Source organism: Sminthopsis crassicaudata, chromosome 2 (genome assembly GCF_048593235.1).
Source record: "Sminthopsis crassicaudata isolate SCR6 chromosome 2, ASM4859323v1, whole genome shotgun sequence".
NCBI lineage: Eukaryota > Metazoa > Chordata > Mammalia > Dasyuromorphia > Dasyuridae > Sminthopsis > Sminthopsis crassicaudata.
Window position 1 is genome coordinate 174,638,990 of NC_133618.1, and position 144,179 is coordinate 174,783,168.

Below are 144,179 nucleotides of genomic sequence, written 5' to 3' on the forward strand. Positions count from 1 at the left end.
ACCCTTCTCCAGAGCTTCAATTTGGCATCATTACCTAGAAATAGGCACCTCAAATATACTGAAATGGAATATAAAATGGAATTGTTTTCCTTTTGATACCTAAAGTCGCTCCTCCTCCCCAATTTTCCTATTTTACTTTAGGATAATATACAACTTAGTGATTATTCTTTACTCTTTAAGTGAGCTTACTTCCAATAAAAAGTCTTCCTAGTTCTACATCCAGTTAAAGATGATGTTCAATTTATGTAGCAGCTAAGTGGTACAGTGGATAGAGCATTGAGACTAGAGACAGAGAGATTTCAGTTCAGATCTGAACTCAGACAGTTGCCAGCTATATGATCCCAGGTAAGGCACTTAAACCTGTTTGTCTCATTCGTCAACTGTAAAATGAACTGAAGAAGAAAATTGCAAATTGCCCCAGCATATTTGCTGGAGTTACAAAGAGTCAGACATGACTAAACAACAAAATCATTTCATGTGTGCCCATTTTGTTTCTACAGCTCAGGGTAAATTTTGTGCCTTATTTCAAGATCCGTAGCAATCAATTTATCATCTCTTCCAGAATGGCTATCTAATAAATCATAATTCTTGAAAATCTTTATATCATTCAGTGAGTTCCACTTATAAATATTCAATAAAATGTATTGATTACTCTGCATAATATTCTTACTCCATAGTTTACTAGTAAGGGGATGTTCAGAATATTTATTTTGTTTAAAAGATGAAAAATTATAACTTTAATTTGAATTTTATAGGGAAATAGTCTGAAAAGTATAAAATTAGGTAAATTTATTTAAACCCATCTTCTCTTTCCTATTTATCGACTCTTACTTTATTTGAAGGAAAATAAAGGGGGAAAAAAGAAAAAAAAAAACTAGAGAGCCCATTTTCCTCAATATTTCCTACTGTTTGGGGAAAAAAGATTATATGGGGAGATGAATGCAGAAGTAATTCCCAAATATCTCTTAGATATGGATTTCAGTTTCCTCACTCAATAAACTTCTAAATATTTCTGACAAGTAACAACCATACACATTGGGGGATTTTCATTACCTCTTCCTGCTTTTGTCCTTCTTCTCTGAAAATTAAAGTAGGTAAAACATTTAATCGTGAAAAAAGAAAAATCAATGGAATAAGAAAAAATATATAAGCCAGAAATTGAAATGCTGAATCCTCAAGTAATTAATAACAATACTCACCATCATGTGTTTTTGTTTCTTTTAGTCTGTCTTAAAAAAACTTTCATTAAGGTCCCAAATACTAGTTCCACTTAGGTAATATATGCTATTTCCTATCATCCCTTCTTATATTTCATTTTTTCCCCTTACTTCTCATGTCTTTAAGTCAAGGACAACATGCCTTGTGTCAGAGACAAATTAAATATAGTTCAAGAAAATTGAATCATAAGAAATAAGAGTGCAGAAGGAGTACCTTAAAATTAAGGCTTATGAGGCTTTATCTGACCTTTATTTTTATTCTATTCTACATGAGTGCCTCAGACCTCATAGATTCCCTTATTCTTACCTGGGATCACAGAAACATTCAGAATTTCAACCTAAGAAATCCAGTTTAATTCCCTCATTCTTATAGATAAGAAATGAAAGATTTAGATGGTAAGAAACTTGCCATCCAACTGGCTAATGGCAGAGTCAGGATTGGAAACTAGACTCTTCCCTTGTATATGCTAAGGTTGGATGCAAAATGAGGCAGCACTGTCTTATATGTGGTCATTTAATGATGGGAAATTAATGACACTATAAGAAGATTAATGACTTTTCCAAGATCATACTCAAATGAACAGGAGAATTGGAATTGTAAGAACCCAACTCTCCTAAATTCTGGTCCATGAGTTCTTCAGCTCTATCATGCTTTCTTGACCACCCATCTATAAATCAACAAATACTTAAAATTTAAGTCCAAGGGAGCAGAGCCAAGATGCTAAAGAATAAATATATTTTTGTATGAGCTTTCTCTTGCTTCCCTCAGATCAATACCAGATGAAGCCTCTGAACTAGTTTTGGGTTGGCAGAACCTATAAATATTTGGAGTGAAACAAATTTCCAGCAGAAGATATTTTGGAAGAACTTCAGGAAAAAGTCTATTTTAATTGGGAAAAGAGGAGAAGTAGCCCACTACAGGTGTAGTGCAAGGACCTCGGCCTCCACAATGGGGGAATCTACCAGCAGACTCTTAGCTAAAACACAATAGTTTTGGCTACTCTGTCCTGATTACGAGTCAATGGATCAGCAAACTAGCTGTGAGGCAACAATACAAATACAACAGGCAAATAATGAGTCCCTGAATCCCTAAATAAGGAGAGGCTTGGCTATGCTCATTCAGTATAGAAAAAAAGCAAGCAACAGTGGCCTTAGAGTAAGATGGAGCCCCTGTTGCCTGTAGAGAAAGCTTGGAACAATATCCTCTTTACCTAAGAGCAGACATCAACCTTTAAAAATTAGCAAGAAAGCAAAAAGAGCTCCAACCAAAGGGTGATATGAATTGGTCTCCATCTCACAAGGGTCTCTTGGAAGAATTCAAAAAATGGTCTTGAAAAAGAATTACAAGAAAAATGGAGAAAGGAAATAAAAATTTTCAGCAAAGTTTAGCAAAGAAAACATGAAAATTATCTGAAGAAAACCCCTTAAAATAGATTTAGCAAAATGGAAAAAACATATAACTCCTTACAAAATAGATTTGATGAAATGGAAAAAGAAAAGAACTCCCTGAAAAACACAATTTGTAAAATTGAAAAAAAAATTTAATGAACAACATAACTCACTTAAAAGTTCAATTAGCCAAATGCAAATAGAGATAAAAAAGCTAACTAAAGAAAATAATTCATTAAACATTGGAATTGAACAAATGAAAGTGGATTACTCAATGAGACATCAAGAATCAGTCAAAAAATAATAAAATGTAAAACACATCATTGAAAAATCAACTGACTTGGAAAATACATCCAGGAGAGACAATATATGAATTATTGGACTAACTGAAAATGATCATGAAAAAAACAGCCTAGACAACAGCTTACAAAAAATCATCAAGGAATGTCCTAGAACCATAGGGTAAAATAGCCATTGAAAAAATTCAGTGATGACTTCCAGTCAAGATGGCAGGAAAGAGGTGCACAGCTGCTAGAGTTCTGCATTTTCTCTCAGAATTTACTTCATGACAAGCCTCGGAATTAATGCTTGACTGGAAAAAAAAAAGCCCACAAATAATTACCAACAGAAGACATCCTTGAAATTTGCCAGAAAAGGTCTGTGATTGCTCAGGGGAGGCAATAAACAGATTGGGCATAGGCTGAGGGCAAGCAGCCAGAGTGAAGCAAGGAGCTCACACTGCTCAGACTGGAGGGGGGGTATGATCTCTGCCATTTATGTGGAACAACCTTTACCCCAGTGTGGATATTCAGACTTGGCAGCAAGCCAGGAGCAGCAGAGAAGGTGTAAACACTGGAAGTAAAGAATAAAACATCCAAAGCTAGTGTCTCTCCAGACCTGGCTACCCCCACCCCACCAAGAGTGACTCAGTGCATTCTTAGAGCTTCAGAGCCAAGATGCAGTGCACGGCCATCGCTGTCCTGCTAGTGCCTCACTGCTGTCTCATACAGTCTGTTGAGAAAGCCCAGTAACACCATCCAGCCCCATCCCCCCCAGAAACAGACCAATTGTTTCTCTTGTCAATTTGTTTTCTTTGATTTCCACTCTGACAAAATGAACAAAAAATGTAAAAGGGATCTAACCATTGACAGCTTCTGTATGGATAAAGAGCAGACTTCAAAATATGAGAAGACTAAAATCAGACTGAATCCAGAGGAATTCCCTAAGGGGGATATGATCTACTCCTCAAAACACAAGACTCTCATAAAGGAAATCAAAAAGGCTCTTACAAGAGAGTTAAGAGAGAAATGGGAAAAGGAAAGGGAAGCTCGGCAAGAGAGTCTGGAGAAGTCATCCAGAATGAATAAAGATATCAAATTATTGAGAAATAAAATTATTGAGTTGGAAAAAGAAAACAGCTCTCTAAAAAATAAAATTGATGAAATGGAAAAAAAAAAAAACAATTCCATAGAAGAAAAAAATTCACTTAAAAACTCAAAAAGCAATTACAAAATTATATTAAAAATGAATGAAGAAAATACATCATTAAAAATTAGAATCAAACAAATAGAAATGAATGATTCAAGAAGAAACCAAGAAGTAGTCTCAAAACCAGAAAAAATGAAACAATTGAAAAGAATGTCAAGTACCTTATTGGAAAGACAACAGACCTGGAAAACAGATCCAGGAGAGACAATTTGAGAATAATTGGACTCCCTGAAAAATGTGAGGGAAAAAAAGAACCTGGCCAATATTTTCCAAGAAATTATCAAAGAGAACTGCCCAGAGGTTTGAGAAACAGAGGGTAAAATAGAAATTGAAAAACTTCATTAATCACCTACTGAAAGGGACCCTAAAATCAAAATGCCAAGAAATATAGTGGCAAAATTCAGGAACCATCAGACTAAGGAAAAAAATATTGGAAACTGCTAGAAAAAAGCAATTCAGATATGGAGGAGCCACAATAAGGATAATCCAGGATCTAGCAGCGTCCACATTAAAGGAACAAAGCGCCTGGAATATGATATTTTGAAAGGCTAAGGAAATTGGCATACATCCAAGAATAACTTACCCAGCAAAAATAAGCATCATTTTCCAGGGTAGAAGATGAACATTTAACTAAATAAATGAATTACATCTATTGTTGATGAAAAAAACAGATCTACAAAAAAGTTTGATCTACAAGAGATTTCTAAAAAGGTAAAAAGAAATCTTGAGAACTATATTTCTCCCATAAAGATATGTAAAGAACACATGTGTAATTTGTCCTAGAAACTAGAGGTGGAAAGGAAATTATATCATAAAAAAGGGAAAGTGCTGGTACTATATCTCATGAAGAGGCAAAGGTAACCTAGTATATCTGAGAGAAAGAAAGGAGGGGGATGAACATAGTGTGTTTTTTTTTTTTTCTGCTATAATTACATTTATTTTTTTTTTAATTTTTTATTTTATTTTATAATTATAACATTTTTTGACAGTACATATGCATGGGTAATTTTTTACAACATTATCCCTTGCACTTACTTCTATTCAGATTTTTTCCCTTCCTCCCCCAACCCCCTCCCCCAGATGGCAAGCAGTCTTATATATGTTAAATATATTACAGTATAATTTAGATACAATATATGTGTGTAGAACCGAATTTTTTGTTGCACAGGAAGAATTGGATTCAGAAGGTAAAAATAACAGTTTACATTCATTTCCCAGTGTTCCTTTTCTGGATGTAGCTGGTTCTGTCCATCATTAATCAATTGGAATTGGATTAGCTCTTCTCTATGTTGTAGAAATCCACTTCCATCAGCATACATCCTCGTACAGTATCATTGTTGAAGGGTATAATGATCTTCTGGTTCTGCTCGTTTCACTCAGCATCAGTTGATGTAAGTCTCTCCAAGCCTCTCTGTATTTCTCCTGTTGGTCATTTCTTACAGAACAATAATATTCCATAATATTCATATACCATAGTTTACCCAACCATTCTCCAATTGATGGACATCCATTCATCTTCCAGCTTCTAGCCACTATGAAAAGGGCTGCCACAAACATTTTGGCACATACAGGACCCTTTCCCTTCTCTAGTAGTTCCTTGGGGTATAAGCCCAGTAGTAGTATGGCTGGGTCAAAGGGTATGCACATTTTGATAACTTTTTGGGCATAATTCCAGATTGCTCTCCAGAATGGTTGGATTCTTTCACAACTCCACCAACAATGCATCAGTGTCCCAGTCTTCCCACAGCCCCTCCAACATTCATCGTTATTTGTTCCTGTCATCTTAGCCAATCTGACAGGTGTGTAATGATACCTCAGAGTTGTCTTAATTTGCATTTCTCTGATCAATAGTGATTTGGAACAGTCTTTCATATGAGTGGAAATAGTTTTAATTTCATCATCTGAAAATTGTCTGTTCATATCCTTTGACCATTTATCAATTGGAGAATGGCTTGATTTCTTATAAATTAAAGTCAATTCTCTGTATATTTTGGAGATGAGGCCTTTATCAGAACCTTTAACTGTAAAAATTTTTTCCCAATTTGTTACTTCCCTTCTAATCTTGTTTGCATTAGTTTTGTTTGTGCAGAAACTTTTTAATTTGGTGTAATCAAAATGTTCTATTTTGTGATCAATAATGGTCTCTAGTTCTCCCTTGGGCACAAACTCCTTCCTCCTCCACAAGTCTGAGAGGAAAACCATCCCATGTTCCTCCAATTTATTTATGATTTCGTTCTCTATGCCTAAATCTTGGACCCATTTTGATCTAATCTTAGTATGTGGTGTTAAATGTGGGTCCATGCCTAGTTTCTGCCATACTAATTTCCAGTTTTCCCAGCAGTTTTTGTCAAATAATGAATTCTTATCCCAAAATTTGGGATCTTTGGGTTTGTCAAAGATTAGATTGCTATTTTTATTCACTATCTTGTCCTGTGAACCTAACCTATGCCACTGATCAACTAGTCTATTTCTTAGCCAATACCAAATGGTTTTGGTGACTGTTGCTTTATAATATAGCTTTAAATCAGGTACACTTAGACCACCTTCCTCTGACTTTTTTTTCATTAGTTCCCTTGCAATTCTCGACCTTTTATTCTTCCATATGAATTTTGTTGTTATTTTTTCTAGGTCATTAAAATAGTTTCTTGGGAGTCTGATTGGTATAGCACTAAATAAATAGATTAGTTTGGGGAGTATTGTCATCTTTATTATATTCGCTTGGCCTATCCAAGAACATTGAATGTCTTTCCAATTATTTAAATCTGACTTTATTTTTGTGGCAAGTGTTTTGTAATTTTGCTCATATAATTCCTGACTCTCCTTTGGTAGATATATTCCCAAATATTTGATACTATCGACTGTTATTTTGAATGGAATTTCTCTTTGTATCTCTTGCTGTTGGATTGTGTTGGTAATGTATAAAAATCCTGAGGATTTATGTGGATTTATTTTGTATCCTGCGACTTTGCTAAAATTCTGAATTATTTCTAATAGCTTTTTAGCAGAGTCTTTGGGGTTCTCTAAGTATACCATCATGTCATCTGCAAAAAGTGACAATTTGATTTCTTCATTTCCTACTCTAATTCCTTGGATCTCTTTCTCGGCTCTTATTGCCAAGGCTAGAGTTTCTAGTACTATATTGAATAGTAATGGTGATAGTGGGCAACCTTGTTTCACTCCTGATCTTACAGGGAAAGGTTCTAGTTTATCACCATTACATATGATGTTTACTGAAGGTTTTAAATATATGCTCCTTATTATTTTAAGGAATAGTCCATTTATTCTTATACTCTCAAGCGTTTTTAGTAGGAATGGATGTTGGATTTTATCAAATGCCTTTTCTGCATCTATTGAGATGATCATATGGTTTTTATTAATTTGATTATTAATATGGTCAATTATAATAATCGTTTTCCTAATATTAAACCAGCCCTGCATTCCTGGTATAAATCCCACTTGGTCATAGTGTATTATCCTGGGGATGATTTTCTGAAGTCTATTTGCTAATATCTTATTTAAGATTTTAGCATCAATATTCATTAAGGAAATTGGTCTATACTTTTCTTTCTCAGTTTTCGATCTACCTGGTTTAGGTATCAGTACCATGTCTGTGTCATAGAAGGAATTTGGTAGGACTCCTTCAATCCCTATTTTTTCATATAGTTTACATAGCATTGGAGTTAGTTGTTCTTTAAATGTTTGGTAGAATTCACCTGTAAATCCATCTGGTCCTGGGGACTTTTTCTTAGGAAGTTGGTTAATAGCTTGGTCTATTTCTTTTTCTGAGATGGGACTATTTAGACTACTTACTTCTTCCTCTGTTAATCTGGCAAGCTATATTTTTGAAGGTATTCTTCCATTTCATTTAAGTTATCGAATTTATCGGCATAAAGTTGAGCAAAGTAGCTCCTAAGTATTGTTCTAATTTCCTCTTCATTAGTGGTGAGTTCACCCTTTTCATTTTCAAGACTATCAATTTGCTTTTTCTCTTTCTTTTTTTCAATCAGGTTTACTAAGGGTTTGTCTATTTTGTTGGTTTTTTCATAAAACCAACTCTTAGTTTTATTAATTAATTCAATAGTTTTTTTACTTTCAATTTTATTAATCTCACCTTTTATTTTTTGAATTTCAAGTTTTGTGTTTGTCTGGGGGTTTTTAATTTGTTCCTTTTCTAGCAATTTTAGTTGCAAACCCAATTCGTTGGCCCTCTCTTTCTCTATTTTATGCAGGTAGGCCTGTAGAGATATAAAACTTCCCCTAATTACTGCTTTGGCTGTATCCCACACATTTTGGTATGATGTCTCATTATTGTCATTTTCTTGGGTGAAGTTATTAATTATGTCTATGATTTGCTGTTTTACCCAATCATTCTTTAGTATAAGATTATTTAGTTTCCAATTATTTTTTGGTCTATTTTCCCCTGGCTTTTTATTAAATGTTATTTTGATTGCATTATGGTCTGAAAAGGATGCATTTACTATTTCTGCCTTACTGCATTTGATTTTGAGGTTTTTATGCCCTAGTATATGATCAATTTTTGTATAGGTTCCATGAACTGCTGAGAAGAAAGTATATTCCTTTCTGTCTCCATTTAGCTTTCGCCAAAGATCTATCATATCAAACTTTTCTAGTATTCTATTTACCTCTTTGACTTCTTTCTTATTTATTTTGTGGTTTGATTTATCTAATTCTGATAGTGCAAGGTTGAGATCTCCCGCTATTATAGTTTTGCTATCTATTTCCTCTTGCAGCTCTCTTAATTTCTCTTTTAAGAATTTAGATGCTGCACCACTTTGTGCATACATGTTTAATATTGATACTGCTTCACTATTGATGCTTCCATTTAGCAGGATATAATGCCCTTCCTTATCTCTTTTAATTAGATCAATTTTTGCTTTTGCTTGATCTGAGATGAGGATGGCTACTCCTGCTTTTTTGGTTTTGCCTGAAGCATAATAGATTCTGCTCCACCCTTTTACTTTTAGTTTGAATGTCTCATCCTGTTTCAGGTGTGTTTCCTGTAAACAACATATAGTAGGATTCTGACTTTTAATCCAGTCTGCTAACTGCTTCCTCTTTATGAGGCAGTTTGCCCCATTCACATTTATGGTTAGAAGGACTAATTCTATATTGCTTGCCATCCTATTAACCCCTGCTTATGCTTTTCCCCTTTCCTTCCCTTTTACCTTCCTATCCAGTATTCAACTGGTAAACACCACTTGCTTTTCACAGCCCTCCCTTTTTAGGATCCCTCCCCCACCTTAAAGATCCTCCCCTTATTTTACCCCTTTTCCTCGAAATTACTGTATTCCCTTCCCCTTAGCTTACTCCTTCCCTTTCACTTTTCAATGAAGTGGAAGAAGTTTCACCATAAATCGAATATGTCTATTGATACACACTATGTTCATCTCCCTCCTTTCTTTCACTCAGATATAATAGGTTACCTTTGCCTCTTCATGAGATGTAGTACCACCACTTTATAATTTTTTATGATATAATCTCCTTTCCACCTCTAGTTTCTAAGACAAATTGTACATATGTTCTTTACATATTTTTTTGACAGAAGTATAGTTCTCAAGATTTCTTTTTACCTTTTTTAGAAGTCTCTTGAGTTCTGTATTTGAAGATCAAACCTCTTATGTAGGTCTGGTTTTTTCATCAAAAATAGATGGAATTCATTTATTTCGTTAAATGTCCATCTTCTTCCCTGGAAAACGATGCTCATTCTTGCTGGGTAAGTTATTCTTGGCTGCATACCAAGTTCCTTAGCCTTTTGGAATATCATGTTCCAGGCCCTGCGTTCTTTTAATGTGGACGCTGCTAGATCCTGTGTTATCCTTATTGTGGATCCTCCATATCTGAATTGTTTTTTTCTAGCAGCTTCCAATATCTTTTCCTTTGTCTGATGGTTCTTGAACTTGGCCATTATATTTCTTGGCGTTTTGATTTTAGGGTCCCTTTCAGTAGGTGATCGATGAATTTTCTCAATGTCTATTTTACCCTCTGTTTCCAAAACGTCTGGGCAGTTCTCTTTGATAATTTCCTCGAAAATGGTGTCCAAGCTCTTTTTTTCCTCCCATTTTTCAGGGAGTCCGATTATTCTCAAATTGTCTCTCCTGGATCTGTTTTCCAGGTCTGTTGTCTTTCTGGTAAGGTACTTGACAGTCTTTTCAATTGTTTCATTTCTCTGGTTTTGCTTGACTCCCTCTTGGTTTCTCCTTGAGTCATTCATTTCTACTTGTTCCAGTCTAATTTTCAATGATGTATTTTCTTCACTCACTTTTTTAATATCTCTTTGTAATTGTCCAATTGAGTTTTTATCTTCTATGGAATTTTTTTCCATTTTATATATTTTATTTTTTAGAGAGCTGATTTCTTTTTCCAGCTCTCTAATCCTGTTTTCCTTGGAGTTGTTTACCTTTTCCAGCTCACTAATCCTGTTTTCCTTGGAGTTGTTTACCTTTTCCAGCTCACTAATCTTGTTTCTCAATGATTTGATTTCTTTATCCATTCTGTCTTTGAATGCATGGGATGACTTCTCCAGGCTCTCTTGCCAAGCTTCCCTTTCCTTTTCCCATTTCTCTTCCAGCTCTCTTGTGAGAGCCTTTTTGATTTCCTCTATGTGGTTCTTTTGTATTGAGGAGCAGCTTATATCCCTCCCAATGGATACATCTGGGGACATTCTGTTCCTAGTCTCCTCAGCATTTGAAGTCTGCTCCCTCTCCACACAGAAGCTGTCAATGGTTAGAGCCCTTTTGAATTTTTTGTTCATTTTGTCAGAGTAGGAATCAAAGAAAACAAACTGACAAGAGAAACAATTGGTCTGTTTTGGGGGGGCTGGGGCTGGATGTTATTAATGGGCTTCCTCTACAGACTGGGGGTAGGGCAGCAGAGAGCCACTAACAGAACAGCAATGACTGTACTGAGTCTGAGCTCTGAGGCTCCGAGAACGCACCGAGTCAGTCCAGGTGGGGGTTGGGGGTGGCCGGGCTCTGAGAGAAGCTGGCTTTCTGGGGTTTTAATCTTCACCTCCGGTGTTTACACCCTCTCTGCTGCTCCTGGCTTGCTGCCAAGACGGAGCATCCACACTGGGGCAAAAGCCCTTTCGCAGAAACGGCAGAGATCACACCCCTCCCCCTCAGGTCTGAGCTGTGTGAGCTGCCTGTCTTGCTCTGGCTGTCTGCCCTCAGTCTGCGCCCAGTCTGATTGACCCTCCCCCGAACAAACACAGACCTTTTCTGGCGACTTTCAAGGATTTCTTCTCTTGGTGATAATTTGTGGATTTCTTTCTGGGTCAAGCATTAAGTCAGAGGCTTGTCATGAAGTAAGTTCTGAGAGAAAACGAGGAGCTCAAGCAGCTGTCTGCCTCCACGCCGCCATCCCATAGTGTGTTTCAATAGACATATTCAATTTATGGTTCTTCCACTTCATTGAAAATTTGGAGGGAAGGAGTAAGCTAAGGGGAAGGAAATACAGAAATTGTGAGGAAAAGGGGTAAAATAGGGGGAGGCACTTTAAGGTGGGGGAGGGATACTTAAAAGGGAAGACTGTGAAAAACAAGTGGTACTCACAAGTTTAATATTGGGGAGGGGGATAAGAGGGAAAAATATAAGCAGGTTTTAACAGGATGGCAAGCAATATAGAATTAGTCATTTTAACCATAAATGAGAATGGGGTAAACTCCCTCATAAAGAGGAAGCAGTTAGCAGAATGGATCAGAAGTCAGATTCCTACTATATGTTGTTTACAGGAAACACACCTGAAACAGGGTGATACATTCAGAATAAAAGCAAAAGGGTGGAGCAGAATCTACTATGTTTCAGGTGAAGCCAAAAAAGCAGGGATAGCCATCCTCATCTCAGATCAAGCAAAAAGAAAAAAAATTGATTTAATTAAAAGAGATAAGGAAAGGCATTATGTTTTGCTAAAGGATGGCATAATGAAGCAGTATCAACACCAAGTGATGTAGCATCTAAATTCTTAAAAGAGAAATTAAGAGAGTTGCAAAAAGAAATAGACAGCAAAACTATAATAGTGGGAGATCTCAATCTTGCACTCGCAGAATTAGATAAATCAAACCACAAAATAAATAAGAAAGAAGTTAAAGAGGTAAATAGAATACTAGAAAAGTTTGATATGATAGATCTTTGGCGAAAGGTAAATGGAGTCAGAAAGGAGTACACTTTCTTCTTAGCAGTTCATGGAACCTATACAAAAATTGACCATATAGTAGGACATAAAAACCTCAAAATCAAATGCAGTAAGGCAGAAATAGTAAATAAATGCATCCTTTTCAGACCACAATGCAATCAAAATTACATTCAATAAAAAGCCAAGGGAAAAGAGACCAAAAAATAATTGGAAAATAAATAATCTCATAATAAAAAATGACTAGGTGAAAGAGAAAATCATAGACATAATTAATAACTTTACCCAAGAAAATGACAATAATGAGACATCATACCAAAATGTGTGGGATATACCCAAAGTAGTAGTAAGGGGAAGTTTCATATCTCTAGAGGCCTACTTGAATAACATAGAGAAAGAGAAGGTCAAGGAATTGGGCTTACAACTAAAAATGCTAGAAAAGGAACAAATTAAAAATCCCCAGACAAACATGAAACTTGAAATTCTAAAAATAAAAGGTGAGATTAATAAAACTGAAAGTACAAAAAACTATTGAATTAATTAATAAAACTAAGTGTTGGTTCTATGAAAAAACCAACAAAATAGACAAACCCTTAGTAAATCTGATTTTTTAAAAAAGGAAAGAAAAAAAAGCAAATTGTTAGTCTTAAAAATGAAAAGGGAGAACTCGACACTAATGAAGAGGAAATTAGAACAATAGTTAGGAGCTACTTTGCCCAACTTTATGCTAAGAAATCCGATAACTTAAATGAAATGGAAGAATACCTTCAAAAATATAGCTTGCCCAGATTCACAGAAAATAAATAGTCTAAATATTCCCGTTTCAGAAAAAGAAATAGAACAAGCTATTAACCAACTCCCTAAGAAAAATCCCCAGGACCAGATGGATTTACATGTGAATTCTACCAAACATTTAAAGAACAACTAATTTCAATGCTATATAAATTATTTGAAAAATAGGGATGGAAGGAGTCCTACCAAATTCCTTTTATGACACAGACAAGGTACTGATACCCAAACCAAGTAGGCTGAAAACAGAGAAAGAAAATTATAGACCAATCTCCCTAATGAATATTGATGATAAAATCTTAAATAAAATATTAGCAAAAAGACTACAGAAAATCATCCCCAGGATAATACACTATGACCAAGTGCGATTTATACCAGGAATGCAGGGCTGGTTCAATATTAGGAAAACTATTAACATAATCGACTATATCAATAACCAAATCTCAATAGATGCAGAAAAAGCAGTTGATAAAAATCCAACATCCATTCCTGCTAAAAATATTTGAGAGTATAGGAATAAATGGACTATTCCTTAAAATAATCAGGAGCATATATTTAAAACTGTCAGTAAACATCATATGTAATGGCAATTAACTAGAACCTTTCCCAGCAAGATCAGGAATGAATCAAGGTTGCCCACTATCACCATTACTATTCAATATTGTACTAGAAACGCTAGCCTCAGCAATAAGAGCCGAGAAAGGGATTCAAGGAATTAGAGTAGGAAATTAGGAAATTAAACTATCACCCTTTGCAGAAGATATGATGGTATACTTAGAGAAACCCAAAGACTCTGCTAAAAAGCTATTAGAAATAATTCAGAACTTTAGCAAACTTGCAGGATACAAAATAAATCCACATAAATCCTCAGCATTTTTAAACATTACCAACACAATCCAACAGCAAGAGATATAAAGAGAAATTTGATTCAAAATAACTGTCGATAGTATAAAATATTTGGGAATATAGCTAATAAATGAAAGTCAGGAATTATATGAACAAAATTACAAAACAGTTGCCACAAAAATAAAGTCAGATTTAAATACTTGGTAAAATATTAAGTGCTCTTGGATAGGCCAAGCGAATATAAACAAGAGGACAATACTCCCTAAACCAATCTATTTATTTAGTGCTATACCAATCAGACTCCCAAGAAACTATTTTAATGACCTAGAAATAATAACAACAAAATTAATATGGAAGAACAAAAGGTTGAGAATTTCAAGGGAATCAATGAAAAAAAAATCAAATAAAGGTAGACTAGCTATACCTGATCTATAACTATACTATAAAGCAGCAGTCACTAAAACCATTTGGTATTGGCTAAGAAATAGATTAGTTGATCAATGGAATAGGTTAGGTTTACAGGACAACATAATGAATAAAAATAGGAATCTAGTGTTTGACAAACCCAAAGATCCCAACTTTTGGGATAAGAATTCATTATTTGACAAAAAACTGCTGGGAAAACTGGATATTAGTATGGCAGAAGCTAGGCCTGGACCCACACTTAATACCACATACTAAGATAGGACCAAAATGGGTCCATGATTTAGGCACAAAGAACGAGATCATAAATATATTAAAGGAACATAGGATAGTTTATTTCTCATACTTGTGGAGGAAGAAGGAATTTGTGACCAAAGGAGAACTAGAGATCCTTATTGATCACAAAATAGAAAATTTTGATTACATCAAATTAAAAAGTTTCTGCACAAACAAAACTAATGCAAACAAGATTAGAAGGGAAGTAACAGATTGGGAAAACATTTTTTTACAGTTAAAAGTTCTGATAAAGGCCTCATCTCCAAAATATACAGAGAATTGACTTTAATTTATAAGAAATCAAGCCATTTTCCAATTGATAAATGGTCAAAGGATATGAACAGACAATTTTCAGATGACGAAATTAAAACTATTTCCACTCATATGAAAGTGTTCCAAATCACTACTGATAAGAGAAATGCAAATTAAGACAACTCTGAGATACCACTACACACCGGTAAGATTGGCTAGATGACAGGAATACATAATGATGAATGTTGGAAGGGATGTGGGAAAACTTGGACACTGATACATTGTTGGTAGAGTTGTGAATGAATCCAACCATTCTGGAGAGCAATCTGGAATTATACCCAAAAAGTTATCAAACTGTGCATATCCTTTGATCCAGCAGTGCTACTACTGGGCTTATATTCCATGGAAATACTAAAGAAGGGAAAGGGACCTGTATGTGCCAAAATGTTTGTGGCAGCTTTTTTTGTAATGGGTAGAAACTGGAAAATGAATGGATGCCCATCAATTGGAGAATAGTCAGGTAAATTATGGTATATGAATGCTATGGAATATTATTGTTCTGTAAGAAATTGCCAGCAGTATGAATACAGAGATCCTTGGAAAGACTTACATCAACTGATGCTGAGTAAAATGAGCAGAACTAGGAGATCATTATACACTTCAACAACAATATTATATCAGGATGTATTCTGATGGAAGTGGATAACTTCAACATAGAGAAGAGCTAATGCAATTCCAATTGATAAATGATGGACAGAATCAGCTACACCCAGAGAAGAAACACTGGGAAATGAGTGTATCCAGGAGCTACAATCAAGATTATCCCGGACCTAGCAGCTTCTGCTTTAAAGTATCAAAGGACCTGGAATATTCTATTCCAAAAGGCAAAGGATCTTGGATTGCAGTCAAGAATTAATTATCTAGCAAAATTAAGCATTATCTTTCAGAGGAAAAGATGGTTATTCAGTGAATTAGGTGAATTTCATTTATGTTTCCTAAAAAGACCAGAGCCAAACAGAAAATTTGATATTCAAATACAGAACTCGAGAGAAGCATGGAAAAAAACAAAACAAAACAAAACAAAACAAAACAAAACAAAAAAAAAAAAAAAAAAAAAAAAACTTGCCCTTAAAAGTTTAAAAGTTTACATCCTATATGAGAAGATGATATTTAACTCTTGAGAATTGTATTTTTAGGGATATATTTAAAGGGTGTAGATATATTTTAATTTTATTGTGATGACATAAAAAATAGATTTTGGAAATGTATTGCAGAAGAAGAAAGTATAGATAAAATGAGGATAAATTACATCTAATGATTGGGGCAAAAAAAGACATGACAATTGAGAGAAAGAAAGGAGGGAGATGAGCATTTTGGAATATTAATCTCATTGGATTTGGCTCATAAACAATATTGGACATATTTAGTTTCATAGAGAAATGTTTCTTATCCTATAGGGAAGTTGAAGGGGAAAGAGGAAAAGAAAGGGGAAGTTGAAAGAAGGGAGAACATAAGTAAAAAAGGTAAAGGAAAAGAAAGACAGAGGGATTATAAAAGTGGAGGGAAGACTGAGGAAGGATTGAGGCAAAATGCTGGAGAGGAGGGAAAAGGGGGAAGGAATAAAAAATTATAAATTGGGGAAAATAAAATGATAAGAAATATAGTTAGTAATTTTAATTGTGAATGTGAATGATATGAAGGCCCTCATAAAACAGAAGCAGATAGTAGACTGGATTAAAACTCATAATCCTACACTATGTTGTTTACAAGAAACACATTTAAAGCAACATTATACATACAAAAGTAAAGACAAAAGGCTGTAACAGAATCTCTTATGCTTCAGCTGAAGTTAAAAAAAAAAGGGGGGGGGGGGACAGGGGTAGCAATCCTGATCTCCGATCAAGCAAAAGCAAAAAATAAATAAATCTAATTTAAAAAGATAAGAAAGGAAACTGCATTTTGCTAAAGGGTACCATAGATAATGAAGTAATATCAATAATAAACATATGTGTACCAAGGGGTATAGCATCCAAATTCCTAGAGGAGAAGTTAAGAGAACTTCAAGAAGAAATAGCAAAACAATACTAGAGGGCATGTCAAATTTGCTCTGTTAGAATTAGATAAGTCAGACCACAAAATAAATAAGAAATGAGTTAAAAAGATAACTAGAATTTTAGAAAAGTTAGATATGATAAACCTTTGGTAAAAACTGAATGTAGAAAGAAAAAATATACTTTTTTTTTCTCAGCAGTACTTGAAAATTGAGCATATAGTAGGGTATTAAAAAACTTCGCAATTAAATGCAGAAAATTAAAAATAGTAAATGCATCTTTTTCAGATCATGATGTAAGGAAAAATAGACCAAAAATTAATTGGAAACTAAATAATCTAATCCTAAAGTATGAGTGGGCGAGACAACAATTCATAGACACAATATATAATTTTCATACAAATGAATGACAATAATGGCATAACATATTAAAATTTATGAGATGCAGTCAAAGCAATTCTTAGGGAAATTTTTTATATCTCTAGATGCTTACTTCAATAAAATAGAGAAAGAGAATATCAATGAACTGGTCAAGCAATTAAAAAAGCTAGAAAAAGAACATATTGCAAACCCCCAATTAAATATCAAATTCAAAATTCTGAAAATAAAAGGGGAATTTAAAAAATGAAAGTAAGAAAACTATTGAACTAATAAACAAAACTAAGAGGTGGTTTTATGAAAAACAAATAACAAAATAGATAAACCTTTAGTTGATTTCATTTAAAAAGGAAAGGGTAAAATCAAGTTGTTAGTATCAGAAATGAAAAGGTAAATTTTTCACCAATGAAGAGGAAATTAGAGAACTAATTAGGAGCAATTTTGCTATTTTACAAATTTTGCTAATTTACTAGCATAAATCTGATAATGTTAATGAAATGAATGAATACTTATAAAAATAGAGATTGCCCATATTAACAGAGGAGGAAATCAGTCCCATTTTAGAAAAAAAAGAAATTGAACAAGCTATTAATCAACTCTCTAAGAAAAAATCCCCAAGAGCATGTTTTTACATGTGAATTCTATTTAACACTTAAAGAACAATTAATTACAATATTATGGAAACCATTTGGAAAAACAGGGAAAGGAGTTCTACCAAATTCCTTTTATGAGATAAATATGGTGCTGATACCTAAACAGGTTAGGGTAAGGTCAAAACAGAGAAATAAAAGTATAGACCAATTTCACAATGAATATTAATGCAAAAATCTTAAATAAAATATTAACAAAGAAATCACAGCAAGTTATCACCAGGATATTGCACAATAACTTAATACGATTTATACCAAGAATGCATGATTGGTTCAATATTAGAAAAACTGTTAACATAATTGACTATAACAATAAGAAACTAATATAATTCACATTTATTTCAATAGATGCAAAAAATCATTTGACAAACTCCAACACCAATAATTGTCTACAGTTTTCCTTAAAATGATTGGTAGCATCTCTTTAAAATCTTTAGAAAATATTATATGTAATGGGGATAAACTAGAACCATTACCAATAATATCAGGGCTGAAATAAGGTTTCCTCCAATTACTATTACTATTCAATATTACACTAGAAATGTTAGCTTAAACAATAAGAGAAAAACGAGACATTAAATGGAATTAAAACCCAAATGATACTGCAAACCTGAGATCCATCAGAAGACATAACATAAAACACATATTCATTAAAAGGCATTGGGGATATAAAAATGGAATGAACACTTTGTTTTCAAGGAACTATAATACAACCCCTCCCCCTAAAGTAATAATGCCAAAAGCTATAATAATAATGAGAAGGAGAATAGTTAACATTTATATAGCATGTACTATGTTCCAGCACTTTATAATAATAATTTCATTTGATCTTTACTGCAACCCTGAGAAGTATTTATTATTATTATTATTATTATTATTATTATTATTATTATTATTATTATTATTATTATTATTTTGTTTTTACCATTTTATAGTTGAGGAAACAGGGAAAAGTTAATTAATCTAGTGTTATACAGATAAGTGTCTAAAGTAACATTTGAACTGGAATTGCAAAAAAATTAGGTTTTTCTGATTCCAGATTTAGCATTCTACCTACTGTGCCATTTTGCTGCCTACATAGTCTGCTTTGTTGAAGAGACAATGCATGCACAAATAAGTAAATAGAAGAATATATGAGAAGGGAATGAGCATTAGGAATGGGAGGGAACAGAGTTCCCTCAGAGCATAAGAGTTAGCATTTGAGCTGAAATTTTAGGGAAATGAGGGAATGGTAAAGAAAATCCCTGTCAGTTATAAAGGACAACATGTGAAGACATGGAAGCTGACAACAGGGGCAAAACATATCCTTCATGAAAAAGAAAATTTGTGGAAGTGATCTTTGAGTTCACTTTCAATAATAAACCTAAAATCTATTTTCCCATATCCATAACATTTCTTACATCTGCCTCTTTATATCAACTCTCATGACATGATCCTTGTTTTAGCCCCACTTATTTCTTATACGTACCTTTATGAGATAATTACTCTAAGTCTCACCTAGAATCTGCTACCACAGAATTACATAGCAAAATAGGTTAGGCTTTAATCTGATGAAACTGACTGAAAGACCCAAGTTCCTGTTAATTCTGCCCTTTGGAGAACCGTTATGAGATAAATAATATGAATGACACTTTTTTTGCCTCCAGATACAAGCTGAATTATAAATCCCACTTTGATTCTAGGAAATCACATTATCTTATATGTTGCTCCTTGAGTTGTCCTTAAGCTTCATATGACCTCATGTACCCAAGGAAATATAATTGGGTAAATAATGAGTAGTAACATTTCATTAAAAACTCAAATAAGAGCAGAACAAATAAACATACTTAGCAATGTGGATAGTTTCATCAAGTCAAAGAGATTTAGAATAGGAAAATTTCATTTTTGAGAGTCCACTATAATATATCAGTATGTGCATCAAGAAAGGTTATCAACCTGATTATCACAATAATTTGAAAAAAAATTAGGACATGAGTGGCTGGAGGGGGAGGTATAATTCCATTTTGAATATGCTGACTTTGAGGTCCCTCTGTCCAGTTTGTGATGCAAAACTGAAGCTCTAGAGAAAAATTAAAAACTGGCTATCAAGAACTTGACAATTCCCTGCATAGGAATGATAACTGAATCCATAGGGTCTATACCAATGATTGTAGAAAGGAGAAAAGGAATTCCAAGACACAACAAAAGACTCTTAAAAGAAAAAAAAAAAAAAAAAACAGAAAGGAAGAGAACACAGAGATATCAATGTCATAAAAGCTAAGGGAAAAGAAAGTATTTAGGAGAAAAACTGGGTCAATGTTATTAAAAAAAAAAAAAAGATCAGAGCCTTACAAATATCAAAAATGAAGAGACATTGTTAAGCTCAGAGAAATTGAATAATGGAAGTCAGGTTTCAAGCATGGGAGACAAACAGAAAATGCCCAGAGCTGAGAGATGGGTTATCTTATTTGTAGAACAGCCAGGAAGCTAGCCACTAGCTAAAAGAGTACATTCCAAAGAGGAAAAGACTAGGAAGAATTGTAGCTCATCCCTTTTCAAATTGCATCCCTGATTTACACCCACTTTCTTCCTTCTCTGTTGTAATTTGTACTTGTGTAATACCAGTGAAAAAAGTCACTGAATCAGATCGCATTCAAAGTTTCTTTTTTATATATATTTTTTCAACTGTCTCCTCACTTTACAAAATATTCAGTATTTTTCTTCCCAAATTGATCTCCTAAGTCACTTTACATTTCAAATTTTCTTTTCTCTTCTTAGGTTCCAACAATCATCCTTCCTTTCTTCTTAGCAGAGCACATAGACTTTAACTTTATTGAGGAAATCAAAGACTATTTTTTAAAAGTTTCCTTTTCTCCCTGGTTTTACACTTCAAATTTTCCTAACATCACTTAACATTCTTTCCTCTTTTTCTTCAATCTCTCAAGACTAGGTGCAAGAACCAGCCCTGATACATGTGTAATTGATCTTATTCCTTCATCTCTCCTCTTAAAGTGTGCCCTTTGAAGAATACCTTCTCTGTTATTTATCCTTGATCTTTTTTCTTTCACTTGCTGCTTCATAAAAACATGTCCAAATTTTCCCTATCATTAAAGAATTTTCAGTTGACCCCGATACCTCCTAAAACTGTTGTCCTATATTTTCATTCATTGCCTAATCCCTAGAAAAAGCTGTGTCTAATGGTTGACTCACTTTTTTTCTTATCTGACTCATTTCTCACTGTCTTACAATCTAGCTTCCATCCCACCCCCCCTGAATTTATACTGTTTTCTCTCCATGGTAACCAATGATATCTTAACTGATCAATCAATAGATTTATTTAGTCTTTATCATTAATAATCTTTCTATAGATCTGAAGTCATTTACTATTTCCTTTTAGTAAATACTCTCTGGGTTTTCAAATATTACTCTTTCCTGTTTCTTTTTCATGTCTGGCTAGTCTTTGCTAGGTCATCAATCACTTTCAATCCTCTTTATATGAGTATAACCAGATCATTGTCCAGGGCCCTCTTTTCTCTTGATGAGTAATCTATATTATTTCTCTCTTACTCTTTCTTGAGCACCAATATTATATCAATTGCCTGCTAAACAACTCCACCTGGATATTTAGGAGACAGCTAAAACATAACATATTCAAAATATAACTTATTACCTTTCATATCACTCCACTGCTCAAAAAAGGAAGCTTTGTTGCTGGGCTGCTGCCTCTAAAGTAAACTATAAATTTCTCTATTTGGCTTGTAAATTCCTTCACATTCAAAACAATCTTTCTAAGCTGATTATATATTGCTCTGCAATCAGTCATTTTAATTTCCAGACAAACTGGACTATTCATGTTTCTCCATTCAGAATATTCTATCTTTAAACTCAGTGTCTTTGAACAAGTTTTCCCTCTTATCTAAATGCTTCCTTGCCTGTCCTTAACCTCTTAGAACCCTTAGATTCCTTTAAGATTAAGCTTAAATGCTGCCTACTATATAAATCCATCCTAATTTTCCTTAATTCTCCTCCCACATAATTACGACATATATAGTTTGCGTTGTTTTGTGTTCTCCCTTTCCTTTCTCCTCCCCAAATATAGGAACTTTGGGGACAGAGCCAGAGACGCTTTCATTTTTATGTTTTTATATCTATTGCTAGTACCTCAGTTTTTAACATAGTAGGCATAACATAAATCCCTATTGAATTGAATTAAATCGAATGCAAGTCCTGTGATAACAAAAACAATTCTATTTTTGTCTCATGCTTTCCAACATTCCTAGTCAAGTATCCTGTACATAGTTGAAATGAGTTCAATGTAATAGATTTGTTTTAGAGACACAAACAACTGCTTTAGAATGAGTTTCCATCAATATTGGAACCATGGGGATGAGAGATTTTCTTTAGGTGCCCTGATCTGGTTTTAGCTATTCTTTTCTTACTTGCCACTCAAAGCAGCATCTGAGAATGTTACGGACAATTTATACCTATAGAAATCTTCCCTGAGCATTTTTCCCTTCCTGAAACAACATATGAAAGTCTTGATTCTAACCAATCATCTGCAAGACAGGGTGCCACAAGACAATGTTTAATTCATACCCATGCAAGGAATGGAGCTGCTGACTAGACAGTGAGTATTTGTCAAATAACGATGCAAAATCCAGACATTTTCCTGTTTCGTCCTGTTTTGAAATTTTCAAAAGCTATTTTTCCAGCCTTTTCCCCATTCATTATTTTTAATAATGATTTTATTGGGAAACAGGTTATTTTTTTTGGGCCAGAGGAGAAGTGTTAAGCTATATTTCTCCTGTAATTTAAGAATTATTTTTATGATTCCAAGTATTATTCTGTATATAGGATGAAATCCAATGACAGTAGCAGAAAGTTAAAGAATACTTAACATTGAATAAAGATTATTTGCTGATTGTCCTATGTTAAAGGGAAGAGGCTAAATAAAACATGAAAGCAAATACTACTAATCCTAATGTCCAAAGATTTTCTCTTGGCAATGTCTTAATCATTACTTCAGGAGAAATATAATAGATAGATTATCTCTACATGTTGTAGTATAGACTGACAAAGTCATCTGTAAATTGGAAAGTCCTGTATGAATGGGTCCCAGAAAACTTTTTAAGTCAATTCTGTCAGCCAATCCTTTTTCACTTATTCCTTTCCTTCTAACTTCATTGAAGTATATCTGAAACATTCCAGGTGTTTCAAGGAATTTTCAGTTTAGAACTGGCTGAAGGCAGTTTTCCGGCCAGACAGTGTAAGTGGCTACTTGTGGTATAATTTCAGGAACTGGGATGGATGCCCTATTCAAAAATATGCTTGTTCCTCTGTACTTTCTCCCACTGCCACCCCCACCTGCTTGTTGATGTCAGATTCTTTTGCCATGGAACAAAATCCCTAATTCCACAACTAGACTTCAATTTCTTTTTCTAAATGCACACTCTCCTGGTGTATACATAATGCTATGTCAATGTGCAAACTTTCAGTGAATTGCTTCTGCTTATTGAATAAAACCAAAATTTCTTCACCAAGCATTAAAAATCCTTCACCTCTTGATTTCAGCCTACCATTATGGTTTACTTTACAACAATTCTATAAAAATTTTAACAATCCACTTCAATATTTCCTCAAAGTATCAACTCCCTCCCCATCCTCAAATATCATTCTATCCTCCCTCTTTATATCTTCCTGTCACTGTATATTTTTGAATTAAAATCATATTTTATCTGTTTTATCCCTCTTACTAGATTAATGAGTTCAGGAAAAACATATTTTTCTCCAAGGGAGCACATTTATCTTGGATGAACAAATAAATGAACAAATAAAAAAGTAAAGCTTAAAATTAAATATGCATACTAATGTTTAAAGGGAGCACATATCTATATAGGTATAGTTAAATGAGAAATGTTTCTGAAAGATTTAGTACAATGATATAATTACTTTTCCATTAAAATTAGTTTCTTGACATCAGAGTCTGTAAAATATATTTGCTAAAGAGATAGACCAAAAGCAGAAGAGGCAGGAGAAGCAGACACACACAAACACACACACATACACACACAGAGGCAGAAAACAAAACAAAAATAATAAAGGATTAAACACTTTTTTCTCAAAATTTTGCCTGAGAAAGAGGGATTTCACTGATTGTTTTTTTTTTTTTTTTTTTTTTTTGTAAATCCAGTCTTAAAGAACATAGGTTTGATGTGCATGAACTTTACAACCCATACATTGAAAAGAAGTTCTATACTATCTGCTTTACTCTGGACCATTTGGGCATTCACTCTCAGTGTCCTTAGTATCTGTGACCTAAATAGTTTCCCACTAGTTATTAAAAGTAAGGAGAATAAAGACTTTGTAAGCCAAAGGGAATTTGACATTAGAATTCTTGTCAATATACTTAGAATTTCATATCACAGCTGCATTAAAAAACTCTACAAATATAATTTAGACTTTAAATATATCTCAAATGAGAGAGACTTCAGTAAATAAAAAGCAGCTCTAAGCTATAGTTCTATTTCAGATTGGCCCTAGGATATTATCCCAGTCACATTTTAAAGAATACTAACTTTATTTGGTCCCCACTTAAAGCCAAGAAATTGAGGTTAAATTATTTTCCCAAATAAAATTCAACTATGGAAGACATCTTCATCTCACTGCTGACTGAAAACCATAGAGAATAATAACTCATTAAGCTTAATGTTTATTGATTACAAAAAAAATAAAAATTAGTAGAACAAAAATAGTTAAACGTTCATTTACAGCAAGGTGTCCCCTATTCATTCATCAAGATTATGAAGTATTCCTTGGAAATGTAATAAAAATAGCCCATTCATTGACATAATAATAATAATAATAATAATAATAATAATAATAATAATAATAGGAGACATGGAATAAATCAGTGGAATATATGTTCTCCCAAAAAATTTCCCAGTCTAACAGAAGGGTCCAGGTATAGAAGAGGAATTTGGTCCAGGTATAGAAGAGGAATTTCTTGTGCATGATGAAGTGTTCAAGATATTTCTCTTTGTATAGATGGCATTGTCCTTAGGACATCAAGTTTGAACACACTGCAGTCTCCTTAAAGGTATCTGTAATTAATCAAAGGATTTTGGCTTTCCCACCCACACAAGGAAAGACCAATTGAGTGAAGAATATTTATTGATTGGCTTTCACTATGCATATAGATTGATTGCCTTTAAAAGTGTGGTCAGTGTGGTCAGGTACCAATAGTACAGATGGATAATGGGCTGAATCCAGAATTGAAAAGAGCATTGAAAAATTGCACAGTAGAAAGGGTAAGTGGGAGGTAACATAGTAATTTCTTGGGGTGAAGTGAGTGGATAATTGGAGTATTCCATTGATACCCTAATGTTAGTAATGAGTGACAAAGGTCATCTCCTACAACAAACATTTGAGAAGATATGGATAAAAATTGCACAGGATAGGTATGTATGAGCAGATTATTTAGATATAAGGCAATGCTTCCCTTGAGTCTATGAACTTACCTATCAGGCCACATTCCTTCTGTTCTAAAATCTAGGTCACAACTGATCCAGTCTCATCTAGTGTGATCCTTATTTACTTCTTCTTATAGAACCTCCAAAATGGATCTACCTCACTGATATACTTTGGGCCTTTCTATTTTTATGTTTTTGCTACCAATTTGTATGTGTGTGCATACACATATGCATATGTGTATATGAGTATATGCATAAATATGCATGTGTGCCTATGTATGTATATCTACATGTATAAAGAGGCAGAGACTATCTTTTTATTCATTGTTTTCCCAGACTTTAATAAATAGTAATAGTAGATGCTTAATAAATGAATATTAGATTGATTACCGTGACAACTATTGCTATAATTGGTTACTCCTATTTTTCCACAGAAAAAAATCAAAGCTCTAGTAAATAAAAGGAAGTGCTTAAGACTGCAGAGTCATTTAATTTCTAAAGCAGCATTCTGACTCAGGCAGATCTTTCAAAATCTTAAGATGAATGATCCTTTTTACCATATGATGCTGCCTAGGTAGTGAAGCCAGTAAAGACCTTAGTTGAAATGCTGGTTCATTTGGTGACCTTGAACAAGTTATTTGATCTGTCCAAATCCTGGTTTTCTCATTGGAGAATGAAAAGTGTGCCAGATGTGATTTAAGGTACTTTTCAAATATAAATTTTTTGGTTTTCTACTCTCTCTCCTATCATCTTCAACAGAGGCATTCAGCTAATTCTCATTCAATTCTTCTTACTACTAGATTGGGATTACTCTTAAGAGGAGAATACTAAAGTTAAAAAAAAAAGTTTCTCCTACCCCAAAGAGTAAATATTAAATGATCACCTCCCCAAAAAGAATCCATAGAAGAATTAAAAAAAAAAAACTTTAAAAATCAAATGAGATAATTGAGGGAAGCAGGAGACAGACAATTAAACAGGTAGAGCAATTTAGGAAAAATAAGAAGGCTATGAATAGAAAGTCAATTAGAAAAAGAGATAGAGTTCTAAGAAAGGAAATTACTCTTTGAAAACTAGAATTCGGCATGGGAAATGCAGTGAGGTTATAATAGAACAAGAAATAATAAAACAAAATAGAAAGAATGAAAAAATATAAGAGATTGTGAAACATTTTATAAGAAAAACAACAAATCTGGAGAAAGGATAAAAAAGAGAAAACATAAGAATTATTAGATGTTATATTTTATAGAATTCTATTAATTTTCTTTTTTATCTTGTATATTTTAGAATATATTTATTTCTTTCTGGGAAGGGTAGACTGAGGTCTCTCTATAGTTTAGTATTGTTTTCTATTTACTCTTGCAATTCAATAAAGTGTTTAATTCAAGAATCTGGATATTTGATGATTTGTTGAGTTAATGTTCAGTGTTGATATTGATTAGTTGCCTATGGTACCTTTTTAAATAAAATGTAGTTTTCCTGGTTAAAAGAACAAAATCAAAAACATAAGAATCTTGATACAATAATACAATAAAAAATTAAAGAAAAAATATCCCAAATATTAAAAGATATGAAAAGTAAAAATAAAATAAATCCACCAATCACTATTTGGAAGAGATCTTATGAAGAAAATCTGACAAATTCTGAAACTTTCAGATTAAGGAGAAAATGTTGTGAGCATTAAGAATGAAAATTTCATACTTAGCAAAGTCAATCATACTCCTCAACAACAACAACAACAACAACAACAACAACAACAACAACAAATGGACATTCAATGAATTCCATATTTTCAGAATTTTGCTGCAACCCCCCAATAAAATCTCAAAAACCTGAACTTAATAGAAAATTTGACATATGAGATCCATGAGAAATAGAAGCTAAACATCAAAGACTAATTTTAAGGTACTCAGAAGGACATACTGTTTATTTTTTATGCATGGAAAATGTATACCATATGTCTATGATTGTCATTAGTAATTGGGAAGTTCAAAAGAAAGATTGGGATTGAGTTGAGTATGATGTGATTTTAAGGAGCAAAACCAAATAGGAAAAATAAAATAAAAAATTAGTAAAAAGAATAATTATATTATACAAATGAAGTGCAAGAACAATAACTGATATCACAGAAGAATTAGATGAGGGAAGAGGGCTAGTAGTTCTGGAAACCTATTTACATAGGGAATAGGTTATAGAGGTAACAAAATATGCATGCATATACACATGAATATATATGTGCATGTATGTGTATATATATATATATATATATATATATATACACATACATGTGTGTGTGTGTGTGTGTGTGTGTGTGTGTCTGAAGGAAGGAAGAGGAATTGGAAAATTCCCCAAAGTTCCTCTTTTCTTACCTCGTGGATTTTTCACTTCCACAGGTGGGCTTGATTTCCCAACCCCCTAAGAGTACTTATAAAACAGTGTTTATTTTTAGAATGGTTTGGAAAATTGCTGTCTTAATCACTAGAATAGATAGACAATGTGTGATCTTTAACCCAGGAGGAAAAAATAATATCAGATTTATTGATTCACACTCCTGAAGTACAATTCAGTATCAGAAATTCAAACTTTGATTTTAGGCAAAAGAATTCAGGGATATCAGGGACTGAAGCTTTCATAGCTGAGTGTCCTTTTCTCATCTGTATGAGTGGCAGACCACTGGAAAGGTATTAGCTCTTTTAAGAACTTTGAGAGCGGGTGAGAAAGTGCTCAGATAAATATTATATCCTACATAGCCATTTTCAGAGTGGACCTTCAAATCATATCTTTTATAATCAGGCTGCTAGAGGATTATATTTGCAAATTGTGTTAACTAAAGAGGAAGCTAGGAGCATGGCAGAAGGCTACACAGCTTATCTTTCTTTTCACTCTCCTATGCTCCCTATAGGACAAAACCCTTATGTTTTGAAATTTAATGTTTTAAGACCAATGGACATTATAACTCCATTCCAATCTGGAGAAGCAGCTAGACATGTGATCAACCATTTTTCCATTGTAGAAATTTCATAAGCATTTAAGACAGTTTATGGATTGGCTTACAAATATTTTGCCTTTAGGTGTTTTTGCATTGAATTTGACTTTGCCCATTCCATTGGCATTTCTTATAATCCTACTAGTAAAGTCATTACTGCATAGACTATATTCCCAAGATCTTCTCTTCTAAACAAGAGAAGGGAATTTTGGGATATGCACAAGATATGGCAATACATATATGTGATTGCTTGCAATTTTTAAATTTTGATTTTACATTTTTAAATACTTTTGATTTTACAGTTTTAAGTTATTTTGATTTTATATTTTTAAGTTATTTTGTTTTTACATTTTTAATCTATTTCTGTTTTACACTTTTAAATTATTTTGGTTTTACATTTTTAAATTCTTTGCATTTTACCTTAGCAATGCACTTCTGGCATACACGGAAAGTGCAGCTAAGTGACAGACTAACTTTTGTCTGACTTTTTGTCCATCTTTTTGACAAGAACTTTCTTTCCACAGTGATGTGGAAAGGCCTAGATGGCATTTGGAAAGGCCTAAGTTGGGTCAGGGTTTGAGGCCCCAGGTATATTCCTTTCATTCTAGATGCAGATCCAACAGCAAAGGAGTTTATTCCCATCAGAGACATTTGTGAATTGGGGATCCAAGAGAAGGACCAGACAACAGCCCAGAGGGACCAGCCAGATGTCAACAGCCCTCCAGATGCGGATGGCAGCAATGTCCCTCCTGACCATGACACCAAAGACAGCAGACCCAGCTCCAGTGTAGCAGCTGAAATGGACTGTCTTGGGTGATATGCAATATAAAGACTGTAAATGTACAATGGTCCTGCTTGCTCCTCCCATGGCTACTTGCCTTATGGTGGCCTGGGGAGAGGCTTTGCCCTATGTTTTCTATTGAAGGACTATGCAGTTAAATTAGTGGGTGAAAAACCAACATACCCACCTGCCATTGTTATTGAGACAATGTTACTGGACATGACTTTGCTTATGTGCACCTTTATCCATGAAACTAGAATTGATCTAGAATTGTGACAAGTGCAATAGAGAATTGTGATAAACTAGAATTGATCTAGAATTGTGACAACTTACCTCACTGATATTAATTGTTAACTAGAATTGTGATGTTTTACCTTGTTGATGTCCCTCCTCAGTGTTGACACCCTACCTCATTGGCATCCAACCTCTTTGGTTTATTATCTCCTTGAGTATGACTTTAATGAATAGGTTGAACACTTGGCCACTGTTGAGCCTAGTTCTCATTGTCATACTTCTTTTTACTGTGCTTTGTACCTCCTTGGACATAACACTCTGTCATCTCAAGGATCAAGTGAACTGTAGCTGGTGCTAAAAGTTTAGCTTGATGAGATGTGCGGTTTCCTCAAAACAAGAGAAGGGAATTGTAAGGGTCCTTTAAATGGGGGGGGGGGCCGCAAAGCGCAACAGGAGATTGAGTGGCCCAGAAGTAATCTCTGTGGATATAAGACTGCCTTGTAGGTGGTATCCTGGTCATATTGAGATAGCTTTGTAATGGGTGACAGCTCTCTCGCTGATTGCCTGTGTGTGTGACCTCACTTTATAAGCCCACTGCAGACAGCGTTGCTCTCTTTAACCTGGATCCCTAGCAGGGGGTAGCTGAGCCAAGCTGATGGATAGCCCAAAGAGGTAAAGAGTTTGGTAGTGAACACGTGGGTCTTCAGACCAGGTGTTCACAAGGGAGTTAACAAGTCAGGGCATTATGTGAGTAGGTTTAATAAAGGCTTTTAAAATTATATGTGGCTGTTCTTGAGTGTGCTATCGGTTATTAAATTATAGATTCAAGAAATTGTGGTCAGAGACCTTTGAAGGCCTCAGAGGAGGCGAGCCGGGTAGAGTTGACACTACAAAAGTCAGTGGTCAAAGGTACTCTGTTGGGCCTAGGACAGACTGGTAATAGTAATTGCTAGGAGGGTATGTTACACTTGTCTAAGAAGAAAAAACTGGCGTTTGTCCACATAATTCAATTAATAGAATTGCCTATAATAAAAAATAGATGACCTTCAATGACTAAGATGATGATGATGGCAAATATGATGATAGCTAACATTTTATAACACTTTATATTAAATAAAGTGTTACATATATTATCTCATTTGATCATCAAAAGAATCCAGTGATATAGAGGCTATCATTAGCCTCATTTTACAGTGAAAAAATATTGAACCTCAGAAAAATTTAATGACCTATCTGAAATTACAGAGGAAGTGTCTATTCTCTTTCAGAATTGAAACTCAAGCCTTTCTGACTCCAGGTTTACCATTCTATCAATTATACCATGTAGTTACCTTCTCAAGTTGATGTAAAAGAAACACACTAGAAAGTTTTCAATTGACCTTTATACACCAATCACAAAAGATTCATGTAAAAGCATTGTCAGTGTGGAAAAAGAAGTTGGACTTGAAGTTCATTACTATATTTCTGCCTGAGCAAATTATTTTTCTTTCAATAAAATATAAAATATTTTTCCTGGTAAAAAAAGTTTTGTGTTGGGACTAAAGCTTTCTTGTCCCTTTATTTTTAATTGAAAAGTTTTAAAACCCAATAGAGATCTCTTCTAATGTCTCAATATGATATGATGAGGATCCTGGAATCTTGAAGATTATGCTAATTAGTGTAAAGAATCATACATATCTTACACACAAGGAAAACCTTTGAATATAGGAAATGACAATGTGTTATCTATGCTAAAATTTTAAAAATTCCCCCCAAAATTGACAAACAAGAATATTTTTCTTGGGGGTGGGGATTAAATGAGGGCTTATAATTGTAACTATTAACTGGAACTTTAGGGCATCTATAGGAAAATAATATTTAATTATGAGTAAAGCACTATAAGATTCTGAACTACCTTTATCAGTCATTAAAAATAGCTGATATTTGTATAATTAAAAATTTGCTAAGTATTTTTGCAACAACTTTTTGGGGTGAGTAATATATCCATAGCAGATCCCTATCTGGGCTAAAATTCAAGACTATTTGATTTAATGGTCTTGATCACTAGGAAACAACTGTTCTAGGGTGAACTCTATTTATGTTTCTGGTTGTTGTTCTCTACAACAAGAGAGTGGAGTTTTTGATTATGCTGTTATTTGTTATATTGATTATACTGATTATGCTGTGTTGTGTCTTCTCTAATGATTAGTAGCCACATTGATTAGATTTAAGGAAAGTATATTGATTAAAGTGATATTGGAAGGCCAGCTGATACTACTCACTTAATGAACTTAAAGTACAAATGTATTGAGACACGTAGTGAGGTAGAAAATTTGGCAAACAGAAACATTGCCTGTCTTTATCGTTCTCCTCCTATTTAGTTCTTTGATAGTAATCACCTCTATATCAAGGTAGTATGCTGTTCTATAGAATTAACTAGTTTTGCATGAAAAACCAAAGATATACACAATGAATTCCAGATCAAACATAAAATCTTCATTCCAAAAAAACAATGTGTTTTGGGATTTTTTGTTTTGTTTTGTTTTGTTTTTTTTAAAGCATGACTTTCTCCTTAAGAATATTTTTAAAGCACTAAGTAAGCTAGATTACCTTATGTAAATGTGATGTATAAATCCTATGCTGTTCTTTGTCTTTTCCTGTGTATTTCAAGAGGACCTTGAATACTTACATGGAACTTTAAAAGCTGTCCAATTTTGGTTCCCAGGCATGTATTTTTTAACCCACAGCAAAGAAAATAAAACCGACCATATGCAGGCAGAAATCCCCACAGAAATAATGAGGTTACTAGTATCACCTAATGAAGTTGCACAATTTCCAAAGTTCTATCACATGGAAATATAATAAGGAAACATGATTGCTAGCCATGCTCTTAAAGTTACCCGGAAGGAGAAAAACTCAGAGCAAGAACTTCCAGTGACCTGCTAAAAATTATGCAGACAGGGGTTACCAAGAATTCTTTAATCCCCACAGTCCAAAAGCATGAGGAAGGATGGAAAGTTAAAAAAAAAAAATGTCAGATTAGCATCATGATACCTTTGAAAAATTGGAGGGATAGGGCAGACTGGGAGAGTGAGATTCCATAGTTTAGCTGTTAATCTAGGAAGTGGATGAAGGCAGGGAAGAGTTCACATACATAAATCTTTAATCATTGGTATTTTGGAAAAAAATCTTTTTCTCTGAATGTGTGATTTTATTATTTTAGAGAAAAAGAAAGAACTCATTCTCTTGATTGTTGTTCTGAAATTTGAGTCCTAGAAATTTGTCCTATATGCCACCCTTCTGTGGTTAAGAGGTTAAATGTAGGATCACATAGTCAGTATATATCTACGGTAGGACTTAAAATCAAGATTTCCTCTCTTTTGTCTTTCTGCCATGCTGAATCACATATATAAAGTTCTGTATCTAACATGAATATATGTTGATATAACAAAAGACATGACATAGGAAAAGAGGGCCTGATGTAGCAGAGAGAACATTGACTAGCAGAAGATAGGAATTTAAATTCTGGCTCTGACACTTTCCAATTGGGTATCTTCCTAAATCATAAACTGGAGCTTATAAGAGTTCACTAACTATTTTACAATGTTGTTACAAAGATAGTGAAGCTAGTGAACCAATATTATTAATTCATTATCTGAACATTATGGACCAGATAAAAGATAATCAAGGAAACTGGGAAAACAACAGGATCCAGTCTAAGAACAAAGTATAAAATCAAGAAATCCTCACATTATGCTCAGCTAATTATTTAATTTGAGAAGTTTGCTTCTTAGATTCCTTGATAACTAGAAATAAATATTTACCTAAATAGAAGATAAGAAATTAATCCAATCTGATTCATTAAAAAATCAAGCAAAGAAAACTCCATTTTAGGAAGTGTTTACTTTGGGCCAAATACTAAGAGAAGAACAGAAGATATAAAAACAAAGTAGACTGTGTCCACTTATATTCTAATACTGGGAAACACTTTGTGAATAGGAGATGCTGAAAATAGCAAATGCCTAGTTGAGGAGAGAGAGCGTGCCTAATAAGTTAGGCTTATGAAACTGTATATAAGCTGAATCTTCAAAGCTAGAGATTATAAGGGCACTGACAGAGATAGAGTATATTTCAAGCATGGAAGAGAGGCTAGTGATATTCATGGAGTTAGGATTAGTGTATGGAATGTTGAGTTCAATATGCAAGCAAATAAGGTTAGCTGGAATATAGAGTGTATGAAAAAGGAGGCTAAATTGAAATAAAGCTGGAAAGGTAGTTAGAGTTAGATTATGGAGGCTGATAAATGCCAAACTGAGGAAGATGCATTTTATTACAGAGAAAATAAAGTAGTTGCTGAAAGTTCTTAATCAAAGAAGCAGCAGAATACTTCAGAAAGATCATTTTGTGAATTGTATGAACAATGGATTGGGGAAGGAAGAGACTGGAATCCAGGGATCCAATCATGAGATACAGTGATTCAAAGGCCTAGTGCCAACTAGCAGTACTAATTGATTAACAAATTGTGATGAGGTGAATATGTGAAGGGAGTCAGATATGGTGGGAGCAGCTGGAGGAATGTCACCTAGAAGAGTTTCAGAGAAATGGTGCCATTTGGATATATTCCTGGTGGCTCATTAAAATATGAAACTTAATAGTTCAGTTCCAGTTGGTGTTTTCCCAGGACTGGTTACATAAGGAAATGAATTTGCTGCAATGTATTTTAAATACGTGGCTCTAAGTACTGCAAACCCCAGTTAAAAAAAAAAAAAAGTATTAGATAATATGTTTTGTAGCATTTGAAACACATGTTTCCTAAACTTAAAGACTTTCTGGCTTCCAATTTTAGGAATAAAAGTGAAATCTTATAGTGATAAATGCCACTTAAGGCCATTAACAGGCAATTTTACTTTGGGAAATTTAATTGAAAACAACCCCCCTCCAAAATTTGTAAATAAGAAATAAAGTCCCTCTTTCTTGGTGTACAAATAGTAAAACTTTTGATCTTTCAAGATATAGTGTGCTATATATAATTTCTCCTGTTCTCTAAGCACAATCTATCTTGTTTTCATAATTATTTTCTACAGAATTTTCTCTCTTCTTAGATTCTAAGTTCTTTGAGGGTTAAACATGGCTTTTTTTCTATAATTGAAAGGTGTGTATGTTTCCTTTTCTCTTCTATTTTTTCTTTCCAGAAAAATCAAACTTTGGCTTACAGGAAAGGTCATGTCTCATTATCTTACATTTTTATACACATCTACCAACATATAGTGGTAACATAAAACATCTAACTGCATTGATGAAAATGCAGGTGACTTTTGCTATTAGTTTTTGTTTGTTTATTTGTTTGTTTGGTTATTTTTGTTTTTTTTACCACTCCTCCATGTATCTGGTTTTCATAAAAACTATAAGTGGATTATAATTTCATTCTCCTTAGGATAAACACAATTTTGAACCTTGTGGTGTCACAGAAGCACCAGTAGTTTCCTTGAAGATGTGAGGCAGAGATTTCTGTTGCTGATGTCAGCCTTCATTTCTGCCCTGAGGTTCTTAGAGTTCATGTTTTTGTGGTGAAGCCCAGAAACACCTTTCTCCTCCAGCCAACCCCTAAGTATGGAGATGATTGCCAGAAATGGAAGATAAGAAGGAGATTCCAGGAAAATCCCTTCTTGGTATAAAGACAGTTTGTCTTATTGCTCAGGCTGCAATTCTTTCTCATAGATATATCATAGAATCTCAGAGTTGCAAGGAGCATACTCAACAAATAGTCAACCAGTCTTAACTTGAAGACATACTCTAACTCAGGGGAAAATACTACCTCCCAAAGCAGTCTGTTTCACTTTTGGATGGCTCTGATTATATTGTAGATAAATTTTAAATGAATTTAAAATTACAAGAGACCTTAGACATAATCTAGAATACCTATCTTTTTTATGGATTTATTTATTTAAAACTTAAATGCAAAATAAGAAAAAAAAAAAACAAAATAGAAAAAGAAAGATAGAAAAAAGAAAAAAAAATTGTCATGTGCCCAGCAAAACATCAGGGAGGATTCAGAATACATAATAGTAAATTTCCATTTCAAATTATTTTTAGTCATATGAAAAGATGCTCCAAATCATTACTAATCAGAGAAATGCAAATTAGGACAACTCTGAGAAACCACTACATACCTGTCGGATTGGCTAGAATGACAGGGAAATGTAATGAAGAATGTTGCGGGGACACTAATACATTGTTGGTGGAACTGTGACTTCATCCAGCCATTCTGGAGAGCAATTTGGCGCTATGCTCAAAAAGTTATCAAACTGTGCATACCCTTTGACCCAGCAGCGTTACTACTGGGTTTGTATCCCAAAGAGATCTTAAAGAAGGTAAATGGACCCGTATGTGCAAGAATGTTTGTGGCAGCCCTCTTTGTGGTGGCCAGAAACTGGTAACTATATGGATGTCTATCAACTGGAAATTGGCTGAATAAACTGTGGTATATGAATGTTATGGAATATTATTGTTCTGTAATAAATGACCAACAGGATGATTTCAGAGAGTCCTGGAGAGACTTGCATGAACTGATGGTATGTGAAATGGGCAGGACCAGGAGATCATTATATACTTCCACAACAATATTGTATGATGATCAATTATGATGGATGTGGCTCTCTTCAACAATGAGATGAACCAAATCCGTTCTAACAGAGCAGTAATGAACTGAACCAGCTACACCCAGCGAAAGAACTCTGGGAGATGACTATAAACCACTACATAGAATTTCCATTCTCTTTATTTGTCCGCCTGCATTTTGGATTTCCTTCACAGGCTAAATGTACACTATTTCAAAGTCCGATTCTTTTTATTCAGCAAATCAACTGTTTGGTCATGTATACATATATTGTATTTCATTTATACTCTAACACATTTAACATATATTGGTCGACCTGCCATCTGGGGGAGGGGTGGGGAAGGAGGGTGAAAATTGGAACAAAAGGTTTGGCAATTGTCAATGTTGTAAAATTACCCATGGAAATCTCTGGTAAATAAAAACTATTATTAAAAAAATCAATTTCAAGAAAGCATATATGGTAATAGAAGACTGTCCACCTTTCCTTTGCTTCCTTTTAGTTTTCCTTTGTTTTCTGTTGTGCATATTTTACTTTTTTCTCCCCTCCCACACTTTAAGCAAGCTACAAAATATACATATAAAGCAGCAGCCATCAAAATTATTTGTTACTGGAAAAGAAATAGAGTAGCCCATCAGTGGAATAAGCAAGGGTGTTTTTTTTATTTTTTTTTTTTTTTGTCTGTTTGTTTATTTGTGCTGAGGCAGTTGGGGTTAAGTGACTTGCCCAGGGTCTCACAGTATGTGCAAAGGTATGTGTTAAGTGTCTGAGACCAGACTTGAGGAATAAGTTAGGTGTACAAGAGACAATAGTCAATAATTAAAGTAATCTAGCATTTGATAAACCCCAAAGATTCCAGCTTCTGGGATAAGAACTCACTATTTCACAAAAATTGTTAGGAAAATTGGAAATTAATATGGCAGAAACTAGGCATTGACCACACTTAACACAATATACCAAGATAAGGTTGAAATGGGTTCATGATTTAGATATAAAAAATGATACTACAAGCAAATTAGAAAAACAAAGGATTGTGTACCTCTCAGATCTATGGAGGAGGAAGGAATTTGTGGCTAAAGAAAAACTAGAATATATTATTGAATGCAAAATGGATAATTTTTATTATATTAAGTTTAAAAGTTTTTATACACACAAAATCAGTCCAGACAAGATTAAATGGGAAGCAATAAACGGGGGGGGGGGGGAATATTCTCATAAAGGCCTCATTTCTAAAATATATCTAGAGTTGACTCAAATTTATATGAATGCAAGCCATTCTCCAACTGAGAAATGGTCAAAGGATATTAACAGATAATTTTCAGATGAAGATATTAAAACTATTTCTGGTCATATAAAAAGACTTTAAATCACTATTTGTAATGGGCCAGAAAAAAGGATTCTTACAAGTGTTAACTCAGTGGAATTGATAAGACAATGGTTATCTAGTGGAGCATGGTGATTAATAGTTCTCTAGTTTAGAATGATTGAATTAATCTTACAACAAATAATGGTTCCCTAATAATATAATGATAGGCTTATACTCAGTATGATGAAAGGATTTAATTATAATAGAGTATTTAAGAGGTCAGAGAGAGACCTAGAGATGGACTCAAACAGATTTGGAGAAGACAGAGGACTGGAAATATTCCAGAAATCTCCAGCCTCCAGAAAGTTAGCCCAGACCCTAGGCAAGGAGACAGACTGTGAGGGAAACAATAAAGACTTTTAGACTTTATCACCTGGCTATTCTCCTGGTGATTACTCAGCTGAAATGAAGTTTGGTCCCAAGATCTCCAGAAAGCTAATCAGAAAATTACAACTATTGATCAGAGAAATGCAAATTAAGACAACTCTGACAATTATACACCTCTCAGATTGGCTAAGGTGACAGGAAAAGATAATGATGAATGTTGGAGGGAATGTAGGAAAACTTGGACATTAATACATTGTTGATGGAGTTGTGAATTGATATAGCCATTCTGGAGAAAAATTTGGAACTATCCAAAGGGCTGTCAAACTGAGCATACCCTTTGATTCAATAGTATTTCTACTGGGCTTATAACCCAAATAGATCATAAAGGAGGAAAAGGGACCCATACATGTAAAAATGTTTTGTGGTAGGCTCTTTTTGTAATGACAAAAAACTAGAATTTGAGGGGATACCCATCATTTGGAGAATGGCTTTAAAAGTTATAGCATATGAATGTTATGGAATATTATTGTTCTATAAGAAATAATCAGCAAGATAATTTCAGAGAGACCTAGAGAGACTAAGGTTAGGTGAAGTGAGTAGAACAAGAAAAAATATTGTACATAGCAACAGCAAGATAATACAATTATCAATTCTGACAGATGTGACTTTTTTTTTTTTTAACAATGAGATGATTCAGACAAATTCTAATGATATTGTGAGAAAGAGAGCCATATGGACCCAGAGAGAGGATCGTGGGGGTTGAATGTGGATCACAACATGGTGTTTTCACATTTTTATTGTTGTTTGAATTTGTTTGTTTTGATTCTCTTTTTTTTTTCTTTTTTCATCTGTTTTTTTCTTGTGCAGCGTGATAATTGTGGAAATATGTATAGAAGAACTGAAAGTTAAACATATTGGATTATTTGCCATCAAGGTAAGGGATGGGGAGGAAAAGAAGAAAAAAAAATTGGAACATAAGGTATTGCAAAGATCATTGTTGAAAATTATTTATACATGTTTTTTTTGAAAATAAAAAGCTTTAATTAAAAAAAAATGAGGTAGCTAGTTGGTATAGTGGATAAAGCACCATCCCTGAAATCAGGAAGACCTGAGTTCAAATCTGGCCTCAGACACTTAATGCTTTCTGGCTGTGTGACCCTGAGCAAGTCACTTAATTGCCTCAGGAAAAAAAAATTAAGTGGAATAAAATAATATTTACAAAAATGTAAATTGCCTAGATTAACAGAAGAGGAAACAAAGTATCTGAATAGGTCAATTTTTGAAAATCAAATAAATGTAAGAGGCAAAAAGTAAAAATAATGTTTTTTTTTTGTTTGTTTTGTTTTTATCTTCTGAAGGAAGTGATATAAGAAGCAACACATAAGAGAAAGTTTTTAGATGTAGTCTTTAAGGTAGGCCTCTGGTGCCTTCTCCAGCCTTTTGAAGATCACCAGGTTTTAATCTTATCCATTCAATCTCTGACTCCCTTTGCCCAAGACTAGGAAAGAAAAGAACACAGCATTTATTTTTTATAAATTCAGTGCTCTATGATGGATGGATGGGGCAGCTAGCTAGGTTATTTTTGGAATGACCATAACTGCTTCTTTTCTAAACCAGAGGCTTATAGTTTTTGTCCCGTTTATGCAAGGCTTTTGTGTACATTCTTGTATTCTGACTTGTCAGTTACAAGATTTTTTCATCAATATGCCATAAAGTGACAGTAAATAGTCATGAAATGCCTATGTATCCTCTAAATTGAGTAGAGAAAGGCTCCTCAATTACACACTGCTCCAAGATTTTTTAAGTCTCCATGTAGATATATGCAACTAAGGATTGGAAACTCATTGACCTCTCCATCCATTGCACATGAAAGAAAGGAAGTGAATGGTAAATAGAATTAAGGAAGAAAGGCCATTAAGGCTTCAGTAGCAAAGTTGTAACAAAGGCAAGAATGTGTTGAGATGTTAGAGAAACAGGAAGTCCACTTCAGTTAGACTACATGGAGTATAAAGAATAAAACTGAGTAATATGTTTGAAAAGTTAGGTAGGGGGCAAATATGAAGGATCCTGAGCTTGAGTTATCAAGATCAAAAATTCTAATATTGTTTATAGATAGTAGGGAACCATCAAAAAGGTTTTGCAGGCATGTTGGGGAGAAAGATAACACAATTAGGAATGTGCTTTTGGGAGATTCATTGCTATGCAAAATTAATTTGAAATAAGAGAAACTAAAGGCAAGGAAACTAATTAAGAGGCTTTTATAATGATCTAAGTGAGAAGTTACAAGAAACTAAAATTGTGGAATAGCAATAGATGGAACAGTTGTATATGAGTACCCTTTTAAATACAAAATCAAAAGGATTTAGTCTTTTTATTGTTATTTTTACTTTTTTCAGCTCTAAGATTATATTTCTGAAAAGCATTAGGCAAAACAATACAGCTACACCCATCATTTTAATTATTTATGCTTCAAAGACTTGTTCTTCCTGTTGAAGGAGCTTATGAAATATTAATAGAATGTCTTTGGCTTCATAGCATCACATACACACACACACACACACACACAATAAAGTTGACATGTATAAGGAACTCCTTGCTTTAGTGAGCATCCTTTCTCTTACATAATGATTAGTTCTGAGCTATTCACCCATACAATGTCTCCACCCGATGTCTTCAACAAACCAGGTTACCCACAAAAGGCCCCTCCTGTTTTGTATCAGTGGCTACTGGTTTTCCCTAGGCTGTTCATCAGCCTTGCAAAAGACAAATGATAACTTCTTAGTAGTTGTAAAGGTGTGTGCTTTTAATTTTTATTTTAACTGAAGGAAACTAGGACAGTGTCAGGCATGTAACTTCCTATGGTTTATATCTATGGATGAGGTATTTTCAATATCTTTATTGTCTCTTAACTATTATTCATTTTCCTCACCTACTTCATTAGATAAGAGATTTTCCAGATTTGCGGACAGTTTCCAACAGAGTCTACTGTGGTGTATTGATTTTTTAATTAATAAAATTGTTATTGAAAAGGGAGATGGATTGTGATGACACCTACAGCAAGGATGACAATAATATTTAAAATAATTAATATTTTTATGATCCTTTAAGATTTGTAAAATTATATATATATATATATATATATATATATATATATATATATATATATATATATCATTTGATCCCTTTGAGGTTGGTGCTATTATTATCTCAGTTTTATAGATGAGGAAACAGACCGAGATTTCAAATAAATTGCCTACAATCACGTCTGCTTAGTGTCTGATGAAGGATGTGAAAAAGTAGCTATGCCATGAGTTTTGGATATTGATCTGTAGGGTTTTATTACTGAATGAATTACTGCCTTGATTTTTCTAAGAAATAGATGTGCCTTGAATCTATGATATTAAATACACATAGTGCCTTATTTCCAAACATCTGACTTAGAAATGACCCATGTATATAAAGAACACCATTGTCCCTGTATGTCACACTGCACCCAACAACATACTATTACCTTCAGAATTTACAGAATCATTGTTTCATATGTCAACTACATTATTTCCCACTCCTGTCCTTAGCACTTGATTATCAGGATCCTCTTCCTGAATGAAGGATATATAACTACAATTAGAACTTATCTCATATACAATCTTTGAAGAATGATGGACATAGATTAGAAGAATAAGACAAGGAAGTATCTTCAGACGATATAAATTTGATATGCATTATAATCCTATGGAATGAATTCACCAGCAATTGTATCTTATGAATTGCTATAATATATTTAATATCAAACATTCAAGAGTTCAATAGCACTAACTCCCCCAACTCATATTTGATTAAGACTAGATTAGATTAAGCAAAGAGGTAAGGCTAATAGAAATCCCCAGAAAGATGGAGTAGTGGAAAGAAGACTGGGCCTAGAGATAGGAAGAACTGAATTCATATAAGGTCTCAGACATGAATGTGTGACTTTGACAAATCTCTTAACGTTTATTTGCCTGAGTTTCCTCAACTATAAAATGGGAATAATACTAGAACTTTTTTCCAGGGTTACTGTGAAACTCAAATGAACACAATTTCTTAAAACATTTAGCCCAGTTCCTGGAACATTCTAAGTACTAATATAAATGTAAGCTATTATTTACTGTCTTCATCATTATAATTTACATATGTATTGTTCCACTATGGTAAGATCTAATATGACCCTTTCCTTATTTCTTCTATGTTGAGAGTTATACCTTAAGACTGAATCACCATATGGCAGACATGGGGGGAATGGTGCTGGGATAAAGCAGTATTATTGGACATTGCTGGCCTAACTCTTTGTTGGGAGTGATCTTTTTCTATTTCTATTGTCTACGTAGTCAGAACTCTGTATCTTTAAAATGAGTTGACTGAGATAGAGTAAAATCTGCTCTCTTTCCTGCATTTATGTCTGAGTGAAGGTTTTTTTTTATTTACAACCACCACTGAAAAGATGCAATAAGGATGAAAAACTTGATGGCCCAACTTCTTTTTCCTTTTTAGGCCATGTTACCACAATAAATGAGCCTATATTTTTAGTCTTTTTTCAGTTCCTTCCTTCAGGAAGGAAAATCTCTTAAGTTAGAATCTTGAGTAAGAACTGAGAATCTTTATTTTTTAATTTCTTATAGACTGAGATCATATAGAGGGCATTATGCTTCCAAGATGTTGAGAGATGGTAAAAAATGTCTATATATTTGTTCTTACTATGGTTTTAAGATAAATTTTGTCTAATGTGATGTTAAATAGTTGAATGGCACTTGGATGGTAGTTGCTAGTCTTAAGAAGAAAAGCACAATCATTGGAAACTCTAACCAATGATGAAAGAATAGAATTCTCCAAACTCCTCATGATATCAGAAAACTGACAGGATATGGTGAAATCAAAATGTAGTAGATCCAGCCCTCAAACATGGGGCCAGAGCAAAACCATGTTATATTTCAAATAATACAAAGCTTTGTGAGTCCTGTATTGTACAATCTAGTTTCTATACTCCATAATGGAATGAAATGTACTGAAGATGACTCTAGCTGGAGAAGTGCATCAAACTCTTCAGGTTCACCAGAAATAGCTTATATTTCCCATTTTTTGGCTCTATTGTGCTTTTTACACGCACTCCATTAGAATTCTAAGAAATAACTTAAATTTTTCAGAAAATATGTAGGAGTTAATATATAGGAAGAAAAAGCCATGACAAGTAGAACTGACCCTAGGGTGAGCTACCTGTTTAGAAGATCATTACTTAGTATATTTGGGGCTTCCATTAATTTCTTCCTCCCCAATTTTTAGTTCATATTACTTTAAACTGTTCTTTTCACTTATATTCTTATAAATGTTAATTTCAAGTAGAGATCTTAACCCCAGATTCTCTTTTTTAAACAATTAATTACTCCTCAAGGCACTTCCCTTCTAGGATTGTTATGTGGATAAAATGAGATAGTATTAAAAAGTGCTTTGCAAAAATTATAATTTTATAGAAATATGGACTGTTACTATTATTATTTATACACTTATACATTATTTATGCATTCATATCTACAACGTAAAGTAGTAATTAAATCAAACTATTGCTTACATCTAGATGAATTCAACTCCTCTACTTTGCAAGGGTTGGTATGAGGAGTTAGGAAGGACATATTGTAACAAACACTTTACTACCATTATTGCTCAGGGTTGAATTATCCCTCAACAATCCCTTTATATCAATGTGGCTAAAATCCAAAAGATCTTTTCTAACAGACAATAAAGCAATTTTTTATATCAAATATTAAATATAATATATATGTATATATATATATATATATATATATATATATATATATATATATATATATATTCATGCAAATAGATAGAAATCTATTTGAAAGTCATAGATTTAATTATAGGTTACCCAGGACTAAAGTGTACAAGGAATATTTGTAGGGAATTTTAGTTTAATTCATGAATGTTAGCTTTTATATATGGGAAATAGACATTTTTCTCCAAATAATTATAGCTTAGAAAGTTAATTAGATGAATTCACCCATAAAAGGGAAACAGAAGATTAAAACTTTGTATTCAACAATATTTTCTTTTCAAGAAATGGCATTAAACTAAGATATTTGTGCATATAAAATACATTTGTGCAAAATTTATTACGTAAAAAAGTTGGAGCAATAATTATGATTTCAGACCAATTTAAAGCTAAAATAGTTTAATCAAAAGAAAAAAAATAGAAAAAAATGCATTATAAGTCAGCTTTATTAATCAATATCATTTTAGACTATTCAAAATAACTAAAATGGCTAAGGGTGGAAGATTGCTGTGGTTTAAAAAATGATGAACTGGTGGACTTAGAAAAATATGGAAAGACTTGGTTTTATGAAGAAAGATGGTATTCACCTCAGAGAAATAGAGGACAAGTAGAAATAAGCATAGTGGGGGCGGAGCCAAGATGGCGGAGAAGATACACTCCACTGTGTAAGCTCCTTTCTTCCCTCACAACCAACTAGATTTAATCAGCCTCAGAAAAAGCGTTGGACTGATAGAATCCACAAGGACTGGAAGCACGACTTACCAGCTGAAGAGAATCTGGAGTTTCAGCAGAAAAGGTCAGCTCCCAGGGGAGGAAGAAGAGAGGCCAGCGCAGACGGTGGGGTAGTGGCACACTGCGCCGGTCACACTGGGGAGGGGCTCTGGGATCAGAGAATCCACCGAGATAAAAGAATCTGGCAGAGGCTGTTAGCTCTTCTCTGCTTATAAAACAGCAGATCAGGAGACATATAAGCCACTTTAAAATTTAAAACTAGATTGGATCTTCCCGGATCCCAGGGGTGACTCAGCAGATCTCGGCACCAGGACATAGGCAATCCAGGCTTTCGCCTTGGGGTAGTTAAGAGATTGAAGAGTGGGCGGGGCAGTAACTCATAGTGCCTGGCTCAGCTGGCTGGAGGATTTGGAACCAAAGTCCCAGAGAAGCCCAACCTTTGAACTAGGGACCGCGGTTTCTGGCAGACACTTCCCAATTTGAGCGCAGGGGCTTTTCACGTCACCTGCTGCAGACATCCACGCCCCACCTGGACGCATAGGCTAGGCTTTGAGTCGCTTTTGCTGTTCAGTCTCAACCTCAGGGAAGCCACTAAAACACAGCGCCCTCAGAGCACAGCAGTGCTAGTCACCTCTGAGGCACTTCCAGGGAGGGGGTGGGGAACTCTCTCCCAGATCTCTCTCTAAGCTCAGGCACAAGAGCCGCTGCATCCATCTGGTCTGGGAGGAAGCTGATAAAGAAGTAAATAAATAATTTCCTACCCCAGGGACAGACCCCAAAAGATTTTTTAAGTATGAGCAAGAAGCCCAAAAAAACCATAGATTCCTTCTACACAGAGAAAGAGCGGGTATCCAACCCCAAGGAAGTTAACAGCAGAGAGTCAGCAGATAACAACCTAAAGGGGAACGATTCCTGCCCCCCATCACATAACTCTCTCCATGAAGAGACTATTAAAAAGTTAAGAGAGTTTGAAGAAAAATGGGGAAAGGAAAGGGAAGCTATGATAGAGAATAACAACGTTCTGAAATTGGAGTTGGAAAAAATAAAGAATTCACAGGAGATGCAGGGAAACAAAATTAGTGAATTAGAAAAGGTAAAAAAATCACAGGAAAATAGGATTTCTGAATTGGAGAAGATAAAAAAAGTCCCAAAAAAATAAGATTTCTGAATTGGAAAAAGAAAATAATTCTCAAAAAAAAAAAAATTAGGGAAATGGAAAAAAATTCAATAGAGCAAAATAATTCATTTAAAAACGAAATTGGGCATTTACAAAAAGAACTAAAAACTGTGAAAGAAGAAAATAACTCCTTAAAAGTCAAGATGGAACAAATAGAAATGAATGATTCACAGAGAACCCAAGAATCAGTCAAACAAAACAAAAAAAATGAGAAGTTGGAGAACAACGTCAAATACTTACTGGGAAAATCTATAGACCTGGAAAATAGATCTAGGAGAGATAATCTGCGGATCATTGGACTTCCCAAAAACTATGACCAAAAAAAGAGCCTAGATTCTATTTTACAGGAAATTATAAAAGAGAACTGTCCAGAGATAATAGAAACAGAGGGGAAAGTAGATGTGGAAAGAATTCATTGAACTCCTTCTGAAATAGACCCTAAAAAAAAAAGAACACCACGGAATATTGTGGCTAAGCTGCAGAATTACCACACAAAGGAGAAAATCCTGCAAGCAGCTAGAAAAAAACAATTTTAATACCAAGGTGCCACAATAAGGGTCACCCAAGATCTGGCTGCCTCCACATTAAAAGATAGAAGGGCCTGGAACCTGATATTCTGAAAGGCAAAAGATCAAGGATTGCAACCAAGAATAAACTACCCAGCTAAGTTTAGCATCTTTTTCCATGGAAGAAGATGGTCATTCAATGAAATAGAGGAATTCCATATGTTTCTAAGAAAAAAACCAGACTTAAACAAAAAATTTGATCTACATCCACAAGACTGAAGAGAAACAGAAAAAGGTACACAGAACCCTTGAGAACTGTAACTCTGTTGTGGGTATATAGAAAGTACGCATGGATAATTTGATTTTACTGATATAAAAGAAAAAAAAAGGGGGGGGTGTAGTAAAGGGAAGGGGGTAGTAACAGAAAAAAGGAAGGGTATGATAAAAAGAGGGAAACTACATCCCAGGAAGAGGCATAGAAAATACACCATATCAGAGGGAATTTAGAGAGGGAGAGAATCATTGTGTAAACCTTACTCTCATCAGAAGAGGCTCAAAGAGTAAATAATTGTCATATTTGTTTTTCAGAGAATTCTCTCTCACCTCATTAAAAGGGGGGAGAGGAAAAGGGAAAAGGAAAAGGAGAATAAGGGAAGGGACGTGGAGGGAGGGGGAGGGATACTAAAAAAAAAAGGGAGGGCTGTGCGTCACAAGGGGGGTCTATAAATTAAATATTGGGGAAGGGGTTCAGGGGGGTCAAGGGAAAAAGCATAATCTGGGGATAATATGATGGCCGGAAATACAGAATTAGTCATTTTAACTGTAAATGTGAATGGGATGAACTCTCTGACCAAAAGGAGATGGATAGCAGACTGGATCAAAAGTCAGAACCCTAAAATATGTTGTTTATAGGAAACACACTTAAAGCAGGGAGATACATATAGAGTAAAGGAAAAAGGTTGGAGCAGAATCTATTATGCTTCAGGTAAAGCCAAAAAAGCAGGGGTAGCTATCCTTATCTCAGATCAAGCAAAAGCAGAAGTTGATCTAAGTAAAAGAGATAAGGAAGGAAACTATATCCTGCTGAAAAGTAGCATAAATAATGAAGCCATATCGATACTAAACATATATGCACCAAGTGGTATAGCATCTAACTTTCTAAAGGAAAAGTTAAGAGAGTTGCAAGAAGAAATAGACAGTAAAACTACAATAGTGGGAGATCTCAACCTTGCACTCTCAGATTTAGACAAATCAAACCACAAAACAAACAAGAAAGAAATTAAAAAAGGAAATAGAACATTAGAAAAACTAGGTATGATAGACCTTTGGAGAAAACTGAATGGCAATAGAAAGGAATATACTTTCTTCTCAGCAGTTCATGGATCCTATACAAAAATAGAACATATATTAGGACATAAAGATCTCAAAATTAAATGTAGGAAGGCAGAAATAATAAATGCCTTCTTCTCAGATCACAATGCAATAAAAGCTACATTCAGTAAAAAGTTAGGGATAAATAGACCAAAAAGTAATTGGAAACTGAATAATCTCATCTTAAAGAATGACTGGGTTGAAGAGCAAATTATAGAAACAATTAATAATTTCACCCAAGATAATGACAATGATGAGACATCATACCAAAATCTGTGGGATGCAGCTAAAGCAGTAATAAGGGGAAATTTTATATCTTTAGAGGCTTATTTGAAGAAAATAGAGAAAGAGAAGATTAACGAATTGGGCTTGCAACTTAAAAGGCTAGAAAAAGACCAAATTAAAAACCCCCAACCAAAAACTAAACTTGAAATACAAAAATTAAAAGGAGAAATCAATAATATTGAAAGTAAAAAAACTATTGAATTAATAAATAAATCCAAGAGTTGGTTTTATGAAAAAGCCAATAAAATAGATAAACCTTTGATAAATCAGAAAAAAGAAAGAGGAAAATCAAATTGTTAGTCTTACAAATGAAAAGGAGGATCTTTTCACCAATGAAGAGGAAATTAGAGAAATAATAAGGAGTTACTTTGCCCAACTTTATGCCAATAAATTTGATAACTTAAGTGAAATGGATGACTTCCTCCAAAAATATAGGCTCCCTAGATTAACAGAGGAGGAAATAAATTGGTTAAATAGTCCCAATTCAGAAAAAGAAATAGAACAAGCTATTAATCAACTCCCCAGGAAAAAATCCCCTGGACCAGATGGATTTACATGTGAATTCTACCAAACATTTAAAGAACAATTAGCCCCAATGCTATATAAACTATTTGAAAAAATAGGGAATGAAGGAGTCCTACCAAACTCCTTTTATGACACAGATATGGTACTGATACCTAAACCAGGTCGATCAAAAACTGAGAAAGAAAATTATAGACCAATTTCCTTAATGAATATTGATGCTAAAATCTTAAATAAGATATTAGCAAAAAGAACAAAGAAAATCATCCCCAGGATAATACACTAGGATCAAGTAGGATTCATACCAGGAATGCAGGGCTGGTTTAATATTAGGAAAACTATTAGTATAGTTGACCATATTAATAATCAAATTAATAAAAACATGTGAACATCTCAATAGATGCAGAAAAAACATTTGACAAAATCCAACATCCATTCCTACTAAAAACTCTTGAGAGTATAGGAATAAATGGACTATTCCTTAGAATAATCAGGAGCATATATTTAAGACCTTCAGTAAGCATAATATGCAATAGAAATAAACTGCAACCTTTCCCAGAAAGATCAGGAGTGAAACAAGTTTGCCCACTATCACCATTACTATTCAATATAGTACTAGAAACCCTAGCCTCGGAATAAGAGCCAAGAAAGAGATTCAAGGAATTAGTGTAGGAAATGAGGAAATCAAACTATCACTCTTTGCAGATGACATGATGGTATACTTAGAGAACCCCAAAGACTCTGCTAAAAAGCTATTAGAAATAATTCAGAATTTTAGCAAAGTGGCAGGATACAAAATAAATCCATATAAATCCTCAGCATTCTTATATATCACCAACAAAATGTAACAGCAAGAGATACAAAGAGAAATTCCATTCCAAACAAATGTTGAGAGTATAAAGTATTTGGGAATCCATCTACCAAAGAATAGTCAGGAATTATATGAGAATAATTACAAAACACTTGCCACAAAAATAAAGTCAGATTTAAATAATTGGAAAAACATTCAGTGCTCTTGGATAGGCTGAGCGAATATAATAAAGATGACAATACTCCCCAAACTAATCTATTTATTTAGTGCTATACCAATCAGACTCCCAAGAAACTATTTTAATGACCTAGAAAAAATAACAACAAAATTCATATGGAAGAATAAAAGGTCGAGAATTTCAAGGGAACTAATGAAAAAAAACTCAGAGGAAGGTGGTCTAAGTGTACCTGATCTAAAGCTATATTATATAGCAGCAGTCACCAAAACCATTTGGTATTGGCTAAAAAATAGAACGGTAGATCAGTGGAACAGATTAGATACAAAGGACAAAAAAGTGTACATCTATAGCAATCTAATCTTTGACAAACCCAAAGATACCAACATTAGGGACAAAAATTCATTATTCGGAAGAAACTGTTGGGAAAACTGGAAATTAATATGGCAGAAATTAGATATGGATCCACACTTAACACCATATACCAAGATAAGATCAAAATGGGTCCATGATTTAGGCATAAAGAATGGGATAATAAATAGATTAGAGGAACAGAGAATACTCTACCTCTCAGACCTGTGGAGGAGGAAGGAATTTATGACCAGAGGATAATTAGAGATCATTATTGATCACAAAATAGAAGAGTATGATTACATCAAACTAAAAAGTTTCTGTACAAACAATACTAATGCAAACAAGATTAGAAGGGAAGTAACAAATTGGGAAAATATTTTTAAAAGTAAAGGTTCTGACAAAGGTCTCATTTCCAAAATATATAGAGAACTGACCCTGATTTATAGGAAACCAAACCATTCTCCAATTGATAAATGGTCAAGGGATATGAACAGACAATTCTCAGATGATGAAATTGAAACTATTTCCACTCATATGAAAAAGTGTTCCAAATCACTACTCTACAGAGAAATGCAAATTAAGACAACTCTGAGATACCACTACATACCTCTCAGATTGGCTAAAATGACAGGAACAAATAATGATGAATGTTGGAAGGGATGTGGGAAAACTGGGACACTGATACATTGTTGGTGGAGTTGTGAAAGAATCCAGCCATTCTGGAGAGCAATTTGGAACTATGCCCCAAAAGTTCTCAAACTGTGCATACCCTTTGACCCAGCATTGCTGTTATTGGGCTTATATCCCAAAGAAATACTAAAGAGTGGAAAGGGACCTGTATGTGCCAAAATGTTTGTGGCATCTCTTTTTGTTGTAGCTAGAAACTGGAAGTTGAATGGATGCCCATCAATTGAAGAATGGTTGGGTAAATTGTGGTATATGAAGGTTATGGAATATTATTGTTCTGTAAGAAATGACCAGTAGGAGAAATACAGAGAGGCTTGGAGAGACTTAAATCAACTGTTGCTGAGTGAAATGAGCAGAACCAGAAGATCACTATACACTTCAACAACAATACTGTATGAGGATGTATTCTGATGGAAGTGGAAATCTTCAACATAAAGAAGATGCAACTCACTTCCAGTTGATCAATGATGGACAGAAATAACTATACCTAGAGAAGGAACACTGGGAAGCGAATGTAAATTGTTAGCACTACTGTCTATCTACCCAGGTTACTTATACCTTAGGAAGCTAATAATTAATGTGCAACAAGAAAAAGGCATTTACACACATATATTGTATCTAGGTTATATTGTAACACATGGAAAATGTATGGGATTACCTGCCATCGGGGGGAGGGAGTGGAGGGAGGGAGGGGATAATTTGGAAAAATGAATAAAAAAAAATTAAAAAAAATAAGCATAGTATGGTCTTACATATGAATGTATATGTTATATATGTATATGATTATAGATATCCGTAGTCTAAAATAATGCAAGAACACAGGTCTTAGTCCTTGTTTTCATATTTTTACTCTTGTCTGAGCATTATGAATTTTGGCTATTTCAATAGTAAGAGATGATAAACAAAGCATAAATAGTACTATGAAATTGATACTGATTATAGTTGAGTAGGCACAGTTCTAATACAAGGGTACTTCCACTATGTTCTCTGGAATGCTTTCCATGCTCTCTATCATGTAAATCTCTTTTTGTACTTTGCAAGTAACCTTCTTGAAAAGGTTATTTACAATAGGTGTCTCTATTTTTGCTCCTCTCACACTCTTATTAATCTCTTACCATCTGGATTCCAACTTTACTATTTCACAGAAATCTACTTCTCCAAAGTTAGCAATGATCTCTTAATTGCCAAATGCAATGGCCTTTTCTCAATCAGTATTCTTCTTGACTTCTCTGAAACCTTTGATACTGCCAATTACTCTCTCCTTCTTGAAATTGTCTTTTCTCTTCATCTTAAAAACTCATTCTTTCCAGTTTTTCTTCTATGCTTATTCAGTTGGTAACATTATCATCAGTTTCCACTGATGTAATGGTCATCTCTATGCTGATGATTCTCAAATCTATTTATCTTCTCCCTAATTCTCTAGAGACTTCCTTTTGAAAACAAAATTATTTATTGTATTAAATAGGAAAAAAAGAATAAACAATTAAAAAAAAACAAGATGAAATAGAACATTGTCATATGCCCCCAGAACATCAGGGAGGATTCAAAATATATAAGAATATATTTTCATTTCAAGAAGAAATCATGTTTATAAGTATACATCTTTTCTTTACTTTTGCAGATAATTTTTTTTATTGTTTTCTGCTTTTTTTTTTTCTTTTTTCTCCCTTTTTATCCATCCCTACATCTTGTCCAGACAGGTTATAATTAAGCACAGATATATTTATATATGCATATTGATAGATAGATGGACAGATACATACATGCATATATACATGTATACATACACACATGTTATATACACATACACATAGAGCTTAATGCATACATACCTACATATACCCATTCATATATATATACATATATATATATACATATATATATATATACATGTATACATATATATACATATATATATACACATTTACCCATATGTAAGCCTACATCTAAAACATGAAATACTATGGCTGACATATAATGTAGATTTGTTTCTTAATTGAAATTTTAAGTTTAATTTTGTCTAAGATTAATGATTACTAGCCTAACTTTTTTTTTTAATAAATCCTATTCCTGATCGTAATTGTAGTGTTTATGCATATCTCTTCTTTCCTATCCCTAGTAACTTTCTACTTTAATTCTGCTCCTTAAATTTCCTTGCAATTTTTACCTCCCCCCATTCTTGATCCCTCCCTTGTCCTCTTTTTCCGTCCTTTGCTTCCCTTTTTATCCCCTGCCCATTAATCTACCCTACCAATCCCCCTTATTATTTTATAGATTTTTTGAAACAAACAAAACAAAACAAACAAACTAGATGCCCAGTAGAGATCTTAAAGTCCATATGCCAAAAGCATAGCTCTTTATCTTTTGTCTTAAGTCCCCCTCCCTGCCCCCACTTCCATATAATTGTAGAGGGCAATACAATTCTCCCAGTCCCTGTAATTTTTGAATGCTCATGATCTCTTACTCCCATATCCAAACTACTGTTGGGACCTGTTGATTTCCACTTTGCAACTTCATCCTCTTCTCTCCTATAAATACTGCCTCCACTTTTGTGCAAGTCCTATTACCTTCCACTCTGGATTATTTCAATAGGTTGCTGCTTCAAGTCTCTACCCACTCTAAGCCATCCTCCATTAATCTGCTAAAGTGATTTTCCTAAAGTTCAGGCTTCCTTATGCCAGCCCTATTACACCCTGATCCTACTCAATAAATTCAAGTGACTTTATATTGCCTCCTAGAAAAAAAAAAAAAAAAAAACAAAAAAAAAAAAAAAAAAACTACAAAATTCCTTATTCAAATAAGGCATTCCAAGCTGCTCTTAGCTTAACCACATCCTATCAGTGAGCTAAGAAAATATATGTCCCAAGCATGTGAAGACTTCTGCTGGAATGGACAGATGAGAACAATTCTTTTCAATGTCCATGAAGATAGTTGAAACAGACATTAAGTTCAAAGCAGATGAAATTTTGGAGTTTGGTCAGAGAGCAAAGATACCAACATTATTCTCTGCATCCTGGGACATCACCAGCCTTCTTGACTGTTGTCTTATCAGTGGCCTAGTTTTCCTTCACAAAATAATCATTTTGGGAGGGGAAGACTCTCATAGTTTCTTGTCAGAAGAAAATTAATTGTTATTTGCACTAACTCTGAGCATCAAAATCCATAGAATGAGCAATTGAAGCTTGGCTTGAGATCTGTTATGGGCAATTAGTGAGAACCAGAGTAATTTGGATTAGAAATATTGTCAAGTAATTCCATTTGAATCTCAATGGACTTTATCATAGCCTGGCTTTCTAGAACTATATTTCAAGAAATCACAAATAAAAATTGAGGTAAAAGTGTTCATTGTCACAATTAAAAAATAGATTGAATAAATAAATTGGGAAGAACAAAAAATATAGCCCTCAAATCCTACCATATCATGTGACCAAAATGTACATTCCTTTGAATAGAGCACCCATATGCTAAGGTATCACTCTCTGTGTGGACAGAGGGAGAAGAGGAAAAGAAATAAGACAAGAAGGAGGAGAAGGAAAAAGATGAAGGAAAGAAGGAAGTATTATAGTGGTAATTGAGCATTAATAGTTTCAGATGAAGGATTAAGTTAGAAGACAGATTGTGCAGGTTAAGAAGAGACTAAAATGGAAGAAAATGGATGAATCAGATGCAGATGGCTTTCTCAAGGGAACAGTTATGAAGACTAAAAGAAATATAGATTGATGCTTATAGGGATGGTTGGATAATTTAAGTTTTTTTGTTTGTTTGTTTGCGTGTGGCTTTTTTATGTAAGAAACATGTTTGTAAACATTAAGGAAGAAGTTAGCAAATTGGGAGATATTGGAAGATAAAGAGGGAGAGTTGGAATGAGGTAAGATCCTCAGCTAATTGAGCAAGAAAACTATATTGTAAGAGACTTAAGGATAGAGGAAATATGTTTCTTTGTTGAACAAGGTACTAGGACTAGAAAAATGTTTGTAGCTCCTTATAAGCGATTAAAAAAGACCCATAGACATTTGAAAAATGCCATTTTTAGGTAAATCCCTAACACCTGTAGCAGAAAGAGAGGAAGCAAGATGTAAAAGAACACTTCATTTATTCTAACCTGCCATCTAATAACTTATTATTATACTCAATTATTCTTGCTGTCTTTGTGATAAATATTATTAATATTCCAATAAAGAGCTATAAGTATAATCAAAATGCTCTAAAATAGATATCCTCTAAATCCAGCACTCTAAATCACTGCTCTAATTCATTCTAGTTATGGCTTATTAGCCACAGTACACGTCAGAAATTATACATCCTTGAATTGTCCTATTAGTTTGTTTGTTTAGAATTCCTATATATTGTTTTCCCATGAAAAAAGTTGCATATCCCTTTATATAAAGAAGTCATGGTTAGATAATATTATATCACACACACACACACACACACACACACACACACACACACACATACACACACACAAACTAGCAAATTGTTTTTTGGGGAGAATGCATAGTATTCATTTGTAATTTTTTATTGAGTTCAGTTCTCTTCCATTTGATTAAGAATATCAGCTTGTCTTTATAGTTATGTAACTGCTGATCAAACACAATGTTAACATGAACAGCAAAAATGCTGATTCCCAAGCCCTTACTTTTATCCCAATAATACTATAAAAATGAATCTTTTCTATGCTCTTCTAAAATGGAAAAATGAAGCTTAAGTTGCATGGATTTTTTTTTTTCATTTTGCCCAGTTGTGTTCAAAGGTCCAATAGTCCAGTCTGCTCTTTTTAAAAATGATCTTCTTGAGCTACTATATTATTTTTAAAAACCAGGCTCAATCAAGCAGGATTTCACAAAGGGCTGAAGAGCAGCACTTTATTTTTACATTTGGCATAGTGTGTTTTTGTTTTCTCCTGGAAATGGGTATAAAGGGGCTGAGATATATGCCTTTGGCTAATGCCAAGGGCCATAGAATCTAATGAATTTATTTTCATGTTAAAACCCTGCATAAAAATAACATTGTTATGATACAGTGAAATCTCCTACAATATGTACAGATAGCCAAAAAAAAATACAAGTAGTTAAACTCTAAGTTGGTTTGATTTTGCAAGCCAAATGTTTTCAGAAAATGTAATGAAATTTGCTTATAACTTTCTCACTTTCAACATTTCTACCTCTGATGTTTACCTTTTCAAGGACTGACCTACAGGGCATACATGCTTGGTGTTTCTCCACTTACAGTATTTCATGATTTTAACCTTTCCTTTTCCTGGTCTTGTGGAAAACATTATAAGGGGTAAAATCTGACATTAAACCAAACAAATAAACTAGCAATGGGGAGAAATAGCATGTCTTTTCCTCTCCTCCTTCATCCTCCTTTCTCGCTTCTTTGAAGAATCTAACCAAATCTAAAAATGACCTTGCTCACTTCCCAAGTCCCTACTGTGAGGCATCTTGTATCTTGGAAATGCACATCCTGTGACTTTAGAGTGCTATAGGAGTCAAAATGTTGACTGGGCTGTAGCACAACTCCACTTGGAACAATCTTCTCTTTTTCATTAAGTCACTGAGGCAGAGGAGCTGGGCTGTTTGGGTTGCCCTGATATTTGTTGTGTTTGAGTCCTGAAATTGTACACATTATGAGTAAGTCATAGTCCCTAGAGGCAGAGGTATCCACCCAGTGAAAAAGAAAATATGGAAATACAAATTGAGGAGAGCCATGGCACCCAAAAAAAAAGGTGTTCACCCTTAAGTAACAAACACACCCATCAATTAAAAGTACCTCAAAGAGCCAGACCTTCCTTGGCTCAAAATAAGCCATAGCGTAATACTAGCAATGGCAAGAACACCAGGAAACATCTAATTTGCATCTGTCACTCAAGATAAAGAATTAACTATGTCCTTACCTGGCTATCTTGAGAGGATCAGCAGGTGGCAGTGTTCTCTGAGACTCAGAGCAGTCTCTTTCACAGGATTAGGAAGAAAAGTGGGAATGGTGGGAGTGGGGATCAGTTTTTATAGAAACTGGCAACTGTACAACCTATGGTCTTTAACAAACTTAGGGCACTTAGGGTAAGGTTAAATGAAGGAGAAGCCTAGAGGTGGTTATCCAAAAATACTAAATTGGATTCTAAATTAGAATTTGCCCTTCTGGTTGACACACATTCTTAATATGGTTTTCAAATAGAAATGTTGTTCTTTAGTCAGTTTTTCCTACTGGGCTTCCCAGGTCTATTTCTGCATCATGATATGACTCTTGCTCCACTTATTGGCTGTTAGAAGGTACACCAAAGACAGTCCCTACTGAGAATTGTACCACTTAGGAAAGGTATTGATCTTAACTCTATATTCAAAATTTTCTAAAAATAGATTAAGAAATTAATTAATGTGTATTTAGTGAGGTACTAGTGAACTTGTTAATCAAAAAAAGAAGACCTAACAAATGATCTTTTAATTGTAGCTAACAACTGAAATGGTACAGTGGATGGAATGCTGGCTTTGGATTAAAATATATCTGGGTTCTAATTTTGCCTGTGATACTTTCTAGCTATGTGACCCTGGATAGACTTCTGTCTACCTCAGTTTCTGTTGGAATGTCATCAATTATAAAATAGAAAAAAAGAAGTACATATTTCCAAGGTTTGTGAGAATCAAGAGATTATATTTGTTAACTGAAATTTGTTGTGGCTCTATAAGAAATGATGAGCAGGATCTGATGCTGAATGAAATGAGCAGAACCAAGAGACCATTATACACAATAACAACAAGATTGTGATGGACTTGGCTCTTCTAAACAATGTGGTGATTCAAGGCAATTCCAATAGACTTGTGATGGAAAGTGCCATCTGCATGCAGAGAGAGAACTATTGAAATTGAATATGAATTAAATCATAATATTTTCATCTTTTTTGTTGTTTGCTTTTTTATCATGTTTTTCCCTTTTGTTCTGATTTTTCTTGTGCAGCAAATATGAAAATATGTTTAGAAGAATTGCAGACATTTAATTTATAGCAGATTGCTTGCTATCTTAGAGAGGGAGGAAGGGGAGGAAAGGAAGAACAATTTGGAATATATGTTTTGCAAAGGTGAATGTTGAAAATTATTTCTGCATGTATTTGGAAAAATAAAAAAAAAACTTTAAAAAAATCTTTAAAAAAAAAAGTAAAAGATTCTCTGCTGTAACATAAAGACAACTACACTTTGATTCAGAAAGCCTGGATTGGAATCCTACCTTTCCCCTGACTCGCTATAGGATAGCTGGAAAGTCATTTAACCTCTTTGAGCCTCAGTTTCCTTTTCAGTGAAATAGAAATAATATCTATTTCCACACCTCAAAGTTTTTTATAGACCCTCATATGATATCATTTATATAATGAATAGTATTCATACATATATGTACATACATCTATCTACATACATATAAGAGTTATTATTATAAACTGTTGAGTTTTTTAAGAGGGAAAAAAGTGCTTATAAAATTATAAAACCATAGACATCATGGAGACAGGATCTTTTTCTTCTAGGAAAAAAAAGAAAGAAAGTTACTATCCCTGTATTCCATCTAGGTCTTTCTGTTATAAATTTGCCATCACCTTCTTAAAGAATACATCTAAATATATTAAAGAAGATATTCCCATATTTGGCACATAGATGTATAGGTCAAAACCAATGATTTATCATGTATTGGACTCATAATGTTACATAAGTATAAATTAAAATAAAAACCTAATTCTAAATTCTAATTACGGATAGTAGAACAGACCTTTGTAGAAAGATCCTTGCTTAATATACCCAAAAGGTAGAATTGTTCAAAACTTTGTTTAAGTTCAAATTACCAAGGGCTTTCACTAATAATGATATTCAGGAATGTGAGATTTATTTTACACCAAAAAACTAGTTATAAGAGTCATACATCAACATTTATGGAAATGTTTTGCATTAACTTCACATGTGCTTTCTTAATGGGGATTGGGATGAGTTTAAAGACAAGAATCTAGAAATCAAAGTTTTAAAAAACAAATATAAAATCTTTTAAATGTAATTAGGGGAAATAAAAAATAGGAAACCAAAGAATAAGATTTATGCATTTTGATTATACTGAAGGTATACTTTTCAATATATTTTTATGCAATAAAAGATCATGTGGTTAGGACAATATTTGCGACCCAATTTACTTCCCTGAACAAGGTGAATATTTAGTAAATAATTGGTGGTTTTGATTTAGCAAGTTAGGATTTCTATATTTTGTATTTTTACAGTGAATTGAATCTATACTGCTCATCTGAGTTCACCATTGGACATGTATTCATTTTGGGATGATGACTAAAAATATCACTGGCAGAGCTGTCCAGGGATGGCCAGTAAAAGCCAATAAACATGTATGCCCCTGGGTCTCAAAAGTCAAATCCAAATGGAATTAAGCTGAAAAGAAGGAAAAGAAAACTTTCTGTATACCCCACAGCAGCCACAATTTAAAAAAAAAAAAAAAAAAGTTGAAAAAGACAGGAATTCCCTGAAGGCAAAAGCAAAAAGTGTAGTCAAAACCAAACAACCATAAAATAACCCCCCCAAAAAATCATGAAAAACTAACAAACTATGCCTCAAATAAAGCTAAATTAATCCTCATAAAATATGCATAGATTTCAGAGAGTACTGGCAGTTGGAGAAAATGTTAAGTATTCTTTTACAATCCAACACTGACTTCTTGAATTTGGAAGTTCACTGAAAAGTAGAGGAAAAATCCACTTTGAAGATCATTATTGTTATTTTTTTCTGAGTAAGATAATAGAAAGACTGTGGCAATAAAACTCAGGAACTCAAAAGTTCATCCATAAAGGAATAAAAATTGGGTAACAGGCAAGGTGCACTCTTAATCCTAATGCAAAGTGGTAAATTTAATATAATAAGAATCATTAAGATTTGGTGGGATAGAATCTGTGACTCTAATACTAAAATTATTACTGATCTTAAAGTTACAAGACAAGTATGTTTAGGTGAGAATAAAGAGGGAAAGGTAAGTGACCCTGTATTTTATTTGTTTTCAAATAAAAGTATTTTAATTTCATAACTGTAATTACAATGTATAATAAAATGATGTTCTCGAAAACAAGACGACTCCATCCTCCTGTTGGAGGAATCCAAAGGAGCTCTTTTACAATGATGTGTATTGTATAAAGGAAAGAGCTCTGCATTTGGAATCAAAAGAAAACTCTGCATTCCACTTTTGCTGTTAACTACTTATTATATAAGAAAGCTGGGTGGCACAGTGGAAAAAACATCAGGCTTGGTGTTGAGAAGACTTATCTAGCTTTTATCAAATACAACCCGAAATGTCAGCTGTGTGACGTTGCATAAGTCATTAATCCTATTTGTCTCAGTTTCCTCATCTATAAAATGATCTAGAGAAGAAAATGTCAAACCAGTCCAATATATTTTCCAAGAAAACTTCAAATGCGATGACTATGTTTGGGATATAACTGAACAACAATCTATTATACAACTTCAACAAATATTCTAAACTTTTTATGTTAACATCTGCATATCTTTTAAAATTTATTTTAAAAATTAATTTAGTATCTAATTTTCCCACTTACATATAACAACAGTTTTAACAAATTTTTTTTGTCACATTTTAAGTTCCAAATTCTCTCTCTCCCTTTCCCTCTTCATTGAGAAAGCAAGCAATTTGACATAGATTATACATGTATAGACATGCAAAATACATTTCCACAGGAAGTATTCTATGAACGAAAATGGACAAAAAATAAAGAAAAATGAAGAAAGTAAAGGGAGGAAAGTATCTTTTATTTGCATTCAAACTCTACCAGTTCTTTCTCTGAAGACTTTCATCACTTTTTATGATAAGTCCTATAAAATTGTCTTGGATAATTGTATTGTTGAAAATACCTAAGATATTCATAGTATATCATCATACAAAATTGCTCTTACTATGTACTACAGTATATACTATGTACAATGTCTCAGGTCTCATGTTTTGTTCTGTTTTCCTGAGAACATCCTATACATCATTTCTTAAAGCACAATAGCATTCCATCACAAACATATACAATGACTTGTTCAGCCATTTCCCAATTGATGGACATCTCAATTTCCAATTATTTTCCACTACAAAAAGAGCTGCTCTACATATTTTGTACTCATAGATCTTTTGCCTTTTTGCTTTTTTACTCCCTTTGAGATGCAAACCTAATAGTGGAATTGCTTTTCTAAGGTATATGCAGAGGTTGGTTGCCATTTGGACACAGTCCAAATTACTCTCCAGAATGATTGAAATAGTAACAACTTCACCAATAGTACATTGGTATTTTAATTTTCTCACATTCCTTCCAATATTTATTTTCCTTTTCTATCATATTAGTCAATTTGATAAGAAAAGAGTACTAGCTCAGAATTGTTTTAATTTTCATTTTTCTATTCAATTCACATCTTTGCTTTCTATTCCTTTTGCTTTTCTATTTATTTGCTTTCTTCTTACTCCTTCTAAATGCCTTAACAGTGAGAAAATTTTTATTGTTGTAAATACTATTTTTTCATATTGGAATATGAATAGTTTAATTTTATCAAATACATTATGATTTTTCTTTTTCTGTTTGTTTTTTATGCTTCTTTTGCATCTAGTATTTGAAAGTCACTTTTTCTATACAGCAATAGTCTTTTCATTAGGAAAGTTGGAAAGTCTTCATTAAATGTTCATTTTCATTCCTCTCCAAAGGATTATATCTAGTTTTGCTGAGTAAGTGATTATTAATTGCAATCTTAGCTCTTTTGCTATCTGGAATATCATATTCCAAGTCCCCTGAGTTTTTAATATAAAACCTGCTAAATCTTGTGTTATTCTGTGGTTCCATTACATTTGATTTTTTTTTTCTTTTTGGCTGTTTGAAGTATTTTTAACTTAATCTGGAAGGGCTTGAATCTAGCTATCATATTCCTGGCAATTTTCATTTAGTGATTTCTTTGAGGAGATTATTTGGCCAATTCTACTTTTTAAGGAATTCTCTTCAGAGAATTTTTGCATATCTTTTCCATTTGGACAATTCTGCTTTTCAAGGCATTCTTTTCCTTATTTAATATTTGCCTCTTTTATCATTTGACCTAGTCTTTTTTTAAAGTGTTATTTTCTTCCTCCTTTCCCTAGCTATTGACTCCTTTTTAATTATTTTCTTGTATCACTATCATTTCTCTTCTCAGTTTTTCCTCTGACTCTCTTGATTTTCAAAATCCTTTATGAGCTCTTCCATGAACTAAAACAAATTACTGTTTTCCTCGGAGGCTTCGGGTGCAGAAATTTTTACTTTATTGTCTTCTGAATGTGCATTTAATCTTTCTTGTAACCATAGTAACTTTTTGTGGTCAGAATTGTTTTCTGTTGTTGTTCATTTTCCCAATGTATTTCTTACCTTTTAACTTAATGCCAAAATGGAGCTTTATTTCCTAAGGGGAGGTGGCACTCTTCCAAGTTTTAGGGTTTTTTGTGCAATTATTTTTAGAAACAATTTTGGTCATCTATGTTACTACTCTTCTGTATTATGCACTAGTTTGTAGTGATCATAAGCGTTCTTTTCTACTCTGGAATTGTGACCAGGGTCCCATTTTCCTTGCAATCACAAGCTCTACTGTTTTACTGTTCCTTCTCACATTGGGACTTAGATCCAAGTATAGCAAATATAGCAGAGTCCTGCCCCTGGTCCAGCAAAGGAAGTCCTGTAAATTTTGTTCTGACCTGTTGTCTGATCCCTTTACCATCTGTAGGCTGTGAGATCTGGAAATTTCCACTGACTCTGTTGCTTGGAAGTCTATTCCTGGTTTTCTGGAATTGCGTGTGTACTAAGCTAGACTGTGCTCCTCTCTTACCTTGGTGAAGACCTTTTCCTTTCAACCTTCTAAGTTATACTGAGCTAGCAAAATGTTTCACTCTATCTTTTGTGACTTCTGCTACTCTGAAATTTAATAACAATTTAGAGGTATTTGGGTGATTTTGAAAGAAAAGTCAGGTGAGTCCCTGCCTATATTTCTCCATCTAGGCTCCACTTACTGTGATACTATATTTTGTAAACATTTCTATTCTATTAGACACAAAACTCCAAGGGAAAAACATTGTGGACAACTTGTAAATATGAAGGTACATACAAGATGCTTATACTAGAAATAGTTTGAAAGGGAATGCTTAGATTTAAGCATACAGGAAAGGAATTGTAACAGAGGGTAAGTATTGGAGTGAAACTTGGAGAAAGATAGTTAAATTAATAGAAAGATGTAATATAGAGTATTAGAGAGAAAAGGGATAGCAAGTGGAAGAGAGACACAAGTAGATTCATTTACTGTTTGTGTAGAGTTTGCTGTAGTATTTATCCTGAAATGCTTCTCATTTTTCCATATTTAGTTTACCTCTGATATTTCTAGTGTCTAATAGGAAACATTTTATTAAAAATGTTTTTTACAACTCTTTGTGTCTTTCTCCCTCTTGTGACTTCTCTAAGAGACCACATAAATACTGACTGCTATGTTTTCAAATGACCTATAGTTATAATCTCTGGGAGAACTGGTTCCTCTGGCTTTTAGAAGGTTATGAAATACTTGATATTAACTTTTATTCTAAGTTGACAGTCTAACACAAAGAACATTAAATGTGATGTCAATGAGGGATTCCTTGATGTAGCAGATTTCCTTAATGAGACAGGTTAAAGTTTTGGACCCAAGCCTAGACACCAACATTGTCCTCTTTTTTTTTTTTTTTTTTTTACCTCAAATGGACTAAATTCTTCCAGTCAAACCTCTTTACAGACAGAGCAACTGACACTTCTGAGGATGACAGAAATCTGTTTCTATTACAGAGGTAATGATGCTAAGTCAAAAAGCCATGAGTTACTAGTGAGAACTCCCTCTACCTATTCAGGACAAAACTTTACCATAATTCATTTTCTTAGAATCACACTTGAGGCTCAGAAAAACATGAGGGATATATATCTCTAGTCAGACAGCTAAGTGAGGAAAGTATGATTTGAACTCTTATACTCTTGTTTTTATTTGTTTTCTTTTGGTTTTTGTTTGTTTGTTTGTTTGGTTAGTTTATTTGGCCAGGCAATTTGTGTTATGTAACTTGCCTGGGGTATCACAACTAGTAAGTACTTGAAACTGGATTTGAACTAAGTCCTCCTGACTTTTGGGCCAGTGCTTTATTCACTGCAAATCTAACTATCCATTGAACCCTTATATTCTTGAGTCTAGGACTAGCATGCTAACTTTGATGCATTGTTGTAGCTCAGTATAAATTTCAGAAAAATAATCTTTGACACCTGAAATGCTTTTTATAATCAACTCACCCATACCACATCAAACATTACATTTTTTTACATTATTATTTTTGATTGTGACAGCTTACTTTTTTCTTGAATTAATTTCTTTACTTCTCTGCCTTTACAATTCTAGTCTTATTTCATTCCCTTGCTCAGATAACATCTCATTCCCACCTCCATTTTTCTAAGCTGCGAGGAAAGAAACTAATTGTTTTCTCATATGTCTTTTTAAAAAAAATAATTATTTTTGTATTTTTTTCATTTCATTTTATCTATAACCATAATGTAAGTATATTGAAGACAAGGTTCATACGTTATATTTAACAGTGACTTCCATATCTATAGTATTCTATGATTTATAGGGTCTTTAATACATATATCTAAATTTTTATACAATTGCAGGATATAGAAATTTGAATAACTGATGCTCCTCTTTTAACTGTCTTATGTTGATTCATATGCAGAGAAAATGGCAGAACCAAAACTTCCAACTTGGTCTTCTGACTTCAAATTCTATCCACTATCTCATGTTGCCACATCTTCCTACATATTGCATAATGTAGGCACTCAAAAATATTTATGTTTACATTGAAAAAATATACAGTAGAATACATTTAGGGCACTGCCTTTGATTTAACATACCTAATTTTAAGTTTTCTTCATCACTTAAGATATTTTAAAAAATCATTCCCTCAATGTTTTCAAAATCAGATTGTTTCCACAAAGAATTTCCTCTGGGTATACATTATTTGCTCTACCTGTTCTTCCTATGATCATTTTCTTGAGTGTTATTTCTGTTTCTTCACATGGTGCATCCATTTTTTAAGGATTAGAGCTCTAATTAAGTTATATTGTATCATCAAATTATTAAAATAATCATAGAAAGGCTGTCAGATGTCTTACATTTTCTCACCTGTGTGTTATCCTACTAGTTTCATATATGTATGTTCTTGAGATTATCTGGTTCCTTAATATATCAATCACTTTGGAGCAACTTTGCACTTTCAACATAAGCAATGTAGAAGAATTGACTGTATTTTATTTTCTTTGTTCTAAAGCTTACTTTGTTTTAGTTGTAAGGCAGGAAGGGTGAGTTCTAGGATTATGTAAAAAAATTAATATTGGCTCCGAGTTATTTTTTGTCAACTTTGTTTATTATTATTATTATCATAGTTTTTTATTTACAAAATATATGCATGGGTAATCTTTCAATATTGACTCTTGCAAAACTTTCTATTCCAAATTTTCCCTCCCTACCCCCACTGCCACCCCTAGATGGCAGGTAGACCAATATATGTAAAATATGTTAAAATATATGTTAAATCCAATATATGCATATATATTTATACAGTTATCTTGCTGAACAAGAAAAATCGGATTTAGAAAGAAAAAAACTTGAGAAGGAAAACAAAACTGCAAGCAAACAACAGAAAGAGTGAAAATGCTATGTTGTGGTCCACACTCAGTTCCCATAGTTTGCTCTCTGGGTATAACTGGCTTTCTTCATTACTGAATAATTGTTACTGATTTGAATACTCTCATTGTTGAAGAAAGCCACATCCATCAGAATTGATCATTATATAGTCTTCTTGTTGCCGTATATAATGATTTCCTAGTTCTGCTCAATTCACTTAGCATTAATTCATGTAAGTCTCTCCAGACCTCTCTGAAATCATCCTGCTGGTCATTTCTTACAAAGCAATAATATTCCATAACACTCATATAACATAATTTATTCAGTCATTCTCCAATTGATGGGCATCCAATCAGTTTTTAGTTTCTAACAACTACAAAAAGATCTGCTACAAACATTTTTGCACATATGGGTCCCATTATTTCCTTTAAGATCTCTTTGGGATATAAGTCTAGTAGTAACACTGCTGGGTCTAAGGGTATGCACAGTTTGATAACTTTTTGAGTATAATTCCAAATTGCTCTCCAGAATGGTTGGATCTGTTCACAGTTTCACCAACAATGAATCAGTGTCCCAGTTTTTCCACATACCCTCCAAAATTTGTCATTATCTTTAACTGTCATTTTAGCCAATCTGACAGATATATCTCAGAATTATCAAAGTTCTCACATTATCCAAGTGGCATTGCAGAATTGTCATAATTTGCATTTCTCTGATCAATAGTGATTTGGAACATCTTTTCATGTGGCTACAAATACTTTCAATTTTTTCATCTGAAAATTGCCTGTTTGTATCCTTTGACCATTTTTTCAATTGGAGAATGGCTTGAACTATTATAAATTTGGGTCAATTCTCTATATATTTTTGAAATGAGACCTTTATCAGAATCATTGAATGCAAAAATATTGGCCCAATTAATTGCTTTTCTTCTCATCTTATCTGTATTAGTTTTGTTTATACAAAAACATTTTAACTTAATATAATCAAAATCATCTATTTTGTGATCAGTAATGATCTCTAGTTCTTCTTTGTTCACAAATTCCTTCCTCTTCCACAGGTCTGAGAGGTAAACTATCCTATGTTCTTCTAATTTATTTATAAAATCATACTTAATGTCTGGATCATGAATGCATTTCGACTTTATCTTGGTATATGGTGTTAGGTGTGGGTCAATGCCTAGTTTCTGCCACACCAGTCTCCAATTTTCTCAGCAATTTTTGTCAAATAGTGAATTCTCATCCCAAAAGCTGGGGTCTTTTCTTTGGGTTTGTTAAACACTTGATTGCTATAGTTATTGAGTATTTTATCCTATTTCACTATTCCACTGATCAACTAGTCTGTTTCTTAGCCAGTACCAAATGGTTTTGATGACTGCCACTTTATAATATAGTTTTAGATCTGGTACAGCTAGGCCACTTCATTTGATTTTTTTTCATTAATTCCCTTAAAATTCTTGACATTTTTCTCTTCCAGATGAATATTGTTGTTAATTTTTCTAGGTCAGTAAAATAGTTTCTTGGAAGTTTGATTGGTATAGAACTAAATAAATAGCTTAGTTTAGGTATTATTGTCATATTTATTTTATTCACTCCACCTATCCAAAAGCACTTGATATTTTTCCAGTTGTTTAGATATGACTTTATTTGTGTGGAAAGTGTTTTATAGTTTTGCTCATATAGTTCGTGGATTTCCTTTGGCAGATAGATTCCTAATATTTTATACTATCAACAGCTGTTTTAAATGAGATTTCTGTTTGTATCTCTTCTTGTTGAATTTTATTAGTGCTGCATAAAAATGTTGATAATTTATGTGGATTTATTTTGTATCCTACAACTTTGCTAAAATTGTATATTATTTCCAACAGCTTTTTAGTTGATTCTCTGGGGTTCTTTAAGTATACCATCATATCATCTGCAAAGGAGGATAATCTGGTTTCTTCATTTCCTACTCTAATTCCTTAAATATATTTTTCTTATTTTACTGCCAAAGCTAGAATTTCTAATGCAATATTGAATAATAATGGTGATAGTGGGCAACCATGTTTCACTCCTGATCTTACTGGGAATGATTCCAATTTATCCTCATTATACATGATGCTTACTATCAGTAAGTTTACTGATAGTTTTAAATAGATTCTACTGACTATTTTAAGGAAAAGTCAATTTATTCCTATTCCTATACTCTCTGGCATTTTTAATAGAAATAGGTGTTGGATGTTATCAAGTGCTTTTTCTGCATCTATTGATATACTCATTTGGTTTTTGTTATTTGGTTATTGATATAGTCAATTATGTTAATATTTTTCCTAAAATTAAACCAGCCCTGCATTCCTAGTATAAATCCTACTTGGTCATGTTGTATTATCTGGGGGATGATTTTTCTGTAATCTCCTTGCTAGTATTTTATTTAACATTTTTGATTCAATATCCATTAGGATCATTTGTCTATAATATTGAAGGACTCCTACTAAATTCCTTTTATGACACAGACATGGTACTGATACTTAAACCAGGTAGGATGAAAACAGAGAAAGAAAATTAACAGATGATATGATGGTATACTTAGAGAACCCCAAATAATCAATTAAAAAGCTAATAGAAATAATCCACAATTTTAGCAAAGTTGCATATTACAAAATAAGTCCACATAAATCATCAGCATTCTTATACACCACTAACAAAATCCAACAGCAAGAGATACAAAAATAAATTCCATTTAAAATAAATTTGAGAATTTATCTGCCAAGGGAAAGTTAGGAACTAAATAAGCAAAACTACAAAACATTTTCCACAAAAATAAAGTCAGATCTAAGCAACTGGAAAAATATCAAGTGCTCGTGGATAAGTGGAGCAAATAAAATACTTTCTAAATTAAACTATTTATTTAGTGCTATACTAATCAAACTCCCAAGAAACTATCTTACTGGACTAGAAAAAATAATAATAAAATTCATCTGGAAGAACAAAAGGTCAAGAATTTCAAAAGAATTAATGAAAAGAAAAGCAAATGAAGGTGGCCTAAAGCAATATTCATCAAAACCATTTAGTACTGGCTAATAAATTCATCAGTGGAATAGGTTAGGATTACAAAACAAAATAGCCAATGACTATAACAATATAGTATTTGACAAACTCAAAGGCCCCATCTTTTGAGATAAGAATTCATTATTTGAGAAAAACTGCTGGGAAAATTGGAAACTAGTTATGGCAGAAAGTAGGCATAAACCCATACCTAACACCCTATATCAAGATAAGGTAGAAACAGGTTCATGATCTAGACATAAAGAATGATAGCATAAACTAATTAGAAGAACATATAATAATTTACCTCTCATATTTGTGGAGGAGGAAGGACCAAAGAAGAACTAGAGCTCATTATTGATCACAAAATAGAAATTTTTGATTATATAAAGTTAAAAGGGATTTGTCCAAAAAAACTAATGCAGACAAGATAAGAAGGGAAGTAATAAACTGGGAAAACATTTTTACATCCAAAGGATCTGATAAAGGCTTCATTTCTAAAAAAAATAGACTCAAATTGACTCAAATTTATACTAGTTCAAGCCATTCTCCAATTGATAAATGGTGAAAGGATATGAACAGACAAATTTCAGATGAAGAAATTGAAAGTATTTGTAGCCACATGAAAAGGTGCTCCAAATCTAGATCAGAGAAATGCAAATTAAGACAACTCTGATATACCACTACACACATGTCAGATTGCCTAAGATGACAGGAAAAGATAATGATGAATGTTAGAGGAGTGTGGGGAAACTGGGACACTGATATATTGTTAGTGGAATTGTGAACAGATTCAACCATTCTGGAGAGCAATTTGGAACTATGATCAAAAAGTTATGAAACTGTATGTACCTTTTGACCAGCAGTGTTATTACTGGGCTTGTATCCCAAAGAGATCTTAAAAGATTGATAGGGACCCATATGTTCAGAAATGTTTCTGTCAGGCCTTTTGTAGTGGCAAGAAACTGGAAACTGAGTGTATGTCCATCAATTAGAGAATGGCTAAATAAATTATAGTATGTGAATGCTATAGATTACTATTGTTCTATAAGAAATGACCCGCTGGATGATTTTGGAGAGGCTTGCAGAGACTTACATGAACTGATGCTAAGTGAAATGAGCAGTACTAGGAGATCATTATACACGGCAACAACAAGACTATACAACAATCACTTCTGATGGAAGTGGCTCTCTTCAACACTGAGCTGATTCAAATAAGTTCTACTTATGCATGATGAAGAGAGCTATCTACAGACAGAGAAAGAACAGTGGAAATAAAGTATGGAACACAACATAGCTTTCTCACTCTCTCTGTTGTTGTTTGCTTGCATTGTGTTTTCTTTCTCAGTTTTTTTTTTTTTTTTTTACTTCTTAATCTGATTTTTCTTGTGCAACAAAATCATTGTATAAATATGTATACATATATTGGATCTAACATGTATTTCAACATATTTAACATATATTGGACTACCTACCAGCTAGGTTAGGGGTTAGGGAGAAGGAGGGGGAAATTTGCAACGAAAGGTTTACAAGGGTCAATGTTGGAAAAATTACTCATGCATATGCTTTGTAAATAAAAAGCTTCAATAAAAAAGAACATGCACAATTAGAATTATACAGGATTTATCTTATCAGCAGCCACAATAAAAGATGACAGGTCCTAGAATCATATATACTGTCAATCAAAAAAACTAGGCCTATGGCAAAAAACATCATATCCAACCAAATTATCTATAATATTCAATGAAAAAGTGGACATCCAATGAACTTGCAGATTTTCAGAATTTGCTATCAACCAAACTAGAACTTAGGAGAAAACTTATCATATAAGAGCCAATATCCAAGATAAATTTTAAGGAACTTTATGTGGACAAAATGTTTATATTTTCCACATAGAAATGTCTACCATATGTTTACAATTCACATCAGGAATTGGTAGCTTAAAAAAAAAAGATTTATATAAATGAAGAACAGGGGAAAAATAGACACAGAGGCATTTGAGGGGGGGAGGGCTCATAGTTCCGAAAATCTACTCACATCAACAATGGATTAAAAAGGGAATATTACATATAGACCATGAAGGGTATAGCACACTCCAAAATCTATAAAGAAATAAGGGAGGGGGGGGCAGAGCCAAGATGGCGGAGAAGAAACACACGACTCTGTGAACATACTCACTCCCTCACAACCAATTACATAAATCAGCCTCAGAATAAGCCCAGGACTGATAGATACCACAAGGACTGGAAGCACGATTTACCAGCTGAAGAGAATCTGGAGTTTCAACAGACAAGGTCAGTCCCCAGGGGAGGAAGAAGAGAGGCCAGCACAGACGGCTGGGTGCTCCCATACTGCGCCCATTGCGCTGGGAAGGGCTCTGGGATCAGAGAAGCCACTGAGGTAAAGGAATCTGGCACAGGCTGTTAGCTCTTCTCTGCTAATTATTTAGCAGTTCAGAAGAGAAAGCCAAAATATTTTAAAACTCAGATTAGATTTTCCCCAGACCCTGGAGGTGACTCAGCAGATCTCTGCACCAGGGGGTGTGGCCTCAGCTACCACCTGAGAATAGTTAAGAGATTGACAAGTGGGTGGATACGGCCCAAGGCAACACACACTGCCTAGTTTAGCTGGAGGGAGTGGAACTCAGCTGCAGGAAGTCCCAGAGAAGCTGAACCTTTGAACTAGGGACCACAGTTTCTGGCAGACACTTCCATTTTGAGCACAGGGGCTTTTCACATCACCTGCTGCAGACATCCACTCCCCACCCGGACACATAGGCTGGGCTTTGTGCTGTCTTTACTATTCAACGCCCTCCAAGCACAGCAGTGCTAATCACCTCTGAGGCACCTCCAGGGAGGGTGTGGGGAACTCTCTCCCAGAGCTCTATCTTAGCTCAGGCACAGGAGCAGCTGCATCCATCTGGTCTGGGAGGAAGCTGGTAAAGAAGTAAATAAATAATTTCCTACCCCAGGGACAGACACCAAAAGATTTTTTAAATATGAGCAAAAAAGCCAGAAAAACTATAGATTCCTTCTGTACAGAGAAAGAGCGGGTATCCAACCCCAAGGAAGTTAACAGCAGAGAGACAGCAGATAACAACCTAAAGGAGAACGATTCCTGCCCCCCATCACATAACTCTCTCCTAGAAGAAAGTCTTAAAAAATTAAGGGAGATTGAAGAAAAATGGGGAAAGGAAAGGGAAGCTATGATAGAGAATAACAACGTCCTGAAATTGGAGTTGGAAAAAATAAAGAATTCACAGGAGATGCAGGGAAACAAAATTTATGAATTAGAAAAGGTTAAAAAAACACAGGAAAGTAGGATTTCTGAATTGGAAAAGATAAAAAAGTCTGAAGAAAATAGAATTTCTGAATTGGAAAAAGAAAATAATTCTCAAAAAAAAATTAGGGAAATGGAAAAAAATTCAATAGAGCAAAATAATTCATTTAAAAACGAAATTGGGCATTTACAAAAAGAACTAAAAACTGTGAAAGAAGAAAATAACTCCTTAAAAGTCAGGATGGAACAAATAGAAATGAATGATTCACAGAGAACCCAAGAATCAGTCAAACAAAACAAAAAAAAAAAATGAGAAGCTGGAGAACAACGTCAAATACTTACTGGGAAAATCTATAGACCTGGAAAATAGATCTAGGAGAGATAATCTGCGGATTATTGGACTTCCAGAAAACTATGACCAAAAAAAGAGCCTAGATTCTATTTTACAGGAAATTATCAAAGAGAACTGTCCAGAGATAATAGAAACAGAAGGGAAAGTAGATGTGGAAAGAATTCATCGAACTCCTTCTGAAATAGACCCTAAAAAAAGAACACCACGGAATATAGAGGCTAAGCTGCAGAATTACCACACAAAGGAGAAAATCCTGCAAGCAGCTAGAAAAAAACAATTTAAATACCAAGGTGCCACAATAAGGGTCACCCAAGATCTGGCTGCCTCCACATTAAAAGATAGAAGGGCCTGGAACCTGATATTCCGTAAGGCAAAAGATCAAGGACTGCAACCAAGAATGAACTACCCAGCTAAGTTTAGCATCTTTTTCCATGGAAGAAGATGGTCATTCAATGAAACAGAGGAATTCTATATGTTTCTAAGAAAAAAACCAGACTTAAACAAAAAATTTGATCTACATCCACAAGACTGAAGAGAAACAGAAAAAGGTACACAGAACTCTTGAGAACTGTAACTCTGTTGTGGGTATATAAAAAGTACTCAAGGATAATTTGATTTTACTGATATAAAAGAAAAAAAGGGGGGTGTAGTAAAGGGAAGGAGGTCGGTTCAGAAAAAGGGGAAGGAATGATAAAAAGAGGGAACCTACATCCCAGGAAGAGGCATAGAAAATACACCATATCTGAGGGAACTTAGTGAGGGGGAGAATCATTGTGTGAATCTTACTCTCATCAGGAGAGGCTCAAAGAGTAAATAATTAACATACTTGTTTTTCAGAGAATTTTCTCTCACCTCATTAAAAGGGGGGAGAGGAAAAGGGAAAAGGAAAAGGAGAATAAGTGAAGGGACTTGGAGGGAGGGGGAAGGGATCCTAAAAAAAAAAAAAAAAGAGGGAGGGTTGCGCGTCACAAGGGGTGTCTGTAAATTAAATATCGGGGAGGGGGATCAGGGGGGTCAAGGGAAAAAAGCATAATCTGGGGATAATACGATGGCAGGAAATACAGAATTAGTAATTTTAACTGTAAATGTAAATGGGATGAACGATCCCATCAAACGGAGACGGATAGCAGATTGGATCAAAAAGCAGAACCCTACAATATGTTGTCTACAGGAAACACACTTAAAGCAAGGAGATACATACAGAGTAAAGGTAAAAGGTTGGAACAGAGCCTATTATGCTTCAGGTAAAGCCAAAAAAGCAGGGGTAGCTATCCTTATCTCAGATCAAGCAAAAGCAGAAGTTGATCTCCTTAAAAAAGATAAGGAAGGAAACTATATCCTGCTGAAAGGTAGCATAAATAATGAAGCCATATCAATACTAAACATATGCACCAAGTGGTATAGCATCTAACTTTCTAAAGGAAAAGTTAAGAGAACTGCAAGAAGAAATAGACAGTAAAACTATAATAGTGGGAGATCTCAACCTTGCACTCTCAGATTTAGACAAATCAAAGCACAAAACAAACAAGAAAGAAATTAAAAAAGTAAATAGAACATTAGAAAAACTAGGTATGATAGACCTTTGGAGAAAACTGAATGGCAATAGAAAGGAGTATACTTTCTTCTCAGCAGTTCATGGATCCTATACAAAAATAGACCATATATTAGGACATAAAGATCTCAAAATTAAATGTAGGAAGGCAGAAATAATAAATGCCTTCTTCTCAGATCACAATGCAATAAAAGCTACATTCAGTAAAAAGTTAGGGGTAAATAGACCAAAAAGTAATTGGAAACTGAATAATCTCATCTTAAAGAATGACTGGGTTGAAGAGCAAATTATAGAAACAATTAATAATTTCACCCAAGATAATGACAATGATGAGACATCATACCAAAATCTGTGGGATGCAGCTAAAGCAGTAATAAGGGGAAATTTTATATCTTTAGAGGCTTATTTGAAGAAAATAGAGAAAGAGAAGATTAACGAATTGGGCTTACAACTTAAAAGGCTAGAAAAAGACCAAATTATAAACCCCCAACCAAAAATTAAACTTGAAATACAAAAATTAAAAGGAGAAATCAATAATATTGAAAGTAAAAAAACTATTGAATTAATAAATAAAACCAAGCGTTGGTTTTATGAAAAAGCCAATAAAATAGATAAACCTTTGGTAAATTTGATCAAAAAAAAGAAAGAGGAAAATCAAAATGATAGTCTTACAAATGAAAAGGGGGATCTTTCCACCAATGAAGAGGAAATTAGAGAAATAATAAGGAGTTACTTTGCCCAACTTTATGCCAATAAATTTGATAATTTAAGTGAAATGGATGACTTCCTTCAAAAATATAGGCTCCCTAGATTAACAGAGGAGGAGATAAATTGCTTAAATAGTCCCATTTCAGAAAAAGAAATAAAACAAGCTATTAATCAACTCCCCAGGAAAAAATCCCCAGGGCCAGATGGATTCACATGTGAATTCTACCAAACATTTAAAGAACAATTAGCCCCAATGTTATATAAATTATTTGAAAAAATAGGGGATGAAGGAGTCCTTCCAAACTCCTTTTATGACACAGACATGGTACTGATACCTAAACCAGGGAGATCGAAAACTGAGAAAGAAAATTATAGACCAATTTCCTTAATGAATATTGATGCTAAAATCTTAAATAAGATATTAGCAAAAAGACTTCAGAAAATCATCTCCAGGATAATACACTATGATCAAGTAGGATTTATTTCAGGAATGCAGGGCTGGTTTAATATTAGGAAAACTATTAATATAATTGACCATATTAATAATCAAATTAATAAGAACCATATGATCATCTCAATAGATGCAGAAAAAGCATTTGACAAAATCCAACATCCATTCCTACTAAAAACTCTTGAGACTATAGGAATAAATGGACTATTCCTTAGAATAATCAGGAGCATATATTTAAGACCTTCAGTAAGCATAATATGCAATAGAAATAAACTGCAACCTTTCCCAGTAAGATCAGGAGTGAAACAAGGTTGCCCACTATCACCATTACTATTCAATATAGTACTAGAAACGCTAGCCTCGGCAATAAGAGCCGAGAAAGAGATTCAAGGAATTAGAGTAGGAAATGAGGAAATTAAACTATCACTTTTTGCAGATGACATGATGGTATACTTAGAGAACCCCAAAGACTCTGCTAAAAAGCTACTAGAAATAATTCAAAATTTCAGCAAAGTGGCAGGATACAAAATAAATACACATAAATCCTCAGCATTTTTATATATCACTAACAAAATGCAACAGCAAGAGATACAAAGAGAAATTCCATTCCAAACAAATGTTGAGAGTATAAAGTATTTGGGAATCCATCTACCAAAGAAAAGTCAGGAATTATATGAGAAAAATTACAAAACACTTGCCACAAAAATAAAATCAGATTTAAATAATTGGAAAGACATTCAGTGCTCTAGGGTAGGCCGAGCGAATATAATAAAGATGACAATACTCCCCAAACTAATCTATTTATTTAGTGCTATACCAATCAGACTCCCAAGAAACTATTTCAATGACCTAGAAAAAATAACAACAAAATTCATATGGAAGAATAAAAGGTCGAGCATTTCAAGGGAACTAATGAAAAAAAACTCAGAGGAAGGTAGTCTAAGTGTACCTGATCTAAAGCTATATTATATAGCAGCAGTCACCAAAACCATTTGGTATTGGCTAAAAAATAGACCGGTAGATCAGTGGAACAGATTAGATACAAAGGACAAAAAAGGATACATATATAGCAACCTAATCTTTGACAAACCCAAAGATTCCAACATTAGGGATAAAAATTCATTATTCGGAAAAAACTGTTGGGAAAACTGGAAATTAGTATGGCAGAAATTAGATATGGATCCACACTTAACACCATATACCAAGATAAGATCAAAATGGATCCATGATTTAGGCATAAAGAGGGAGATAATAAATAGATTAGAGGAACAGAGGATAATCTACCTCTCAGACTTGTGGAGGAGGAAGGAATTTATGACCAGAGGAGAACTAGAGATCATTATTGATCACAAAATAGAAGATTTTGATTACATCAAACTAAAATGTTTCTGTACAAATAATACTAATGTAAACAAGATTAGAAGGGAAGTAACAAATTGGGAAAATATTTTTAAAAACAAAGGTTCTGACAAAGGTCTCATTTCCAAAATATATAGAGAACTGACCCTAATTTATAAGAAACTGAACCATTCTCCAATTGATAAATGGTCAAAGGATATGAACAGACAATTCTCAGAGGAAGAAATTGAAACTATATCCACTCACATGAAAGAGTGTTCCAAATCACTACTGATCAGAGAAATGCAAATTAAGACCACTCTTAGATACCACTACATACCTGTCAGATTGGCTAAGATGACAGGAACAAATAATGATGAATGTTGGAGGGGATGTGGGGAAACTGGGACACTAATACATTGCTGGTGGAGTTGCAAAAGAATCCAGCCATTCTGGAGAGCAATCTGGAATTATGCCCCAAAAGTTATCAAACTGTGCATACCCTTTCACCCAGCAGTGCTACTACTGGGATTATATCCCAAAGAAATACTAAAGAGCGGAAAGAGACATATATGTGCCAAAATGTTTGTGGCAGCTCTTTTTGTTGTAGCTAGAAACTGGAAGATGAATGGATGTCCATCAGTTGGAGAATGGTTGGGTAAATTGTGGTATATGAAGGTTATGGAATATTATTGCTCTGTAAGAAATGACCAGCAGGAGGAATACAGAGAGGCCTGGAGAGACTTAAATCAACTGATGCTGAGTGAAATGAGCAGAACCAGAAGATCACTGTACACTTCAACAACAATACTGTATGAGGATGTATTCTGATGGAAGTGGATATCTTCAACATAAAGAAGATCCAACTCACTTCCAGTTGATCAATGATGGACAGAGGTAGCTACACCCAGAGAAGAAACACTGGGAAGTGAATGTAAATTGTTAGCACTAATATCTGTCTGCCCAGTTTGCATGTACCTTTGGATTCTAATGTTTATTGTGCAACAAGAAAATGATATTCACACACATGTATTGTACCTAGACTATATTGTAACACATGTAAAATGTATGGGATTGCCTGTCATCGGGGGGAGGGAATAGAGGGAGGGGGGGATAATTTGGAAAAATGAATACAAGAGATAATATTATAAAAAATATATATATAATAAAAAATTAAAAAAAAAGAAATAAGGGAGGAGGGAAAGGTACAGGAGAATACTAATAGGAGGGGAAGATAAGGGATCCATGGGTGAGGGAGTTTAAGTAATAATATCAAAGTAAATTAAGAAGCAGAATTAAAATAGAAAACTTGTCAGCGATAGGAAAGAAGAGATGAGCATATAAATCAGGAGTCAAATTTATTAAGAAAAAAGTACAGGTAGTAGTCACTGATCTTAGACATAGCCAAGCTTGAAGATTCAATTAAGAGAGAAATATACATTATATGTCATTCATACTAATATTGTTTTAGATGCATATTTACATATGGTTAAATGCACATGTGTATATGTGTGTGTATGTGTTTGAGTATATATAGATACTATGAAAGTTGCTCTATATATGTGTATGTATAGATATATATGTATGTTGGTCTATGGATGGCTATGAACGTATATGTACATATGTGTGTGTGTCTGTGTCTATGTATGGATGCATGTTTGTGTGTAAGTATTTATTAATATAGTTGTGTTAACCATAGCCTGCTTGAGGGCGGTAAGGGGGGGGTGAAAGGGGAAAAAAGGACAAAGTAAATAAAGTGCAAAGCAGAGAACAAAAGAACGTCCTACAGGAAAGTTAAAGAGAACATTCTTGAATACTAATTCTTGTAATATTATATATCCTTTCTTGAACTGGAAAGGTATATTGAATTTTCCCTAACATTCTGCTGGGGCACATGACAATGTTCTGCTTTGTTGTTTTGTTTTTCTTGTTTGTCTTTCTATTTTCTATTACACTTTAAAATAATTTAAAAGGGGAAAAACTGAATGGCACAGTCATACTCAGGTCTTTTTCCTTCTAATCCAGTTGTCTTTATCACAAATGTCTTTATTAGACATACTCAATATCAATATTCACTTTACAAATCTGAGTTGATCAAGGTTTATTACTTTTCTCTTACTGAATGAGTTTCTTCCAGAAAACCTCTGTACCTAAGACCTTGACCTAGTTCAACATTTTATATTGCACTGATAGTTCTAGTATTTGATGTTCTATCATCTAGTTATGATTTTCAAAATACCTTACATTTCTCATTTTATCTTCACATATTACTTTCACTTTACAAAAGAGTAAATTGAGTCTCAGAGATAAGTAATTTGCCTATGACCAAAAATGTGGTAAGCATAAGAAGCACAATTAAAACCCAAACATTCCTTACTATAGATCTATTACTCTTTCTATTATATTATATTTCATCTTTAAATAAGTAACACATTAAATTAATGTTTTCAATTCAATTTCAATTCAAGCTCTGAATGAAAATGAATTTTTGTTACATAAAAATTGAGATGTCTTTGCAAGTCATATGGAGGTCATCTGGGATGAACAGTTGTTGGAAATAGTATAATAGGGATTCTTGATGAAATTAATTTGGGCTAAATCAATTCTAAGGTTCCTTAAAACTTTGGAATTTTGTGTAATGTGAAATTCCTTCCTGTTTCAGATACTGAAAGCAGCTTGAAAAGTTTATAGAAGAAAAATAAATGTATTATTTATTTATTTATTTATTTGTTTTTGTTACAATGTGTGTGATTTTCAAAAAATTATACTGACTATTTGGGGATGAGAAAAATGAGGCTTTAGTGGGAAAATTATGTAGGATGGCCCAAAAAGGGAACTTGGTGGGCAACTATTTAACCTCAATCTCATCTTTACTAAATGTGAAGAATTTGTTTTACTTCCAGAAATGCAGGTGGCAGGAAAGGTTAGAGATGAGTACCTAAACGCAGATGTGGAAGTAAAACTAGGAGGCAATAAACTAGTCAATAGCAGTCAGTCTCCTGGTGAAGATAAAGAGTAGAGTAAAATTGGCAGCTGCTTCATAAATAAATATTTGTTGAATAAAGGAAATGGTAATATATTGAAACTTATCAAACTATTTTCTTTAAACAGACAACTATAATGTTTAAAAGGATGTTAGTTGATACAATGCAAAACCAGAAGTCAGGAAGACATGAGTTGAAATATGGTAAAAGTCACTTAAGAGCTACGTTATCCTATGCAAAATACAACTTCTGCTTGCCTTGGTTTCTTCAATTGTGTAATTTGACTAATAACAGCACCAAACTTGATGGGTTATTGTGGGGATCAAAGTAGTTTATATTTGTAAAGTGCTCAGCAAAGTTCCTGGCATATAATAGATGCAATATAAATGTTTATTCTCCTCTTCTTAATCCATTAAATAGGGCTATCCTGAAACCTGCAGATAAAATTAAGACTGAATACTTATCTAGGATGGGGAGCAGAATGGTAGAAAGAAGGGTATTACTGGCTTATTCCATGGATGAAGCTCACCCTCTGGGCTATCCATAAGAAAACAGTCTTCTTCTGTTTATATAACACTTTTTTTTCAATCTGAATTTGAGCTAATCTCAAAAGAATCATTTACCTGACATTGGCAGTCTCTACACCCACTGGCAATTTAATTTTTTAAAGAAGCTAGGGGTGGGGAGAGAAAGGATTGGGATGTACCTTTCCATCCCATGGTTCTAAAGCAAATAGCTAACTCTTACTCCTTGCCATAGAGTATTAATTACTTTTGTCATTAAGTTTTAGTTTTTTTTTTTTTTTTTTTAAGATCCTTATGTAAAGTTTTCAGAGTGGAGCCAATATGGAGAGGACACATGCCTTTCTGATCTTTTCCCATGACCTTCAGACTAATTAGCAAATCCACCCTATGAATTACTTCTGGACCAGCAGAATCCACAAATATTGGGAGAGTAACAAATTACCAAGAAAAGATAATTTTGAAGCTTTCCAGAAAATGTCCATTTCAATCAGGAATGGAGGGAGGCAGACCAAGTGCAAGCAGGCAGAACACAGACCTGGGGCAGTGTGGGCTCCACACACCCCTGAGAATCCACAGGGAAGAATCTACAGCAGTGTTGTCTACTTTGACCTGGTTGCAAGCCAGTAAATCAGCAGAGAAGTTATAAAACATCCAACACAAACACAAAAGATAAACAGTGAACCCCAAAAAGTTAGAATTTCACAAGACCTGGCCATGCCCACCTAACTCCTGAAGTCATTCAGGGCAGCCACTGCCACTTGTAGAGGAAGTTGGGCAATTTCCCTTGCCCTAAAAAAAAAATCTCAAAATAGATTAATTTGGATTATATTAAATTAAAAAAGGTTTTATACAAACAAAACTAATGCAGACAAGATTAGGAGGAAGCAATAAAATGGGGAAACATTTTTATACTCAAAGGTTCTAATAAAGGCATAATTTCTAAAATATATAGAAAATTTACTCAAATTTATAAGAATTCAAGCCATTCTCCAAATGACAAATGGTCAAAAGGTATTAACAGAGAATTTTCAGATGAAGAAATTGAAACTATTTCTAGTCATATGAAAAGGTACTCGAAATTGCAAATTAAGACAACTCTGAGATACCACTACACACCTGTCAGATTGGCTAAGATGACAGGTAAGGATAATGATAAATGTTGGAGGGGATGTGGGAAAACTGGGACACTGATGCATTGTTAGTGGAACTGTGAATGAATCCAACCATTCTGGAGAGCAATTTGGAACTATGCTCAAAAAGTTATCAAACTGTGTATACTCTTTGACCAAGCAGTGTTTCTACTGGCCATATATCCCAAAGAGATCTTATAGGTGGGAAAGGGACCCACATGTGCAAAAATGTTTGTGGCAGCCCTTTTTGTAGTGGCAAGACACTGGAAATCAAATGGATGCCCATCAATTGGAGAACAGCTGAATAAATTATAAATAAATTATGAATATTATTGCCCTGTAAGAAACAACGAAGAAGATGATTTCAGAGAGGCCTGGAGAGACTTGCATGAATTGATACTAAGTGAAATGAGCAGAACAGGAAATCATTATACATGGCAACAACAATCTTATACAATGATTAATTCTGATGGAAGTGGTTCTCCTCAACAATGAGATGATTTAAACCAGTTCCAATTGTTTAGTGATGAAGAGAGACATATACACCCAGAGAGAGGCATGAGGGAACTGAGTGTGGACCACAATGTAGCATTTTCATTCTTTTTGCATTTGTTTGCTTACATTTTATTTTGTTTCTCTTTTTTTTTTCTTGTGTGTCATGATAATTCTATAAATATATATGTATATATTGAATTTAACATATTTTTCTACCATGTTTAACATATATTGGACTACTTGCCATCTAGGGGAGGGCATGGAGTAAGGAGGGGGCTTGAAACACAGGGTTTTGCAAGGGCTATTATTGAAAAACTATCCATGCATATGTTTTGAAAAATAAAAAGCTTTAATAAAAAAGCAATAAAGACACAAATTTGGGAGATATACATATATGTATATAATATATATTTATATTTATGTTTATATATTTATATTAAATGTTGGAATCATAAGATGCCTTCAATACACATCTCACAATATCATCTTGCCATCCCTGTCTTCCCCTCTAACAATTTTAAAAATTCTAATCCTGATTATGCCCAAAGGGCTATCAAACTATAATCAGTGTCTCAATTGGGTCTGTATCCCAAAGAGATCATAGATAAAGGGAAAGGACTTGCAAAAATGTTTTCTCATAGAATATTAATTCACATTTTGGAGAGGAAGAAAGGATGTGGAGATAATATGAGAAAGAAAAAAGGAGGAATTCATCTCAATCTTCCCTATTTCCCACTTCAAAATGTATTCTGAAGTGACAGAATCCCCAAAAAGATAGGATAAAATAATTTTCCAGACCGAGAACTTGGAAAGTCTACAGAAAAGGTCTATGTAACCAGGGTGAAAATGAAGTGCAGTCTAGTACCAGTAATAATATTACCAACCATGGCTTGGCAAACAATTAACAGGAACTGGGTGCAATTGACTCAACAACTAGCTTCTGGGGGCTCTCAGGTCACGGATGGTAAAGGGGTCTTACAATTGATAATAGGAGATTACAAGGCCTTTTTGCTGGCACTATATATAGGACTGTTGCATTGCCCATGCAAAATCTGGTTCCTAGTACCAGGTTGAGGAAGAGCACTAGGACACCAAAGCTTGTAACCACGGGGAAGAGGGGGAAATCTGAAAAAAAAAAATGTTTGTGGTTGCTCACAGACAAGAAGAGAGGCACAAAATGTGGTAAACAAAGCTTTCCTGAAAAGAATTGAAAATGTCAAAACTCCTAAAACTAGCTGTGAAAATAGCTAATAAAACAAAAACTAACAGTGAAGTTTGGGACAATGTTCCCTCCATCTTGAGAACAGACCTCAACAATAACATAAAGTAGAAATTTTAACAAAAAAAAAGTTAAGAAACAAGCTGGAAAATAACCAAACAAAAACACCAAAACTAAACCTGACCATAAAAGTTACTGTGGAGACAGGGAAAAGCAAATCACAAATTCAGAATAAGACTAAGAAGTCAAAACTGTGACTTCCAAAGCCTCAAAGATATGAATTGGTCTCAGTTCCCCAAAAAGAATTCCTGAAAGAGTTCAAAATGCACTTTAAAAATCAAACAATAGGGGTAAAGGAAAAATTGGAAAAAAAATCTGGGGGATAGAAGAAAATCATTCAAAGAGTTAATAACTTGATTAAGAAATCAACTATATATGTGTGTGTGTGTGTGCATCTAAATATATATATATATATATGTGTGTGTGTGTGTGTGTGTGTACACATATATATATATATATATATATATATATATGTGTGTGTCTGTGTGTATATGTATGTATAATGCCTTAAAACCAGGATATATCAAATTGTGAAAGAGGCATAAAGAGCCACTGGGAAAAAAAAGAACTCTTTAAAAAAGAAAAGTAGTCAAATGGAAAAGAAGATACAAAATCCACTGAAGAAAATAATTCCTTAAGAAATTAGAATTGGACAAGTAGAAGCTGATGATTCTATGAGATATCAAGATAAACAAAAAATAAAATAAAAAAGAATTAAAAAAGAAAATGTGCAATGTCTCATTGAAAAAAAACAAACAAACAACTGATTTATACAATAAATCCATGAGAAATCATTTAAAAATTATTTGGCTTTTTGAAAGACATGATTAAAAAAAAAACCCTAAACATCATCTTTTAAAAAATTGTCAAGAAAAACTCCTTTGATATTCTAGAAGTAGAAGGGAAAATAGAAATAAAAAAAAAATTACTTTCAAATGAAAACTCTCAGGAATATTATGGTCACATTTTAGAGTACACAACAAGCAGAAAATACTACAAGCAGTCAATTCAATTATTATGGAACCATAATCAGGATCACATAAGGGTTAGCAGCTTCTACATTAAAATATTGTAGAACTATCAATATGATAGTCCTAAGAAAAATGGTGCTACCATTACTCCCAAAAATCATCTATTCAGAAAAACTGAGTATAATCTTTCTTGCAGAAAACATGGCTATTTAATAAAATAGAGATGAAAAGACCAAGTCTGACAAGTAAATTTGATTTTTAAAATATGAAACTCAAGGCATAAAAAGGTAAACAGAAGAGAGACATTGTAACTTAAAGATCTTTTTATTCTTAAAGCAATTAGAATGAGTTTCTATGGACAAAGGGCACAAAGGTGATTTGAATATGATGGGATGATATATATAAAAAGATAAAAGGTTATGAAAGAGTAATACAACTGATAGAAAAGGGAAGGGAGAGGTAGAATGGAATAAGTTATCTCAAATGAGAGAAGCATAAAAGAACTTTGACCATTGAGTTCAAAACAGAGATATAGGAAGGGGGAGAATTCATAAGAATTGGATAAAAGAGGGAACAACATACCCACTAAGTTGGGTATAAAAATACTATCTTACCCAACATGAATGTAGAAGGGAAAGAATATAAAAGAAGGGTGAGTTAATAGAATGCAGAATAGACTGAGGAGATAATAGAAGAAAAACACAGTTGAGGATGAACAGGGTGAAAGGAGAGAGAGGAGGATAAACAGTGAGAAATAAAATAGAGGAAAATACACCATAACCATATAACCATAAATGTGGGGGGAAATTGCATCAAATTTCTCTGATAAAGATCTCATATATCATATATAGAGAGAAGTAATCAAATTTATAAAAAATAGAAGTTATTTCTGAATCGATAAATGGTTGAAGAATATGAACAGAGCATTTACAAAGTAATCAAAGCTACCTAGAATCATGAAAAAAATGTTCTAAATCACTAAATGCAAATCAAATAATTGTGACGTATCAGCTCAACTCAATTAAACTGTCTAATATGACAGAAAAGAAAAACAACAGATCTTGAAGGAGAAATTGGTACATTAAGGCATTACTGATGAAGTTCAACTATTCCGTAGAGCAATTTGTTTGTATGCTTGTTTCACATTAGTTGTTATGGCTATTTTTATTGTTGTTGTTGCTGTTAATCATTCTCAATTGGAACTATACCCAAAGGACTAGAAAATCAAGTATAATCTTTGACACAGCAATACCATTATAGGCCTATACCCCAAAGAGATCGTATTTTTTTATTTAAAAAAAATTAAAAGGATCTATATATGTAAAAATATTTATAGTGTATTTCTTGTGGTGGCAAAGAATTGGGAATTGAAGATATGACCATTAACTAGGGAATGACTGGAAAAGTTGCAGTATATGATTGTGATGAAATAAATGGTATGCTATGTTAAATAATGAGCAGGATTCTCTCAAAAAAATTTCAAAGATTGACATAAACTGATGCAAAGGGAAATAAGCAAAACTGAGAACAATATATATAGTAATATCAATATTTTATGATGAGCAACTGAATGGCTCAGCTACAGTCAGCAATATAATAATCCAAGATAATTCCAAAGGATTTATGGTGTTATCTGCCTTCAGGAAAAGGACTGATAAAGTTTGAATCAGATAAAAAAATACTTTTAAAAAGTGGATTGGGGAGGCAGTTTGTTTTATTTTACAATGTGATTAATTATGTTTTACATACTGGTGCACATATAATTTATAAAAAAATTAGAAAAGAGGAAATTTTGGAAATCAAAATTAAAGAAAAATGAATTTAAAATATTTTTCATGTAATTGGAAAAATCAATTATTAAAAATGACACATTTTTATAGAGGGATTGTATAACTTTCAAGGTATTTTGCTCACAATAGCTGTTTCTTTAAAGTTTTCAAAGTGCTTTACAAATATAATTCAAGTAACAATGGAAGATAATTATTATCATTATCATCCCAGGATAAGGACCGAAGTTAAGCAATTGGTTCTAAGTCACACAACCAATATATGAGCCTGTATTTGAACTCATATCTTCCTAATTCAAGGTCGAATCCTTTAACTTTTATATATATTTGTTGCTCTTAAGATGTATTCATTCAAGTCTTATTATCCCTAGATGATATGTGAAAAAACTAAAATGTCAAAAAGGCAGCTTATTAACTATTATACAATAACTAATCAGCCTCAGAACTGGCCCTCTCATTCCCTTCCTAGACCTCTGTCTCCTAAAGCAAAACCTGACATTTATTAAGAACACATTAAATGTCAGGCACTAGGCGATGAAGTTACAAAATATACCTTAATAGATAAGACCCTTGGTAGAAAATTATGGGGTTTTTTGTTTATTTGTTTGTTTTGCAAAGATGTAAACCTTCACTAAGGAATTAATTAAGCTAAAGAATTCCTATAAAGACTCTATTAAGTATTATCAGAAAAGTTGTCTGAAGAGTCAGCTCTTTAAGTTGTAAAAGGCAGTTAAGCTGGGATAGAGGATATGTACCTAACATATAGTAAGTGCATAATAATTTCTTGTTTCCTTTCTTCTTTGTAGATAGACATTTGAGAGTAGATCTATGCAGTAGAGGCAAAAATACCAAAATACTGAGAGTATTTCCTCGGATTTTAGGGTTCTTTAGAAATCATCTAGTCCAACTCCATTTTATAGATGAGAGAACTGATTCTCAAGTGGGGAAGTGAGATGTTCATAGTCACAAAATGGGGACCAGAATGCTGATATATACACTTTTGTTCCATTGCTTCACCATGCTTCTGTTTCCAAATTACTCCAGATTTCAGAGAACATTCTGTGGATTTTCCTCCCTTTTCAACCAATGAATTAACTCTTCTTGAAAGTCCATATGCATGCCCTTTTTCTGATTCATGTAAATGATGTTTTCTGCCCTCTAGGATCTTAGTTCCTCTGAAAACAACACTGCTATGTTTTGCTTGGATGCTAAAATCAGGCTAAGCTGAACTCCTCCTAACCTCTACAATCTGGACATTGGACTGCATGTCTCACATGATCCCCTATTGCCTCACAAGTACTTTCGAGTTTCAACCCCGCTGGAAATATTGAGACAAGAGCCTCTCTCATGGTGTAATATTTGATCACTTTCACTTTTAGAGTTGGAGGGAAGCAAAGTTTCTAAAAGTAAACAAACAACAGTTAATCAAGCTTTTGATCCTCCTCAAAGTTTGAACTCAATTCCAGTTTGAGGCAAAGATTTGGGTCATTGCTCATTTTATTTATTTGTTCCGAATTTTTAAAGGGAGCCCTTCACCTAAGAAGCCTCAGGGCACAAGTACAATAAAACACACACACACACATATGCACATACACTACATGTTTTTCAAATCACCCACATTGCCTTCAAAACACAGCAGCTTTCAAACAGCTAAAATAAATCCCAGCCATATTTGACCCACCCATCATTCTGCTAGCCTGAAATAGTTACTGCTGAGGACAGACTGGCATCAGACAGAAAACAGAGGGGGATAGGTTGTTTATTTGTGGGATAGTCTGAAAAATGTTGCTGAAAGCCCCCTTACCATCTTCCTAACCCAGCCCCTCAAAACATACCTCCATATTATCCTGCCATTATATCCAAAATCATAGCTATCAGAAATTCAAACTTTTGACCTAAAAATAGCATTTACCAAGAGTCTTCTAAAACAGTTAAGCCATTAACAACTTTTAATGAACTAAATTATCAGAGATTAATAAGGTTAATATGGTAAAATGACATAAGCTTCTCTATTTAAAATTCCTCAATAGGTTTTTATATTTCAATTTGCACTTTTATTCTAAAGTAGTATTTTTTGTTTGTTTGTTTGTTTGTTTGTTTTGCAATGGTCTCAGTACTTTTTTCTATTTCCCTGAATTTTCTAACTTCATTTACTCTTGCCTTTACTTGTATATGATGTACCAGGCATTATACTTAGTTCTAGGAATACTAAAAAATAATCACTTTTTTCAAGAAATTATATTCTAATGAAGAACGTTGTATAAGAGAAAACTGAAAACAAGGAGAGAAGTTGGTGTGTTCAATATAGTAAGTAAAATTAAATGTGGAGCCTGAAAAGGTATGAAGTTATGACCAGTTTAGATAGTTCTAGGAAGAACCAGCCAATCAGAAGGAGGGGAATACAGGAATTAGAAGAAGAGGATACAATGGACAAAATGAATGGAAAGGAATGGAAACTAGAATATTGAAGCTCTAGAAGAAAAGAGAGAAAGAGAGAGAGAAAGAAGACAAGCAAGACAAGGAAGGAAAGGAAGGAAGGAAAGGAAGGAAGGAAGGAAGGAAGGAAGGAAGGAAGGAAGGAAGGAAGGAAGGAAGGAAGGAAGGAAGGAAGGAAGGAAGGAAGGAAGGAAGGAAGGAAGGAAGGAAGGAAGGAGGGAAGGAAGGGAGAGTAAGAGCCAGAAAAGAGATAGAGAGAGAACACCACATTGTCATACCATTATTAGTAGTTCACATAAGAGCTAAATTTCCAGGACAAGGAAGCTTCTGATGCATGACAGAAACATAGAGTCAGAAGTGTTATATGTATATGCCTATCCAAAGACAAAAATGAAACATTCTCTGCCCCCAAGGAACTCATATTCTTTTGGAAGGAAAAACATAAATATAAAAAATGAATGACAAACATATTTAAGAATAGGGTTATAGCAATTAAGTGGATCAAAAGAGGATTTCCCATTTGAGACAGTATTTGGGCTAAGCTTTGAAGGAAGCTAAGTATGTTGTGAGGTAAGAAGGATGGCCAAAATAGACTTCCTAATTTATATCTGATACTATCAATAACAGTATCAGATATATTGGTCAACAGTCCTCAATAGCTCCCTATTTCTTCTAGGACAAACTACAAAGACATCTGATTGGTTTTAAAGCTCTTCATAATTTGACTCAATCTTACTATTCCAGATTTATTTCACATTAATTCCCTTCATAGTCAAAATGGCCTGAATGCCATTCCTGAATTTGATATTACATTTCCCATCTTCATGCCTAAGTGCAAGATGCCCTCCATTCCTAGACTGATCTCTGCTTCTCAGAATCTCTGACTTTCTTCAAGACACAGTCTTAGAATATAATGAAGCTTCCCTGATCCCCTCCATTCTTCACTATGTTTGCTGTCCCCATTTCATATCTACTTATCTATTTATATGTTTTTTGCAGTAGAATGTCAGCTCCTTAAAACAACTTATTTTATACTTTGTCTTTGTACCTCTAATACCTAACAAAGTTTTTTTTTGTTGTTTTGTTGTTTGTTGTTTGTTTTGTTTTGTTTTGTTTTGTTTTTGCTTTTAGAGATCAATAAGATTCATTGTTCATCTGGAGTACAAAGACTGAAAAAAAGTTCACTGCTTAGTCCATCTCATAGAAACTTCTCCCTTCTTTGATCTTCCACAGTACTTACTATTCTGGAGTGTTGCACTGGAATTATTTATTTTTGTATAATTCTTCACCCAAAGATAACATTCTTTAGGTCAAGTCATGTCTTCCTGAAACATACTTTTCATGGTATAAACTTCTTAGGCCTGATTCCAACATCAACTATTTAATGTAAATTCGATGATTTTGCTAAGCTGCATTAAACTCAGTTTTCATACTGATCCCCAATCTCAATCAAGTAAAAAAAAAAGATTTATTAATTATCTAATATAGTCCTGGCACTATGGTAGATGGTGGGGATGTAAAGGTAAAAAGAAAACATCCCCGACTTTCAAAAAGCTTACATTTGAAAAGGGCAGACATATTTGTTATTGCTGTTCTTGTCTAATCATTCAGTCCACAGATGATGACCCCATAGACTTTTTTGTTCATGAAGTTTTCTTAGCAAAGATTTCCTTCTCTACTGTGTTCTTATTTTACAGATGAGGAACTGATAGAAATTGGAGTTAAATAACTTGCCTAGGGCACACAGTAATATTTTTTCTGACTCCAGGCTATCCTTTGTGCTATCTAGCTGCATAAATATAGAAACAATGTAAATAGAAAATAGTCTTGGATATGATGGAAACCTTAGAGGCATCTGATAGCTTAGTGAGTAAAATACTTGGCTTGGAGTCAGGGAGACCTGAATTCAAATTCAGCTTTAGACTTATATGACATTTTGCAAGTTATGATTGTCTCCCTCACCTATAAAATTGATTAATATGACACATAAGAAAAATGATAAATGTTGGAGATGTCATAAAATTGGAACACTAATACATTGTTGATGAAGTTGTGAACTGATCCAACCATTCTTGAGAGCCTGAGAGTTCAAAGGACTATAAAACTATTCATAACCTTTGATCTAGCAATAACATTAACAGGTATATCCCAAAGAGATTATTGAAAAGGGGAAAGGACTTACATATACCAAAAATATTTATAGCAGCTCTTGTGGGGATAAAGAACTGGAAATTGAGGAGGTGGCTATAAATTGGGAAATGATGGTACAAATTGTGGTATTTAAGTATTATGAAATAGTATTGTGGTATGAGAAATTATGAGCTGCCAAAGAAAATGTAAGGAGAATAATGCTATTTCTCTCTCCATCCAGGAGGAGTTTACAGAAGAAAGACAGCAAGGGAGGAAAATATTCACTGCAATAGAATCTGCTAATTATTATAAGTGTGTCAGCTAATGTGTTTCACTGATCCAAAAACATTGCCTGGAATAATATAGCAATCATATAAGCTTGCTATTCCTTCCCTTCCAACTCTTTGCCTACATAGTCAAAATGTTTGAATCCTAACTTTTACTCCAGGCCAAGCCCTTCCCATGGAAACCTCATGTCATGCTAAATTTTTCATTGACAATTTCAAGATGTTGAATTTCAAGCAATTCAAATAAATTGTTAATGTGTGATCATGAAAATTTGACAAAGATGAATCAAAGAGTGCCTTTTAGAGGTACGAATATAGAATCCAAATCCAAATGAACCAGTGGAAACGTAGGAAAAAAAAAAAAAAGAACATTGACTGGAAGTCAAGTCTGAAGTTTTAATCCTAGATATCTTATTAACTAGCCCTGTGTCCTTCATTACGTCATGTTGCCTTGCCTTCAATTTTCTCATATACAAATGGGAATAGACTAGATCACAGAATCTCCAAGATAAACATGACCTCAGATGTCATCTAATGCAATCCTTACCTGAAGAGCAAGGTCCAAGTTGAATTTGATGTTCTGTGGGGTCTCTTCTAACTCTGATATTTTTTAAGTATGTCATTCATTCTACCAGTGATCAGAACAATAAAGCTGTCAGAATCAGGAACTTGTAGGAAGTGAAACAAGGTACATAGATTTTGAAATAAGAAGAGAAAATTATTAATGCTGAGCATTGAAAGGAAGTAAAAGTTTTACTTTTCTAAGGGATTATGGTAAAGGTTATAATCCAAATGAGGACCAAGCTAGACTGGGAATAAAAGTGTACAAGCTGTCCCAGTCAATTTGTGTCTCTATTATAGTTATTTTAGGAGCATATTTCCATGCTTTATATGTTTTTCATAACTTTATATCATTTTCCCATTAGTTGTCTAATGAATCTACTTGTGTAAATATTGAACAAGTTTTGATTAAGGAAAAACAAAGAATTTGTCCATATCTAGGCTAAGATGATAAAAATAGAATAGGCAACCCAAATAGAAGATATATGGATGATAGAATCACAGAGTTTGGTGGGATCACAGAGATTATCTCATCTAAAACAGAAATTTCTTTTAGATCATTCCTGTAAGATGGTTATGTGCTTCAAGTTTGTTTTCAAGTGATGGAAAACTCACTATTTAGGGAAGCAGTCCATGCTTCTTTTGGACAGTCCAAACTGTTAGGAACTGTGGGAACTTGAATTGCAGGTAAGCTTTGATTCTGGGATTTGGTATGACTGTGCCATAAAATGGGGTCAAAATATGAATCTAATAACCCTCCACGCCAGAGAATGGAAAAATATACAGAGGATTATCCTTTTTGAGTGTTTGGGGGAAGAGAAGGAAATATGTGTACGTTTTTCTTATCATACTTGTCAAGTGGATATCATTTGTGATAACTAAATTTAACTGTTAAGTGGCTAAATAGAACTAGATCCAGGGGGTCACTAGGAATATTAGTAAGAACATCAGCAGTGGGGGGGAGGGCTACAGCTAATAGCAGATTTATTTTAAAATCATTTAAGTTAGGGATAAACTGTGATATACTTGGTCTCAGACAGTGAAGGAAGTGGGGAGAAGGGAACAGAGTAATTACTGTCAGATAGAGAAGAAAGCAGGGTATCTTCTCTTAGGATCAGATAGACTTGGCCAATGTATGAATTTATTTTATTAACTCTCTAGTATTTGTTACAAGGGAGGGCTTTTATTTTTTGAAAGACAGAAGGAGATAGTCATAAAGATTTTAAAAGTTATTAATAAAAGACTAATATCACACAGAAGAAAGGAAACAGAAAAGTGGGGTAATCTTGATACTAGTTTATTAAATTTTAAATAATTTTAAAACAAAATCTATGGTGGATTAATATATTTTATATATTATCTTCTTCACCCCCCTCATTCTTCAATTATGGAAAATGTTTATGTGTTTCAAGTATATACTTTTAAAATATAGAAATTCAAACAGAGGAGCTTAAATTTGATATAATAAGAAATTAGAAGTACTTAGAGTTTTTTTGAAGAGAAATTAAGATGATGCATACTCAATTTGAAAATGTGAGTTTCGAGTGGCAAAATATACTAATAATAGCTATCACATAGAATTTTAAAACTTACAATGTATCTTAGAAACATTAATCATTTTGTCCTTATTAATACTTTGGGAGGTAGGTGCTATTATTATCCTCATTTTACAAAAAGAGGAAAGTGGGCCAAGTGGTGGTTATATGGTTCACCCAGGATTATACAACTAGTAAGTATCTGAAGCCAACACTGAACTTAGGTCTCCCTGACTCCAAGACCACTATATTACCTCTGTCACAAAATGAAAGGATGTGTTTCTTCCCATTTACTTTCCTTTACACAATCCCCACCACCACCTTCTTTTGCCTTTTTGATTGTCCTTAAATTTATAATTCAAGCAGGGCGGCTTCTGTTCAGTAAAAGGAAAACTCTTCAGCATTAAAAAAAGAATAATTATTTTAAATTCTGATTTTCTTTTATTCTCAGCCCTTAGCTAAAGGTTTTGAATGAAGCAGGTGTTTAAGAAACATCTGTCGAATTTAATGGCATTGAATTTTTCTTAAGAGTTTTCTACAGGCTTATTCCTGATTGTTGCACTCAGCATACTATAAATGTTAGATAATAGTCATTTTAGTATTTTCATAGATATGTAATTGTGTTGTCTAATATCAAGCAATACATTTAAGGCATGTTTTTAGTAAATAAGCAAAGTTCATACAACATACATAATTATTCAGGACCTTGAAACTTACACATTCTTGGGAAATCATTTCATTCTTCCAAATCTTTTATCATTTTATTACTTCCAAGCTTAACATGCCCTGGACGAATTCATAGGCCTCAAGCTATACCACCCTGTACTGAGTCCTCATTACATTTCACAATCCCAGTGGGATTAGATTTAGGCAGAACTGGGAGGAGAGACCTTTAAGGAACACCTGCAACAGGCCCAAATTAGGGAGTGGTACCAGTGACTCAGGAAGGATCAGGCTTTTGCATGAAGCACATTTTGTAGCCTGTTCCTTTTTTGCTCATTAAATACAGTTGGGGGGAAGGGAAGTCCCTTGGCATTTTTTCATAAAAGAATGGATGTTAATCCCAGTGTCTGGACTGAATTACATCTCTGATCATTCTACTCAGCCTGCCCAGATTCACCTGCAGGTTTAGCTGAATTTGGGATTCCCCTTCATTTCCTGTTCTGAGTCACATAAAAATATAGTTTTTCAGGTGCAGCTATGTATTATCTCAGAGGTGAAGCGACCCTTGTCTGTTTCTCCCTTGCTTAGATTGGTCATCATGAGTCATAATTAGCTAAGTCTGTCACATAAATGGAAATATTTGCTCAAAGTATTTTATATGTGTAAAGGATGTGGAACATGCCTTATATATAGCTTTTCACAAAGCTATATACTCGATGTGATTTCTGTAGTGAAAAAAAGGTACTTATTCTCCAGGAAGACTAGGCAAAGTCAAAATCATTCACAAGGCAAAAGCAAAGTAATAAGCATTTATTAGGCTCCTTTTGTATACATAGCACTGTGCTAAGTGCAGGAGAAACACAAAAGTTTAGGCAGAATACCACTCTTACCTTCAAGTGATTTACAGTCTAGTAGGGAGAAGACACTTAAATATAGATAGATAAAATGCTTAATATTCAATTTTTATATGTGCATTTAAAAGGCTGCCAAAGTAATATAATAAGTTTGAAAGGGAATGCTGCCACCAAATAGGATAGGTAGATGGAATCGAGAAAGGCCTCCTGAAGAAGGAAATGACAACTGATTTGTATTTTAAGGATGGATGGGAATTTAATAGATAAATTTATGATTAATAATGATAATAAGAATGGACTTATATTGTGCTTTAAGGTTTTCAAAGTTTTTAAAACAAAATATTCTTATATATTTTATGCATACTACACATGTACGGCTAGAAAATTAGGGTGATGCCATATTGTGAGGATTTGTAATGGTAGGTCAAGGTATTTTAATTTTGATTCAAAGGCTACTGAGTAATTTTGAGCATGATGGGATATTGTAGTAAGGTATGGAGACTGGATTAAAAAAATAGAGATAATGGAGTACAAGAGCATATAAGGAAGCTATTATAATTATAGAGACAGGTAATAATGTAGGCCTAAACTAGCTTTGTAGCAGAAATAAAAATTAGAAAGAAATATGAGCTGTTAAACAGATGAAATGAGTAGAACCTGTAATTCGTGTAATAGGAGTGGTGATGAAAAGAAGAGCACCAATGATAAATTCCACAGTTATGAGTATAGGTATCCAGTAAATAGGGATGGCATAGACAAAAATAGTCAAGTCAGAAGAAGCAAAATATTGGAACATAAATATAATTAACATGTTTTTAACATGTTAAATTTGATTTGCTATTGGAATATTTAAATGGAGAGGAACAATAAGCAGTTAAGATGTGGGGATGGAGACAGGGATTAAAACTAGCCATAGAAACTTGTGAATTATTTGTGTATAAATGATAGTTGAAGTACTGGTAGTGAATATGATGACCAAAGAACACAGAGAAGGGAACAAGGATGGAGCTTGGGAAACATTAATATTAAGGTTGTAGAAAAGATAAGTAATAAGAAAACAAGAATAGCAACAGTTTGAAAGGAAGGAAGAAGAGAAGGAAAATGTAGTGTCTTTGAAGCTGATTTTGAAAAAAAATAATCTATAAGAGCGTATGATTAAAAGTGTCAAAACTGTTGAAGTAATATGATGGAATATAGAACACTGTACTTTGTACATTGTACTTTTGGTGACTTCAGAGTGAGACATTTCAAGAGTAGTTGTCAAATAGAATTTTACTTGCAAGGGCTGCTCTTTTTCAGATACATCTGACTATGATCCCATTTCTTGACAAAGATATTGGAGGGGATTATCATTTCCTTCTCCACTTCATTTGACAGATGAGGAAACTGACACAAACAAGCTTAAGAGATTTACCTTGAGTCACACTGATCATAAGTGTCTGAGGCCTAAGGAAGATGACTTTTCCTGACTACAGGCCCCATGCTATCCACTATGCCACTTAGCTGCTTACTTGCAAGAGATTGCAAGGTAATAGATCACTTAGGATGTAGAAACAGCAGATATAGACAACAATTTCAAGAAGTCTGGCAGGGAAGAGGAAGAGAGAGAGATGAGGCTATAATTGAAGGAAGATAGGAAGGTCACAACAGATGCTTTTGAGCCTGAATATATCTAAGGCAGAGGGCAAGGAGTCAGCACATGGGTAAAGTGTAAAATTGTATAAAAAAGAGGGGTTGACTGTTAAGCAATGGTTCTAGAGAAGGTTCAAATGAGTGAATTATGGACAACATTACAAGAATTGATTTAGTCATTAGTAGGAGTGATTATTTCTATGACTAAAAGGAAGGAAGGGACATTGTAAGGATGATTAGAAAGTTTGATAATTGCATTGAAAGGAGAAAAAGAGAATATACATCTTCTCTCTGTGATGATTGTGAGATGTTTTCATTTTTGAAGGGCAAAAGGTACAATTTATTTTATGTAGAAAGAACATTATGGATGAGTATACCATCTTTCAAACCCAACCTAGAAGGGGAAAAAAGTATTGAACAAGTTCAAACATAAGGTATAGTCTTCATATGTTATTCACTTATAATCCTAAAGAAACCAATAAGATATCCTACACCAGAAATATCTGGGAGATATTACCATATAACAGTATTAACAGAACCATGAATTACTCAACTAATATGGGCATACCATGTGTTTATTATGTGCCTTATACTCCAAACTCATGATATCATAATACTTCTTCACTAATGATGTGCTCAGGCAAGTTGCTATAGTATCACTGTAACCTCTGGCTTGGGTGCCCGCCCATGGCAGGTGGTTGAGCCTGATGCATTTGTTCAGGTGAAGATGGGGAATGAAGATTGGCTTTTACTAAGGTCACTGATTCTTTCCAGCTGCCTTATTGCAAATATTTTGAGTTGAATAGAACTGAGTTGGATCAATTTCAGCTTGATTTTATGGATAGAATCCAAGTTACTCTAGCATGGATAGAAGACACAGTACTGTAGTAGAAAAATTCCTCAATTGGTCAGAAAATCTAGATTATGCTCCCAATTGTGACTAACTAATGTGTGACATTAGGAAAATTATTTTATCTCTCTGGGATTTAGCTTCTTTGTTTCTAAAATGAGGAAAATGGACTAGATATTCTCTCATCCTCCTTCTAGTATTTAAATACCAAGAATTGACAGAGCAATACCAGTTCTCCTCCCAAAAAAAGAGAACATATACTTTACATATTTATTTCTTGATATTTCTCTTGTTTTTAATATTAGATGAGATAACATATATAATATATTTCCCAAACTTTAGGTATTATGTAAGGTAGCTAGTTGGTACAATAAAGTATTAGTTCTAGAATCAAGAAGCTATGAATTCAAATTGGCCTGGGACATTCATAAGCTTTGTAGCTTTGAGCAAATCACTCCACTATTATTTTTCTCAATTTCCTCAACTGTGAAATGGAGATAATAACTTCCCAAGATTGTTGCAAATATCAAATGAGATAATATTTTCTAAAGTATTTACATAGTGTCTCAAAGAAATATTTAATACACATTTCTTTTTTTCATAGAATGTATGATCAGACACAAATAATCACCTCTAACTTTACTACCATTTCCTACTAATGGAATTAATATGACTGGCTCCAACTTCTGTATACTCTTGTAGAAATCAGTGTTTGATCCAGTCCAGCCAGATCAATGGATATTTTTTTTCATTTCCTAGATTTACAAAAGCAATGGTTAGCTGAAGAAACAGTAGCAATATACTTGAGGTAGGGGGGAAGTCTTCCACTGAATGTTTAAAGACTTTTGGAATAAAGATAGTAAGCTAGCATAATCTATGATAGTCCTTTTAAAAAAAAAAAGTTCCAGCCAATCCACTTTAACTATGAAATCCCTCTGACTCTAGGAATGAAATGATATAGGGCATAGTTAAAGACCACAGAGTCTCATTAAAGAAAAGCTGAAAAAGATTTTCCTAGCACCTTAATTTAAATCTATTTGATGAAAACTCAAACTAGACAAATTATTTCTCCTTTCCCTGCCCCGTTTTATTTTTAAAAATAACTGTTTACCTTGTCCTTCATCAGAGAAACAGGATATCCTAAGACCAATGGAAATACATACAGGACTCATCTAGGTATTTTAGGAAGCAAGTATCTAAGGAAACTATGTGTTTTTTAATTAGGACTGATTCAAATGCTTTGACAAGCCTTGAAAGAATAACATATGAGGCATTTCAGGTTTACCCTGAAGTCAAACTCAATGTTTCCATGCTTTGAAGCTGCTGATTTACTCCCATCTGTGATTGACTGGGTTGTGTCCACCTCTTTCTGAGGACGTCAGAGTTATAGCATTCCAGGTTCCCCTTATTTAAAGGGACAGGTTTTGGCCTCTATGAATGAACAGTAGTCATAGGCAGGTCTCTAGAGGTTTACTGAGTTCTTCTCTGCTTGGGTTGAAGATTACCATGTTTAAATTTTTGGTCTAAATTGAGTAAAAAATTGTAGGAAAATGAATCTACAAAATTCAAGAATAAATAGGTTCTCTGGAAGATTGTACTTTCTGCTTCTGAATAAGGGCCAATATTTTTCCTTGTTAACTCAGAAGGCTGTATTATGTAATGGAATGATATAATGGACTGAACCCTAGACTCAGAAACAGGAGACATGAAGGGGGGAAATAAAAGAGAATATGTACATTTATATAGTACCAACTATGTTCCAGACACTATGCTAAATGAAGAACTTGATTATTCATCCCAGATTTTTCACTAATAAGATTGCTTGATTAAGTCATTCATCCTCTCTTGCTTGTAGTTTGTCCATCCATAAAATGAAAGTGGTTGAAAAAAATAAAAATTAATTTTCAAGGTCCCTTTCAGTATAGGAATAAGATAATTTAGAGCTGTGGATAAAGCACTGGCCCTGGAATCAGCAAAATCTGTGTTCAAATTCACTCATATATTTATTATTTGAGTGATCCTGGGCATGTCATTTAACCTGTTTGCCTCAATTTGTTGGAAGAATACAATGAGATAATATTTACAATCTACTTAGCAGAATGTCTGGAATATAGCAAACATTAAATAAATGCTTGTTTTCTTCTTTCTTTTCTTCTACCCTGGTCCAGGTCAGAAAATACAAAGGTTGTCACACAGATCAAAAATAGACTTACCTGCTTTTAATTCTTAGAAACCTCAAAAACGAATTATTTCAAATTTACTGACAAATTTAAAGGCATATGTTTGGTCTGACTGTCATCCTAATCCTAAGGATTGATTTTACTAGCTGTTTATGTTTTGGTATTGAGATACTAGTTTCTGCCACTATGGAATTTTTTTGTTAGGCTCCATACCAGATATTGCCTTACTTTTGACCCACATTTTAATGCTCAGAATGAAAAGAGCTAGGTCACTTTAGCAGCTTGTCATGTCCCTCACTACCAATCAATTATTAAAAATGCATTGATGGGGACAATTAGATGGTACAGTGCATAGAGCATCAGCCCTAAATTCAGGAGGATCTGAGTTCAAATCTGTTCTCAGACACTTAACACAACACTTCTTAGCTATGTGACCCTGGGCAAGTCACTCAACCCCAATTACCTCAGCAAAACTAAATAAATAAATAAATAATATAAAGCAAAACAAACAGAGACAAAACACATTAATAGGGGGTGGAGGTAAGATGATTGAAAATGTAGTGATTCGCTGGAGCAACAGAAAATACAAAAGGATGGGATGAAATAATTTTCCAGCCAAAGACAACTTAGAAAGTCGACAACAAAGGGGTGTGTGTGTGTGTGTGTGTGTGTGTGTGTGTGTGTGTGTGTGTGTGTATGTGTGTGTGTGTGTGTGTGTGTCTGTGTGTGAAAGAGAGAGAGAGAGAGAGAGAGAGAGAGAGAGAGAGAGAGAGAGAGAGAGAGAGAGAGAGAGAGGGAGAGAGAGACAAAGAAGAGAGAGTACACAAATAAGAGTTCAGTATAAAAGGATAATATCTTTTAAAAAAATAAAATTAAGGGAGTTAGAAAAGAATGTATTAGGGGAAAGGGAATGGGAGAGATATAATAGGGTAAATTATCTCCAATGAAAGAATCAAGAAAAAAACTTTTACTGTTGAGGAGAAGAGGAGGGAATGGAGGGGAAGGATAACTGAACCTTAGTTTCATCATAATTGTCTCAAAGAGGGAATAATACATATGTATAAAAATCTATCTTACTCTTCAGGAAAGTATGAGGGAAAGGTGTTAAGGGAAGGGAGGGGGTGGTATCAGGGAGGGCAGACTGAGGAGTGGGGGTGTTCAGAAACAAAACATTTTTGAGAAGGGGTAGAGTGAAAATAGAGAACAGAATTTAGAGGAAGACAATAGAATGGGAGGGAAATATTGTTAGCAATAACTAGAAAAAAAAGTTTGAAGCATTTTTCTCTAATCAAAGCCTCATTTCTCTGACAAATAGAGAACTGAATCAAATTTATAAAAAATAAGTCATTTCTTAATTGAGAAATGATCCACAGATATGAATATTTTCCAGGTAAAATAATCAAAATTATCTAAAAGCATATAAAAATGTTCTAACTCACTATTGATTGAAGATATAAAAATGAAAATTCTGAGACACTACCTCATACCTATGAGATTGGCTAATAGGATAGAAGAGGAAAATGACAGATGGTGGAGGGGAAGTGGAAAAAAGTCAGATATTAATGGAGTTGTGAGCTGATTCAAACATTCTATAGTGCAATTTGGAATTATATCCAAAGGACTATAAAATTCATTCATATCCTTTAACTTAGCAATACCACTACCAGGTATGTATCCCAAAACAATTTTTTAAAAATGAAAGGGAAAAAGATACATCTATACAAAAATATTCATAGCTGTTCTTTTCTGAGGGCGAAGAATTAGAAATTGAGGTGTTATCCATCAGCTGGGAAATGGCTAAATTAATTATAGTTTGTGATTATGGTAGAAAATTATTGTGATTATAAACCATTCTCCAATTGATAAATGGTCAAAATAAATTAGCAGACAATTTTCAGATGAAATTAAAAGCATTTCTAGTCATATGAAAAAGTGCTCTAAATCCCTGTGGATCAGAGAAATGCAAATTCAAACAACTCTAAAATACTACACACCTCTCAGATTGGCTAAAATGACAGGGAAATATAATGATGAATGTTGGAGGGGATATGAGAAAATTGGGACACTAATACATTGTTGGTGGAGTTGTGAAATGATCCAACCATTCTGGAGAGCAATATAGAACTATGCCAAAGGGCTATCAAATTGTGCATACTCTTTGATGCAGCTTTTTCTTTATTAGGCCTATATCCCAAAGAGATCCTAAAAACGGGAAAGGACCCACATGTGCAAAGATGTTTGTAGCAGCCCTCTTTGTAGTGACAAGAAATTAGAAAGTGAGTGGATGACCATTAGTTGAAAAATGGCTGAATAAGTTTTGGGATATGAATGTTATGGAATACTATTGTTTTATAAGAAAATATCAACAGAATAATTTCAGAAAGGCCTGGAGAGACTTATATAAACTGATGCTAAGTGAAGTGAGTAGATGCAGGAGAACATTGTATACAGTATGCTTCAAATGATATGATGATTAATTCTGATGGACTTGGCTCTTTTCAATAGTGAGGTGAATCAAGCGAATTCCAATGGACTTATGATGGAGAGAGCCACCTGCATCCAGAGAAAGGACTGTGGGAATTGTATGGATTATAACATAGTAGTTTCACTTTTTTTCTGTTGTTTGCTTGCATTTTTCCCTCAATTTGGATTACTTGCTGTCTGGGCAAAGAATGGGAGGGAGAAGGAAGGGAGAAAAACATTTGGAGCACAAGGTTTTGCAAGGCTGAATGTTGAAAATTATGCATATGTTGGGGGGGCGGAGCAAAGATGGCAGAGAAGAAACATACGACTCTGTGAACGTCCTCACTCCCTCACAACCAATTAGATAAATTAAGCCTCAAAATAAGCCCTGGACTGATAGATACCACAAGGACTGGAAGCACAACTTACCAGCTGAAGAGAATCTGAAGTTTCAACAGAAAAGGTCAGTCCCCAGGGGAGGAAGAAGAGAGGCCAGTACAGACGGCTGGGTGCTCGCATACTCTGCCCATCGCGCTGGGAAGGGCTCTGGGATCAGAGAAGCCACAGAGATAAAGGAATCTGGCACAGGCTATTAGCTCTTCTCTGCTAATTATTTAGCAGTTCAGAAGAGAAAGCTAAAATACTTTAAAAACTCAGATTAGATTTTCCCCGGATCCTGGAGGTGACTCAGCAGATCTTGGCACCAGGGGGTGTGGCCTCAGCTACCACCTGAGAATAGTTAAGAGATTGACAAGTGGGTGGATACGGCCCAAGGCAACACACACTGCCTAGTTTAGCTGGAGGGAGTGGAACTCAGCTGCAGGAAGTCCCAGAGAAGCTGAACCTTTGAACTAGGGACCACGGTTTCTGGCAGACACTTCCAGTTTGAGCACAGGGGCTTTTCACATCACCTGCTGCAGACATCCACGCCCAACCAGGATGCATAGGCTGGGCTTTGTGCTGCCTTTACTGGTCAGTCTCAACCTCAGGGAAGCCACTAAAACACAGCGCCCTCGGGGCACAGCCCTGCTAATCACCTCTGAGGCACTTCCAGGGAGGGGGTGGGGAATTCTCTCCCAGAGCTCTATCTTAGCTCAGGCCAGGAGCAGCTGCATCAATCCGGTCTGGGAGGAAGCTGGTAAAGAAGTAAATAAATAATTTCCTACCCCAGAGACAGACCCCAAAAGATTTTTTAAATATGAGCAAAAAAGCCAAAAAAATCATAGATTCCTACTACACAGAGAAAGAGCGGGTATCCAACCCCGAGGAAGTTAACAGCACAGAGACAGCAGATAACAACCTAAAGGGGAACGATTCCTGCCCCCCATCACATAACTCTCTCCTAGAAGACACTATTAAAAAACTAAGGGAGTTTGAAGAAAAATGGGGAAAGGAAAGGGAAGCTATGATAGAGAATAACAACGTCCTGAAATTGGAGTTGGAAAAAATAAAGAATTCACAGGAGATGCAGGGAAACAAAATTTATGAATTAGAAAAGGTTAAAAAAACACAGGAAAGTAGGATTTCTGAATTGGAAAAGATAAAAAAGTCTCAAGAAAATAAAATTTCTGAATTGGAAAAAGAAAATAATTCTCAAAAAAAAATTAGGGAAATGGAAAAAAATTCAATAGAGCAAAATAATTCATTTAAAAACGAAATTGGGCATTTACAAAAAGAACTAAAAACTGTGAAAGAAGAAAATAACTCCTTAAAAGTCAGGATGGAACAAATAGAAATGAATGATTCACAGAGAACCCAAGAATCAGTCAAACAAAACAAAAAAAAAAAAATGAGAAGCTGGAGAACAACGTCAAATACTTACTGGGAAAATCTATAGACCTGGAAAATAGATCTAGGAGAGATAATCTGCGGATTATTGGACTTCCAGAAAACTATGACCAAAAAAAGAGCCTAGATTCTATTTTACAGGAAATTATCAAAGAGAACTGTCCAGAGATAATAGAAACAGAAGGGAAAGTAGATGTGGAAAGAATTCATCGAACTCCTTCTGAAATAGACCCTAAAAAAAGAACACCATGGAATATAGTGGCTAAGCTGTAGAATTACCACACAAAGGAGAAAATCCTGCAAGCAGCTAGAAAAAAACAATTTAAATACCAAGGTGCCACAATAAGGGTCACCCAAGATCTGGCTGCCTCCACATTAAAAGATAGAAGGGCCTGGAACTTGATATTCCGTAAGGCAAAAGATCAAGGACTGCAACCAAGAATGAACTACCCAGCTAAGTTTAGCATCTTTTTCCATGGAAGAAGATGGTCATTCAATGAAACAGAGGAATTCTATATGTTTCTAAGAAAAAAACCAGACTTAAACAAAAAATTTGATCTACATCCACAAGACTGAAGAGAAACAGAAAAAGGTACACAGAACTCTTGAGAACTGTAACTCTGTTGTGGGTATATAAAAAGTACTCAAGGATAATTTGATTTTACTGATATAAAAGAAAAAAAGGGGGGTGTAGTAAAGGGAAGGAGGTCGGTTCAGAAAAAGGGGAAGGAATGATAAAAAGAGGGAACCTACATCCCAGGAAGAGGCATAGAAAATACACCATATCTGAGGGAACTTAGTGAGGGGGAGAATCATTGTGTGAATCTTACTCTCATCAGGAGAGGCTCAAAGAGTAAATAATTAACATATTTGTTTTTTAGAGAATTTTCTATCACCTCATTAAAAGGGGGGAGAGGAAAAGGGAAAAGGAAAAGGAGAATAAGTGAAGGGACTTGGAGGGAGGGGGAAGGGATCCTAAAAAAAAAAAAAAAAAAAAGAGGGAGGGTTGCGCGTCACAAGGGGGGTCTGTAAATTAAATATTGGGGAGGGGGATCAGGGGGGTCAAGGGAAAAAAGCATAATCTGGGGATAATATGATGGCAGGAAATACGGAATTAGTAATTTTAACTGTAAATGTAAATGGGATGAACGATCCCATCAAACGGAGACGGATAGAAGTTGGATCAAAAAGCAGAACCCTACAATATGTTGTCTACAGGAAACACACTTAAAGCAGGGAGATACATACAGAGTAAAGGTAAAAGGTTGGAACAGAGCCTATTATGCTTCAGGTAAAGCCAAAAAAGCAGGGGTAGCTATCCTTATCTCAGATCAAGCAAAAGCAGAAGTAGATCTCATTAAAAAAGATAAGGAAGGAAACTATATCCTGCTGAAAGGTAGCATAAATAATGAAGCCATATCAATACTAAACATATATGCACCAAGTGGTATAGCATCTAACTTTCTAAAGGAAAAGTTAAGAGAATTGCAAGAAGAAATAGACAGTAAAACTATAATAGTGGGAGATCTCAACCTTGCACTCTCAGATTTAGACAAATCAAAGCACAAAACAAACAAGAAAGAAATTAAAAAAGTAAATAGAACATTAGAAAAACTAGGTATGATAGACCTTTGGAGAAAACTGAATGGCAATAGAAAGGAATATACTTTCTTCTCAGCAGTTTATGGATCCTATACAAAGATAGACCATACATTAGGACATAAAGATCTCAAAATTAAATGTAGGAAGGCAGAAATAATAAATGCCTTCTTCTCAGATCATAATGCAATAAAAGCTACATTCAGTAAAAAGTTAGGGGTAAATAGACCAAAAAGTAATTGGAAACTGAATAATCTCATCTTAAAGAATGACTGGGTAAAAGAGCAAATTATAGAAACAATTAACAATTTCACCCAAGATAATGACAATGATGAGACATCATACCAAAATCTTTGGGATGCAGCTAAAGCAGTAATAAGGGGAAATTTTATATCTTTAGAGGCTTATTTGAAGAAAATAGAGAAAGAGAAGATTAACGAATTGGGCTTACAACTTAAAAGGCTAGGAAAAGACCAAATTATAAACCCCCAACCAAAAATTAAACTTGAAATACAAAAATTAAAAGGAGAAATCAATAATATTGAAAGTAAAAAAACTATTGAATTAATAAATAAAACCAAGAGTTGGTTTTATGAAAAAGCCAATAAAATAGATAAACCTTTGGTAAATTTGATCAAAAAAAAAGAAAGAGGAAAATCAAATTGATAATCTTACAAATGAAAAGGGGGATCTTTCCACCAATGAAGAGGAAATTAGAGAAATAATAAGGAGTTACTTTGCCCAACTTTGTGCCAATAAATTTGATAACTTAAGTGAAATGGATGACTTCCTCCAAAAATATAGGCTCCCTAGATTAACAGAGGAGGAGATAAATTGCTTAAATAGTCCCATTTCAGAAAAAGAAATAGAACGAGCTATTAATCAACTCCCCAGGAAAAAATCCCCAGGGCCAGATGGATTCACATGTGAATTCTACCAAACATTTAAAGAACAATTAGCCCCAATGTTATATAAATTATTTGAAAAAATAGGGGTTGAAGGAGTCCTTCCAAACTCCTTTTATGACACAGACATGGTACTGATACCTAAACCAGGTCGATTGAAAACTGAGAAAGAAAATTATAGACCAATCTCCTTAATGAATATTGTTGCTAAAATCTTAAATAAGATATTAGCAAAAAGACTTCAGAAAATCATCTCCAGGATAATACACTGTAATCAAATAGGATTTATTCCAGGAATGCAGGGCTGGTTTAATTTTAGGAAAACTATTAATATAATTGACCATATTAATAATCAAATTAATAAGAACCATATGATCATCTCAATAGATGCAGAAAAAGCATTTGACAAAATCCAACATCCATTCCTACTAAAAACTCTTGAGACTATAGGAATAAATGGACTATTCCTTAGAATAATCAGGAGCATATATTTACAACTGTCAGTAAGCATAATATGCAATAGAAATAAACTGCAACCTTTCCCAGTAAGATCAGGAGTGAAACAAGCTTGCCCACTATCACCATTACTATTCAATATAGTACTAGAAACGCTAGCCTCGGCAATAAGAGCCGAGAAAGAGATTCAAGGAATTAGAGTAGGAAATGAGGAAATTAAAGTATCACTTTTTGCAGATGACATGATGGTATACTTAGAGAACCCCAAAGACTCTGCTAAAAAGCTACTAGAAATAATTCAAAATTTCAGCAAAGTGGCAGGATACAAAATAAATCCACATAAATCCTCGGCATTTTTATATATCACTAACAAAATGCAACAGCAAGAGATACAAAGAGAAATTCCATTCCAAACAAATGTTGAGAGTATAAAGTATTTGGGAATCCATCTACCAAAGAAAAGTCAGGAATCATATGAGAAAAATTACAAAACACTTGCCACAAAAATAAAATCAGATTTAAATAATTGGAAAGACATTCAGTGCTCTTGGATAAGCCGAGTGAATATAATAAAGATGACAATACTCCCCAAAGTAATCTATTTATTTAGTGCTATACCAATCAGACTCCCAAGAAACTATTTCAATGACCTAGAAAAAATAACAACAAAATTCATATGGAAGAATAAAAGGTCGAGAATTGCAAGGGAACTAATGAAAAAAAAAAAAAAAAAAAACCCAGAGGAAGGTGGTCTAAGTGTACCTGATCTAAAGCTATATTATATAGCAGCAGTCACCAAAACCATTTGGTATTGGCTAAAAAAATAGAACGGTAGATCAGTGGAACAGATTAGATACAAAGGACAAAAAAGGGTACATCTATAGCAACCTAATCTTTGACAAACCCAAAGATACCAACATTAGGGATAAAAAATTCATTATTTGGAAAAAAACTGTTGGGAAAACTGGAAATCAGTATGGCAGAAATTAGATATGGATCCACACTTAACACCATATACCAAGATAAGATCAAAATGGGTCCATGATTTAGGCATAAAGAGGGAGATAATAAATAGATTAGAGGAACAGAGAATAGTCTACATCTCAGACCTGTGGAGGAGGAAAGAATTTATGAACAGAGGAGAACTAGAAATCATTATTGATCACAAAATAGAAGATTTTGATTACATCAAACTAAAAAGTTTCTGTACAAATAATACTAATGCAAACAAGATTAGAAGGAAATTAACAAATTGGGAAAATATTTTTAAAAACAAAGGTTCTGACAAAGGTCTCATTTCCAAAATATATAGAGAACTGACCCTAATTTATAAGAAACCGAACCATTCTCCAATTGATAAATGGTCAAAGGATATGGACAGACAATTCTCAGAGGAAGAAATTGAAACTCTATCCACTCACATGAAAGAGTGTTCCAAATCACTATTGATCAGAGAAATGCAAATTAAGACAACTCTGAGATACCACTACACACCTGTCAGATTGGCTAAGATGACAGGAACAAATAATGATGAATGTTGGAGGGGATGTGGGGAAACTGGGACACTAATACATTGCTGGTGGAGTTGCGAAAGAATCCAGCCATTTTGGACAGCAATCTGGAATTATGCCCAAAAAGTTATCAAACTGTGCATACCCTTTGACCCAGCAGCGCTACTACTGGGCTTATATCCCAAAGAAATACTAAAGAGCGGAAAGAGACATATATGTGCCAAAATGTTTGTGGCAGCTCTTTTTGTAGTAGCTAGAAACTGGAAGATGAATGGATGTCCATCAGTTGGAGAATGTTTGGGTAAATTATGGTATATGAAGGTTATGGAATATTATTGTTCTCTAAGAAATGACCAGCAGGAGGAATACAGAGAGGCCTAGAGAGACTTAAACCAACTGATGCTAAGTGAAACGAGCAGAACCAGAAGATCACTGTACACTTCAGCAACAATGCTGTATGAGGATGTATTCTGATGGAAGTGGAAATCTTCAACATAAAGAAAAACCAACTCACTTCCAGTTGATCAATGATGGACAGAGGTAGCTACACCCAGAGAAGAAACACTGGGAAGTGAATGTAAATTGTTAGCACTAATATCTGTCTGCCCAGGTTGCATGTACCTTCGGAATCTAATGTTTATTGTGCAACAAGAAAATGATATTCACACACATGTATTGTATCTAGACTATATTGTAACACATGTAAAATGTATGGAATTGCCTGTCATCGGGGGGAGGGAATAGAGGGAGGAGGGGATAATTTGGAAAAATGAATACAAGGGATAATATTATAAAAATATATATATAATAAAAAATTATTAAGTAAAAAAAAAGAAAATTATGCACATGTTTAGAAAATAAAAAGCTTTATTTAAAAAAAAAAAAAAAGAAGAAAGCCATTGTGATGTAAGAAATGATGAACAGAATGCTCTGAAAAACCTGGAAAGATTTACATGAGATAAAGCAAAGTGAAATATACTCTGTACAAACTCACAGCAATATTATAAGATATTTGTCTCTGAATGACTTCACTATTCTCATCAATACAAAGGTCCAAGACAATTCTGAAGAATTTATGTTTAAAAATGCTAACTATAACCAGAGAAAGAAATGCTGGTGTCTGAATAATGATTGAAGCATACTTTTTAAAATTTTATTTTTGAGGTTTGTTTTTTAGACTGTTTTCTCTTACAACATACTAATATGGAAATGTTTTGCATGACTACACATGTATAAACTATATGTAATTTTTTGTTTTCTCAATAGGGTGGAGGTATGGTAGGAAGGAAAGAAAGGAGAAAATTAGAAAATCAAAGTTTTAAAAATGAATGTTAACAATAGTTTTTACTTGTAACTGGATAATAATAAAATACTAAATAAAATTTAAAAATATTTTAAATATATTGATGTACAAATTAGGTTGATAGCTTCCACAACTTACAAGCTCCAGCATGATCAAAGAAATGTAAAAAATGAAATGTAAAATCTTTTTAATGTAATCCTTCCAAAGTTTAAATGCTTTACTTGTTTATTCTTAGATATATTTGTTCTGGTTATAAACACTATTAGCCACTGAATCCAATATGTTTCACACTGGAAATAAAAATAGAAATAATACACAACGAAGTGCTAAAAGTTCATTAGGTCATTGATTAACCCGTTGGCAATTTCAATTTGGCTAAATCTCTCAGGTTCATTTTCCACATTTTTAGAGACCTGAATGAAAGGTCTCAATTTCTTTTTTTCCCCTCTACAACTTTGAAAGTTCATTCTAATATACCTACCATGTATAACAATTATTCCAGACAGTAGGATAAGAAAGGTAAACACAGAACAATAGTATTATTGAGGAGCTTACATTCTACTAGGGACATAAAACTTAGTAATTGATAAGTTCAATATGTGACAATTTGAGGTTTAGCAATTATGCATCTTACCACTTATACCACAGTTTCTTAGTTGTCAAGATAGAAAAAGCTATGTTTCATTCCTATCTTCAATTCTTTTAGATATTTTTTAGATGAAAACATAGTATATAAAGAGTTATGTGGAAAAGTTCTCATAACAGCCAGATATAGCATAGTTAAGAGTAATTGAATTTGCACCTAGAAATTGAAGCACTATCCCATCTATCCCTTATCCTAAGTGACTGTGAATTGCTTTATTTATTTATTTATTTTTAAGTGCTATTGACAATGAGCTAAATTCTTCTCCCAGGATCATTTTTGACTTACTTAGTATTTTGACAAATACCAGTTAGATCCACTTTAGTTTTCCTTTTTTGATTACCAAGTAATCTCTTCAGGTCATGTACACTAAAACTCATTTAGGGAGCTAAAAGATATTCCCTTATAGAATAGGATCAAGTCTCCCTTGTGGCATCAATATTGCAAATGTTCATTATCTAGCTGATCCACTTGCAGGGGATGGAGAGGATGGAGTTGAATCACTAATTACTTAGTTCAGTGCTTGTAGATATTGAAGTAACAGATCCCCAAATAAATGAAATTATTTCTTTTGCTATGTCTATAAAGCCCCAAAGAGACAACTTTAAAGATAAATAAATAATCAAACTAATTAACAGGTAAATAAATAGGTGAGCATACAAACAATGAGCAAATAGATAGATGAATAAAGTTACAGTGGTCATTAAAAAGATGGCATTTTAATAAATCCAATACTTAAAAAAATTCCAGCAAACCAGTATAGACTTGTGATATGTTTGTGCAATATAGTAGCCAGTGGAATAAGCCCCTTTAGCAAAAACTAGATTGCTTTAAGGATTTGATGATTATGTTGTATGTATCTAATCTATTCCACTGATCCACCATTCTATTTCTTAGCCATTACCAAATGGTTTTGATGACTACTGCTTTATAATATAGTTTTAAGTTTGGTAGTTTTTTATAGTTTAAGTTTGGTACTGCTAAGCCACTGTCCTTTACACATACACAAACGCACGCACACACACACACACACACACACACACACACACACACACACACACGTGTTCTTTCTGATGAATTTTATTATTATTTCTAGTTTTAAAAATAATGTTTTGGCAGTTTGGTATGGAACTGAATAAATAGACCAATTTAGGCAGAACTGTCATTTTTATTATTTTAGCTCAGCCTATCCATGAGCAATTGACATTTTTCCAATTGTTTAGATGTCACTTCATTTATGTGAGAAGTGTTTTGTAACTGTGTTTATATAGTTCTTTGGTTTGTCTCGGCAGGTAGAACCCCAGGTATATTATTTTGTACACAGTCATTTTAAATAGAATTTTTCTTTCTCTCTCTTGATGATGGGCTTTATCGGTAATATATAGAAAGGCTGATAATTGGTGTGGGTTTAGTTTATATCCTGCATATTTGCTAAAGCTTTGGTTTCCAGTAGGTTTATGGGTGATTTTCTAGGATCCTCATATATCATTCATTATCTGCAAAGAGTAACAGTCTTATTTCCTCATTGTCTATTCTAATTTCTCTAATTTGTTTTTCTTTTCTTATTGCCAAATCCAAGGTTTTTTTAGTACAATACTGAAAAATGTAGTGATAATGGGTATATTTTTTCACTCCTGATCTTACTGGGAATGCATCCAGCTTCTCTCCATTAAAAGTAATGCTTGCTGGAAGTTTTAGACAGACACTGCTTATTATTTTTTAGAAAATCTTCTTTCATACCTATGTTCCCTAGTTGTTTAAAAGGAATAAGTGCTATATTTTGTCAAAAGCTTTTTCTGCATCTATTGAGATTATCATATGATTCCTGTTGTTGAGATAATCATATGATTTGTTATTGATTTGGGCAATTATAATACTTTTCCTGAAATTGAACCAGCCTTGCATTCTTAGTATAAATTCCACTTAGTTCCAGTGTACTATCCTATTAAGAAATTACTGTAAATCACTGGACACAAATTCCTTCCTCCTCCACAAGTCTGAGAGATAAACTATCCTATGTTCCTCTAATTTATTTATGAGCTCCTTTTTTATGCCTAAATCTTGGACCCATTTTGATCTTATCTTAGTGTGTGGTGTTAAATATGAGTCCATGCCTAGTTTCTGCCATAATAATTTCCAGTTTTCCCAGCAGTTTTTGTCAAAAAATGAATTCTTATCCCAAAAGTTGGGATCTTTGGGTTTGTCAAACACTAGATAGCTATTTTTATTCATTATCTTGCCCTGTGAACCTAACCTATTCCACTGATCAACTAGTCTTTTTCTTAGCCAATACCAAATGGTTTTGGTGACTGTTGCTTTATAATATAGTTCTAGATCAGGTACAGCTAGACCACCTTCATTTATTTTTTTCATTACTTCCCTTGAAATTCTCAACATTGTGTTCTTCCATATCAATTTTGTTGTTATTTTTTCTAGGTCATTAAAATAGTTTCTTGGAAATCTGATTGGTATAGCACTAAATAAATAGATTAGTTTAGGAGTATCGCCATCTTAATTATATTTGCTCAGCCTATCCAAGTGCACTGAATGTCTTGTTCCTATTACTGAAATCTGACTTTATTTTTGTGGCAAATGTTATGTAATTTATAATTCCTGACTTTCCTTTGGTAGATACATTCCCAAATATTTTATACTATCGACCGTTATTTTGAATGGAATTTCTCTTTGTATCTCTTGCTGTTGGATTGTGTTGGTAATGTATAAAAATGCTGAGGATTTATGTGGATTTATTTTGTATCCTGCAACTTTGCTAAAGTTCTGAATTATTTCTAATAGCTTTTTAGCAGAGTCTTTGGGGTTCTATAAACATACCATCATGTCATCTGCAAAGAGTGATAGTTTGATTTCCTCATTACCTACTCTAATTCCTTGAATCTCTTTCTCGGCTCTTATTGCTGAGGCTGGCGTTTCTAGTACTATATTGAATAGTAATGGTGATAGTGGGCAACCTTGTTTCACTCCTGATCTTACAGGGAAAGGTTCCAGTTTATCGCCATTACATATGATGTTTACTGTCAGTTTTAAATATATACTCATTATTTTAAGGAATAGTCCATTTATTCCTATACTCTCAAGCGGTTTTAGTAGGAATGGGTGTTGGATTTTCTCAAATGCTTTTCCTGCATCTATTAAGATGATCATATGGTTTTTATTAATTTGGTTATTAATATAGTTGATTATGCTAATAGTTTTCCTAATGTTGAACCAGCCCTGCATTCCTGGTATAAATCCCATTTGGTCATAGTGTATTATCCTGGGGATGATTTTCTGTTGTCTTTTTGCTAATATTTTATTTAAGATTTTAGCATCAATATTCATTTTTTAAATTTTTTTTTATTTTTTGTTTGTTTGTTTGTTTGTTTTATTTTAGAGAGTATATTTCCATATGTATTCAGACACAATCAATTCTTTCTCTGGGTATGTGTACCATTTTCTATCATAAATCCTTTGAATAGTCATGAGCTGATTATCCCACAATATTGCTATCATTTTATATTTATTACATTTCACTTTGATTGAGTTCATAGAGGATTTCCCAGGTTTTTTGATAGCATCCTACCCATCATTTCCCATAAAATCATAACATTTCATCATAATTACATATCACAATTTATTCAACCATTTCAAAACTGAAGGTCGTCTCATCAATTTCCAACTCTTTGTCCTGAGAAGATAGTTGCTATAAATATGTTTACATATAAAAGTCCTTTTTCTCTTTTTAAAAAAAAATTTCTCTTGGGATTTATTTTCTAATGTATTGTTAGGTCACAGGTATGCATAATTTTATAGATCTTTTGAACATAGATCAAATCCTTTGGTCATTTATCAATTAGGGAATGACTTTTTTATTATAAATATGGCTGAGTGACCAATATATGTAAGAAAAAAAAGCTTTCATCAGAAAAACTTCCTTCAAAATTATTTTTTTTCAAATTTTCAAATTTCCAATAATTTCCTTTTTTTAAATTTTATTTATAATTTTTGACAGTATAGATGCATGAGTAATTTTTTATAACATTATCCCTTGTATTCATTTTTCCAAATTATTCCCTCCCTCCCTCTACACCTTCCCCTTGATGGTTTTTATTAATTTGTTTATTAATATGGTCAATTATGCTAATAGTTTTCCTAATATTGAACCAGCCCTGCATTCCTGGTATAAATCCCACTTGGTTATAGTGTATTATCCTGGGGATGATTTTCTGAAGTCTATTTGCTAATATCTTATTTAAGATTTTAGCATCAATATTCATTAAGGAAATTGGTCTATAGTTTTCTTTCTCAGTTTTTGATTTACCTGGTTTAGGTATCAGTACCATGTCTGTGTCATAGAAGGAATTTGGTAGGACTCCTTCAATCCCTATTTTTTCAAATAGTTTATATAGCTTTGGAGTTAGTTGTTCTTTAAATATTTGGTAGAATTCACATGTAAATCCATCTGGTCTTGGAGATTTTTCCTTAGGGAGTTGGTTAATAGCTTGTTCTATTTCTTTTTCTGAGATGGGACTATTTAGACTACTTACTTCTTCCTCTGTTAATCTGGGCAAGCTATATTTTTGAAGGTATTCTTCCATTTCCTTTAAGTTATCGAATTTATCGGCATAAAGTTGAGCAAAGTAGCTCCTAACTATTGTTCTAATTTCCTCTTCATTAGTAGTGAGTTCTCCCTTTTCATTTTCAAGACTAACAATTTGCTTTTCCTCTTTCCTTTTTTTAATCAGATTTACTAAGGGTTTGTCTATTTTGTTGGTTTTTTCATAGAACCAACTCTTAGTTTTATTAATTAATTCAATAGTATTATTTTCTTTTTACTTTGAATTTTATTAATCTCACCTTTTATTTTTAGAATTTCAAGTTTTGTTTTTGTCTGGGGGGTTTTAATTTGTTCCTTTTCTAGCAATTTTAATTGTAAGCCCAATTCGTTGACCCTCTTTTTCAATGTTATATGCAATAAGGCCTCTAGAGATATAAAACTTCCTTTTATTACTGCTTTGGTTGTATCCCACACATTTTGATATGATGTCTCATTATTGTCATTTTCTTGGGTGAAGTTATTAATTATGTCTATGATTGGCTGTTTTACCCAATCATTCTTTAGTATAAGATTATTTAGTTTCCAATTATTTTTTGGTCTATTTTCCCCTGCCTTTTTGTTGAATGTAGCTTTTATTGCATCGTGATCTGAAAAGGATGCATTTACTATTTCTGCCTTACCACATTTGATTTTGAGGTTTTTATGTCCTATTATATCAAGTTTTGTATAGGTTCCATGAACTGCTGAGAAGAAAGTATACTCCTTTTTGTATCCATTTAGCTTTTCCCAAAGATCTATCATATCAAACTTTTCTAGTATTCTATTTACCTCTTTGACTTCTTTCTTATTTATTTTGTGGTTTGATTTATCTAATTCTGAGAGTGCAAGGTTGAGATTTCCACTATTATATTTTTGCTGTGTATTTCCTTTTGCAGCTCTCTTAATTTCTCTTTTAAGAATTTAGATGCTGCACCACTTGGTGCATGTATGTTTAATATTGATACTCCTTCATTATCTATGCTACCCTTTAGCTGTGTATAATGCCCTTCCTTATCTCTTTTAATTATATCAATTTTTGTTTTTGCTTGATCTGAGATGAGGATGGCTACCCCTGTTTTTTTGGCTTCACCTGAAGCATAGTAGATTTTGCTCCACCATTTTACTTTTATTTTGAATATATCACCCTGTTTCAGGTGTGTTTCCTGTAAACAACATATAGTAGGATTATGACTTTTAATCTAGTCTGCTTAACTGCTTCCTCTTTATGAGGGAGTTTACCCCATTCACATTTATGGTTAGAATGATTAATTCTATATTGCTTGGCATCCTGTTAACCCTTGTTTATGCTTTTCTTCTTTCCTTCCCTCTTACCCCCCTACCTAGTATTAAACTTGTGAATACCACTTGTTTTTCACAAACCTCCCTTTTTAGTATCCCTCCCCCACCTTAAAGTTCCTCTTCCTACTTTACTCCTTTTTCTCACAAATTTTGTATTCCCTTCCCCTTAATTTACTCTTTCCCTCCCACTTTTCAATGAAGTGGAAGAAGTTTCACCATAAATGGAATATGTCTATTGATACACACTATGTACATCCCCCTCCTCACTTTCTCTCAGATATAACACGTTACCTTTGCTTCTTCATGAGATGCAGTACCACCACTTTACCCTTTTTTATTAATATAATTTCCTTTCCACCTCTAGTTACTAAAACAAATTATATATGTGTTCTTTACATATCTTTATGGCAGAAATATACTTTTCAAGATTTCTTTTTTACCTTTTTAGAAATTTCTTGAGTTCTGTATTTCAAGATCAAACATTTTTTTGGTTTCTGTTTTTCATCAAGAATAGATGGAATTCATTTATTTTGTTAAATGTCCATCTTCTTCCCTGGAAAATGATGCTCATTTTTGCTGGGTAAGTTATTGTTGGCTGCATACCAAGTTCCTTAGCCTTTTCAGATTATCATATTCCAGGCCCTTCATTCTTTTAATGTGGATGGTACTAGATGCTGGGTTATCCTTATTGTGGCTCCTCCATATCTGAATTTCTTTTTTCTAGCAGCTTCCAATATTTTTTCCTTCATCTGATGATTTTTGAACATGGCTAGTATATTTCTTAGCATTTTGATTTTAGGGTCCGTTTCAGGAGGTGATCAATGAATTTTTTAATATCTATCTTACCCTCTGTTTCCAAAATATCTTGGCAATTCTCTTTGATAATTTCCTGGAAAATAGTGCCCAGGCTCTTTTTTTCCTCACATTTTTCAGGGAGTCTGATTATTCTCAAATCATCTCTCCTGGATCTGTTTTCCAGGTTTTCCCAATAAGGTACTTGACATTCTTTTTAATTGTTTCATTTTTCAGGTTTTGCTTGACTACTTCTTGGTTTCTCCTTGAGTCATTCAATTTTACTTGTTTGATTTTGATTTTCAATGATGTATTTTCTTCACTTACTTTTTTATATCTTTTTGTAATTATTCAATTGAGTTTTTAAGTGAATTTTTTCCTCTATGGATTTTTTTTTTTACATTTCATCCATTTTATTTTTTAGAGAGCTGTTTTCTTTTTCCAGATCACTAATTTTATTTCTCAGTGATTCATTTTCTTTATCCACTCTGTCTTTAAATGTGTGGAATGACTTGTCCAGGCTCTCTTGCCAAGCTTCCCTTTCCTTTTCCCATTTCTCTTCTAGCTCTCTTGTGAGAGCCTTTTTGATTTCCTCTATGAGATTCTTTTATATTGAGGAGCAGCTCATATCCCCCTTAGGGGATTCCTCTGGGGACAATCTGCTTTTGTATTTGAAGTCTGCTCTCTCTCCCTACAGAAGCTGTCAATGTTTAGAATCCTTTTAAATGTTTTGTTCATTTTGTCAGAGTGGGAATGGAAGAAAATAAATTGACAAGAGAACAATTGGTCTATTTCTGTGGGGAATGGGGCTGGATGTTATTACTGAGCTTCCTCTACAGACTGAGGGAGACAGCAGGGAGGCACTCACATGACAACAATGGCTGGGCTGCATCTGAGCTCTGTGGCTCTGAGAATGTATGGAGTCACTCCAGGTGGGCATGGGGGTGGCTGGGTCATGAGAGAAGCTAGCTTTCCGGGGTTTTATTCTTCATGTGATTACACCTTCTCTGCTGCTCCTGGCTTGCTGCCAAGACAGAACATCCAGACTGGAGATCGCACCCCTCCCCCATTTGGTCTGAGCTGTGTGAGCTGCCTGCCTTGCTCTGGCTGCATGCCCTCAGTCTGCGCCCAGTCTGTTCGTCCCCTCCCCCAAGCAAACACAGACCTTCTCTGGCGAATTTCAAGGATGTCTTCTGTTGGTGATTATTTGTGGATTTCTTTTCCGGTCAAGCATTATTTCCAAGGCTTGTCATGAAGTAAGTCCTGAGAGAAAAAACAGAGCTCAAGCAGCTGTCTGCCTCCTCTCCGCCATCTTGGCCGGAAGTCCCAATCATTATATACTTCAACAACAATACTATGTGATGATCAATTCTGATGGACCTGGCCCTCTTCAACAATGAGATGAACCAAATCAATCTCAATAGAGCAAAAGTGAACTGAACCAGCTACATCCACTGAAAGAACTCTGGAAGATGACTATGAACCACTACATAGCATTCACAATCCCTCTCTTTTTGTCCATCTTCATTTCTTATTTCCTTTACAGGTTAATTATATATTATTTCAAAGTCCAATTCTTCTTGTACAGCAAAATAACTTTATGGATATGTATACATATATTACATCTAAGATATATTTTAACATATTTAATATGTATTGATTTACCTGCTATCTGGGGAGGGGGTGGGGAGAAGGAAGGTAAAAATTGGAACAAAAGGTTTTGCAATTTTCAATGCTGAAAAATTACACATTGATATATCTTGTAAATAAAAAGGTATAACATATATATATGTATATATATATGTGTATATATATATATATATATTTTTAAAGATGGGCATTGGAAGCATCATTGAACTCCTAGAAATAACTTCTTCTTGCCATATAGTTTGGAAAATTTCAGTCAGCTTTTATATGAGCAATAGACCCCCCCCATTTTAAAATCTTTTAATTTTCTTAATCTAAATAATTAATGTTTCTATATAAACATTTTGTTTGCTTTCAGTGTTATTGGTACATGATAGAACTTGTAATTTTACTAATCTCTTTCACTGATTTAAAAAAATTTTTTTTTTTGCTTAATTGGCATTTTATTGCTTCTTTTTGAGTTCTTATTTTTTGTTTGCCCAATTAATTGGTCTATTCCTGTTGATAAAAGTATGTGCATTTTATGTATGTGTGTATGTATGTATGTACATACATGTATGTATGTCTAGTATGTGTGTATACTAGGTATGTGTATGTGTGTATAGATATAGATGCATTCACAATTTTTTTTGCAAGGACTATTTTGCAATAATTAGTATCCCTACAGTTTGGCACATTAATCCAAATTTTCTATTGTTTCTAAAATTTATTTCTTGATCAATCACTTTTTTTAGGATTAAATACTGTCATTTCCAATTAATGTTACTCTTTTCTTCAAAGACTCCTAATCACATACATTTTTTGAATTAAATTCATATGACAATATGGTAGCATTCAAGTGAGACCAGTTATGTACCATTAAAAGACATTTATTGCCGCAGCCTAGGCTGGTAAATTGTGAACTACCCAGCCTGAAAGAGGCTGAAACATTTTAAGTTCCAGCATCCAGGGAAAATACCATCAGAAGAGTGATACTCAGAATATAAGAAACAAAGAATACAAGAGGGAGGGGGGTGGTAGAATGAATAAAATTATCTAAAAATTTCAGGAATAAGAAAGCTGAAAGACTGTGAGCACAAACCAATGAATCAACAAAGAAAAATTAACATTAAAAAGGAAATATAGCTCCAGATATAGTAAAGAATTTCAAATTTCTACAAATAAATACTGTAAAATAAAGGAAAATGATCAAACAATAAGACAGAGGACCCTTTGAAAACAGAAGAATATTGAACTACAACACACTATTTCTGGTTGGTTTAAGAGAAAATGAGAATTAGGAGAGAATTCCTTTGTGACTTGCTCAACTTTTCCCAATACTATTAAGTTACAATTTAACTTTTGTTATTGTTTTATGTTTTTTGCTTATACATATACGTTAATTTTAATACACATTGCTTTATAAATCATGTTAGGAGAGAAAAATAAAAATAAAAGGAAAAAATGAGAGAAAAAAAACTTAAGGAAAAAGAGGAAAAAAAGTAAACACAGCATGTGTTGATTTACATTAACTCTTTATAGATCTCTCTGGATGCAGATGACATTTTGTATCCAAAGTTTATTGAGGTTGCCCTGAATCACTGAAATGCTGAGAAGAACTGAACAATATATTCCTGGTTCTGTTTGTTTCGCTCAGCATCAGTTCATGTACATCTTTCCAGGCCTTTTTAAAATTAGCTTGTTCATTATTTTTATTGAACAACAATATTCCATTACCTTCCTATATCATGTTATTCCAGTCATTCCCCAACTGATAGGTGCTAATACTCTTTTTTACAACTCTTTGGTACCACAGAAAGAGCTGCTACAAATATTTTTGCACATGTGCATCCTTTTCCTTCCTTTATGATTTCCTTGAGATATAAACCCAGTACTGGCACTGCTGGGTCAAAGGATATGCATTGTTTTTATAGCCCTTTGTGCATAGTTCAAAATTGTCCTCCAGAATTGTTTGATCATTTTAAAATTTAACCAAAAATGCATTAGTGTCCTAGTTTTTCCACATCCCTTCCAACATTTATCTGTATCTTTTCCTATCTTAACCAACCTGAGACATATGAGGTGGTACTTTAGAGTTGTTTTAATTTGAATTTTTCTAATCCAATAGTGATTTGGAGCATTTTTTCATATTGCCCATATAGATGGCTTTAATTTCATCATATGACAATTGTTCATATCCTTTGATGATTTATCAACTGGGGAATGACTTGTATTCTTACTTCATCATTTATAATATCGTTAAAAAAAAAAAAAAAAACAACTCTTTATCATCACAAGGAAAAGGCATCTCTCTAACTGGCATTTTACATATAAGCACACCAAGCTCTCACCAAACCATGGCTCTTTATAACATGCTTCAGTCAAATTAAATTCAGTTAATTTTATTAATTCCCTGGATATTTCTGTTCTTTCAGATTAATTTTCTTGTTGTTTTTCTAACTCTATAAAGTAATCCTTTGGCAGTTTAATTGGTATGGCACTGAAGAAGTAGAAGAATTTAGAAAGAATTAGCATTTTATTATATTAGTTCATGATTAATTGATATTTATCCAATTATTTAGATCCGACTTTATTTGTGTGAGATGTGTTTTGTAACTGTGTTCATATTTTCCCTGGATTTGTGGTAGACACCCAATTTTTTTGTGGACTACATTTATTTTAAATGGAATTTCTCTTTCTATCTCTTGTTTCTGGGCTTTGTCAGTAATGTCTGGAAATGCTGATGATTTATGTATCTTTATTTTATGTCCTGCAACTTTGCTAAAGTATAACCTACTTTACTCCTAATTTTTAATTTTCTCTTTTAAAACAGCCAATATTTTATCTTTTTATGTTAAACAGTTCTTTGCTTTGTTAATCTGATATTTTAATGTAATTATTAATGTCTTTTTTTAAATTTTAATTTAATTTTATAATTATAAATTTTTTGACAGTATTTATGCATGGGTAATTTTTTACAACATTATCCCTAGCACTTATTTCTGTTCAGATTTTTTCCCTTCCTCCCCCAACCCCCTCCCCCAGATGGCAGGCAGTCTTAAACATGTTAAATATATTACAATATATTCTAGATACAATATATGTGTGTAGAACCGAATTTATTGTTGCACAGGAAGAATTGGATTCAGAAGGTAAAATTAACAGTTTACACTCATTTCCCAGTGTTCCTTTTCTGGATGTAGCTGATTCTGTCCATCATTGATCAATTGGAATTGGATTAGCTCTTCTCTATGTTGAAGATATCCACTTCCATCAGAATACATCCTCATACACTATCATTGTTGAAGTGTATAATGATCTTCTGGTTCTGCTAGTTTCACTTAACATCAGTTGATGTAAGTCTCTCCAAGCCTCTCTATATTTCTCCTGTTGATCATTTCTTACAGAACAATAATATTCCATAACATTCATATACCATAATTTACCCAACCAGTCTCCAATTGATGGACATCCATTCATCTTCCAGCTTCTAGCCACTATGAAAAGGGCTGCCACAGACATTTGGCACATACAGGTGCCTTTCCCTTCTTTAGTATTTCCTTGGGATATAGGAAATACTTTGGGATATAAGCCCAGTAGTAGTATGGCTGGGTCAAAGGGAATGCACATTTTGATAACTTTTTGGGCATAATTCCAAATTGCTCTCCAGAATGTTTGTATTCTTTCACAACTCCACTAACAATGCATCAGTGTCCCAGTTTTCCCACAGCCCCTCCAACATTCATGTTATTTGTTCCTGTCATCTTAGCCAATCTGACAGGTGTGTAATGATATTTCAGAGTTGTCTTAATTTGCATTTCTCTGATCAATAATGATTTGGCACACTCTTTCATATGAGTGGAAATAGTTTTAATTTCATCATCTGAAAATTGTCTGTTCATGTCCTTTGACCATTTATCAATTGGAGAATGGCTTGATTTCTTATATTTTAAAGTCAATTCTCTGTATATTTTGGAGATGAGGCCTTTATCAGAACCTTTAACTGTAAAAATGTTTTCCCAATTTGTTACTTCCCTTCTAATCTTGTTTGCATTAGTTTTGTTTGTGCAGAAACTTTTTAATTTGATGTAATCAAAATGTTCTATTTTGATCAATAATGGTCTCTAGTTCTCCCTTGGAAACAAACTCCTTCCTCCTCCACAAGTCTGAGAGGTAAACTTTGCTACGTTCCTCTAATTTATTTATGATCTCGTTGTTTATGCCTAAATCTTGGATCCATTTTGATCTAATCTTAGTATGTGGTGTTAATTGTGGGTCCATGCCTAGTTTCTGCCATACTAATTTCCAGTTTCCCCAGCAGTTTTTGTCAAATAATGAATTCTTATCCCAAAATTTGGGATCTTTGGGTTTGTCAAACACTAGATTGCTATTTTTATTCACTATCTTGCCCTGTGAACCTAACCTATGCCACTGATAAACTAGTCTATTTCTTAGCCAATACCAAATGGTTTTGGTGACTGTTGCTTTGTAATACAATTCTAGATCACGTACAGCTAGACCACCTTCACTTAATTTTTTTTCATTACTTCCCTTGAAATTCTCGAACTTTTGTTGTTCCATATGAATTCTGTTGTTATTTTTTCTAGGTTATTAAAATAGTTTCTTGGAAATCTGATTGGTATAGCACTAAATAAATAGATTAGTTTAGCGAGTATTGTCATCTTAATTATATTCGCTCAGCCTATCCAAGAGCACTGAATGTCTTTCCAATTATTTAAATCTGACTTTATCTTTTTTGGCAAGTGTTTTGTAATTTTGCTCATATAATTCCTGACTCTCCTTTGGTAGATATATTCCCAAATATTTTATATTATCGACTGTTATTTTGAATGGAATTTCTCTTTGTATCTGTTGCTTTTGGATTGTGTTAGTAATGTATACAAATGCTGAGGATTTATGTGGATTTATTTTGTATCCTACAACTCTGCTAAAATTCTGAATTATTTCTAATAGCTTTTTAGCAGAGTCTTTGGGGTTCTGTAAGTATACCATCATGTCATCTGTGAAAAGGGATAATTTCATTTCCTCATTTCCTACTCTAATTCCTTGAATCTCTTCCTTGGCTCTTATTGCCGAGGCTAAAGTTTCTAGTATTATATTGAAAAGTAATGGTGATAGTGGGCAACCTTATTTCACTCCTGATCTTATAGGGAAAGGTTCTAGTTTATTGCCATTACATATGATGTTTACTGAAGGTTTTAAATATATGTTCCTTATTATTTTAAGGAATAGTCCATTTATTCCTATACTCTCAAGCGTTTTTATTAGGAATGGATGTTGGATTTTATCAAATGCTTTTTCTGCATCTATTGAGATGATCATATGGTTTTTATCAATTTGATTATTAATATGGTCAATTATACTAATAGTTTTCCTAATATTAAACCAGCCCTGCATTCCTGGTATAAATCCCACTTGGTCATAGTGTATTATCCTGGGGATGATTTTCTGAAGTCTATTTGCTAATATCTTATTTAAGATTTTAGCATCAATATTCATTAAGGAAATTGGTCTATAGTTTTCTTTCTCAGTTTTTGATTTACCTGGTTTAGGTATCAGTACCATGTCTGTGTCATAGAAGGAATTTGTTAGGACCCCTTCAATTCCTATTTTTTCAAATAGTTTACATAGCATTGGAATTAGTTGTTCTTTAAATGTTTGGTAGAATTCACATGTAAATCCATCTGGTCTTGGGGACTTTTTCTTAGCAAGTTTTTTAATAGCTTGGTCTATTTCTTTTTCTGAGATGGGACTATTTAGACTACTTACTTCTTCCTCTGTTAATCTGGGCAAGCTATATTTTTGAAGGTATTCTTCCATTTCCTTTAAGTTATCGAATTTATCGGCATAAAGTTGAGCAAAGTAGCTCCTAACTATTGTTCTAATTTCCTCTTCATTAGTGGTGAGTTCACCCTTTTCATTTTCAAGACTAACAATTTGCTTTTTCTCTTTCCTTTTTTTAATCAGGTTTACTAAGGGTTTGTCTATTTTGTTGGTATTTTCATAGAACCAACTCTTAGTTTTATTAATTAATTCAATAGTTTTTTTTTTACTTTCAATTTTATTAATCTCACCTTGTATTTTTTGAATTTCATGTTTTGTGTTTGTCTGGGGGTTTTTAATTTGTTCCTTTTCTAGCAATTTTAGCTGTCAGCCCAATTCGTTGGCCCTCTCTTTCTCTATTTTATGCAAGTAGGCCTGTAGAGATATAAAACTTCCCCTTATTACTGCTTTGGCCGTATCCCACACATTTTGGTATGATGTCTCATTATTGTCATTTTCTTGGTTGAAGTTATTAATTATGTCTATGATTTGCTGTTTTACCCAATCATTCTTTAGTATAAGATTATTTAGTTTCCAATTATTTTTTGGTCTATTTTCCCCTGGCTTTTTATTAAATGTAATTTTGATTGCATTGTGGTCTGAAAAGGATGCATTTACTATTTCTGCCTTACTGCATTTGATTTTGAGGTTTCTATGCCCTAGTATATGATCAATTTTTGTATAGGTTCCATGAACTGCTGAGAAGAAAGTGTACTCCTTTCTGTCTCCATTTAGCTTTCGCCAAAGATCTATCATATCAAACTTTTCTAGTATTCTATTTACCTCTTTGACTTCTTTTTTATTTATTTTGTGGTTTGATTTATCTAATTCTGAGAGTGCAAGGTTGAGATATCCCACTATTATAGGATTCTGACTTTTAATCCAGTCCGCTAACTGCTTTGTCTTTATGAGGCAGTTTGCCCCATTCACATTTATGGTTAGAAGGACTAATTCTATATTGCTTGCCATCCTATTAACCCCTGCTTATGCTTTTCCCTTTCCTTCCCTCTTACCCCCCTACCCAGTATTGAACTTGTGAACACCACTTGCTTTTCACAGCCCTCCCTTTTTAGGATCCCTCCCGCACCTTAAAATTCCTCCCCTTATTTTACCCCTTTTCCTCACAATTTCTGTATTCTTTTCCCCTTAGCTTACTCCTTCCCTTTCACTTTTCAATGAAGTGGAAGAAGTTTCACCATAAATTGAATATGTCTATTGATACACACTATGTTCATCTCCCTCCTTTCTTTCTCTCAGATATAATAGGTTACCTTTGCCTCTTCATGAGATGTAGTACCACCACTTTACACTTTTTTATGATATAAATTCCTTTCCACCTCTAGTTTCTAAGACAAATTGTACATATGTTCTTTACATATTTTTTTGGCAGAAGTATATTTCTCAAGATTTCTTTTTACCTTTTTAGAAATCTCTTGAGTTCTGAATTTGAAAATCAAACATTTTATGTAGGTCTGGTTTTTTCATCAAAAATAGATGGAATTCATTTATTTCATTAAATGTCCATCATTCTTGCTGGGTAAGTTATTCTTGGCTGCATACCAAGTTCCTTAGCCTTTCGGAATATCATGTTCCAGGCCCTTCGTTCTTTTAATGTGGACGCTGCTAGATCCTGGGTTACCCTTATTGTGGCTCCTCCATATCTGAATTGCTTTTTTCTAGCAGCTTCCAATATCTTTTCCTTTGTCTGATGGTTCTTGAACTTGGCCACTATATTTCTTGGTGTTTTTATTTTAGGGTCCCTTTCAGTAGGTGATTGATGAATTTTTTCCATGTCTATTTTACCCTCTGTTTCCAGAACGTCTGGGCAGTTCTCTTTGATAATTTTGTCGAAAATAGTGTCCAAGCTCTTTTTTTCCTCACATTTTTCAGGGAGTCCGGTTATTCTCAAATTGTCTCTCCTGGATCTGTTTTCCAGATCTGTTGTCTTTCTAATAAGGTACTTGACATTCTTTTCAATTGTTTCATTTCTCTGGTTTTGCTTGACTACCTCTTGGTTTCTCCTTGAGTCATTCATTTCTACTTGTTCGAGTCTAATTTTCAATGATGTATTTTCTTCACTCCCTTTTTTTTATATCTCTTTGTAATTTGTCCAATTGAATTTTTATCTTCTATGGAATTTTTTTCCATTTTATCCATTTTATTTTTTAGAGAGCTGTTTTCTCTTTCCAGCTCACTAATCCTGTTTTCCTTGGAGTTGTTTACCTTATCCAGCTCACTAATCTTGTTTCTCAATGATTTGATTTCTTTATCCACTCTGTCTTTAAATGCATGGGATGACTTCTCCAGGCTCTCTTGCCAGGCTTCCCTTTCCTTTTCCCATTTCTCTTCCAGCTCTCTTGTGAGAGCCTTTTTGATTTCCTCTATGAGATTCTTTTGTATTGAGGAGCAGCTCATATCCCCCTTAGGGGATTCCTCTGGGGTCAGTCTGCTTTTAGTCTCCTCAGTGTTTGATGTCTGCTCTCTCTCCATACAAAAGCTGTCAATGGTTAGAGCCCTTTTGAATGTTTTGTTCATTTTGTCAGAGTAGGAATGGAAGAAAACAAATTGACAAGAGAAACAATTGGTCTGTTTTGGGGGGTGATGGAGCTGGATGGTATTAATGGGCTTCCTCTACAGATTGGGGGTAGGGCAGCAGAGAGCCACTAACAGAACAGCAATGACTGTACTGAGTCTGCGCTCTGAGGCTCTGAGAACACACTTAGTCAGTCCAGGTGGGGGTTGGGGGTGGCCGGGTTCTGAGAGATGCTAGCTTTCTGGGGTTTTAATCTTCACCTCTGGTGTTTACACCCTCTCCACTGATCCTAGCTTGCTGCCAAGTCAGAGTATCCACACTGGGGTAAAAGCCTTTTTGAAGAAATGGCAGAGATTGTACCCTCCCCCTCAGGTCTGAACTGTGTGAACTGCCTGTCTCACTCTGGCTTGCCTGCTCTCAGTCTGGGCCCAGTCTGATTGACCCTCCCCTGAGCAAACACAGACCTTTTCTGGGGACTTTCAAGGATGTCTTTTCTTGGTGATTATTTGTGGATTTCTTTCTGGGTCAAGCATTAAGTCTGAGGCTTGTCATGAAGTAAGTTCTGAGAGAAAACGAGGAGCTCAAGCAGCTGTCTGCCTCCACACTACCATGGTAAATTTTTGATATCTTTTAACTTAGCATTTAATTTTTTTTATATTTGTTTCTTTGTTAGAGTTTTTATCATAATTTTGTTGTATGGTGAAAAATTATTGTTCTTTCACTTTTGTTAATGAAGGTGTTCAGAGACATAATTTCCTCTCTTAGAGATCACCTTGTATTCATCATCAAAATGTTATTTCATTATTGACATTACTTTTTAATGAAACAACTTATTTTTTCCTATGGATTTTTTTTTCTCATTTTGAAGGACTTGTTAAATTAATTCTAATTATCTTTCAATTTCAATGTATTTAATTCAAGTCAATACTAATTACTTCAAGAAGCTTTATGAAATATAATTTCATTATATTGTGGTCAGTAAAATATGCTTTAAAAGATGTTTGTGTTTTTATGTATTTTTGTGCAGTTTTATACACCTGTCATATATATTTTTTTGGTGGAAGTGCCATGTCTAGCTGGGAAATCAGTGTTATTCTTTCTATTACCATTTAGTAATCATCATAATTCTATCATTTGTAACTTTTTGAATATTCTTTCATGTTCTTAACTTTTTTATTGTTAAATTTTTAATTAGATTTTTCTGGGTCTCAAAGGCAGTATATGAATACCCCATACTACTAAAGGTTTAGTCCTTTTTTCCTGTGTATTATTTAGCTTTTGTTCTTATTTATATTCTATGCAATTTATAAATATATGTGAAGTACTTATATTAATACTTTGTCCTTGCTGTCTTACAGGATAACATATGGTCCCTACTTATTTCTTTTATTAAAGAAACTGCTATTGTTTACTAACATTAGTAGATCCCTTGAAGCATAATAGATTTCCTAGAACACCCTTATATAAATTTCTTATATTTTAATACCATGAGTCTTATATTTCAATATAATGTTTGATTATGTTTTCTAATTCACTCTTTCATTTTATTGTTGAATTCATGCTATTTACATTCACAGTTATTATCTTTAATTATATATTTCCATTCCTCCTGTTCTATTATACCTTTTTCTCCCTGTGTTTCTTTTTCTTCTTTATAGAAAAAGATGGTGAGTGGGGGAAAGGGGAGAGTACATTTCTGACCAGAATTTTCTACTTTTTTCTCTCTTTTCTCTTCTCCTTTTCTTCTCTCTCAGACCACAGATAGAAATTTTTATTTTTACTTTTTTTTTTTCCTTTTAAATTTTTCTTCATGATTCATCTTCTTTGGTAAGAGTTTGTTTTGTGTATGACTAATTTTTTCCTGAAACTAGCCCTCCTTTTAGTTTCCCCTCACTCTCTTCCCTGTTTTTGCCTATTTCCCTGATGAGTGAAATGTATTTCTTTAACCAGTTTGTATATTGTTTTGTGGACGTATGAATGTATTTTATCCTCCTTTGACAACTCAGATGAAAAGAGATTCAAATGTCACACCCTAGGCCCATCCTTTCTTCCTTATGTCTTTTACATGGGTGTTAGAGTTACATGAGGTAATTTTCCCAGTTTTTCTCCCCCCTCATTTGTATCCTATTATATTCATTTTCCCTTTTCTTAACTTTTTTCCCCTAAGTTTTAAGGTAAAACATAAGAAAGACTTTATGCCCTATTTTTCTTGTGCAGCAAGATAACTATATAAATATGTGTACATATATTGGATTTAACCTATATTTAAACATATTTAACATATATTGGACTACCTGCAATCTAGGGGAGAGGGTAGGGGGAAGGAGGGAAAAATTTGGAACAGAAAGTTTTGTAAGGGTCAGTGTTGAAAAATTACTCATGCATATGTTTGTTTTATAAATAAAAAAGCTTTAATTAAAAAAAAAGAAAGAAAGACTCTATACATCCCTCTTTCTTAACTCCTTCTGTGACTTCTGTTATTAGAACTCTGTGGACACTTATATCACGTTCCTCTCTTCAAATCCAAAAAATAAATTTCATTTATGAAATTTTTAAAGGAAAAAAATTTCTAGAAATTCTATTTGAAATTGTTTCCAAACATAATTTTTAATTGATACTTTAATGGTAGAAATTTTGGAGCAATTCTTTTCTTTTAAATTTGTTTCTTCGGTATCGATATCACTATAATATCTTTCTATACCATAATTGATTTTTGTTGTTGTTGATTACTTATTCTTTTATCTCTGCTTCCTGTATTAAGATAGTGAATTAGGGTCAGGTTCTGTACATTCTCAGAGGAAATATCTGGGCATTATTTGATCTTATTTTTTTTATTTTTTGCATATCTTTTATAGTCATTGAGTTTTGTGTTTTCCAAGGGTTCCAAGGATGGCTTAGACTAAGAACCTGAAAACTGGTGTTTATTATAAAATCAAGAACAATTTTTTTTTTCTGGATGTGGGTTTTGCAAATTTCTTCACTAAATTTGGATTTAAGAAACATCCTCCCTGGGTTTACTCCTGTTTGGAGCTCCAATACATTATTACTAATCCCAGGCACTATCACTTAATTGGAAGACTCTTCAAAATTAGTATAGGAGAACTTCCTTTTGGTCTGCATTCCCTCATTTGCCTAATCAGCTTCAGGAAATAAATCTGGCTGGGTATTTTTGGATCCCAAGTCTTGCTCTACAGCAAGAACCATACTACAACTGTCTATTTCTATTCTGTTCTCTGCTCAGAACAACTTTCTAGTCCATGACTACCCCTTGTCAGACTATTCTAATCCAAAGTCTTCTCTTCTTTCTATACTGCATCTCCTACCTGACTCTAGCATTATGACAAGTGTTTCTTTTCTCTGCACAATATTAATATCCTCAATGCCAGATTAAAGATTTCTGATTGACCAACTGTTCAGTCCTATGTTCTATTGTAGAAGGATCAATAAGACACTTTCTTGGTTAAGTTCTGACTACATTATCAACAGAACTTTGTCTTCTTATAGCAATCTGGGCTAGGAAAATGAATAACTGGTTTCTCCTTGTCTTTCAAGATCAGAACCTAGCCTGTTTTTGTTGTTGCTGTTGTTTTGTATTCTAACTCTTGTAGAGTGGGAGCTAGGCTATGGCTGTTCCTTCTACTCTTAACATATTGGCTTGTCTCTCTTACATTTATTAAGAGATCTCTATTCCCTACTACATACTATCATATATATGTGTGTGTGCGTAGATTCACCTAAAGTTTAATAGATTTTGATTCACCTCTTTATTTTAATTCTAAGAGAATATTTCAAGTGTATTTCTTTTAAATCAAATATTGTTGCATTCTTCCTTTTATCACATTCTATTATTTTCTCAAAATTTATGGATTAGTTGATTTATTCAAATACCCTTCTTTACAGAGAAAAAGATGATGAAAGAGGAATGTAATTAGAAATAGGTTCAGTAACTCAGATGATGTTTTCACTCTGCTGCCTCTTTTCTTCCCCACAGCTATTTATCACAGTTTTATTCTTTACTTTTAAACTCCATTCTTCAGTATAAGAATCTGTTTTCCTTCTGATTAATCAGTAACTAACTGATTTTACAATGCTTTTTAAAATTATCTTTCCCTGTCTATTTTGCAGTTACATTTAAAGTATTTTGACACCAACTACAGGTGTGGCAGAGATGAAATTTATGTGATATTATGATATTTATATACTATGCATACATAAACATATATGCACATACATACATATATTTTTCAATATCCTTTATTTCTTTTATAATCCTATATATTTCATTTTATACATTTAAAAACATCATTCTGAGAAGGAGTCCACAGGCTTCACCAGAAATACCAAGAATGTCTGTTATGCAGACAAATAAGGGGTTAAGAATCTCTTAAGTATAGCTTTGGTGATGGACTAAATAATTGTTAACTAATACCTGGGTCAAGTAAGTCTATTGAGATTCATCAACATAGGATCCTAGACATTATTTAGTCCAACTTCTTTATTTCATGTTTGAAGTTGTCAAGTTCCTACACAGACTTATTCAAAATCACATTAGGAAGTGAAAAAGCCAGGATTCAAGCCCAGATTTTTTTTCTTCAAATTGTACCTCTTCCTATTGTACCACTATTTTCACATCATCATTACCATTATCATAATGGATACTACTAGAACATGGTGAATTCATGATTTGTATCAGTGGAACAAAATCCAAAACTCATAAACTCATAAATCAATTTGTGAATCAATAATAATTTTTAGGTGTTTATTGTACATGTCACTGTATTACTCATTATGGAATGAGGTTGTGTGTGACCCAAAGAATTTTACATAGTATGTGTGAGGGGGGGAGATTTTATATATATATATATATATATATATATATATATATATATACACACACACACAAATGTACATAGATATACTTATATGTACTTATATCAATACTATATATAACACAATGTTCTAATATACTTATATGTGATATCACATGTTTATGATTTAAACACAAGTAACTATTTGGAGAAGAACTAGCACCTGAGAGAATCAAGAAGTTTTTTTTGGTTTGTTTGTTTGTTTGTTTGTTTGTTTTTTTCATGTAGATTAATCCTTTAAGTCTGAGCTTAATAGATATATTCAGGATAACATTAATATATTTCTCAAATAAAATCCCTCTCTGTTTATTATGAATAACTTGCTAGTCTTAAATTTATCAGTGATACATACATATTTATATATGAATGTGTATACATGCAATATATATATGTATATATATATATATTTATTTATTTATAGGGACTTTGTCTTATATGGTAGATTAGATAGATAGATGATAGATTAGATAGATAGATAGATAAATAGATAGATTTGAATTATCTAGATTTAGATATATACAAGGGATAAGCTTGTCAGTGTTTAAAACGACCTGATTCTCTAAAAATACATGGTTTCTTCTGAGGTGTAATTGCACACAATGAAAACTTAACAATTGGATCTTACAACTAGTTCAAGTTGGCTACAGCACAGCCTTGTTATGTTTTCATAAGCCTATGGAGATATGAAAAAAGGCCTTTCATTTACTCAGATGTAAAAAATGGTCCTCTTTGAATCATTCTTCATGCAATCATATATAGAATATACATAGAATATATACATAGTATGTATGTATACGTATATCTTGAATTAGACACGTGTGTACCAGCTAATGCTGAAAATTTATCATATGCTCATTCTTTAAAGAAACAAATTGAAACCAAGAGAAATTTAACCACAAAAATGCATAAATAAAATAGTAATTCAAGTGTTGATCTCAACAATATTTTACAGCTTAACAAGAAAGTTATCACAGAAAGGCCCTTTCACTTCTTTCTTAGACATTTCCTAATGGAATCCAATGACTCTAATGTCCCCATAGCAACTCTTTGTTTGACTTCATTTTCCCTCCTCAAAACTTCCCCTTAGGGTGATAGCAGAATGCAACAAAGAACAGCTGTGATGGAAATTAGGACAACAAAGACCCAAAGAAACACTTTAGCTGCCAGAAACTTTTTATTTCTTAATTAAACATTCTGATTTTCAGGAAATAAATTAATCTTTTCTCAATTTAAAAAAAATAATAAGCATCTTTTATGACAAATTTTATATTTAAATAGTATTTATTGTAATTGGAAAGCAAGATTAAAATCACAGGAAACTAACAATCAATCATTAAGCCATTTCCAAGTGACCCATCTCTTTCTTATTAGTCCCTTTGATTCTTTCCAAGAATTTTTTTAAGAGAAACAATTTTTAGAACTTAACTGAAAAGACAGTTTCTCTACTTTTTTTGACCATATGAATTCAGAGTAAAATGGCCTTTTAGTCTGAATTGCTCTTGTTCATAAGGTGACTTCAAAAAGAAAAAAAAAAATATAAGGTACAGAAGCAACAAATTGAGTGCACATGGTATCCACTGACATTAACTATGTTGGAATAGAAGCTGGGTGATAGAGTCTCCTTTGATAGAACTGTTCATCAAGTCAAACCTGCTGTAGACATTTAGGTAGAAATAGGCCCTGTGCCAACAACATCTGATGACCCACAAGTCTGAGTGATATACAAGGTGTTCACTCAGCTCTTGGCTTTGATTAATGCATAGCAGAGAGACACCCAATTGACTTCTGTCATGTTCAAGTTAATTAATTGCTTGTGGTGTCTGGTTCATCAAGCACAAATGTTGAAACCTGTTAATACACTTACAGTATGAACCTGGCTTAGCAGATGGAGAAAATATTATTTTAACATGTTTTTGATGGCAGTGTACGCTATTTTATCTCTTTCTCTGGCGTCTATGAAAGGGGCCTTACACCTGTGTTTGCAGGTTGTTTTTAAGGATGCAAGCGAAATTGATGGAAACTTAATTTGTGGCTTTAGTGGGGAGTCATGAAAGGGTACAGGGGTAAAACTGAATACCTGATATGCTGCTGGTATGTGCTTGAATTTTGTTCCATTTTCTTGGGTAAGCAAGACCCCATTTTCTGGGAATGCTATACCAAGCAGAAATATTAATTACAATTTATCTTGTTTTTTTTTTTTTTTTGTTGTTTGTTTTGTTTTGTTTTGTTTTAGTTTTAAGGAAAGTATTGACAAATTGATTTGTATGTACGTGTGTGTGTATGTATGTGTGTGTTGGGGACAAGTAAGTGGTACAGTGGATAAAGTGCTGGGCCTGAAATCAGAAAACTCATCTTAATGAATTCAAATCTGGCCTCATACACTTATTAGATGTGTGACCCAGGATAAGTTATTTAATCCTGTTTACTTCAGCTTCTTTATCTATAAATTGAGGCAGAGAAGGAAATGACAAATCACTCCAGTATCTCTCACCAAGAAAACCTAAAATGGGGTCACAAAGACTCAGACACAATAGAAACAATCAAACATGTACACATGAATATGTGTATGACCGAATTATGAAATGTAATTGTTAGTTACAAGAGAGATCCTTGCATGCTAGATGAAAGAACATATAATCAGTTTTAAACTAACAAAATATAAATTAGTTTAATTCTCCATTTTTATACTTGAAGAATCTATGACTTAATTGGCATAGTAACTCGTTCTATTACTGCAGATTACTACTAATCCCTAAAATCCCAGGGATTTGTCTAATAAATTAAAAGTTAACTGACCTGCCCCAGGTCACATAGCTCATAAGTATTTTCCTAAGTCTTCCCAAGTTCATACTCATTATTATATCCACTTGCCATACTGTCTCAATTGCCAAGAACATCTTGCATTCCTATAAAATTTAACATTGTAGTCAGATTACTGCTGCTTTCTTAATACCTGGTGCATTTAGATTCTAAATAATGGAATAATGCTAAGAAATCTGTAAAGGTACTGTTGTCTCTCAATTGTAATCCTTCTCTGGGAGGAGATCTCTTTTCTGTAAAATCTTTTCTCGGTGAGCAGATTTCTTGGGAGCTCTGAATCTCCTCCAGCTCTTGTCCTTCCCCAATCCAGACTCCTCCTCCAGGCCACCATCCCAACTCTGGCCCAGACTCTACTCACTCCTTGCTCAATGTTGTCTTCTTTTATCCTCCCAGAGAATGGGCATGTGAGAACTCAAGGGCTTGTGGGAAAATCACTTCAACCAATGAACTTGCTCCTTTTAAAGGTTATATAAACTCCTTTTCATATGTAAACTCCACCTCAGAAGTTCAAAGGGGTAAACTCCCCTTAAAGGCCAGAACAAAAAGTATGAACTAGAGAATTGTTAAGTACTGACTTAGCACTTAGTAAGAACCTAACAAAAATCAACTGGAATTTGTCCACCCACATTCTATTTTGGAATATATATGTTTGTACAAATGCAAATAGTTATGTTGTCTAATTTCCCTCTTCCCAATGGGCTGCATTTAGCACTACTACAGAACCTCCTTCAGTCATAATAATCAGGATCACTTGCAGAGATTGGGATGCACATCTTGCCTACTTACTTTGTTGTTATGGGCAGCTATGTCTTCAGGGTAGCACCATTATTTAATCTGAACATCTGGGATTCATCATGTGTAGTGAAAGACAAGATGTATCCTCAATGTTAAAGCCAACATTATGATAGAACTGATGGATGGGACCAATGCAGCTACATGAGGAAGATTAATCCTTTAGACATTTATCTTGTGACATAGAGTTCATAGAGGGATTTTTTATTTTGTTTTGTTTTGTTTTATAGAGATATAATAAGATGGATTTGAGTGTAAGATGGTCCAATATTGTCTTGGGCCAGTGAACTGGAAATGAAATTTCCCTTCTTACAGGACTAGTGACTGATCCCACCTGACCAGAGTGAGCCTACATTTGCATTTTCTTTCTCCAACACAATTCTTCCTGACACAGTTTCCTCTGAACCAAAGAGTTCTCCTGAAGTGTTATGGATATTCTTGGACCAAGTTCTGGAGAATACACCCTCAAGTGTAACAGTTTTCTTTTGTCTCTCACTTTCAGTGTCATTGTGTGCAATCCTGAAAATGATATTCTCTAGGTTCTCTTCTCTCTCTGCAGGAGAGTGCAGCTCAGTTGGAGTCAAAGGTTCATCTTGGTTTATTTTAATGGAAAAGAAGGAAGTAGTCCAAAACACACAAACTTCATTTTTAACAGTGCAAATTACCTCCATGTTTATGCTCTGTCTTTTTTTTTTTTTTGTCCTCAATTCCTTTTATTTTAAGAACATCTGTCCCCTGTGCTGGTATAGTCTCATCAGGAAATCCAATTAAAATGGTAGATGGAAGTTTAACAGCTTGAGTAAAATGTGGCAGCTTAACCTCTTATACTAGATACTTGAATGGCTCCCAGATGGCCATTGGTTGCTAACAATCTAGCTCACCTAGGATATAGTGAAATGGCAGTTGATGGATAAAATAAACTTTGTGGATAGCAGGGTTATAGGGATGGAAAAGAGGTTATTAAACATTGGAGTCTAAGAGATATCAAAATAGGCTAGAAATTCCTTGTAGTCAGGAACTGACATCTAGGCATAATAAAATGCCAGATGGAAAAATCTAGCTCTTGGAACTTTGAACCTTTGAATTCTACTCCTTTTTGATTTGCAAATGAAAATTTAGATACATCTTTAAAAATAGGAACAAGGATTTACTTTATAGTATTAAATAATTGGGAATGAAAGAAGTGAGCTTGTGTAAGAATAGAAGGAAAAATACTTCATATTTCTATGACACTTTTGAGTTTTACAAAGTTCCTTACATGCAATAAATAAAACATAAATTATACCCTTTTAACAATGAAAGAATTGAGGCTTAGGAAAGGTAAATATTTTTTTTTTTCTGTCAGACCGTAGAGATTCTCAGGATCTCCTGATCCCAAACCTAGTTTGCTTTCCAATACACTATACTGCTAGAGCTCCCTTTTGGAATACCTCCTAATATCTTATGGATAACATGGATGGAATAAATGGTTTTCTTTTTTTTATTAATTTTATAATTATATAATTTTTGACAGTATATATACATGAGTAATTTTTTATAACATTATCCCTTGTATTCATTTTTCCAGATTTTCCCCTCTCTACCCTGTACTCCCTCCCCTAGATGACAGGCAATCTCATATATTTTATATGTGTTATAGTATAACTTAGATATAATATATGTGTGTAAATCCAATTTTCTTGTTGCACGTTAAGTATTGGATTCCAAAGGTATAAGTAACCTGGGTAGATAGACAGTGATACTAATATTTTACATTCACTTCCCAGTCTTCCTTCTCTGGGTGTAGTTGTTTCTGTCCATCATTGATCAGCTGGAAATGAGTTGGATCTTCTTTATGTTGAAGATATCCACTTCCATCAGAATACATCTTCATACAGTATTGTTGTTGAAGTATATAGTGATCTTCTGGTTCTTCTCATTTCACTCAGCATCAGTTCATGCAAGTCTCTCCAAGCTTTTCTGAATTCATCCTGTTAGTTATTTCTTAAAGAACAATAATATTCCATATCCTTCATATACCACAATTTACCCAACAATTCTCCAATTGATGGACATCCATTCATCTTCCAATTTCTAGCCACTACAAAAAGAGCTGCTACCAACATTTTGGCACACACAGGTTCCTTTCCCCTCTTTAGTATTTCTTTGGGATATAAGCCCAGTAGCACTGCTGGATCAAAGGGTATACATAGTTTGATAACTTTTTGGGCATAGTTCCAGATTGCTCTGCAAAATGGCCGGATTCTTTCACAATTCTACCAACAATGTATTAGTGTCCCAGTTTTCCCACATCCCCTCCAACATTCATCATTATTTATTCCTGTCATCTTAGCCAATCTGACAGGTGTGTAGTGATATCTCAGAGTTATCTTAATTTGCATTTTTCTGATCAATAGTGATTTGGAACACTCTTTCATATGAGTGGATATAGTTTCAGTTTCCTTATCTGAGAATTGTCTGTTCATATTCTTTGACCATTTATCAATTGGAGAATGGTTTGATTTCATATAAATTAGGATCAATTCTCTATATATTTTGGAAATGACACCTTTATCAGAACCTTTAACTATAAAAATATTTTCCTAATTTGTTACTTTCCTTCTAATCTTGTTTGAATTAGTATTCTTTGTACAGAAACTTTTTAGTTTGATGTAATCAAAATCTTCTATTTTGTGATCAATAATGATCTCTAGTTCTTCTCTAGTCATAAATTCTTTCCTCCTCCACAGGTCTGAGAGGTAGACTATCCTCTGTTCCTCTAATCTATTTATGATCTCATTCTTTATGCCTAAATCATGGACCCATTTTGATCTTATCTTGGTATATGGTGTTAAGTGTGGATCCATATCTAATTTCTGGCATACTAATTTCCAGTTTTCCCAACAGTTCTTTTTTCAAATAATGCATTTTTATCCCTAATATTTGTATCTTTGGGTTTATCAAACACTAGATTGCTATAGTTGTACCCTTTTTTGTACTTTGTACCTAATCTGTTCCACTGATCAACCGGTCTATTTCTTCGCCAATTCCAAATGGTTTTGATGACTGCTGCTATATAATATAGTTTTGTTTCAGGTATACCTAGACCACCTTCATTTGACTTTTTTTTCATTAATTCCCTTGAAATTTTCGACCTTTTATTCTTCGATATGAACTTTGTTCTTATTTTTTCTAGGTCACTAAAATAGTTTCTTGGGAGTCTGATTGGTATAGCACTAAATAAATAGATTAGTTTAGGGAGTATTGTCATCTTTATTATATTCGCTCGGCCTATCCACAAGCATTGGATATCTTTCCAATTATTTAAATCTGACTTTATTTTTGTGGCAAGTGTTTTGTAATTTTGCTCATATAATTCCTGACTTTTCTTTGGTAGATGGATTCCCAAATATTTTATACTCTTGGAATGGAATTTCTCTTTTTATCTCTTGCTGTTGCATTTTGTTGGTGATGTATAAAAATGCTGAGGATTTATGTGGATTTATTTTGTATCCAGTAACTTTGCTAAAGTTGTGAATTATTTCTAATAACTTTCTATTAGAATCTCTGGGGTTTTCTAAGTATACCATCATATCATCTACAAAGAATGACAGTTTGATTTCCTCATTTCCTACTCTAATTCCTTGAATCTCTTTCTCGACTCTTATTGCCGAGGCTAGCGTTTCTAGTACTATATTGAATAGTAATGGTGATAGTGGGCAACCTTGTTTCACTCCTGATCTTACTGAGAAAGGTTCCAGTTTATCTCCATTGCATACTATGCTTACTGACAGTTGTAAATATATGCTCCTGATTATTCTAAGGAATAGTCCATTTATTCCTATACTCTCAAGAGTTTTTAGTAGGAATGGATGTTGGATTTTGTCAAATGCTTTTTCTGCATCTGTTGAGATGATCATATGTTTTTTATTAATTTGATTATTAATATGGTCAATTATACTAATAGTTTTCCTAATATTAAACCAGCCCTGCATTCCTGATATAAATCCTACTTGATCATAGTGTATTATCCTGGGGATGATTTTCTGAAGTCTTTTTGCTAATATCTTATTTAAGATTTTAGCATCAATCTTCATTAAGGAAATTGGTCTATAGTTTTCTTTCTCAGTTTTCAATCTACCTGGTTTAGGTATCAGTACCATGTCTGTGTCATAAAAGGAGTTGGTAGGACTCCTTCATCCCCTATTTTTTCAAATAGTTTATATAACATTGGTGTCTAGTTGTTCTTTAAATGTTTGGTAGAATTCACAAGTAAATCCATCTGGTCCTTGGGGGTTTTTTCTGGGGAGTTGATTAATAGCTTGTTCTATATTTTTTTTTTCTGAAATGGGACTATTTAAGCAATTTATCTCCTCCTCTGTTAATCTAAGAAGCCTATATTTTTGGAGGAAGTCATCCATTTCACTTAAGTTATCAAATTTATTGGAATAAAGTTGGGCAAAGTAACTCCTTATTATTTCTCTAATTTCCTCTTCATTGGTGGAAAGATCCCCCTTTTCATTTGTAAGACTAACCATTTGATTTTCCTCTTTCCTTTTTCTGATCAGATTAACCAAAGGTTTATCTATTTTATTGGCTTTTTCATAAAACCAACTCTTGGTTTTATTTATTAATTCAATAGATTTTTTTTTTACTTTCAATATTATTGATTTCTCCTTTTAATTTTAATATTTCCAGTTTGATTTTTCATTGGGGGGTTTTAATTTGGTCTTTTTCTAGCTTTTTAAGTTGCAGGCCCAATTCATTAATCTTCTCTTTCTCTATTTTGTTCAAATAAGTCTCTAAAGATATAAAATTTCCTCTTATTACAGCTTTAGCTGCATCCAACAGATTTTGGTATGATGTTTCATCATTGTCATTATCTTGGGTGAAGTTATTAATTGTTTCTATAATTTGATGTTTCACCCATTCATTCTTTAAGATGAGATTATTCATTTTCCAATTACTTTTTGGTTTATTTGCCCCTAACTTCTTATTGAATGTAGTTTTTATTGCATTGTGATCTGAGAAGAAGGCATTTATTATTTATCCTTTCTTGCATTTAATTTTGAGATCTTTATGTCCTTATATATAGTCAATTTTTGCATAGGTTCCATGAACTGCTGAGAAGAAAGTATATTCCTTTCTATCACCATTCAGTTTTCTCCAAAGGTCTATCATACCTAGTTTTTCTAATGTTCTATTTACTTTTTTAATTTCTTTCTTATTTGTTTTGTGCTTTGATTTGTCTAAATCTTAGAGTGCAAGGTTGACCTCTCCCACTATTATAGTTTTACTGTCTATTTCTTCTTGCATTTCTCTTAACTTTTCCTTTAGAAAGTTAGATGCTATACCATTTGGTGCACATATGTTTAGTATTGATATGACTTCATTGTTTATGCTACCTTTTAGCAGGATATAGTTTCCTTCCTTATCTCTTTTAATTAGATCAATTTCTGCTTTTGCTTGATCTGAGATAAGGATTGCTACCCCTGCTTTTTTGGTTTTACCTGAAGCATAATAGATTGTGCTCCAACTTTTTACCTTTACTCTGTATGTATCTCTAGGAATAAATGGTTTTCCTTAGCCTGTAGGAAGTTTTGTTTTTTTTTTTTTTTTTTTTTTTTTTTTTGTTTGTTTGTTTGTTTGTTTTTTTTTTTTTTGTTTTTTTTTTTTTGCTTTTTTTGTTGTTGTTGATACACTGGTGTTTTTCTCATAATGAAAAACATTTGAATCTCCTTTACTTGGCTCCTTTTTCTTCTATTACTGTAATTTAAAAAGATTTTCCTCTTCACTATAAAAAAAAAAAAAAAGCAAAAAAAAAAAAAAACATTGCTCATACTATCTACCAAGAAAGGAATGGAAAACTAAGGTGTAATGCATAGGAATCTGAAGTTATTCCTAACTAATAATTGGAATGTTAAGAGCTAGCACTTTAAAGTTTGTAAAGCATTTTACAAATATTATCTACTTTGATCTTCACAATAACCCTGAAAAACTTGTTTTCATCCTCATCTTATTGATGTTGGAGATGAAATGAAGACAGAGACTAAGTGGCTTGACATATAGCTAGTAAAAATACATGAGGCCATTGAACTTAGTTCTTTCTAACTTCAATTTAAGCACTTTATCCATTGTGCCATTTAGAAATTTATGTAGAACTATTATGTGAATTTTAACAAATTATTCACCTTTCTATTTTACTTTTGCTACAAGAATATTTACAAGATGAACTAAAAACAGTGCAAAATCTCTAGATGGTATGATTTAAGTAGGATACTGAAAAGTTTTTAAAGTAATTCTTGCATTTATGCTCTCAATTATTTACATAAAATGGAAATATTATACTCATTAATTAAATAATTATAGTTCTCTGAGCTAGTCTAATATTCAACATGTAATATATTAGAAAGAGTTAACTTTCTCATTTTTCTCTAAAGCAATCTACTTTACAGTATCAACATGAAGGAAAATAATTTCTAATTTTCCTTCAAGCATCATGATCAATTTGGATGGAGGAGAATTTTGATTCTCATGAGAACTTCCTGCTCTCTTATGTAGAGGTAGGCTAATTTTCATTAGTAGCAATTAAAGGACAGCTTTCCACTAAGCCCATTCTTTAAGCTTAGGATAGGAAAATTCCATTCAGAAGAAAATTGAATATGCAATTAATTATCTCTTTGAATAAATTAGTAAAGGAAAAATGTTAAGTACTTCATACACAGCTCTTACTAAGCTAAACCCTATGAATACAATTGCAAAAGCAAGATAATATCACTTATATGTTAGTAGAGTAAAACAAAATATTAGGGAATTATGGCCATGAAAAGCTATTTCAATTTGGGAAGTCACCGAAATAATTAGGGGAGCCAGAGGGGAATCAATTGACATTCTTTTTCAAGAATTAGTGTTATTATTGATTTGATTATTCCTCCCAGGGCAAAGGAATATAGCAGGGGTCCTCAAACTACGGCTACAGGCCAGATGCAGCCCTCCGGATTATGGCAAAATCAGACAGGAAGTGATGTTCCACCTAAACTTATATTAGCAAAGCACACATCTGCACTGGGCTGAGGCAGAGGAGACAGAGTGTGAGGCGATACCATGGTGAGGTGAGTTCCTAGGCCGGGGTGTATGGTGTGGGGAAGGGAGAGAGATACAGAAGATGGAGAACTTGTAAAGTAACGGAAGCCACCACAACAGACAGGCACTAGGGATGTACAGTGCATGCTATGCATGTCACAGCCACTGCAGGGGGAATATATGGGCTGTGTCTGGTGAGTGGGTATAGTAACAGTTATTACCACAAGTTCCAGCTTGACTCTGTCATTGTCATTTTGCTGTAATGACAATGTAACAGCTTCCTCTCTAGCGCATGTTGTGGTACTGACTGCTATTGTTGCCCAGAGTGAGGCTCCTGGTACCACGCCATGGCCCTGTATCCATAGTGACCTCATGTCTGGCTATTGTGGTCATCAATTTTATCATTGTGTATATGTTCTGTAGTTTCATAAAGAGATGGAATATTGCTAACATATGTCATCACCTTATAATCACTGGGAGTCTGACTTTAGTGTCCCCCACTTATGCTGAGTATGAGGGGGTGCAGAGCAGGTGTACTGCTTCATCCCCCTCCAGATTCTTAAGGCCCCCATACACTTGTGCAGCTTCAAGTCACATGATGATCTCCCCCAAAAGCCCCAATGTACAATTTGTCACTGAAGCTCATTCTGCACATACAATATATTGTGCAGTTATATACATATATGCACAGTCTTGCCTGTGATTATGATAAATTACAAGTGCAGCATGTACGATCATGCAGCTCTGGATCATGAGAATTGATCCCAGGATTCAGAGGAAGCCAGGGCATTTGGGAGGGTCGCCTGAGTGGTGACTTGGTGACTTGTGTGCAGTGAAGGTCTGAAGTGGGAGAGAGAGTGCGGGAAACAGAGGCATCACAGCTCAGAGGCAGCTTGGAGGAAGTTGGGCATTGCAATCTGTATGTCTCTGTGTGGGCAAAGTTATTGCTGGTATATTGTTTTTGTAGTGTTGTGCATATATATATATATATATATATATATATATATATATATATATATATATATATATATATATACATATTTTACTAATAGCAATATGAAATAATGATGTCAAGAAAAAGAAAAAAATTGACTTGGAATGTAGGATATTCAAAGAACACTGGACTTATGATTACTTTTTCATGCAGTACAAGGAAAGAACTGTATGTCTGATATGCCAGAAAATAGTGTCTGTGTTCAAAGAATATAATTTATGTCGACACTACGAAACTCAACATAAAGATAAATATGATTGTGTGGTTGGAGAAGTGAGAAGAGATAAACTATTAAAACTGAAAAATACATTGATAACTCAGCAAAATATTTTTTGTGAAGCAGAAGCAGCTAAATATGTCATCACTGCGAGCAAGTTTTCAAGTTGCCAAGCTAATAGCATGCACTGGCAGACCATTTGTGGAAGGAGAATTTGTTAAAGAATGCCTTCTTTCTGTTGCCAAAATGATGTGTCCAGAAAAGGCTGATTTATTTAGTACAGTGAGTCTTTCAGGACCTACAATTACATGGAGGATTGAAGAAATGAGAGACAATCTGCATCAGCATTTGCAAAACTCCACCAAAAAAAAAAAAAATTCATATTTTTCCTTGGCACTCGACGAAAGCAATTATGTTTGAGATTCTGAATAATTTCTAATTTTTATTCATGAGACGAATGATTATTTTGAAGTCATGGAAGAGCTTGCTTCACTGAAAAGCATCAAAGGAACAACTACAGGAAAGGATATCTATGAAAAGGTTTGCCAAAATATGAATGGTTTGGAGCTGAACTGGGCTAAACTAGCCAGTGGGACAACTGATGGTGCCCCTAGCATGGTGGGATCTAAGAAAGGAGTAATTGCTCACATTAACCAAGAGATGGACAAACATAGCCATTCTCGTCCAATAGTCATACACTGCCTCATCCACCAACAAGTGCCATGCTTCTCACTGAATCACTGTGAATCACTGAAGTGGGACTCTGTTATGAAAATTGTGGTATCTTATGTTAACTTCATTAGACCTAATGCAATCAATCACAGACAATTTCAGGAACTTCTGTCTGAGCTAAATGTTGAGTATAAAAATGTTCTATATCACATAGAAATCCATTGGCTGAGTCGAGGGAGAGTTTTGAAATGTTTCTATGACTTACTTCCACAGATTACAACTTTTCTGCTTTCAAAGAGCTCAATGATGCAGAATGGAAATGGCATCTTGCCTTTCTGACAGATGTAACAGAGCTACTCAACAATTTAAATATGCAACTCCAAGGAAAGGGGAAGCTCATCTGTGATATACAATCACATGTCAAAGCATTTGAAGTAAAATTAGGCCTCCTCATCAAACTAGTGAAGGAGGAAAACTTCTAACATCTCCCCAAAACTCAAAATCTGTTAGCAGAAAAACCGCTGATTGCATTCCCAAACAAAACATGTATGGATTCATTGGAAAAATTGCAAAAGGAACTTCATCTCCATGAACAAGACATACAGCTTTTCATAACCCATTTTCTATTGACATTGAAATATTGGCAGCTAGGTGGCGCAGTGGATAGAGCACCAGCCTTGAATTCAGGAGGTCCCGAGTTCAAATCTGGTCTCAGACACTTAACACTTCCTACCTATGTGACCCTGGGCAAGTCACTTAACCCCAGCCCCCCCCCCCAAAAAAAAAAAAAAGAAAATAAAATGTGGATACAATTTACCAACTGGAACTGGCTGAACTACAGAATTGACTCTCTGAAAGACGCATTCAAGTCAAGCAGCCTTCATGATTTCTATGCATCTCTCCCCTCTGAGACATATCCTTATCTCAGCAACCATGCACTCAAAATGGCAACCATCTTTGGCAGCACTTATATCTATGAACAGACTTTTTCTAGAATGCAACATTTGAAATCTCCAAATCAGATCAAGAGTAATGGATGCACACTTGCATCACTTGTTAAGACTAGCAGTGACAAATATGGAAACAGACATTGATGATCTCATTAGCCAAAAGCAGGCCCATAGTTCCCATTGAAATACTGATAAGTTTGTTGATTTAACTTTACTTCATTTTAAATATTGTATTTGTTCCCGTTTTTGTTTTTTCACTTCAAAATAAGATATATGCAGTGTGCATAGGAATTTGTTCATAGTTTTTATTTTTACTATAATCTGGCTACCCAAAAGTCTGAGGGACAGTGAACTGATCCCCTATTTAAAAAGTTTGAGGACCACTGGAATATAGAATAGGGTGGAGTAAGCTTGTGTTGAAAGGGCTAATGGCAAGAAGTCACCCAGATTAGAGAGTAGGATGCAATGCAAAAATGCTTTAAGGTCTAAGAATTATGGGTCTAGTACCCAAAGCCATCTACATTGAGGCGACTATGTGTATTTCAACAACTGACTCATTAGAAAAGAGACAAGGGTGTCTGCCTTCTTTAGATTTTCTCTATCATCCAGGTCATTTCTTATTCCCTTACTACATTGTGAATCAAAAATGGAACT